Consider the following 144,179-nt stretch of genomic DNA (forward strand, 5'->3'; position numbering starts at 1 on the left):
GTTTAAAAGGATGTCTAAAAATTGGAGGAGAGGGTACAGTTTAGTTCATCAAAAAGATTGAGGGGTGACTTGATTACAGGGTACAAATGCCTTCATTGGGATAAAATATTGGATCCTAAAATGCTCTTGAATCTAGAAGAAACAGGCAAAACAAGAAACAATGTCTGGAAGCTGAAGCCAGATACATTCAAATTAGAAAATCAGGCATAATTTTTTCCAAAGAGAAGGAGATTAACCACTGGAAAAAACTACCAAGAGAAGTGAGTGGAAATGCCAGAGATGGAGAATCAAAATTGGATGCTTTTTCTGGAAGATAACTTGTGATTTACCAAAGGTATCAACACTGGGGTAATGGTTAAAATTTAATGGCTGGTAAGGAGTAAGACTAAATGTTCCAATGTTGTCTTCCAGCTTTAAAAGGCCATGAAAACAATTAAAAATAACCACACACTAAAGAGTTACCAGTATTAAAAAGAATGAGAGCAATTTGTATTTAAATACTTTATTTTCTTCTCACAAAAGCAACAGTGTTTGCATTATACATGCCTTTTTGTCAGTGCCCATTATATGCAAACAAATGTATCTGAAAATAAGTTCCCCCCCCCCTTACAAGTGAAACAAAACAGATCTGCTTATGTGTGTACATTATATACACACTCTTTTCAAAAATCCTCTATCTAAAGGCAAATATTGTACAATCTGGAATTTCATCACCCAATCTCACACATGTAATGCATTGTACTTCTCTCCTAACTATTTTAGAAATATTCAAATGTTATCCCTGCAAGTCCTTACAATATCTAACTTTTCCAAAATAATTTGAAAGTATCATTCTTCAGGGCTACTTAACTTTATGAAGACTGGAAAACAGGACTAATCTGATTGCAAGTTTAGCTGTGGTTTGAAGCAGTTTGCTCTCAGAATACTCCATTCTCTAATTCATTGACTAGAAAATATTATTAATCTTTAATAATGCAATCCAAATTTGAACGTATTTAAATCCTTTCAAGTTTCAACCCTTTAATAAATATTTTACTGTAATTTGCTAAATGTCACTATGATCAACTCAAAAAGATGACTTCCTCTCACACTAATGAAAATTAAGTCATCATATATAAAATTGTATTTCTACTACAGCAGCAGATTTAAACAACAGGAAAACTAGAAGTTTAAATTCTTTATCAATATGACCTGAGAGTTTAACGTGGTAAGTTACATCCTTTTAAAACCTTTCCAAAAATCATGAGAATCCATGCTTCATTTAAAAATTCAAAAAAACTGAACTAAATCTTATAACATTTAGTAGTATCTTTAAAAAAAATCAAATAAATAATGTAAAAGTAAGTTTACTTGTGCATTTTTTTCTTCTATACAATAGAGCCAAAATGTGAGAGAACATTTACTGTGTGATGGGGGTAAATTAACTACATGAAACCTGATTCAGAAATACACAAAGAAAGCCAACATACAATTCCGGATGCATGAAATTCATACAAAAATGTATGGTTAATGAAGCAGCATTGTTTTAAATTTCAGAGTGCAAAGAAAGATAACATCTTCCAGCAATGGGGCAGGGAGGAGGAAGAAGGGAGTCGATCTGTGGGAAAGGAATGTTCATCTAATACAGAACAGGTGAAAGATATGTACTCATAAAGCAGGATTCACTTCAAGGGTCAGACTTGCATGCCAAAGAGAAAATGCCTCAAAATGTTGCAAGATGTTGTGAGCAAGAAAAAGGTAAATATTTCTATGGCAAAATCCATCCCTTCAGCCCTGCCAGGTACAAAATTAACCAATTAATATCATTCCTAGAGCTAAAGAGAGCTATTCAGATTGGCAATACAATAATATTCTAGAAAAGGTGAAAGCATTTTATGAAAACAGGATTTTATAAACTAAAATGTAGAGTCAATTCAATTCAGTCGTGATGAAGTCCCTACTAGACTGGTATTATTGCTTACAGAAGCATATGCAACCTTGCTTGTAAAGTGAGATATTGGAAGAGATTAGATTGTGTAAGTTTTGAAGTACAATTCTCTATGAAACATACTTTCAATGAACACAGGAACCCACATTACTTTCCAAATTGAATGTGCAGTAATATCTCCAATTCCACATACATTAGTATGGACTGAATGAAAACAGCTCTATAATTCATGCCATAGGAAGGCTATTCTAGATACTGGTGTTTTCAACTTTCCCATCAGCAGACAGGTGACTATTTGGAGGATGAGAATGTGCTTGCAGAAATTAGCTCTGAAGGACAGCGGCAGAGGGATACAGACAAGAGAGCACACTAAGGCTTGAAATAGGTGACTGAGAATTTGAGTTACAGCATCTCTCAGAACTACTTTGTTAGTGTGAATGGGGACAAGACTGGGAATGCAAATAAAACAATATGGTAGGGGTTAATACATATAAAAATAAAAGCCTATGGGCTACTACAAATTGCCACACAACTCAAAGCATTTGAGGAGTGGGAAACAAAAGTATCGTCGACCTCTAATAGAACATAAATAGCATTAACATCTCTTGCTTAAAGAATAAAAATATGCCAGATTTGAAACTGGAGTTTTACTGACCCACTGGAATAAAAGGGAGTCCATCCTTTTTGCAAGCTCCAGCTAGCATATGATTTTGTATATTACTGTAATATAATCCATAAGGCACACAGACTGTTGCTACAATCAGATATAAACAGTCACATATGATCCATTTCAAGCTCCTTCTCTCATCATAGCCTGATTCTTTTCAAACGGAATAAATTTAAGAAGCCAAAATCTCATGAATGATAAATACAAGTTTTAGAATTAAACAAATTTGCAATTTTAATAAAAATCAAAGCTACATAGCATGCAAAGGCTGTTTTCCAGGGGTAAAGTTAAAAATCTCATTAATTATCATAATTTTTCCCTGTTAGGTTAATTTTATATATGAAATGTTAGGGAGAAAAAAACCCAGACAATACATAGCTATACGTAATCCATGGTTTCCTTAAAATTAGGTTTTTAGATGTCACAGTTAAATATTATTTATAATGAGATGACCTCAAAGTACCAACACTACAATAACACAAAAGCTTTCAAGAGGACAAGCTAGGGAATTTCACTGGACCTAAACAGAGAGACTCCAACTAAAATATATGTTCAACAAAACTGATCTCACAGAGAGCGAGGTGGCCTCAATGTGCTGGTGTTTGTCTAGTAGCTTTTCAGTGGGACTTTCCTTTCTTTTAGAAACAAAATAAAGACAATATCCAAGTCCTATACAGCATGTTGTTCCATAACGTTTGCCTGTAAAGTATTACGGAATCTTAACGAGAGATTTTTTTGCTACAGTGTGTGGTTTTTTTTACGGAAGTAGCGGTATAGCCACAGATGGGCCTGAGTGGCCCGTGGCCCACCCACTTTGCTCTAAACCCACCCTTCCGGGGATTACCCTGTACTGACCCGGCGCTCTGGCTGGGGTGTGCAGCCAGGGCTTACCCCCATCCCTTCTGTCCTGCTTCCCCTTGCTCCCCATTCTTGCCTACTCTTCTGTCTACACCACTGACTGGAAGATTAAAAAAAACAGGCAAGATCTACTCATTTAACATAAAACATGCAATGTCTTGATACTTAGCAGTGACAATTCTCCTCAAATCCCACTGAGCTCTGGAAGAGAGAAGGATTCTTGGTGATTCTCAGTATGAGAGCCTGATCCAACTCTTAAGTCAAGGAAAAGCTTCTCAGTGATTTCAGTTATTGTCCACAGAACACACTCCAGAGAAGGAGAGGTGATATCGAACATATTCACAAAAGTGATGTTTAGGTAGCAAAAAAGATGAAAAACCTCAGTGCATTGAGGAGCAAAATGAAATTCCTTGCATTGATGTTTTTTGGTTTTGGACTTTTAAAGCCATGATTTTCCAAACTCCTTTTTTTCAGTTTTTACTGTATTTTTTACTCTAAAAATGGAAGTGCATGATATATCCTAGTACAGACTATATTGCCAGTAATACATTTAAGCTCAATGGTAGAACATTTTAAAAATTCCAGAGTTGGGAATGAGGGGATTAATTGCCACTTTACATATTACATTCATCATCTTTGCTTCTGTCAAGGGGGAAAATTAGAACAGGAAAATGGAAAAGGAAGAGAACCAGGGTGTACAAGCACACAAAGAAGAATATTCAAGGATGTAACTAACAGTAACTGGGCAGGGGGGTGAGGAACAACACTGCACAGAGCAGTTAGCACAAGTGATCACAGAGCACAATGAATTAAGATTCCATCTAGTTAAATTACGGATGAGGAATATAAATCCACTTTCAGTGCATGCAAAATGCATTCATTTCCATGGGCTGTTTCTATACCCAGGAGTACCACCATTCTTTTTCAAGGTTAGAACTGCAGAAGTCCTTTTTAAAAAATGACTATTGTCGAATTTTTAGGAAAATACTTCCTCAAACTTTTGTCAGAGAAGCACAAAACATGGAAATGAAACTGCACAAGTTTATATGGTTTAGTACATACCTACTAATGAAAAGCCAACACATACTATAATTTTTAGTGGCCAGTTTTCAATCACCAACCTACATCTCTGGAATACTACTGCCACAATTTGCAGGTGAAAGAGTCAGGGTTTTTTTAAACAGAGACTATATTAAAATTGTGATATTCAAAGTCAAAAGCTGATGATGACTGAAAATAGTCTTCCCATCTTTTGGAGAAATAATTTATCTCAGAGCTTACCTCCAAACAAAATTTGCACTGGTTCAATTTAAAGCCATGCCATTAACTGATGCAACTTTAAAAAAAATCCAAACACTAGTTTGAAACTTGTTATATCAATTTGTCTGTAAGTGAAAATTTTGACGACACAAACTAACATGAGATTAGCCAGCTTTAAAACAGGCATAAAAATTTCTACACAATCTCTCTCTCTCTACCGCTTTAACTAAACAGGTATAAAAACCATCTCTTTAGTTAAAGACGTACAACTCTGTTTACACCAGGCCTCAAAAAGGGCCTTTATTGTGAACAGCATTAGAAACAAAAAAAGGCACATTGTACAGTGGCTATCTTGCCCTTTAGTCTGCCAAGCCTGAATTTAGGCCACTTGTTTCTAGAACAAGTTTTAGACTTTGTCCCCTTATCCAAAGTTCCACACTGTTACAACAAGTAAGCATTACAGAATAAGCAATGTATGCAAATCTAACTAGTGACACTGAAAAGTTAAGTGAAGAATATAAAGACTGACCCAAACAAAACATCTGACACACATGTACCAATGCAGGCCCTTCACAAGGTGGAGTGGTGAAAAGGATCAGTAGTCAGTTCACCACCGAAACTAGCCTGAAACAGCTTCCTATAGCATGGAGAGAGGGGAGCAGGAAAGAGGGCTGTTGCTCAGACATCAACAAATTAATATTAACACAGTCTAGAAAATGAAAGTGTAACCTTTAGAAGTGCCTAACTGGTTAGGAACATACTCCCCATTGACTCAGAGGGACATGTGTTCCCAAGTCACTGAGGTGCTTTTGAAAATCCCTTCCCTCCTAAAACATTAATATTTTATATTTGGCTTTGTTTTTTCATAGAATATCAGTAGCGCCTGGCCACTTATTGGACAAAATGCATATTATAACAACATCTTCTGTTTTTATAATGCTTAGAAAAAACTGATAATCAAAAGCTAAATCCAAAGGTTTTGCATAAAGATCACGGATTAGCTAGCGCTTTGCAAAGAAAAAGCATCTCATGGCAGTTCTTCCTTTGTTGCTCTCTTTTTGAATTTCTACCCAGGGTTGAGGAGGATAGGACAGGTTTTCAAATATAAAAGTACTGTACGTATTAGTTATTTATGCATCTGATTGGTCTATAGACGAACAGTTCCAGAATAAATAAGTATCTACATCTGGCCCACAAATGACCAAAAGAAAAACAAACTTAGGTGAGATGTGCCCTGAGCTAACTATAACCCCTAATAGTGCAAACAAAGTTGCAGCGATGCCCGGTTTCACCCTGGCTTTTGCAAAAGCAACAGTTCACAAGCTCTCTTAATGGCTAGCACGCACACTGTGACATTGTGTTCTCTACAGCCATTGCTGCAGCATCTTCAAGTTTGTCATCATCCACTTAATATTCAGCTGAATTGTTTCAATAGCCTCTCTGACGCAACGAAGTTCAGAACTCTTCTCCGATTTGGACTCAAAGAAAGTCTTAACCTGCAGAGTGAGGAAAATGTGCATTTCAGGCTGAGAAACTTAGGCAGCTTCCAAGTTAAAAGTGAGCCACCTGCCTGACCTTCTCCCCACCCCCGCCGACTCCAGCACAAAGCAGTAATCATCCACATTCAAATAGTTGGCAAATCACACAAGAGAAGGTTGCTGAAAAAAAGAAAAGCAATTACAGTTCCTGGGAACTTAGCAATAGCCTGGGTAGCTTCAGTAAATTTCAACAAGAAATTCTGTACCTTGGGTGGAATTTCACTCAAAGCACAATCAAGCTGTAAGTGTACACACAAGCAGTGGGTATAATAGGCCAGTGGGGGCTAAGCCTCCCCCTGTGGCGCAGCTGACAGCCCACTCTCGGAGTACCTGGATGCTGGGGCTACGGTGGCCCCATCTGCACTCCACCTCAAATCCTCCTCCTACCTTTCTGCCTAGCCTGTGCTCCACATCTTCCTGTCCCTGCACCATCCCTGCTGCCTGCCATATTGTTCCTCTTCGACATGCAACAGTGACCAAGCAGACGGGGACTCAAGGGAGTGGGAGGACTCAGCAAGTGGTGGGTGAGGGTCCTCCATGTGAGCAGGGACTCAAGGGGTGGGGGTGGGGCGCTGGCTGAGCAAAAGTGGGGCCTTGGAGGAAGCTTCTGGCAATCGGGCCAGGCTCCCAAAATACTGCAGCCACACACTGCTCATGGTCTTACAGCACTCAGAAAAAATAGCTTTCTGGAGAAGTCTTCTGTTGCGACCAATGTGATTGCCTAAAGTGATTCTATCTTGAATTCTTTGAAAATCCACTTATCACTAGGGTACTTGACACAACGAAGTACGTAAATACTAAAGCACATGAAAATAAATTCAGTATACACCAGATTTGCACACACCACGCAGGCATGTTTTTGCCTGGGCATCTTTAACGATTTTGACCTTTAACTGTTTCCCCCAGAAGTTGACAGTTTACTTTAGAAGCTGAAGTGGCTTCTGTGCTGATTTCTACTCTTCAAAGCCTGTGGAGTAGAAGATGTGGCTAAAGGAAAGGGGGAAGACAGAGGTAGCACCTCTGAAGCTGGCTGATCTGCTACTGCTAGAATGACCTCTAAAGGCAGCTGACAGCCAAAGAAAAATGCAATGACTTTTAGGCTGCTCTATCATACTACAGACCTGACTAGTGTCAGCCGATCTGGAATCAGAAAAAAAGAAGCCACAAGATCAAATGCAGCCTGCTAAGTTCATACAATCGGAGACAAGTAATCTTCTCTAACATGGATGATAGACTTTTTTGTACTCTGCCCACTGGAGCACTCTGCAAGACTGCTGGATTATATTCTCAGCACTGCCACAGATTTTCCACCTAATCTTAGGCAAGTCACTTCTCTGCAACTATTTTCCCTTTGTATAGGATAGGGATAGTAACAGTTACACACTATTGAAAAGAATCTTGAAATCGATGGTGAGATGCACTATGCACAAGAAAGGTATTGCACCAATAGCAAATTAAAAGAATTTTCTCGGTGAAAGCCAATACTTAGGAAATATTACTTCATACCACCAACCTCAACTAGATGGGCCTCTGTTGAGAACTGAGAGGTTGACACAGTAACAATATTCTGGATAGTGTATGACCCCACGTGGAACCTGAAACATGGAAGAAAAACATAAAGGAAGAAAATTTGAGATAATCAGTTTATGAAGCTAGTTCCCTTCATATGCTTTTTTTAAAAAAAGCTTTATGCAACAAAGCATAACGTTTTCTTAAAAACCCATTAAGTAATTTTCAAACATGATTTTTTTATACTGATGATCATATTGAGTTATTCTGTCAAAGAATAACAATGTTTTGTAGGGAAAAACAGCTTAAAGACGTAACACTTGCAACAAGCTGTGATGCTTCCAGAAAAGTGCATTTTTCCTCCTCTCCCCCCCCCCCCCCCACACACACACACAGTTTCAGTGTCTCCAAAAAGAAATGATGCAGGCTCAAAGAACACATTTTTAATCTGTTTCAAAGCATGCTGTGACCACTGTGGACACAAGATATTATTTATTCACTGTGGACTGAAGGAACAACATATGCTCCATTAACAGTTTCATAACCTTGTCAGAATACCTTTTATTAAAGGCATGATAATATTTTCTTAGCCAGGGTAACTGATGTGGGAGCCTAAGTCTCCTTGTTAAAAAAACAAAAAAACAAAAAAAACACCACAAAGAAAAACAAACACAACACACAAAACAAAACCTCACACAATGGGAATTAGCTACCTAAGTCATATTTTGAGATGAGGAACTTGAACTTCTGAAAATTGTATTCAATGTTATTCCCCGTCCCCCTTACAGAAAAATAATAATGCACAGAAAATGCAGCACCTAACATATTATGCTAATAATTAAAGAACAAACTTACTTCTGTATAAGATTTTCCCAGTTTTCTTTGACAAAGTCCCAGGCTAACAAGTGGCCAGGTAGACTTTGGCTAACAGTTGCTATGATATGTGAAAGTTCCTGTGACCTGATGAAGTCTCCTTCCAGGCTTGTCTGCATTAACCTAAGTAACAAAATGGATCTAGTCAACTCAAAACAGTTATACAAACATTTCACATCTAGACTGCCATGGCTTTCATAGGTTACTTTAGCCAATTAGAATAGAGTATATGGTTGGTCAGAAGCTACTTACAGATACCATTTCAGGTAAGAAACCAGATTTACTCAACTATCAGAGTCAGTACTGCAAATTTCATTAATTTTGGTTTCCAAATGCCTTACATGGGCCCCAATCCCACAAAGTACTGAATAGCTTCAGCATCCATTTAATTCCCATCAAAATGCCAGTGGCTCAGTGACTTTTGCATGGTCATAAGGAGAAATAAAATTCACTGGTAATCAGATAAGAAACTACTCTAATCCCACAGCACAACAATCACAGAAACTTTACATAGTGTCTGATGTACCTTCAGAGGTCTGATGATAGACCTCTGAAGTAGTCAGGGACTATACAGTAGCTCTAGGTTTTGGGATAAGGTACCTATTACATCCTGCATAAAACATGTTCAAGCTTTTATCCACAAACAAATGCTATCTGAACTCTTGGTTCCGTGTTCTGAAATAAGCCTGTACTTTGAAGCCATCACAGTACTTCTGATCTAAAGCAACTCCACACCATTCTTCCAAGAGTGCAAAACTTTCAAGCTTTATTCTCCTTTCACTGTACATTCTAAGCAGTGTAATTGCTAGGAATGTTAAAATAAGGTTAATTTACCAATCAAGTAATTGATAAAAATGTTATCAACTTCTTGATAGGGGAAGGCAGCCTGGCTCAGTCCTGACTTATGCCAGATCCAGGACCAAACCCTGCTGTGGCTCAGCAATTTAAAAGGCAGTAGGAGCTAGGCAGTGGCTGCCTGGGCTAGCTGCAGATAGGGGCTGCTGCTGGAGGCAGAAGCATGGGGGAGCAGGTGGCACTGTGGACCCGGTGCTGGGGGGAACTGGCTTTTAAGCCAGCTCCCCCCAAACTGGTTCGTGCTTCCCGCCTGCCGCCCCCCTCCCCCCGCCTTTGATACAGAGGCAGCAAGAGGGCAGAGGCATGCAAGTAGTCAACTTGACTAACCCATAAGGCAAGGCTTATCAGTTTGTCTACTACTCACTTGCACCCCTAGTAACTGCACTGACTTCTATGAAGTTTCTATTAATTTCCACCATCGTAAGTGAAAGGAGTATAAAGATCTTTGTGTTTGAACATATGGAATCCTGTTTCTGATGTGTGTGTTTGCTTCTATTATTCTGTTTGTAAAAGTAAAATCTCAGATAATTAGAGTTGGAAGAGACCTCAAGAGGTCATCTAGTCCAACTTCCTAACTTAAAGTTGAGCCAACTCCACCTAAATCATCCCAGCCAGGACTTGGGCAAGCATGGTCTTTAAAACCTCTAGGAATGGAGATTCTACCACCTCCCTAAGCAACCCATTCAAGTGCTTCATCGCTCTTAGGCCATGTCTAGACTGCATTGCTATGTTGGGATACTAGAAGTATCCCAAAATAGCAACGCCATGTGTCCAAGGAACACGTATGCTATTTCGAAAAAATACTCAAAATAGCAGATGTGCTCTTTTGCCATCCCTGTAAACCTCGTTCTAGGAGGAATATGGGATGGCTTGAAAGAGCACTTTAATTTCAAAATTAAATAAAAAAAAGATACGCAATTTGCATATTGCTAATTGAATATCTTTTTTCAATTTTACTGAGCAGTCTAGATGTAGCCTTAGTGAAACAGTTCCCCCCACCCCCAATATTCAATCTAGACCTCCCCCAGTGCAATTTGAGACCATCGCTTCTTGTTCAGAAGCCTACTAAAGTCTTACCAGTACTAGCCAATGTTTGTACTCAGTGTTAAAAAAAAATACCCACGCTGGACTGAAATATCAAGGGGGAAGTTTCTGCATTACATAATATATTGAGACAAGGTCAGGGAGGTAAAAAAACTTTTATTGGACCAATTTCTGTTGAGAAAAGGGACAAGCTTTTGAGCTGAACGTGGCTGTAAGCAGAGCTCTGTATGACTTAAAAGCTTGTTTCCCCAACAGAAATTGGTCCAATAAATATTCCTCTTCCCTCTCCCCTGCACCATTCTCTCATATTCTGGAACCAACAAAAATACACCACCATCTAGTCTTTTGGCATTTTCATACCAGATCAGTTTTCTAACATCTTCCGTGCTGGCTAGAGCCTCAAGCATTTTGTACTTCTCGGCTTCAGAAACTGAAGATGTGTACATGCTTAGAAGGAACTCCCACCCATCGTTACTTTTTGCTCCTGTTGTGAATACAGTCTTCATAACATCAGTAGGAAGACTATATAAAAAAACAAAAAAGAACAAAAAACGAAACAAGAACAGCCTTTGAGACAGCATGGAAAAAAACACCACATAAAAGCTTTAGGTAAACAACAACAGGCAATGTGTCTTGCTAAAGCACTTAATTTGATAGTAATACAGGTTCAAATTCTCTAGTCCAGCACCCTCTGGTCTGATAACATGCACAGTCCGGCATGGTTGTACTTTGCTGGATGCTGACTTTGCATGGGTGTGGCCAAGTTTCCCTCCGTTACATAAAGCTTGTTTACAGCCACCACTCCTGGCTCTCGGTGTTATGTGCTGTTATTTAGCTCTAATTTACTCGTAAATGTCTTCTCAGAGCCCAGTAAGCAGTGGAAGTGTTGCTTGACAATATTGACCTCCTGGGGTCCAACAAATTCTCTGGTTTAGCACCAGCCAGGTCTTGAGGGTGCTGGACTAGAGGTTCAACTATAGTAGTTTTATAGGACCCGAGGGCCATTGCTCAGATTCTAGGCAACAGGAGAAGGCTGAGTTGCAGAATACATGGAATCATAGTTAATCATGCAAAAGGCTCAGACATGCTATGATGCAACAAAATTTTAATTTCTCAGGAGTCTTATGCCATGATACAATTGGAGGAAATGCAGTAAAAACTGCTGAATAAAGCACAGTCTCAATGGCCAAAACTAATTAGGATCTTTCTTCAAAACCATGGTGGAAAAGTGATAGAAATATATAAATGTGCTCAGTCTAGTTTGTGCTTTACCTCTTTGTGCCATTGGAAGCCTTCCAGTCCTCAAACAGCTTAGTGGCAGTGGTGTTACATTTTCCCAAATGATAGGAACAGGCAAAGGCAAGCACAGTGGACCGCAACTCTCGTTCAGATAAGGTCCCATTATCAGTCCAAGTCTGTTGATCAATTTTGCTTCCAAGTAGCTTTTCAACTCTGCCCTAGATGAAAGATCGTGAGTGATACCAAGACATGTTACATTGCTCAGACAGCAATCCATAAGCAAGATGGGGTATATGTCTACACTACAACGTTATTTCAAAATATCTTATTTCAAAATAGCTATTTTGAAATAGCTTATTTCGAAATAACGCATCTACTCACAAAATGCATTTTGAAATAGCTTTTTGCTATTTTGAAATAGCGCATCCACACTGAGTGGATGCTGAATTGCATTTAAGGCCAGAACCAGGTCCGGCAGGGCATCAGGTCAGGAGTTACTTTGTGTGGCTGCTGCCTGAGGCTATCTGAGGCCTGTGCTTAAAGGGACCCCCCCCCCCCCCCCCGGAAAGCCAGTTCTCAGGTCTCCCTGCTTGCTTGCCTACCTCGATGAGGGACAGCAAAGCATTTTGTCTCCGCATGCTCTGGTTGCCCTCACTAGGGACACCACAGCACTCTGCAACATGGAGCCAGAGCTGCCCCTGGGCACTCTGGTGCTTCTTGTGGACACGTTGCTGTGAGCCTGGCTGCACTTTCTGTAGGCTGCCATCCGAGAGGTCCAGCGGGGGGCTGTCAGTATCCAGGAGGCCCTGAAGGACAGCTTCCACTCTGAGGAGCACTAACAGCCTCCCTGGTCTGCCCCACTGGGGGCTTGTGCCTCATTCCTCCCTCACATCCTTCCACTTACCCCTCCCTAACCCCCTTCCTGATATAAAATAAAATACATGCATTTTCATGAACACAAACTCTCTTTATTCAACAAAACTGGGGGAAGGGGCAAGAGGAATGAAATTCTGGTGAGACTGGGGAAAGGAAGAGAGGGTGGGAGAGGGGAGGGGGAAACCTGGGAGGAGGGAGCTGGAAGGGGGAAGCAAAGGGAAGAACAGGGAAGGGGAAGCTCAGGACTCAGGGTTGAGGGTCTCGACGGACCAACTTGATTTTCATGCAGACCTGCTCCTGGGTTGGCCTTTGGTGGCCAGGCTGGCAGCTATCCTGCCTTAGACGGCTGCGTTCCTCCATCTAGTGCAGAGATCATGGACATTGGGGGCATCCCCCCCAAACCTGAATAAGGTCCACGATCTCCACCCTGGACCAGGAAGGCGTCCGCCTTCTCCGGGCTCTGGCAGGCTTCTGGAACATGCAGACTGCTCCTGGGGAGAGGTGGAGGGCTGGTTGCCAGTGGCTTGCTGGCTCATGTTTTGGGGCCACTGGGTCAGGGGCAGTGACTGCTGGCTCTGGGCTGGCAGGCTTGGAGTTGGCACAGGCACTGTGGCCAGAGTCAACCCCTTTAAGGGCTCCGGGGAGGGAGAGGAGTGTTCTTGGTTGAGGCTGAAGTGGTCACCAGGGCACCCTGGGAAGTCTGGAGGCCCCCTATTTCAAAGTAAGTGTCTACACAGCACTTATTTCAATAGCTATTTCGAATTTGGCGTTATTCCTTGTGGAATGAGGTTTACCAAATTCAAAATAAGTTATTTTGAAATAATGGCTGTTATTTGCTGTGTAGACATACCCATGAACAGGGCTTGCTGAACCGCGGTGAGCTCTGCTCGCCAGCCACGCTGTCCAGCGATCTGTGCATGCGCACATCGCCCGAATCCGGCTCTTCCGGGTTACAATCTACTCACCACAGGCGAGTAGATTGTATTATTTGTTGAGCCCTGCCCATAAACAACTAGCAGTAATGATTGTGTAATGGAAGAGATGTACAGGGATTTGGCATGACATGATACTCAATCAAGTGCTATCTAAAAGGCAGTTAAAGCCATTGAAGGGTCTTCTATTGGTTTACAAGTTTATGCTGCATATCATGCAATCACTTTGTTTACCAATTTAAAGAGCCAGCATGAGAAAAAAGAATGTTGCTAATGGCTGATATGCTAATATTTGTGTTAGAAATTATGTTTAGAGGAGCCGGATGAAACTGTCATATTCTAGACACACTAGCCATCATCAAGAACTTTTGAAATAGCAAAATTTGGTGTTTTCTCCCCATTTCTGTAGCATACAAGGACCTGGATTTTAAAGTTTATTATTAAATATCAATTGCAGTAGCACCTAAAGGACCCAATCATGGACCAGCCTACGTTGTTCCTCCCCCCTCCCACACACACACACACACACACACACACACACACACACAATGCTAGGTGCTAGACACAGAACAAGAAAAACAGACCTGCCTCAAAGTAACTGCTAACCTTTATTACTGAAGACAGACTGACAAAGGAACCTTACAAATATAAGGCAAGCCAATGAGATTCCTGAATGTTTGTCCATCAGAGTTTGACCAGAGAATGCATCTGTGAATCAGTGTCATAGGAAAACATTTCAAACACCCATGTAGAGAAAAAGAGGAAGACCTACCACTACTCTTGCAGCAAGATCTTGCATTCCTCTTTTTTCTATGAGGCCATAGATGACACTCAGTTGGAACAGAGCTTGAGTGATTGGCGCAGCTTCATTCTCTTTCACAATGTAATCAAGCAGATTAAAGGCCTTCAACAGAGACACCTTGCCTACTCTAAAGAGACCAAAGAACACAAAAAAAATTAAAATGGACTCAAACAGACTTTCTGGCTAAACAGAAAGCTTAAGAATAGCATCTACCTTGGTGAAACTATAATACCCTGGATTACATTTTTAAAAAGAAAGAAAAAATATCATGAGCTGGAAGCAAATGGAAGTAAAAATATATGAAGTGTTATTGTTCTTTTAATACAATGATGACAGCAATCAGACCTTCCATTAAGGGGAAGAATTAAAATAAAAGGCAGCATGGTGATAAGTGAAAGAAAGAAAGTGAAATTATTCAGAGTAAGGAAGCAGCTGTCACAGAAAGGCCACCCAGAATTCTCCACCTCATTCCAGTCATGGTTCCAACAAAGGGGTATATAATGAAAGCAAGCTGTTAAAAAGTTTGTCAGAAGCAACTAGTTTATTTCTCACAAGTGTAGCTGATACTTGAATTTTAAAAGAACAAAAATCACAAGGCATTTCTCTCAGACATAATGAACATGTTGTCCTCCACTCTGACAGAATTAGTAAGTGTCCTTTACAAAAGAAAGGGATGAATGACGACATTAAATGAATGGAGATCAACATCTAATGTTTTATCATTGATACTGAAATATCAATGATAAAAGACTAGATGTTGATCTCCATTCATTTAATGATGTATCAATACATAATAATAATTAATAACAATAATCCAATGATATCAAATACTGAACTTACAAAAAAATTATCTTCAAAGCATTCTTCCCCTCCCGCCATGCTCTTAAGTATAATCATGTGTCTTGCAATAACTTAACATTTTAAAAAGCCATATTTCCTCCCAGGACAAGAATTACCCCACAAGGGTGAAGATACTGTTGATCAGGTGGGCTCGGTCTTTGGCACTCAGAGCAGTGGGATCTCTTTTCAACTGGTCAATAAGAGTTTCCCAGCCATCTTCAGCATAGTGCACGATATAATAACCATCCATGTCCACATTGAACTTCACCCACTTCACCTCCTCCTGAAGTTCAATGGTAGCTAATGGGGAGAGAAAGATTTTTAAATCCTATTTTCTAATTATAAGTGTTTAAAGTATAAGTGTTTGGGCCCAGCTTCCCCAAAAGATCATATGTAACTGGGTAGGTCAGTCTGCTGTTGAATGTTTGAGGGTTGGGTCATATCTAGTATTGCCAATTTGGCAAGCATGAGTCTAATCAAACTGTTGCGTTTCATTCACTGTCTTGGCAATTTCAAAGCTGTGAACCATACAAGTGACACCTTTTTCTTCAGTGGGATAAACTCTACTCAGTTCAACCCACACAACCCAAATAAATTCAGGAGGCCACTTCTCTTCCCAGCTACAGCTAGAGATAATATTGGAGCTGGAAGCTCCCTGGTCATGAAAAGGAGCAGCATGGTGGTTTGCAGGAAGGCCCCTTAACTCTGAATTGTTCTCTTCTCCTATTCCCTCTATTTGGGCTGACCAAGATAGCTGGGACATCATCATTTGTCTAGAATTAAAACTAAGAACGTAAATAAAATCAGGAGACAGAAATAGGGATGTGTGGGACTAGTCGATGATCCGATAAGCATATGCTTATCGGATAGTCAACAAGCTAGTCGACTAGTCGCTCCCTTCCCCCCCTCCCGCCTCTATCAGAAAGAGGCAGCAAAGGGGGGGGGGGGGGAAGAGGAGGAGTGGGTACTTCAAAGTGGCAGGGCCTCAAGGAGCCTGGGGCCAGAACTTGGGCTTCATGTGGTGCTGCTGCTTTGAAACGCCGTGTGCAACCTGGGACCAGCTAGGGTGACCCCAAGCTGCACACGGTGTTTAAAAGTGGCAACGCCGCATGGAGTCTGGGGTCAGCGGGGGAGTCCCCTGCGGACCCCAGGCTCCAAAGGGCACTGCCGCTTTGAAATGCCACATGGAACCTGACACTGGCTTCCCCACGGTGTTTCAAAGTGGCAGCACTGCACTGAGCCTGGGGTCAGCGGAGGAGTCCTAAGGCGGAGGCGCCCTATTGACTAATCAAATAGTCGATGCAAAATGCATCTGGTTCTAAAGAAAAAAATAGGCACAAAATACGTGGAGAAGAAAACAGACTTCTCACCGCAGAGTTGTGGCCACATGATCTTGACCTCAGGCCCATAGATGCATGTGCAGCACCTGCAATCCCACATGTGGGTTGTGGATCAGTCAGTGTTGTAAATGATCCATCAGTTCCATCTCATCCCCAAATCCCTCTTGCACGCATTAGCAGAAGGAATGCCCTCGGAGAACAGCTGCTCAGTACATGGGAGTTTTGGATCTCTTAATGTATCCATCATACTGATTTCAATACCCATTAGATCTATTGCTCCTCTAGGCTTTCACACTTTAGTACCGAACACAACACCATCACCAATACTGCATACCAACACTGCCTGAATATACATCTAAGCCTTCTAGATGAGGAGACATTTAGAAAAAGACCACAAATAAATCTTGCTAAAACGAGCAACCCAGACTTATCAGTATTGCAGAGGGCTACCTGGAGAAAAATACTGAATAGTGTGTGTCTGTTAGTTGAAAAGTTCCATGATGTAAAGGCAAATAGATGGAGGGGGACTAGCAGAGCTGCAAGATAATGGTAATGTGCTGTTACCAGATAGAATGGAAGGCAGGCAGACAGGCAAGCAGTGCAAAACTATTCCACACAACTCACATATGTGGTTCCCCTCCCTCATTTCCTGAAGTAACCTGGGAATGTATATGACAAAAAAAGGCATACTACACAAGTAGCTATTATCTGTCAATCTGACTACTTGGTTGGCTAATAGCTGCGACAAAGTAAAGGACATGCACTCAAGTTAACATCTTGGTTTTGAAACTATAATAAAGAATGAAACTGTCCGACACACAGAACAGAATTTGTTGGGGGGAAAAGTCAACATAGTTTCTGTAAAGGGAAATCATGCCTCGCTAATCTACTAGTGTTCTTTGAGGGGGCCAGCAAGCATGTGTACAAGTGGGATCCAGTGGATCTAGTATACTTAGATTTGACAAGGTCCCTCACCAAAGGCTCTTAAGTAAAGTAAGTTGTCATGAGATAAGAGGGAAGGTCCTTTTCATGGATTGATTACTGATTAAACAACAGGAAACAAAGAGACAGAATAAATGGTAAGTTTTCAGAGTGGAGAGAGGTAACTAGTGGGGTCCCCCCAAAGGTCTGCCCTGGGACCTAATCTATTCAACTTATTTATAAATGATCCGAAGAAAGGGGTAAACAGTGAGGTGGCAATATTTGCAGATGACACCAAACTGCTCAAGATAGTTAAAACCAAAGCAGATTATGAAGAGCTTCAAAAATGCATGTAGATGGCTCCTTTTCACGGAAAAAGCCTCTTGCACAAAAACAGAGCCTCATTAATTATGCAAATGAGGCAAAGTGATATTCCACGCTTTGCCTCATTTGCATATTTTTTGCACAAAACGGGGTGTGAGGGGTGTGACAGGGCGCATGCCCTGCACTGGCCCTTTAAGACCAGGACTCAGGCCCGGAGCCGGGGCTAGAAAGAAAGAGGCCAGATGGAGCTATTTGGGGCTAGAGAGAGCCCAGCTGGCAAGCAACAAGGGCAGCACGATTGGCTGGTAGAAGCCAGCCGTAATTATTAGGGCGAGTGAGAGCCCAGCTGGCACGTATATATAGAGAAGCCCAGGTTGCTTGTGGGGAGAGCTAGTAGAGAGCTGACTGCAGAGGAGGCAGGAGCTCCTTGGAGGGAAACAAGCTGGGGAGGGCCAGCAATAGCTGGAGGAGGGCCAGCCAAGGCTCCCCTGGCTAGGGGCTGGAGGCAAAGCCCTGGGTTGGAGGCGGACCTTGATGCAGCCTAGGTAAGCAGGGCAGTGGAGACAACCCCGATGCCTATGATGAGCAACCCATACAGACTGTAACGTACCCTGCGAGGGGCTATATGAGGACAGTCAGGGGGCACTGAGGCGCACTGGGGGTGTGAACCCCTGACACGGGGGTAGTGTAGACATAGCCTTCAAGATTAGTAAGGTATGATTTTCCCTTTACAGAAACCATGGTGACTTTTCCCAAACCAATTATGTTTATCTGTGTGTTTGACAATTTTATTCTTTACTGTAGTTTCAATTAATTTGCTAGACTGCCATACTCTGGAACATTAAAAAATGTTATGTCAAAACAAACTAGACCAACAACAAAGGGTGGCATACACCTCTTCACAGTTATGTTGGCTACATCAGTCTCCCAGGGCTGAATCCCTTAAGGACACATTGCTTGGAGCCCACTCTTTACTTCTTCAAGACTCCTCTCTCCAACCTGGCAGCTTGAAAAGATGACCAGGTCCTGTTTATTCCTTATATTGTCATGACAAAATTAATACACTCTTGACATCATGACCCCTGTATGCTAATTACTCCAGGCACACTTAGCACTCTGTGGTGTCTGTGTTTGATAGTACCACTGATTCCTAACTACATCCTTATGTAGTAGTGAAAGCCTAAAGCAACCATGCCTATAGAAGTCATTAAATTACACTGTTCTCTGTTTCCCTATGGGTATCATTCCCGGTTATGTTCTCCTCTGCAATTATTTCATACTATTAATGACCTTAACTTCAAACTCTACTTAGGTGCATGCAAATGACTGATCATCCACAAAAGTGGAGTAACCTGCTTTCACTGTATAACCTGGATACACAGGGTTCAAGTTACATACCTGATTTCTGGTCCAATAAATATGAATAAGGACAGAATAAAGAGCTGCAGTTGCTAGTTTTGTAGGAGAGAGGAATATGCCACAGATAACTGTAAGACAAAAATATTTTTTCAAATTTATTACATGAAGACTAGACTACTGTAATAATTCTCATCCAATACAATCAGTTTAGCTGCTTGTTTGATTTGTTAAAAACTGCTTACATATATTACATTATTTTGTTGTTGAAATTCCATTAAGAAATTATATCCCCCTCCCCCCACACCTTTGTAAACATCACATATCTGAAAGATTCACTATTTTTATCTTCATAAAATCATAGAATACTAGAACTGGAAGAGATTTTGAGAGGTCATCAAGTCCAGTCACCTGCCTTCATGGCAGGAGCAAGCACCATTTTAGATCATCCTTGACGTATGTTCGCCTCGAAAGGCAGATTCCACAACCTCCCTAGACAATTTGTTCCAGTGTTTAACCACCCTGAAAGTTAGCAAGTTTTTCCTAATGTCCAACCTAAAACTCCCTTGATGCAATTTAAGCCCATTGTTTCTTGTCCTACCATCAGAGGTTAAGGAGAAAAAAATTATTCATTAATTTATTATGAACTCTATGCTAAGAAAAAAGTGAGATTTAGTTTAATCACTGAGCTGGAAGCAAACAGCAAATAAATACCTCTGTGTACCGCTGCATCTCATTTCTTTACTACTACCTGCTTTTACAGATGCCTACTGGAGCTCTGAATGAGTCAAACTGCAAGTAATATGCACTCTGACTACAGTTCAGTTGCATGAAAGTAAGAGAGCGATTTTCTGAGGGCTGGAGGAGAATAACCTTGCATCTGAAGTCCAATTTTCTGATTCCGGACTGCGCAAGAATCTCTCCTGATGGATAAATAGAGTCTTTCCTTTTCTTCTAATGGTTACTAAGGGAAATCCTTTCTGTAGAATCCAGGTTTTCATCAGTCTTTTTACATCTAATGTTCCATTTGTGACCTGTAAAAGAAAGACATTGAATTTCAACAGGAAGATAATGACTTTGTTGTTACTTATTGCCATTCTCTCCTCAGCTGGCCACACAAAAGCCATCTTGAAACTAGTGCAAAAGTAAGTAGGAGGTTATGCACAGTGGTCAGCCTACTGGAACATCTTGCAGGACCAGGCTCTCAAAGAAAATGAAGTGTATCACTATTTGAGTCACCTATATCACTTGGTATTCCACCTCTCTTCTCCAGCTGCTCTCGCTGTTCAGATGAAATTCAAGTTACTGGTCTAAGCCTCCAACGATCTATATAGCTTACACTTTGGGGAAAGTTCTATATAATTGAATAAAAAATCCAATAGAATTATTTATCTAAGGGAAATAATTCTCTGTAAAGAGCATAGGTTAAAGTTTCTAGGGAAAGTTTAAGAAAGAATGATGAATGAGCTCTTTATTTTTAGATTTGGACTGACTCTAGAATGGCACTTCCCAGTTACCATTCTCTCCAACCTCTCTTCCTCGCAACCCCTCCCTGTTTGACTAAACTCTCCCTCATGCTCAGTGGAGTCTTTCCTAGATTTTCAAATCTTCTCTGGCTCAATCTGCCTCCACCTTCCACTTTCTTCGCAAAATATACTTTCACTGCCAAGAGATCTACTAAGCCTACTTCACCAACCACTGGTAAATAAAAAAAATAATGATACAGGAAGCCCCCGGGTTACATCAAGCCGACTTACGTCAGATCCCTAGTTACGAACGGGGGGGAGGGGGGGGCGCAGCTAGTGTGGGGTGCCTCCCCCACTGTCGCCGCGGGGGGTGCTTTCCCCCCAGCAGACCAGGGAGACGTGTCCATGTCTGTACAGTATCTTGCTGCTCTAGACTATCTAGGCACCATGCTAGCCAACATAAATTTAGAGCCATTGACACCCCTTTCCTTCCTCCCCTGCCACAAAAAAGAATCCCAGGAAATCGCTGAAGTCAAAGTGATGGTCTTAAAAATTAATAGCTGAATTTTTTAGCTTGCTAATAGTGATCTGTGTTCTTATCTGGCTTCTATCATTAGTGTCTCCCAAATCCAATAAAAGCTGAAAGGACTTCAAGGGAAATAATTTATCTTTCCTCACATAGGAGATGACCAAAAAGTGCATTTATTTTAGGTTTTTCTTTTAAATGCTTTAAAGAGTGCCTCCGCTTCTCCTTTACTCCAATTCTTAAGGTTATTGTGGGAGTCTAGAAAAGAAATGGATTTCATATTTTGCTCCAAAAGATAATGATGTTTATGATCAAAAGGAAACTAGATTTTATAACTGGAATTTTCAGAAGTACTCAGCTTTGACCTAACTGTTCCCACTGAAATAAATGAAGCGTTAGGTCAATGGTGAGTATTTTGACAAGTCTAATCCTATAAGCATACTTGGAGGTACTGCTGTTCAATTTTGCCTCTGTGCTGGGGCCAAAATGCTACAGATGTTTAAATACATGGGTAACAATAATCATCAGTTTAGTCAATACTGACATCAGTGGGATAGTCATGTGAGTGAAGTTATGCATATGCTTAAGTGTCTGTAGGCTGAGGAACTATTGCACAACTGTATCAATATGATAGTTATGGTTGTGCATGCCTTCCCCATTGCACTCATGCATTCTTCTTAAAGTAACATGGGAGCAGAGGGGTTAGCTGGTATGAGAGGCTTTCTTCTAGGCAAAAGTGTTGCACATCTCTACACAGAATTTTGGAAAGAGTCATCCTGAGCAGAGTAACTGATATACAAGGTCTTCTCATTATATGGTCTTTATATTAGTGCTTATAAGAAAATAAAACATTGCTTTGCTTTTCACATTTCTAATACATCATGCAAAACACAGAACTAACAACAACCAAGATGGTTACCTTATTCATACTATCCCATAAATCATCGCTCCTGGTAGATCCATAGCTGTGATTATGCAAATAATTCTGAATCCCAGCTTGAAAAGTATCATGTTCAATATACTTTTTCAACATCAGCAAAAGGGAAGCTCCCTAAAAGTAAGTAAGAGGAAAAAAGTTTAAAAACCTAATTCAGAAGCATGCACAGATTACAAGACTGTCACTACCCCTAGCTTTAGAAGATCATTTAGGAGAGAATGATTGAACTTCTGGCCTAAGGAGTTTAGTTTGAATGCAATTATTTTTACAATTTAAACTGCATGGGAAAATGTTTACTGATTTAAAAAAAATTAAGTTTCACTGATATTAACTTAGTTAAAAAGACTTTCCAATTATTACCATATGAAAGAAATAGTTTTCTGGTGGATGTATCATTGATGGTTGTCAGATTTCATTAACAGCATTAGGAGTTGTACCTTGCAAGAGCTGGTGTTAAATACCCATATGTCAGCAACTAAACCAGAACAATATAGCCAAAAGCAATCAGAAAAGAAAGTGAGATATGTCAGTAAATGAAAACAGGAAAGAGAAATGTCCACAAGTATATTTACATACATTGCTTATTTAAAAGCTTGAAAAGCACATGAAAATATTTTGTAAAATAAGCCTTTCACACTGTAAGTCTGCACAGAGCTGAATATTACTTTTAGATCTGTTTCCATCAGTGAAGTCATGGAGCAAATCATGACTGGACAGAACAGTGGTTTTACTCAGTTGAAAACTACAATTCTCTGTGGAAACATTTCTACATCACAGCTACCTTGTAAATAAGGGTGTGTCTAAATTACACCCCTCTGCCAACAAAGGGATGTAGATTAGGCACATCACTATTGCAAAGGAAGCGGGGATTTAAATATCCTGTGCTTCATTTGAATAGAAATGGCCACCACTTTTTGCTGACGCTGCACTTTGCTGGCAAAAAGCAGCAGTCTAGACGGGGATCGGTCTTTTCCAGCCAATCCCTTCTGCCTCGTGCAACGAGGTTTACAGAATCTGTTGGAAAATGCTTTCCTTGTAGACCGATCCCTGTCTAGACTGCCACTTTTTTGTCGTCAAAGTGCCACGGCAGCAAAAAGCGGCGGCCATTTCAATTCAAATGAAGCATGGGATATTTAAATCCCTGCTTCCTTTGCAACAGCGATGTGCCTAATCTACATCCCTCTGTCGGCAGAGGGGTGTAGTTTAGACACACCTTAAGTAAACGAAGGACAGACAGATTGCAGCTAAAGTGACATTGACCTTGAATAGCTTAAAGATGTACTTCACACTGTTGGTACCAAACAACATACTGGATGGAGAAAGAAAAACTGAAAGACCCCGGGGAACTCTAGCTATTTAAAATTTGAGCAACATTACAATATTGGCAGTCTTCGCTTTTTGGCATGCATGCATTTGTGCTTTGGATGTGGCTTTATTTACACTAGTTCATGAAAAAATGAGCAATGTGTCTTCAGCGGTTTGTTCTACTAGCATTTTCTTGTTTTAAGCAGATAATCCTGTGGCATAGAGTCTGTGCTCCCGACTTAGAGCTGTGAGAGAGTTAGTCTCAGGCTTACTATACTAGATCTGGAGGGTCGGTTTAAGGTACACAATTCCAGCTACATAAACAATATAGCTGGAGTTGATATACCTTAAGCTGAGTTTAGCATTGTCTGCAGCAAGAGCCAACACTCCTGTCTGCTTTCCTAGTATTCTATGATTCTGTAACTGGAAGGAGCCTCGAGAGATCAAGTTCAGTCCGCTACCTTCACAGCAGGGCCAAGCACCAAGCACCATCTCACAGGTAGATGTCTGTCTAACCTGCTCGTAAATATCTCCAGTGATGGAGATTCCACAGCCTCCTTAGGCAACTTATTCCAGAGTTTAACCACCCAGACAGTAAGGAAGCTTTTCCTAATGTCCAATCTAAACCTCCCTTGCTGCAGTTTAAGCCCATTGCTTTTTATCCTATCTCGCCCTTCTACTGAGAGGAGTATTGGTGCAGACCAGACACACCCTCAGCATTTGATTTAGCTAAATCAAATGCCAGAAGATTAATCTCTGGCACAGCAAGTGGAGACATGACATCAGTTTCTGGTCCCCTTGTGCTCCTGAGAGTCAGAGCAGACTGGAGACCTTCCCAAATAGGCCACAAACCAGTCAACGGAGCACTTCAGCTGCTAATTTAGCCAGCCAGAAGCCTCAGGAGCAAAACCCTACTGATACCCCAGCTCTTGCTATGTCCCAATCAGTCCCCAGCCTAACACACAGGTGAAGGGTTATAAAACCCAATCTCACCTACCCCAAACTGGTTCTTCTGGTCCCAAGAAACCAGCCACAGGTCCCAATAAATATACACTCTGGATCTTACCCACAAGATCACGCAGAGCCAATCCTTTAGAATCTAAAATCTAAAGGTTTATTACTAAAAGAAAGAAAAGCATTAGAGGAAGGTTGTGAAGGAGATTATATTACATGCATCGAATCACCAAGTTCTCAGGCTCTTAGATGTTATAAACTGCTATCTTATAAGTCTCTGGTGTACATCCTATGTCCGGATAGGTCCACTGTTCTTTCCAGCTCATTGTTCCCTGCAAGACTGCATCTGGGATCAGAAGCTGAACTGAAGACAAGATGGAGGGTGCCACATGGCACTCTCCTGGCATCCTCCTGGCCAGAACAGGATGCATGGCCAAGTGACCTATCTCTGTTTCACATGCTGGCAGCCATTATGCCCTGGCTGGTTTGCAGGTATCAGTCATATTCCTGAGGTATGTACTGGCACCTAGAGATTCATTGTCTCCTTGCTAATTAGCATAGCCACTGGCTGAACATTCTTTGCCTTTTGCTTTAACTCAGACAGAGAATTTTCCAGTATCAACACAGAGTACATATTTATAACTCCACATACATATATTATACAAGTACATGAATAGCACATACAGAATCAGTAGAACATAAGCTTTCATGTGACACCTCACACGGCCCCTTTTGTATAGACTTTTGGGGCACCCCACCCCCCATGGGTGCAGCAATGACCTTTAAAATCCAATAATGTGACAGGGGTCATAGTGGATCACAAGCTAAATATGAGTCAACAGTGTGACACTGTTGCAAAAAAAGCCAACACGATTCTGGGATGCATTAACAGGAGCGTTGTGAACAAGACACGAGAAATCATTCTTCCGCTCTACTCTGCACTGGTTAGGCCTCAACTGAAGTATTGTGTTCAGTTCTGGGCACTACATTTCAAGAAAGATGCGGAAAATTTTGAGAAGGTCCAGAGAAGAGCAACAAAAAATGATCAAAGGTCTAGAAAACATGAGCTATGAGGCAAGGCTGAAGGAATTGGGCTTGTTTAGTTTGGAAGAGAAGACTGAGAGGGGATATGATAGCAGTTTTCAGGTATCTAAAAGGGTGTCACAGGGTGGAGGGGGTAAAATTGTTCTTTCGCCTTTGACGATAGGACCAGAAGCAATAGGCTTAAATTGCAGCAAGGGAGGTTTAGGTTGGACAGTAGGAAAAACTTCCTGTCAGGGTGGTTAAACACTAGAATAAATTGCATAGGGAGGTTGTGGAATATTCATCATTGGAGATAGTTAAGAGCAGTTTGGATAGACATCTATCAGGGATGATCTAGATGGTGCTTGTTTCTGCCGTGAGGGCAGGGGACTGGACTTGAAGATCTCCCGAGGTCCCTTCCAGTTCTAATATTCTATGATTCTATGATTAAAGCAAAGTTTTCCAATGCAATCTTAGGCCCTGATCCAAAGACCACTGAATTCATTGGTCTTTCCATGAAATTCAATAAGTTTTAGATCATGGCATTAAAGCATGGGATTTAAATATCAAATAAAAACACCCAGTTAAAAAAACCCACCTTCTTTTCTCTGAAGATATCCTAGTGAAAGTTCTTAGCTTTGTTATTGAACCCCTTAAAAGTAAGATCTTTATTAAGAAGGTGTACAATCATAATCTGGAAGCCCAAGACAACATCTGGATTCTATTTGGCACTGTGAAGCTCCTGTCAAACAACTTAGGGACAGATGCCAATCAGAACCTTGCAGGCAAGGCAGCTTGAAAGTTACATGCTTTTGTGCTGCCACTTGAGAGAATGGCCATCTGCTTCAATTGTAATGCTCCAATTGGCATCTGAGAGAGTGATTTTTAAGCTCTGTAACTATTTAAAAATAAAAAGGAATACAAAAAAGTCTTTCATAAGGCCCTAGCTACCTCCCTCCACTCCCCAAAAGCATAAATATTAAGAAGTCTAAGTCAAAAGTTAAGGAACAATCTTTCTTGCTTTTAAGTTATCAGTGTGGAATGCTACACAGAGAATGCTAGAAGTGGAAAGAAACAAAATAACAGTTTAGTAAATTTAAATATTTGTGTAAGCCATGGTGGTGTTAATATTTGGGTTTATTTTTATATTCTGGTAAACTGGAGTCGTGTACAGAAACTATTGAGAAGGAGGAAGTTAAGGGACGCAGTGTTCCCTCTAACATTTTCTATCCTTTCGTGGGTTGAAACACCAATATTGAGGGAGTGTGTGGATGTGCACCACCAATGCAAACAAAACACATACATACAAAGTATTTACATATTTTAAACAGTCTGAGTGGAAGAAAATATATTCAAACAAAACACCTGTGTCTAGTTGCTATGAGATGCACCTTTGTAGTCACTAAGGGTTGTACAACTACAAGCATCCTGCTTCCAAGAGACTAACACCAGACTACAAAGGGAAGCCTCAGAACTGTCATTCATGCTTACATTTGACACTTTATGAATGGACCTTAAAAATGCTAATTATCTTACCCATTACAAAGATAGATTCCCCAATTATCACCCCTAATATCATTATCTCATAGACACTAATTTCCTCCCCTCTCCCCCTCTCTGTTCTAAAATCTGATTTGTCAATTTTATGTGTGTTCACTTTTTTTGATTATATCCCTTTGGTATATATGGTCATGCCAATTTTCTTCCACAATTTGATGTGAGGAAGTGGGTCTGGCCCACGAAAGCTCATCACCTAATAAACCATCTTGTTAGTCTTTAAAGTGCTGCATAGTCCTATCTTTTGTTTCAGCAAGACCAGACTAACATGGCTACATCTCAAATATGGTTGTGCAAAGGGTAGGAAATTAGTTTTCTTCCACTCAAGGAAGAGCAGAAGCCCCAGAACAAATTAACACATGGCTTCAGGGTTTGTAGACAGATGCATGTTTCAAAGAGCTTGCAAATAAGGTTTCATCCTAAAAAACTAGCATCACACCTCATAAGAACCAGAAACTCTACCACATAGCGAAGATCTGACCTTAATACAATACAATGTACCATGTATTAATTAGTAATGACTAAAAAAATCATTAAGCTCAGAGTTTTAGATATCTGCAACACTTGAAAAAAAATTCCGTTAATGGCTTAAGAAAAAAAATTCTTTTAACACCTATGTATAAACTTTGTTTGAAATGTAATCAAGCAAATGTCTTCCTAGCACACAAATACACCCCTCATGCAGCTTGCGTTGCCCCCTTCCCTCCAACTTAGCCTAACAAAGAGGATTGCAACGAGTTAGGACATTCCCAAACAAACTGCCCCCTGCCTCCACCTCACTAAACAAATTTTAGCACCTAACCATCCTCTCTTTCCTCACCTACCTCATGCAGTCATCTCCTTACCTCCCCCTTCCCAGCCCAGGAGGGTTGAAGAGACTGCTGGGGTTCTGTCTCTCTCTGGCAGATGGTATTCTACAGATTCCTCTCCCTCTGACTTTCCCCCAAGCCAATTAATGAATTACTCGCTCCCTACCTGGTCCTTATTGCTTACTTATCCCCTCTGCTTTTCTGCTGTGGGAACTCTTCAGTTTAACTGCAGCAGCGTTTAGCTGCTTTTTACAGACACCCCACTTCCTGGTGGTCAGCTGAGCTCTCTCCCTGCGCTGGGAGTTTTGAACCTCTGAGCGGGACTCGGAAAACTCAGACAGCTTAGAGGGACTTTTGGACACAAACAATACAGATGTGCATAAAATCTTTTCTTAAGGAAATTTTATGAGAAATATTCTTAAGCGTGGCTGAGTTCTGCTCAATACATAAACTGAAAGGTGCAGGGGAAAGGGTGATTTTAGGTCCCCTTTACACCTTCTTAATTCTGGCCAACCCTGATTCTAGATTTAGTCCCTGGCACAATTTACAGTGGTCTCAGAGCTGCTCTAATTTTCATCCAGCTACAATGGCCCTTAGGAGTAATTCCAAGATTTGGGGATCACCAGAATGTAAGGGCACTCCATGTCCCACCTAAGTCCCTGGGGGATGGGCAGGGGGAGAGCAGGATGTGGTGGGGTTTGAGGGGTAAAGTTATGGAGGTTAGGGTGGGAAAGGAGAAGCACAGAGCCAGCTACACTGGTGTAACAGGACACAGCGCATGTAGGTTTGTATATCAGAGGGGTAGCCGTGTTAGTCTGAATCTGCAAAAGCAGCGAGGAGTCCTGTGGCACCTTATAGACTAACTGAAGTGCAGGAGCATAAGCTTTCGTGGGCAAAGACCCACTTCGTCAGGTGCCACAGGACTCCTCGCCGCTTTTGTAGGTTTGTATACTGAATGGAATCAAATGCCTACTCACAAGACTAATTTAATCAATCAGTGTTAAAAAGACAACATACAGTCATTTCTTAAGATAAAAAACAACAAAGGCCAAAAAAAGAAACTACCAACTTGTGAGCAGTTTAACTTGCATTTTAGTTGCAAGGATAATTAAGGATAGCTCCTGACTTAGGTAGTGTTACTTCCCAAAATAAGAATATCCTGGGAAAAAAGGTGTTCAAAATACACGAGAAAGTGATTTTGTTAGTCTCTAAGGAGGTTACCTTAACATAGGAAAGCATATCAAACATTTCTTCAATCTGCTTTGAAGACTGGACAGCAGAGGAGATTGGATGTGAGGCATTTAAGGAGTCTTTCATCATGGTCTTGAATCGTAGTTTCAGGAATTCTTCATCCTAAAATAGGGAGTTTAGATCCACATGGGAAGTTAGAACAATAAAAGGATTGTGCCAAATTATCTGTAATTCAGAGCTGGAACTCAGATCTTGGAATAAGTAAAGCAAACTTTCATTCTCCCTGCTATCCCATTTATTTAGCATGGTATCCTAGTCATCTTACCCTCTCCATTTTGTGGTTAAGACTCTTTTCTTCTGCCACTGCCAAAGGAGACAGCAAATCAGTCTCTCTCTTCTGAGATTATTATTGCTAGCTCACTGTGAAATCAACTCTCTTCCTCCCAAACTATAGCAACAGAAGTTTACTAATGGACACACATCATAAACCTTTAATCAGCTATGCACAAGGAGACCTACCATACACAACTCCATAGCCTACACAAGAATGAAGAATCCAAAGATACAAGTCTCTCTACAACAATCTGCCTCTATTCACAGCATAGCTGCAGTGATTCTGCTACAATTAAGACCCTTGGAAGTAGGATATGTCCCAAAACAGTAGAATTTTATAGAGCCTGTAGTTGGTATAATTTGTAACTTGATTATGCTGCCATACACAGAATCAAGAGACACACACACACATTATATATATTAATTAAAGCCAAGGGACTCTACACAGGCAAAAGGATTGGTGTAATAGGCATATTGTTTTGCAGGGTCAAGGCCATGTACTGGTATAGTAACTAGTGTTTTCTATTTGCATTTGTAAAGCAGACTGTACTACTGTAGTTTCATGCTGTGCATATGATCTAATGATAATCACCTACTGTGGGTATGAATATCTTCAGAAATACTGATATACTATTTTAGCGAACATATTTTTAACATGCTGATTTGAGCTGGCTATGATTTATATAATATTCTAGCAAATAAAGGAGGCTGAAGAAGTGATTTTACAGCTATTAAAGTTTTTAAAAACTGCAGTGAAATCACTGGACTATAGAATGACTTGCTAGGAAATATGCACACACAACATTAAACCTAATCTTTTTGGCACTAGAACCTTGAATCTTTATTTCATTCTAGATTTACATGCAACAACTTTAAATAAGTGCACTGCATATTACCAGACTACTTTTATCTCCTACATTTTAAGGGTCTGACCTACTATTATCCAACAGGGCAATGGAAGATATTTTACCCGTGTTTTATTTCTGCGTAGTTGGAGAGGCCAGCTATTGTGGTTATTAGTGCAGAACTGGGGCCCTAGAGCACTCCTGATCAGGAAAAAAGGAAGAAAGATCACAAACCAAATAGTCAAGTTGAAATAGGGCCAACATATATTTTGTGTGAATATTTAGATACTATTTTGTTTAAGGGTGCATTCAGGGAGAGTTTGAGCAAACACTTTTGGCACCACCAAGTGGCGAAACATTATCAGTGAGTGTCCTTGAACTACTTATAGCACAATTTAAGTTAGATTTTTATAACTTCAAACTCATGAAAAAGGAAATAAAATTTGTGTCAGACTGACAAAGAAGCCTTATTGATGGAGAAAAACATCAAATTCAGGAAGTACTCACAGCATGTAGCTCTGGAAAAGTTTCTTCCATGGCAAAGTATTCCATAAAAGTTGCAAATCCTTCATTCAACCAAAGATCATTCCACCATTCCATAGTCACTAGATTACCAAACCACTAGAGGACAGAAATGCAAAACAAAAAAACAAAAAGGTTTTAATTGTGCAAAATGGAAGAAAATTCAGTCAAATTTCAAGTATGCCATAACAAATGTATTATCCAAACACAAAAATATACTTTATGAAGAGCTACATTGTGGTTCTCTCACAAGCCATACATATAGGATAATGATAGAAATGTAGCCGTGTTAGTCTGGTGTAGCTGAAACAAAAAACAGAACTATGTAGCACTTTAAAGACTAACAAGATGGTTTATTAGGTGATGAGTTTTCGTGGGCCAGACCCACTTCCTCAGATCAAATAGTGGAAGAATATTGTCACAACCATATATACCATATATAGGACAATGCTTAATTATGCTTCTCCAGGAACAAGCTAGGAAAGAGATTGTGTCCCAGTTGCAGTAAACTTCATTTCCTGATGTACTGAGAGCAAAACACCCACAAGCCCTATACCAGGTGCAGTGCATGTCCTTTAGCAAGTGTAACATGAGAGGGTGAGTATTTGAGTGAAAGAAAACTGCATTGTTAAAATATTTAATACACAGCATTTCAATCCAGTACCTGATGAGCTAGCTCATGAGCTATCACTGCAGTTATCAGGTTTTTATCCATTGTTGAAGAGGTTCTATTGTCATAAAGGAGTGTTGTCTCTCTAAAAGTGATCAATCCCCAGTTTTCCATAGCACCTGCCTGGAAATCAGGAATGGCTACCAAATCTAAGGGAGGGGAGGGGAGTAAAGAAAATTAAAAAGTGAACCATCCTTAAATCACAAGTTACAGTAATGCTGCATTCCGTATCTTCCTGCTTAATCACAACCTATATCTACAGATATTAACAACCTACCAAACTTCACTATTTAGCCACCAATGCTGCAACCACATACTCGCTTAAAGTTAAATCATCAGAACTAATTGCTCTAAAACAAGTATGTATGTAGAACTGGTTTTGTAGGTTTGTCAGGTAGTTACACTGGAAAATGCTGAGAATTCTCAATGTCCCTAGCTGAGCATCGGGTGTTAATGGTACAGCAAAAACACTTTCCCCAGAGCCCACACTGAACTGACAACTACCTTACTCAAGCCAAAGGTTTGCAAACTTTTTGAGCCCAGGATCCATTTCCTGCACAACTATACAAGTCTAGTTAAACATGTATTGAACTTTAATGATGTTTTTAAAAAGTCAAATTTTGGAGTTTTTTCCTAATGCTTGAATTATTTTCATTTAAAAAAAGAACTATCTGAAGTATGTGGGGACTGCTACTTGTTAGAAGATATATGTAAAGAAAGATAAATGAAAACAAATACATTACCTAATTTTTGAAGAGGATAATCTATATGAAAATACTTCTGATAAAACTCTAGGAGCTTCACCGCTGTGTCTAGAGCATACTCAACTTGAGATAACTTCTGTGGCACGGCATAGATAGAAACCTGTCCAAAAAAAAAAAAAAAAAGGCATTTTTTGGGATGCAATCACAAATAGCAGGAGAGGGAAGTGGCAGACAAAAATCCTGAAGTAGATAGACCCAATTCCCTAGTTAGTTTATACATTTATATATATTATAAAATCACATACATTTGATAGCAAAACATTTGGAGATTTTTATTGTTTCTTTTATTTGTCAGTTGACCCTGCTTGAGACACATTTATCCCCCAAATTCATGGGAATATGTGCAATGTTAGTTTGAGTCCCAGTACACAAGTTGTACATTTGTTAAGGACCATTCTAAGCATGCAATTCCCAGGGGAGTCACCGCTCTTCGAGCGGGGGTATGCAGGATGAGGTGGAGAAGAGAGTACATGATGGTTTCTTTGCAGCAGCTAGAATCAAGGGGACTATTTTAGAGGAGCCACAGGAATCTTGTTTAGATAGATCCAGTAGCTTCAATCTAACCCACCCTGTACAGTAGGTATGGAAAGGTAGCAACTGCTATTTCAGCTGCTGTATTCCACTCTGATGACTTGCCTGTGGAAACTCACAAATTCTACCTCCCTTTAGTTTCTATTGCCTGGGATTGGACAATTGTTCCCCAATACAAGTTATTCAGCCAGGTTTTATTTTTGTTATGCATAAACTTGTGTTTCCAGTGTTCAACCATCTCCACTCCCAGCCTGTAAGTCTGGGGCACTTCTCTCCATACTACAACCCAGGGATTCTAGGAAACATTTTCAATAATAGGGGTAAGGTGACCTCTAATCCTGAGTTGACAATTCTGAACCGATTACAAGAGCCAAAGAAGTCTGGATTAGTCTTTCTAGAAATATTGAAGCCTGTCACAGCAACAGTACCAAGCACTACATGTAGCGCCATTTAAGTTGTTAAATTCTTCATTAGTCCATATTTTAATATATATAGTCATTTAAAACAAGACATTCAAAGTTTGATCCATTTTCCACCATTAAGTGTTCATGATGCAAAGGAGAGGCTTGGTATATAGAGTTATATGTGGGCTGTTCACTTTAGATGTTCACAGACTATGCTGCATTCCTTTCAGCAGAGTTCAGTATACACCCATGGATACTGCTGTTTTCAGACTGGGCTCCCCCACCATTGGGCTTGGATGCTTCCTGGGCTCAGGTGAGTTCTTTAGGCTTTGTTCCTCCTGAAAGAGGCTCAGATGCTGCCCCAGGGCAAACTGTTTTGTTTTGGATACTCCCTTGGTCAGAACAGACCACACACCTTAAAGTCCAAGTGAAACCTCTCTATTGTGCGCGCACGCACGCACGCACGACCTTGGGTTAGCTACTGAGCTAAAAATAGCCATGCAGACATTTGGGCATGGGCTCAACTGTGAGCCCCTTTCCATTTGCCAGATTTTAGAGTCCAGGTCCCAGCCCAAGCATTTACGTAGTTATTTTTTGCCTCATAGCTCAAGTCCAAGATAGCGGACAGGCTCGGAGACTCACAGCTACATGTCTCTCTTTTCCCCTCTGCCCCCCTTTAAAAGCTCAGGAACCTCTGAGTAGACTACATATCTACAATCTTCCCTCACACCTAACATGCTTTGATCAGCAATAAATGTAATTTAAAAGGGTAAACATTTAAATAACCATGGTTCTGTGACTTGTCCTCACTGATACAAGCAAGAACAGGTGACAGCTCTAAGGTGTTGTTTCATGCTCTCTGTAAACTCATGCAAATTTGTCTGCCTAAGTTTACACTTGGTTCATAACTTCCTACAGTTCTCTTTGCAAATACATGAGCTAAATACTTACCTAAGAAAAGGAAAAAAATGATTAAAATTCTTGGGCTAAAAATAGCAACTTCAAGAAAAACATGCCACTCATCAAGCTAGACCACGGAGATTGGCCTATTGAGCTCTAATTACAGCTACTTGCCCAGGCTAGAAGGGTTGTCTGTTAAAAAAAATCCACAATTTTACTCTATATATTGGCTTAGAGCAATTTAGATCAGGATAACATTTTTAGCAGTATATTTGATAAGGGCTTCCTTTCCCTCCTGCACCTTTGTTAATCTACTTTGAGTCAGACAAAAACTAGCACTTTCAATTTCACCACAAAGGGGCAGCTCCTGCTACAGTGACAGGGTCTGATCCCTAAATTTTTGCTCACTTGAAGCTCCCATGCCTCTTCTATGACGAGGTATTGGAAGTTCTCTCATAAGTGTCCTCCTTCTTGTCATTCTCTAGTATACAGCTGCCTACCAACCTAGCAGCCCATATCAATGAAGCAATGCCACCGAAGACAAGACTAAGTTAAGTTTATAGCAGCTGTCAGATGCTCAGCATTTTTGAAAAAAGTCAGGCCATTAATATTCAAGCATTTACATATGGACTTAAATTTCTGGCCAGAATCTGCCCTACTACAGCATAGACTAGTTTGGATGGTTGGCTCCAAGATATAGCTACTGAGCCACACTTCCCTTTGTTGGAGACAGCAGAGTGATTTTGCAGCTTCTGTTCTCAGGTGCCGTCTTGAAAGAGAGGAGTAGCCATGGCGAGGGAGGTTAGGACAGCAGTACTGTCACCTGCTGTGACTCCCTTGAGGGTAGACAGGCATCACAGGAAGTCTGAGAATGGAGCCTGTGCAGGGCAGGCACTGAATCTGTATACACGTTGGCTGGCTTGGTACTGTTCCATTTTAGACAAGCTCTTCCCACTTTTGGCATCAGCTCTGGATTTCCACAGCAGTGCAAGTGGATTGCATCTTTTTATCCTGGTGCTGGGCAGTCTTTCTGCAGCCAGGGGCTGGCAACATAAGTAGGCAGCAGCTCTGGACTCAATCCAGTCCATAGTATAAGAACATTCGACAGTGGTGTGCCCTGTTAGCCAGGGGTGGGCAATGAGTTTTGCTGGGGGCCACTCCAAGAATTTGGTAAGTGGTCAAGGTCTGCACTCTTTCATGATATTAACAGAGTACGTGTGGGGTCTGAGATGAAGGAGGGATGGAGGAAAGGGTGTAGGTTCAGGGGGGAAGTATGGGTGAAGGAGGAGGTTGTGACTCGGGGCAAGACGCTGGAGTGCAGGGTCCAACAGAGGATTCTGACCTAGAGAAAGAATGCAGGAGGCAGTGCAGGGTCTGGGAGAGGGTTGTGTCCTGGGGCAGGGATAAAGGAAGAAGTGCAGGGGATTTGGATGCAGGGTCTAGGAGAGGGTAGAAGTGCAGGAGGGCTAGAGGGAGGGGCTGGGAAGCCAGAGGAAGGCTCTGGCCAGGAGCACTTACCTGGCACCTCTCACTGTCCAGAAGCCAACCAATGGGAGCAGCAAGATTGTGCTGGGGGTGGGGGCAGCGCACAAAGACTCTCCCCCCTTCCCTGGGCTCACAGCATTCAGTGAGCTGCTCTGAGCAGCATGCGGGTGCAGGGAAGGACCCAGATACTTAACCCATAATTTTGCCCACTTGTGCACTTGCACGGCCATTCAGGAGAGATTCAAATGTCGCCCAGCTGATTAGCAAAGTGTCCGCAGCTCAGTGTTTTGTTTCTAGTAGTGCATTTTTGCATATACCTCTGTGCATAAAAAAAAAATTATTCTGTACATGGATGGAAAAGATTAGGGGGAATATTGCTTGCCACTCTCATAACAGAGGATAGGCAGAGAGTGAGCCACCCATGAATGTGCAGAAATCAAAAGTACAGCAGAAACATACCCATGTCCTATTAGTCTCTCTTCTGGTAGTTGTCAGATTTGCAACAATGAAAGCAACTAGATAAGTACTCATCTTCAAGCTCACAGAGAATTCATCTTGAACTATTCCAGCTGCCACAGGGATGGTTACATTCTGCAGATAAAAAGAGACACTGTTGCTGCTGTGGACAACAGTCTAAAATTAATCAGATAAGCTAGGAGATGATACAAGACCGCTATGTCTAGAGTGCACAATGGCAACTATAAGAAGTTTGTTGGAGCATTTTTACTACAGTAGAACCTCAGAGTGCTATGAGCACCAGAGTTATGAGTGGAGTCGTGCACCTCATCTGGAACTAGAATTAGACAAATGAGGCAGCAGCAGGGAAAAAAGATGAAAACAATCAAAACCAAAATACAGTATAGTACTTGTTAAACTTCTAAAAAAAGGGGGGGGATTAAAAAAAACTTGGACCAGGTAAGGAAACTGTCTGGGCTTGTTTTATTTAAATAAGATAGTTAAAAATAGCATTTTTATTCTGCATGGTAAAGTTTCAAAGCTGTATCAAGTCAATGTTTAGTTGTAAACTTTCAAAGGAAAAAAAAGTAACGTTTTGTTCAGCGTTATGAACAGCCACCATTTCTGAGGTGTTCATGCCTTAATACACAATAGGAATGGAGGCTGTTTGTAACTCCGAACAAAATGTTATGTTTTTTCTTTTAGGTTTTCACAAAGGCATCTTTATAGCTCTTAACAAAAATGTCAAACTGTAAGAGCACATTAGAACTGGACCAGTAAGTCCCACTAATGCTATATACAAAGGTAATGCCAACCCCTGTTCCTTTTCGATATTCTCCAGTTTATCCTGCAAAGAATCACATTAGTTCTCAGAGACTGCATTACACTGGGATCTCATGTTCAATAGGTTATCCATCATGATCTCTAAATCCTATGAAGTCTCATTGACTTGAAGTTAAGCACGTACTTGAGTGTTTTCAGGATCAAAACTTTGAGCTTTTTACAGGCACCCTGCATACATTATGTGACACTACCCATTCTGATTTCCCAGGCAAACTGACAATGCCAGGCCTGCGGTTGGTGACGGACAACAAATGGAGCCCCCAGCCACATAATACAGTAAACTTCCGATAATCCGGCACCTTTAGGACCCAGGGGGTGCCGGATTATCAGATATGCCAGACTATCAGAAGGGGGGGCTATGAGCGGTCTGGAGTGGGGTGGGAGGGGATGCTACCCCAGGCCCCTCATAGCCCCCCCCTTACGATAGTCCGGCTCTGCCCTAGGCGTCCCTGATTCAGCCGCTGCTGTTCAGTTTCAGCAGCAGCTGAATCGGGGATGCCTGCAATAGAGCAGCTGGGGTGCTGCCGGGTTGGTCCCGCAGCACTGAGGGGCGGCGCTACAAGACCAACCCGGCTGCTTTGCCCCAGGCGTCCGGATTCAGCCTGCTGGTGAAACTGACGCTGCTGGTCAGTTTCAGCAGCGGCTGAATCCCGATGCCTGGGGCAAAGCAGCTGGGGTGCTGCCGGGATGGTCCCGTAGCACCGCCCCTACGCGCTGCGGGACCATCCGGCAGGACCCCAGTTGCTCTGCCCCAGGCGTCCCCAAGTCAGCCGCTGCTGAAACAGATCAGCGGCTGATTCCAGGAAGCCCGAGGCAGAGCAGCTCTGCCCCAGGCTTCCTGGAATCAGCCACTGTTCTGTTTCAACAGCGGCTGAATTGGGGACCCCTGGGGTAGAGCAGCTGGGGTCCTGCCGGGTTGGTCCTGCAGCACCGTCCTTTGGCGCTGCGGGACCAACCCGGCAGCACTCCAGCTGCTCTGCCTCAGGTGTTCCCAAGAGCAGCTGGGATGCTGCCGGGTTGGTCCCGCAGCCCTGAGGGGCAGTGCTACGAGACCAACCTGGCATCACCCCAGCTGCTCTGCTCCCGGCTTCCCCGATTCAGCTGCTGGTCAGTTTCAGCAGAAGCTGAATGGGGGAAGCCTGTCCGGCTGCCCCAGCACTTCCGGGTTCCTGATGGTGCCGGACCATTAGGAGTCCCGGAGCATTGGATGCCGGACTAATGGAGTTTTACTGTACCCAGAAGGCAAACAAAAAGTGATTCCAAGTACTTTTAATTCAGAGCACCTAAAAGGGAGAGACACACATGCACCCTCTAATATTCATACACAGAAGAGCATAAATGTACCTTTGGCATATTTGACAGAGCAGTGTACTGTTCATCTCTCCTGATCTTAATTAGAAAAGTGGCTTTAAATGCTGGTTCATCAAAGCAAGGGAAAGCAGATCTTGCAGCCAGTGGCTCAAACTGAGTTGCTGCAAGCCATCTGATGAAGAGAAAAGGTATTTAAAAAAAAACCTATAAAATTGGTATTACTTCTCTTTAATAAATCAGAAACAATTATTTTGTGTATTGGAATGGAAGGAAGTTTGTTATTAGCAGGTACTAGAAACAGGGAGGGATAATTTGTCATGATAGAATAAGCATACATTTAAGAAAAACCTGATGAAAGAGGCTTAAGTCTCAGAATATTCTGCTGTGCTATTTTATTTTTATTCAACGTTCTTTCTAGCCTAATACACTCAGAACATAAACAAACTGTAACTCACAACAATATAAACTAATTGGTTTAAAATAAAGGTCACATTATCTGTAAACAATTGTCCCAACACCCAAGAACTCAAAAGCTCCTACATCTCAAAGAGTGCACAGCTCAAAAGAAGACTAGGACACATGCACCAGGCATTTCTACTCTGAAGTAGAAGTCTAATAATGGTAATACACTTGATTCTCCATTTGCAAACAGAGTACTCCCTGCCACTTGTGAGCAACTGTTGGTCCAGCCATTGTCTTTAAATATGTCTATACTTGACATATTACAGCAGCGCAGCTGCACCACTTCAGTGCAGACACTAAAATAAATCCAGCTTTCTAAGAGGCGGATTTCAAAGCTCAGGGGTTCTCACCACACATTTTTGGTGGCCTCAGAGTAGGACCACCAACTCTTGGTTGGTGGCTGCACAGTCACTTTTTCTATGTATACATGTCAAAAATCACTGTAATTTGTGTAGGGATTTTTGGAGGCTTGACAATGAAAATAATACTACGAAAAGCAATACCTGCATCTGTTTTAATATCACACAGCAAGTCTTGGCAAATTAAGACTTAGCTGGAGGAGTGGGATGAGGCAGCAGAGGCTGGGACAATGGATGCTGAACCCTGCTCCACATGGTCAGGACTGAGTCAGCACTCTGGGCCCATACCTGCCAGAGCTCAGGGTCAGCATCCAGGGCCAACACCTTGGTCAGGGTCTAGGGGTTGGATTGTGTGGTCAGAAACTGGTGCCTGGGGTCAGCAGCTGCTGCCATATAGCTTGGGCTAGAGGCCGAAGCCAGCTGAATCAAGGCTGGTGTCTGCTGCCAGACACTGAACCAGGGTGGGTGGGTTTCCCAGCTCCAAGGTCAATGCCACATGGCCAGAGGTTGGCGCATGAAGCCCCAGACCACGTGACCAAAGTTGGTAGGTCAGGATCTGAAACCCTGTAGCCAGAGCTGGGGGGTTGGTGTCCATAGTCCATGGCTGGAGCCACAGCCATGCTCCCTAGTCCCCACCACCTAATCATCTCAGACAGAAGCCCAAGCCCCACTATCAACCCCAGCTCTCACCCCCACCCAGGTAAAATACTCACCTTGCTCTTTAGGTAGCGTGCCTACCTGTTTACAGAGGAGGTTCAGGATACCACATCCAAGAGTAACCACCAGTGAGGGACTGATGTTTTGCACCCCCAGCCCCACCCTCCAGGAAGTGGTTGTATAATGTAGAGAAACCCCCAGAAGCCTGAATTTGAGAAACGCTAGCTAGGCTGACAGAAGTATTTTTCCATTGACCAAAGCACAGGTTGGCTTAATTACATTGTATAAGGTGTGACATTTTTCACAGCTTTGAGAGATGTAGTTAAGACAACTTGATTTTTGTAGTGCAGATACGTTCTTTAACACCTGAACAGGGACAGGAGGGAACTTTGTGTGATTAGGCTCTGTTTGGACAGGCCCAACAAATCTTGGTGGGGACTAAGGATGTAAGCTACTAGTCGACTACACAATAAGCAAATACTCTATCAAATACAGGCAGCAAGGGATATGGTGGGGAAAGACACATGAGCTGCTGCTGAGGAGAGCTGGCTTAAAAGATAGTTCCCCCCCCCCCCCCCAGCAACGTCTCTGCAGGGGGACAGGGGGCAGCAGGGAAATGGCATGAGTGGGGACTGAAACAGTCCCACTTGCGCGTCCAACTGCTACTCCTCTCTCTTTGAAGTGGAGAAGAGCCATTTCCGCTGCCTCTCTCCCTTTGAAATGTACAGGAGCTGCCCGAAGCTCCTGTACATTTCAAAGGGAGAGGCACAGTGGGATAGCAAATGCCCCCCCCCCCCCCCCCCCCATCAACTAATCAAGTAGTCAATGGAAATTCCATTGACTACTCGTTTAGCTGGTTTATCGAAATTTAACATCCCTAGTAGGGACTAGAGCAGTGGTTTTCAAACTATGGGTCGTGACCCAATGCTGGGTCGTGGAATGTCAGGAACTGGGTCTCATTGCTGCAGGGTAATCAGATGACCAGTGGGGGTGGTAAGACAAGCTACCTGCCTGTCCTTGCAGCACAGACTGTGCTGCGACCCAGAAGCAGCAGATAGCAGGCTCAGCTACGTAGGGAGACGAGGGAGAGTGCACAGGGCTTCGTGTACTGCCCCTGCTCTGAGCACTAGCTCCACACTCCCATTGGCTGGGAACCTGCTACTGGTCTGCCTTAGCACCCCTGCTGCACCGCTAACTGGGTGCCACTCAAGGAAAGCCCCTCCTGCCCTGACCCAGACACCCTCCCCAAAGCTGGAGTCCCCTTTGAAACCTCAAAGCTCTAGTCCTCAGCCCCCACCCACAGCCCACACTTTAGTCAAATGATGTTGGGTCATGGGCATCAACCATTTTTTTCAACTGGGTCATGAGAAAAAAAAATTGAAAACCACTGTACTAGAGAATAGAAGAATGCAACACATCTTCCAAATGTGGCCCCAAAATGCTTATTTCTTTCCAGCTTCCCTTAGACATCTCACAATGGATAGAAAAAGCATGTGTCCAAAACAGACAGACATTTATATCTACTGATAACATTCTCTTGAATCTTCGCAAATCTACCCACTATATTTTTCCTACTCCTCCAAGCATACATCTGTTTCCTTTCAAAGCTATTCTGCACTCCCTCCCTTCTCCTCCATCTTTGTCACCAGGAACTGTCTGTGAAGATAACAAAAGCTGCCTCTCAACTCTATTCTGATCTAGACAGACAAGGCTTGGAAACTCACTACATTTTACCGTCCATTAATATTAACCTCTGACACACATATTTGTATCAGTTTCTTAAGGCTTATAGGTTGACTGCCATTCAGGTACTGCACAATCTTGTGAGGACTGCTTTCAGATTTGGCTCTTGCTCAGCTCAACAGGAAAAAGTACCACCTTCTGAGATTGTAAATATAAGACTTGTGGGTATCTGGCCTTTTTTCTGAAAACTCCTAGAATCATTCCAGTGTTAGGCTGTCTTTTTTTTTTTTTTTTTTTTAAAGTAGGTTTCTGGTTTTTGTGGCTATGGAATAAAGCTCAAATCTCAAAAACAAGGGAAAAAATAACGCAGAATGTAAGTGGTGTACGGGGTGAAAAATAAGAGTTTTCTTTTTGAAAGCTGGGGTATGGCAATGTTTCAACAGTCAATTTACTCTAACCTCTCATTCTCAGCAGAAAAAACCCCCAAAACCTAGGAATGTAAGCAACGATTCGACTACCCCATAAGCAAATGCTTATCAGGTAGTCTAGTAGAAACTCTACTAATCACTTCTCCCCCCTCTTTGCTGCCTATTAGGGAACACAAGCCAGTGCTGGGTGCAGGGGAGGCAGAGGGCAGTGGGGAAATGGCACAAGTGGGGATTGAAACAGTCCTGCTTGTGGAGGTCCTGACTACTGCAACTCTCCCTTTTAAATGTACAAGAGCCACCCACGGCTCTTGTACATTTCAAAGGAGAAGGCACAGGGGGTAACCCGGTGCCAGCAGGGCCCTTTGAAGCATACAGGAGCCACAGGTGGCTCTTGTACATTTCAAAGGGGGAGGTGCAGTGGGATAGCGAGCATCCCCCTTATCAACTAATCGAGTAGTTTATGGAAATTCAATTAGCTGATTAATCAAAATTCAACATCCCTAAAAAACCATGTCAATAGAGGATTAGGGGAGAAAATTCAGTCTCCTTCCCTCCCAAGAGATAAAGAAATAGTTTGTTTTCTTTGATGCCAGCCTGATAAATTAGCTCACTAAATTCAGATGCTGCGTTTTATCATTCACACATTAGCTCTGAGTTGGTTTCCTGCATTTTTAAAACCGATAACGTTGAAAGTAAATTAAAATGTGGAGAATGAAGGGAGGCTTTTTGGAAAGGGAATGTAATGCTATAGAAAATGACAGCAAAATAGAACCAGTTGCCCTCAATGATTGGCATAAATAAATTTTGCCTTTTGTTGTTTAGCAGCAGCATTCTTATGCTAGGTGAGCTGTCTTTTTTTCCTCCTTTTGGTATTTTAATTCAAAGCCAAAAATAATAAGAAAGAAAAAATCAACAGCTGGCTACAAATACTGGGGGAAAGTATCTGTCACCAGGTACCATCCAGTGAGAGAGTTTCACCATATGCTTCTGAATAACCCTTCCCTGATGTTTGTGGATAAGGTTTTTCTTACTACGAAAATATGGAACTGTTTTTGACTGTTCAGAAAACACTTCGGCCAGACATAGCCACACTGAACAAATCAGTGGTCTCTAACCCAGAAGTCTTCAAAAGCCAAGTGCTTTTGAGGGGGTGGGGAGGGGGGGAAGCAGTCATAAATCCACAGATACGCCCAGTTATACCGGAAAGTGTATCACTTGGGGACTGGAGGGCAGTATCTGTGTTACCTGAGGAGTCCTCCTGATGTTATGACCAGCTAACAGTGCATCTATAGACTGTTTAACCTGTATCCCAACTTTTGTAGCAGTTCATATATTTACTTATAATGCTTGCTTTCTCAGCTTCTTCCCTCTGGCTGTGTATTGTATTTAATCTTGCAGGTTGATCTACTCTTCAGAGTAGTGTTTTTTAGAAACAGGATTCTTATGACAAATATGTATACCACCCTTTTCTTGTATGTATTAAGCTATTTACTTTAATGACAAGTTCTACAGCTTAATTTTAAGCAATATTAAGCCACATTTACTTTTACATTTTTAATTACGTTGCCTTTTAATTTATCACCATTAGCATGCTTTGGGAAAAGGCAGTGAGAGACAACCGTTTCATCTAGTTAAACTTGACTTTCTTTTAAAACAATAGTGAAAGAAGAGCAAAACAAATCTTGCCTACACTACATAGCTCTCTTGCTTGTCTACCAAAAAATTCATTTAGCTGAGTTTCTTTTTTAAGATGATTAGACAATTTTAAGCCTGGATTTATTCAGGTCCCTTTTCCCTTATGTGACATTAATTAAGAGGTGAAACCTCAACAGATTATTGGTTAGATTGTTCAACACTTAATTTACTCAACTAGCCCCACTGAAATCAACAAGACTCCTCAAAAAGAGTCAGGTACTATCTTTTATAACTAAGACCATCACATCCTGGCAGTAGATGGAGAAAAATACCAAACTTTTATTACTTGCCTATTTCTAAGATGCCAAAAGGAAGGCACATAGTACAACACTGATTATTGTCTATTGACTTGGTAAGAGGTAGATCAAGTAGTCTTTCAGAAAAAATCCCTTAATTAACATTTATGGTTAAGAGCATCAACCCTCTGCAGCAGTGACTCATCATCAATACCAACAAAACTAATTTGAGACAAAACTATGAAAGGACCTAAGCTTAATATAACCTAACAAGAGCACCATCTACAAGGTGGGAAAATGAATCAAACTGAAGGATTGTGCTCCACTGTAATGAACCAACCCCTGCAAGAGGATTCTTGAAGCAGTGTTGATTCTAATAATTAATAACTTCAGGTCCCACCATGGGATAGTGAAGCAGATATTTGCGTAAACTGCCAACATACATAAAGAATTAATTTTAAAAACAGAGTAAAAGTTGTATTTCCAAAAGGATTTTTTATTTAATATAAAAACACAAAAGTGCTGCTTGTTTTCAGACAGGCTCTCTGTTAACAACTGTCTCCTGAAGAACTCCTTTGCTTATGCACTTCTGGGTTCAAGTGCTGATTAAAGAAGAGCATACAGCCACCATCACTGCTTCCCCCACACACTGGCCATCATTACTTTTAATTAGTGAATCAAGTGCAAATGAGCAGGGCTCGATAAATCAGTCAAATCTACTCGCCCGTGGTGAGTAGATTTCAGCCAGTCACCCCATTCACCAGTGGCGTGCGCATGCACAATGCGGGTCTGGTGCATGCACAGTGCAGAGCTGGCGAGTAGATTTCGCCATGGTTTGTCAAGCCCTGCAAATGAGTATATACAAAAACAACCTAGAAATAGAGGGATGAGGAGAGTTATTCATACACCTACCTTTTTTTAGTATGTTCATCCTTGTAGGAGACTTTGTAAAACCCATAATAGGTATCTGATAAATTAGATGAATAGTCTATGCTTAGGATATAGTTCTGACCAACAAGTAGAGCATCAGGGGCCACGATTGCTATCTGATCATGCATTCGATATTCCAGGAATTCAACTGCTTTTGTCTGACTCCGCCCTGCTGAACTCAAGGTTATCTTGGTGATATTAAGACCTGAGCTATGAAGTATGATATTCCAGGTGACCTGGATGACATTAACAGTTATCCGTACAGAACCTGCAAACTCTTTAGTTGTTAGGTTTGGCTGTAACACAAGATCATAGTGTAGCGGTACAACATATGAAGGAAGCCTGATTTTTGCCCATGGAAATATCTTTCCATTAGTTGCAAGAGGATATATAAGTTCCATTGTACGGTTTTTATGGCAGCCTTCTTTGGTAAAGGTGCATTTGGGAAGAAGGTAGATCACCATTATTACTGCAACAGCAATCACAAGAACAGCTGCACAAACTACCATGGTCCTTGTAGAGGGCACTGAGCATGATCCATCTGAGCTCTGTCTATAGCCAGCTGCACTATTACGAAGACCCGCACTTCTATTCATGAATGACATGCCCAGCAATTTTGCTGATGACTCATAATCCTCTTCATCCTCATCCATTTCATGCTCTCCAAGGCCACGCACCAGTAGTCGTGAACTCCTTGGCTCATATTCTACCTCATCAGGCTCCAATGGATGCAGGCAAGACTCCTTTGCCAAGTCAACCACATCAGGTTCTTCCTCAAACATGCTGTTTTCAATCATATTCCTGGGCAACTGAATTCGATCTGGACAGGGGAATGGGAGGACAGAAAAAGAGAGCATATGTTATATGAGAACTAAAAAAGGTTGACTATTACACATACTGAGTGGGAGTACTGCAGCATAGGAAGCCCTTATGCAGCACCTCTTACTGAAAGCACTCCAGTTCTGGAGAATATTTGTACAGACTGCTGCTTACTAGGGATGTCATTGTGTAGACAACTACAGGCAGTCCCCGGGTTATGTACAAGATAGGGACTGTAGGTTTGTTCTTAAGTTGATTCTGTATGTAAGTCAGAACTGGCGGTCAGTTTCAGCAGCAAGGTCCCGCAGTCCGTGTACTCTGGGGCAGCCGCGTTCGTAACTGCGGATCCGACATAAGTCGGATCCGCGTAAGTCGGGGACTGCCTGTACATGATTAACTGAAAAGCCAAAGCTTATCGTTTAATCTTGAAAACTACACACATTTCTCCCTTCCCTTTGTTGCCTTTGTATCAGACACAAGAGCGCATGGTGGCAGGGGGCTCCCAGGGAGTGGGGCTGAGAATGTGCAGGGGGCTGCCCCGCTCCCAGGGACTATCGAATAGTTGTGTAACTGCTAAGATTTCATGAGGTTACACAACTATTCAATTATACAGCATCTAATATCCCTACTGCATGCAGTGATGATTTTTAGTTTAACTAATAATGTTCCAGGAGATATCCATGCAACCCTTTGACATTGTGATCTCAGAAACTGCATAACATTATGCAAGTTAAACTGTTAGGGCTAAAATGTTAGTTATCAATATGTCTTATTTTCTTGTGGGAAGGGCACATGTAAGAACATGAAGGATCCTATGGCTAACCACAGCCAGATATTATTTTTTTAAAAACCCTACGAACTGCCTTGTCCACATTCAGTGTTAAGTTGTGTTATAGAAAGGGTTACCCATGTGCCACCTGCTAAACCAGTGGAAGACAAATATCAAGCAACTATTTTCTTTTAGGGGGAGATACGATTACATTTTCTATTCCTTTTATATAAAAAGGACAGTATACCACATTTGCAACTGTGCTCTTCATTTAAGATCTAGTCCCTGTGTCCTGAATAAAAGCCTGTGCATAAAAAGAAGTTAAAGTGCTTAAAGTTAATCATCTCCACAAATCTGAACCTTGATAATTAATGAATTGTTATATGTACTGAATTAAAAGATCAAATTCAAGAAACACTTTTTACAAGAGCAACAAATAGAGATATTAAACATGGGAGAGCAGCTCTGCATGGTTCAAAAGTGTCTGTCTGACCAACAGAATTTTGTCTAACAGTATACACTTTTTAACTGACTTGTCTCTAATAGCCTGAGACCGACATGGCTACAACACTTAGGCTATGTCTACACAGCAGCATTATTTCAGAACTCATGTTATTCTGAAATAACAAAGACTGTGTCTACACTGAAAGCCCTTATTTCAAAATAATGGCAAGCTGGAGGACTTCTTACACCGACTCCTGTAAGCTTCATTTCATGAGGAGTACTGGAAGTCGAAGGAAGAGTGCTCTTCCTTCAAATTCCTGCTGTGTAGACAGTGCCAAAAGCCGAATTAAGCTATTTCTACTTAAGCTATGTAATTGACCTCTGCAAAGGAGATTTCAAAAGGTTGGCAACCACCACACCACCCTGTTTAAAAAAAAAAAAAAAAAAAAAAAAAAAAAAAAAAGCAGTTTACATCTAGTTCTCCCTCTTTAGCTCCCAGCCAGCTACCTCCTACAATTCTCACCTCAAAATTGCATACACACAAAAATAATTGTCAGGGCCACAGAACATACCTGCAAAAAGGAACTTCTCCCTAAGAAATTAAAATAGGCCAAACTACAGAGACAAGACTCTGGTCTCTTTCTCCACTAAGAAAACACACACCGAGAATTATTTGCAGAAACTGGAGGCAATCTAGGCTTGTTTTACTGTTAAATATCATGTATCACCATTTCTTAAACTCAGTAGTACTAGGTTAAGAGGTCACAACTTTACTGAAGATAAAGGGCACCACCCACACTATTTCCACTGGAACACGCACAGATAAGTGGGTAACTGAAATTACCCATCCTGAGGCACCTAACAGCTTTACAGGAACTAACTGAGGCAAATCTGCTTTAAAAACATAATTGTCCAGATAATCTACAGAGTTATTCTTGCTAGCATCGAGGGGGAGGGAGAGGCAAAAGAACATAAGGGTATGGCTAGACCACAAGTTTTTGTTGGAAAAAAGTACGCAAAATGCACTCAGCATTTTGCGTAGCTTTTTCCGATATTTTTTGTCAGAAGATGCTTTTCCAACATTTGGCCAGTCTAGACTGGCCAAATGTCGGAACAAGGAATATAGGAGCTTCCAAAAGAGCTCATTTGGTCTTCTGCAAAAAAAAAAAAAAAAAAAAAAAAAAAACACATGAAAGAACAAACATTCCCTGGATGCGGCGTTTTTTCGGGATACCCCCGGTATCCTGAAACCCCCCTACAGTCTAGCCATACCCTAAGCTGTAAGTAGGGACTCTTTCCAGGTCTGAACAGGATTGTTATCTTTATATTTTCTACACCAAAAACTAGCAGCAGGGAGAAGCCAAGTTAAAAATCATCTTGACTACAGAAAATAAATTAAAATTCATATAAAGGTCAGATTCCAGTCAAGACCAACAAGGGTTGAAAAAGGGAATATAACATCAAGTGGGAGAGGTTTCATCTGCCACGATGAAAGTGGTATAGGAGTCACTGGTATAGGAGGTCACAGCAGTTCCCAGAGTTACAAAGACTTTAATTCTACATTACCAATCCAAGAAACCTGTGTGTGAGGCACAGGATCAGAACAAGGACACGTGGACAATAGTTCCTGAATAAATAGAGCATGAGTTGCTCTAAGATTGCTCTGAAAATAACTCCAACAGCCCTGAGGCACACTGCTGGAGATTCACCATAGCTAAGGTAGGGGTGTAGAAACAGCAATCTGACCCCTGTGTAATCCCCGCCAGCGCACAAGGTATACTTCTGACCCAGTGATTCCAAGTTACTTGCCAACTCCTTTGGGACCATTGGCAAACAAAGTCAGCTATTAGGTTCCCCTGGCTTGCACCAGAGGTCACTCTCAGTGCACAGATGGCCCAGGATCAGGACAGCATGATGAGGAGAGTTGGTTTTCTGAATTACAACTGTTGTAGTGCAAAGTTAGAATTGCAGAACCAGTTTGCCTCTCCACACTGAATTTGTAAACTGTTAACTCACAAACAAATAAATGTAGGCAACCCATGATAACACAGAGGCCTGGAACCTTGTTACAACATAGCTTCAATTTGCAATATTCATGGAACCATAACTATTTTGTAAACAGGTAAAAACCTGGGACGTAAAGTTCAAACATGGCTGAGAGTGGAACAACCACAATATGACAAAACAAACCGTGTGTGTGTGTGTGTGTGTGTGTGTGTGTGTGTGTGTGTGTGTGTGTGTGTGTGTGTGTGTGTGTGTGTGTGTAGGGTTTTTAAAAAAATAATTAGGGTAATTTTGCTCACTTTTTACTGTCATTCTGCCGTGTCAGAGGTTTAGATTACTAAAACTACAGTAACAGCACAAGTGTGTTTTAGCAATAGTAACTATAAATCAACAGCTGAATATTAGTAGGAAAGAAAAATTAATAAGACAATAAAAAGTCCTTTCTTCCTCTATACATTGTCCTTGAAAACTATCCTTGACTGTATATATGTTTGTTGAACCTCTACCTCCCAGTACAAAAATCAGTTAATTTATCCTAGGAAAAGCCTCTTTAATATATTAAATTTAGCTTTTATTTCTAACCACTTCATTCTATCATACCTTTCTTTGTTAGATCATAGAGCCCATTATCAAATATTTGTTCACCATGTAGCTTAGAAATGTGAAGGTTTAACTGGTAAGTCTCATCCTTAATGGACAAGGCTTACTGGTTAACCTTAACCAGTGGGGGAGCTCCAGCCCCACAGGGGGCCCACTCCAGCCAGCCTGTGTCTGCAACAACTTGGGCAGCCCACAGGCAGGGGCTGCTTTGACTGGGACGCTGGAGCAGCCTTTGCCTGTGGGGCACTTGGACCCACCATAAGCAGGGGCTATTCCAGCCTGGCCAGGGCAGCCTTTGTGGCAGGGGGGCTGGGGAGGGGCAGAGGCTGCTCCAGCCCAGCAATTAACTGGTTCAACAATATGTTTAAGCCCTTATCCAATTAAACAGGATTTTACATCCCTAATATAGATACTTACGGATTGCAATCAAGTCACTCCTTAATCTTCTCTTTAAGAAGCCAAATAAACTCTTTGATTAACAGTTTAGTAAATATGCCTTAGTCATTCTCATAGTTCTTCTCTGAATCTTCTCCAATTCATCAACAACTTTCTTCACTTGTAGACATTAGGACTAGAAACATTATTCCAGCAGCAGTCACACCACTGCCCAATATAATAGTAATATTCTCCCTACTTCTACTCAAGATTGCTCTGTTCACATTAAGGATGTTGAAGAGCGGTTATTTGGCTAATCATGTAGTCGATACAAATTGGGCGCCTGCCCACGGCCAGCCTGGGCCACCGCGAACAGGGGCTACTACCAGAGTAGCCTTCACTATCTCTCCCCCCACCCCAACTGCCTCAGATAGAGGCAGTGTGGGTGGACAGGGACAGGCAGCACCACAGAGACAGCACTGGGGGAAACCAGCTTTTAAGCCAGCGCCCCCCAGCACCAGCTCTTGTTTCCCTCTCCCTCCCCTCCCCGCTGCGCCTCATACAGAGGCAGCAAGGGGATGTGGAAGCGAGTAATCGAGTACTCAACTTGAAGACCTGATAAGCTTATGCTTGTCGAGTAGTCAATTACTCGCTTACATCCCTAGTTCATATATACAAGTACTATTCCAACCTTTTTGGTCACAGCATCACACTGGGTGCTCATGTTCAATGTTAAGACTCTCAGACTCACTGCTTCCTAGAACAAACAGCCCAATCCTGTAATTATGGTCTACAGTCTTTGTTCCTACATGTATGACTCACTGTTTGGCCATAATAAAAAGGCTATTGTTTGCTTGCAATTGGTTTATCAAGCAATCCACATGGTTGAAAACCAGTATCTGTCCTCTTCATTATTTACCAGTTCCCCAGTCTTTGGGTTATCTGCAAATTTTCAAGTCATTGGGGGAAGAGGAAAAAAATTAAAATGCCATAAATCCAAGAATCAATTCCTCTAGAATGTCACTAGAAGCACATCAGATCAGTGATGATTCTCAGTTTGTAATTACATAGAATTGTGTTAGGTTAAAAACTGGCAAACTATTTAATGCATGCTATGTTAATTTTGTATCCTGAAGTTTAACACATGATCTATATCTGACCCATGTTTACATGTATTCTGTGGGGTGTCATTCCAGAATAGGCTGTGTTTACACCATCCTTTTTATAGCCATCAATCTCAAACACACAGACATTCCAGGAAAGGGGTGGATTTCATGCTAATAGAAGAAACTTATTGTTGATTCAATATACTACTTTTCTAATCTTCTGAAAATATTTCATGTTTGGTTGTTAAAATAGAAATATCAAACACAGGTAGCAAGAGCAGTTGCTTCTTCATTACTAACATTAATATGAATAAAATTAATTTGTTTAAAAGAGCTCAGCCAGCAAATCAAAATTGCCTGTATTAGTGAAAAAGAACGGGCAAAATTAAAAATCCGGGGTTTAATGTGAAATTGAGTGCCATAGCTACCTTCCTGTATTTTAGATGGTGAGGTAATCTCTTATATTGCAACAACTTCTGCTGGTGAGACAGACATGTTTGAGTGTACACAAAGCTCTTCTTCAGATCTATGAAACATAATCAGTACACTACAGATAAATAACCTGTTCCACTTTGTATTTGGTTCTCATACTGAGTGCATTGACCTATGTAAGTTCAAAAGCTTGTCTCTTTCGCCAAAAGACAATGGTACCTTATCCATCTTGTCTAATATCCTTAGATCACCATGGCTACCACAACGTTGTATACTACCATAGTTTGAGAGAGCAAATCACACAGGGGGCTTCAGCTGATCTAACAACTAGGAAATGTAGGTGTTAGAATTAGTGATGGTCTAATTGTGAGGCTTGAAAAGATTTACTGAACCACCATTAATGAAAGTGTTCGGATATGTAAAAAATTAATAGGGGTCTGAAATTGCCCCACATTAGTGGTTCAGGGGTCAGCCACAGCATTACCCTTTAAACATGCTTTTTCTTTTTGTTTTTTGTAGTTTAGGAAGAGTCTGGTCAAAATCAGTATTATCCTTTCTGATGTATAAACCTGTGCTTTCTCTTCACTCTTGTAACCTAAAAAACCAGATAAGTAAGGAATTTCTTTATTTTGTTATGTCTCTTGCTTATCCTCATTGGCTCTGTATAACACATCTTCAGGGTCAAAATCCTTGTAATCTCTGTAACCTGTTGATTTAGAAAGTTTGTAGTACAGAAAAGTGTTGATTTAATTAGAAATTATGTAAATAGTAATTAGGGGTGGGTATAAATGTATTCGTTATTAGCTTATTAATATTAATTGTATGGGAATTAACATTACTTAATAAGGTTTTAGGAAAAGTAGTTGTTAGACGTGAATTAGCATACTAAAATAGATAAAAGAGTGTGACTAATGCCAATTTGTTGCCACTCGGATCTTGTGCTGAATGTCCGAGGTAAATGTGCGTAGGCAATAAAGCATTTCCATTTATCATATCTGCTCCTGGGTAGCCTGTTTCTTCTCTAACAGAAAGAAATAAAACCTGGCATTCTGTGGAATTCAAGATGACCAGAGCAAAAACACTGTTCTAATATTAAGAGCTTGAAAGGAAGCCATTGCCCAAAATTATGAAATAGAAGCTGTGCGCACCATGGAACAGTGAGTGCTAAGCTAATGACAACTGACTAATTTTGTGTCATCAAGAATACTATTGATGGAAGCTGCAGATGATCAACAAACTCTGAAAGAGTCAGGCCTCTTCAGAGTCCTAAAACATGGCTGTACACACCCAAATTTGACATCCAGGACTGAAAATGCTGGCTTTGCTTGCTAACAAACAGTACACATGTTAAACAAAAGTTGTGTGGACTTTGTCCTTGGTAAACAGATGTGGATTCAGTTTTCCCAGATTGTATCAATGTTTTGTCTTCCTACTAATGAAGGAAAACCAGCTTGAAGGTAAATTCTTCCAGCTTTATATAGTTACATATTTATCAGTCTACATACCACTTTTCACAATGTGAGGTGATAAACTATTACAAGATTTCACAACAGGAAATATAAGACACATGGAATCTCTTATGGAACCCAATCATGAGTCAGCAGGTTCAAACGTCCTCTAGGGCAGTGGTTCCCAAACTGTTCAGCATCATGCCCCCTTTTTGATTTTTGAGAAACCCTCACACACGCACCCCATAAAAAAATATCAGCAAAACTTTTTTGTTTTTGTTTTTAAATCAACAAGCTGCCCTTCTAAGAGCAGAGCAGGCAAACGTACCCCCCCCCCCCCTCCAGTTTGGGAACCTATGTTCTAGGGCCTCCACTATGGTTGAGCTGGAGGAGGGATATTTAGCCAGGAGACGGCACTGTGCTACCCAGATTAGCATCTAGCTAGTAAAGTGCTACTTAATTCCTTAGAGAAAAAAGGAATTAACATCCCAAATTCAGGGAAGACCAGGCTCAGAAGACAGACAGAAGCTGTGTGTGAATAGCAGCCACTGCCAATTGACAGATGGGCTGCAGAGGGATGGTTATACAGTCTCCAAAAATGGAATTGAGAGCTCAGGCCCGGTCTACATTCGCAGAGAAAAGTGAATGCAAGATATACAACTCCAGCTATAAGAATCGATTAGTTGGAGTCAACGTACCTTGCACCGATTTTTTGGGGGGGGCCCCACAGCAGGAGGACGACAGGAGAAATGCTCCTGTTGACTACCCCTATTAGTCTGTAACTGGAAAAACAATGAATAGTCTTGCAGCACCTTAGAGACTAACAAAAAATGTAAATACAGGACTATGTAGCACTTTAAAGACTAACAAGATGGTTTATTAGATGATGAGCTTTCGTGGGCCAGACCCACTTCCTCAGATCAAAAGCTTTGATCTGAGGAAGTGGGTCTGGCCCACGAAAGCTCATCATCTAATAAACCATCTTGTTAGTCTTTAAAGTGCTACATAGTCCTGTATTGTGTTTCAGCTACACCAGACTAACACGGCTACATTTCTATCAAAAAATGTAAATGGTTTTCAAATAAATAGCACAGAGAGGAAATGAGGGGGGGGGGGGGGGGTTCCTGTCTTAGCATCTATTTACTTTGATCTGCTTAGGTTCAAGTACCCATTCTCCAGATACTTAATGATGCCCTCTCTCTCACACCCCTTCCTTTTTCTTTTTTTTTCCTCCCTCCCCGCCCCATTTATTTTGAGTTTTCATATCCCCTACTCATAACTCCAGTTATCTGAAGAAGTGGGCTGTGCCCACGAAAGCTCATGGTACCATCTACATGTTTTGTTAGTCTATAAAGTGCTACCAGACCATTTGCTGTTGTTTTTTGGGAAAGAAATTGTCAGTTAAAGTGCCTAAGCTAAATGAAGCTGATAAGAGTACTTAGTACCCACTCTAAGTACCCTTTGTTTGTTTTTTTATGTCATTAAGATGTGGAATGTGGCAGGCCATCCAGCCAAGTCTTTGTTTAGACTTCTGTTGTAGGTATTAAACTTATAAATGAAATTAAGTTCTATAGTTTCCCTATTGAGCTGGCTTTTGAAATTGGTTTGAAATATCGTGACGGAGATCCACGAATGAGTGCCAAGCTAAGTTAAAATGTTCCCCAACAGGTTTCTGTGTGTTGCCTTTTCGAATATCTGATTTGTGTCCATTAATTCTCTCTTGTAGAGACTGTCCAGTTTGGCCAGTATACATGGCAGAGGGGCATTGTTGGAACATGATGGCACAGATCACATTAGTGGATGTGCAGTTATACATACCTCTGATGTTTATGTGGTTAGGTCCTGTGATGATATTGCCTGTATAGATATTGCCTGCCTGTACAGAGATAGCATTGGAATTGATTGCAGGGGTGGGTTCCTGGATGAGTATGATGGAGGTGTGCTGCGTGGTTATTGGAGAGAATTTGTTTGAGGTTAGGAGGTTGTCTATAGGTGAGTATTAGGAACTGCAGGAGTAATCTGTTCTTGTAATTCAAAGTATTTGTTCTTTTTGCACATTTCTATTCGACAGCCTTAGTAAAGTAATCCTTATTTTATATGAACCCACCAGAGATGTGGAGTATCTTCACCTAATAAACCATCTTGTTAGTCTTTAAAGTGCTGCATAGTCCTGTCTTGTTTCAGCTAGACCAGACTAACATGGCTGCATCTCTGTCACCAGGGCTCGACAATTAGTGTAATCTACTCACCCGTGGCAAGTAGATTACAAGCCGGCACAGCCGCGCAGTGCGGTAAGTGAATGTACAGCGTGACGAACCACGCGGCTGGCGAGCCCTGTCTATCACTATTCAGCTCTTGAAACATTCATGGCTTGTGACCAGGCATCTCAAGGAAACTGATATACTGAAAGCACACCACTCTGTTACAATACTTATAAGGCCAGGATTCTCCCTCCTTTAATCTGAAAGCAGTCCTGCAGCTAAAGAAAAATTGCAACAGAACAGAAGCTAGATCTGGCTTGTTGTTGACATATATGAAATTATTTCCAGATAGACCCACACACAGAGTACACACATTAGTGGTCTTTTTGAGGCCAGTGCCCTGTGCTTTGTTGGTCACTTTTAGGTCACAGCCACAGACGTCCTAGTGAACATCCTGAATTTAGCAGAGATATTAAAAGGTCCCAGTTAGAAACAATGTTTTATAACCACAACTATTTTCAATTTTCTATTTTTATCCCAATCCTTGTTCCGCCACCAAACATGGATGACAGACATTAGAAGCAAGAGACTGATGACCTAATAATTTTTGGTATTCTGAATGTGCTCACTAACACGTACAGTATTTACCATCATGTCCCCAAAAGGCTGTAAAATATCAGAAGTATTGGGTGCTATTTAAAAAAACCCCAAAACCAAAAAAGCCAACCACAGAATCCATTATACTAAAGACAAATGTATGCAGTACCTTAGAACAATTACAACATTTTGTTATTAAAATAATGAAATCCAAACAATAGTACTTACTGCAACGTGTTAGTCTGTATCATGAAAAAAGGTTTGCTTTAAAATGCGTGCAGCAAAACTTGTTCTCTTGAAAAAGGAAGAAAGGTGTTATGTACAACTAAACTATCAATCTGCACTAAGATTTCTTGTAAAAGTAAAACAAAATCTTTTAGAAGCATGCTATGCAGTGCTTCCCAGAGGAAACTACATTAAGAGTTGAGGGCAGACACAGAATCAAGGAACTAAACAAACAGTACACAGTGTCAGAACATAGAATGAAAAAAGCTATCAATATTATCGAGCAGCAGACCAGCTGCTGTGAAGTTAATGGATATTGCAAATATACAATGCTTAAAAAAAAAACCCTGTGGGCTTGTTTTAATAAAACCAACAATACATTTAATCATAAGCACAAGAGTCAAAGTTTCTCCTTTATAAAGAACATTTTATTCCTGAAATTTGATCAGAAAAAAGATTAACATTTAAGGCAGGAAAAAATAAAAATGTTCCACTCATAAAAATCCTCCGTGTACATCCCTGTGGGTTTGAGTCAGTGGGAGTTTTAGAAAGACTGGGAGAGTTAGAGATTTCAGAAGAAAAATCTCCCACCAAAAAACACATTCCTTAACTTAATAACAAAGAAAAATAAGAAAGGAGGGAAAACTTTTAAAGTTTGTTTTCTAAAACTAAAACAAATACATTTCTGAGAGCATTATAAAAACATTCCTAATACACTTACTGTGTGGTTTCTGCCACTTTTTTTTATAAGAATCTTTGCTTGAACCAGTACAATCTCTTTCATTTATTTCTATTTAATGTCTAATAAGCTGCACTGCTTACAAAGAAGTTTTCCTAGAAATACAAAAGCATTTTACCTATTAAGAATTCCTTGTTAAATAGCCTGAGCCTGCGTCCAATAAAACAATTAAAGTAACATCAATTTTAAAGGGAGAAGGATCAGGCTCCAAGATCCTAACAAACAGAATTTACCTTATAACGTCAGTGAAAATTTTCAGCTCAACATTATGGACCAAAATCCTGATGTTTTTACTCAGCCCCTTTCAAGCAAAAGTCTCATTTTACATCAATAAGGACTGAGCCAAGATGGCAGTTTCTTCTTTCTGCATGAAGATGTCATTTTAAATTAAGATTTAACCAAGTTTTGAAAAATAAAAATGATCACCACTCATTGTACAACAAAACAAAGCAATATTTTTTTAAAAAAAGCACACCATCCTTATCTTTAGATTATTGTGAAGTGGGTAAAGGACCAGAGTTTGTGAAAAAGAAGCAAGGGAGCATTAGTGAATTGGCTTCCTGATAAAAATAAAACAAAAAAGGTTTCAAACAAGACTTTTACCAGACATATAGATCTCACCAACTCAGGAAGGGGGAAAAAGGCAGAGTCAGATCAATCAAAATCATTTGGCAATTTGCCAAGTTGTTTTGGTTAGGGGAAAGAAGAAAAACAAAACCCAAATATTTATATTTAAAATAGGCCTGTCTCCCAATTATTTACAATTGCAGTTAAAACCAACTGAAATGTATTAAAATGTTGGATATTTTCTACATTTTCAAATATATTGAATCTATTTACAACACATAATTTGAAGTGAGCACTGTATACCTGAGATGTTAAATTACGTTTAATCAGCTAATCAAGTGGTCAATGGAATTTTTATTAACAACTCAATTAGTCAAAAAGGGGGGGAACTGCAGAGCCAAAGCAGGGTTAGCTCCGGGTCCCAGGAGCTAACCCCATTGTAGCTCTGCCTTTTAAAATGTATTAAGAGTTCCCAGGCTCTTAATACATTTAAAAAGCAGAGGTGCAGCATCTGGGACTGGGCATGAACTAGGACAGATGATTCCTGGCTCGCGACCAGTCCCCGCTACACCTCTGCCTCATTTACCTGTCCCCCCACCCCCAGTTCCCCTAAGCACTGGCTCCTACTCTCTTCCCCCGTTGCCACCTCTCTCCAAAAGAGGTGGGGGCGGGGGGGAGGAAGTGACACGTCAAGTCACTATTTGACTACCCAATAAGCATATGCTTATCAGGTAGTCGACTAGTCGCTTACATCCCTGCTGTACACTTTGTTTTTGTTACAGATATTTGAATCGTAAAAATGATATTTCAGTTCACCTTTTACAAGTACTGTAGTGCAATCTCTATTGTGAAAATAGAATTTACAAATGTAGATTTTTCTTATGACAAAATAAAACTTTAGAGCCTAGAATGTCCACTCAATCCTCCTCCATGTACAGCCAATCCATCAAAAAAAATGTGTTTACATTTGAAGGATAATGCTGCCCACTTCTTATTTAGGACATTACCTAAAAGTGAGAATAAGTGCTCATATGGCACTTTTGTAGGTGGCATTGCAAGGTACTTACATGCCAGATATCAATGTTTAGCATATGCCTTTTTCATGCTTTGACCACCATTCCAGAGGACAAAATTATATTCTGACAACACTCGTTAAAAAAAACAACACATTACATTTATGACTGAACTCTCTGGAGGGAAAACTATGTTTCCTGCTGTTTTACATGTATTCTGCCATACATTTCACATTACAGCAATCTCATGTGAGGACACAGCACATGTTCATTTTAAGAATGTTTTCACTCTAGATTTGACAACATGCAAAGAAGGTTCCAATGTGAAATTTCTAAAGATACTGTAGCACTTGTCCCAAGGTTTAAGAATCTGACACTCCTTCAAAAATCTGAGAAAGACAAAGTATGGCATATGGTTTCAGAAGTCTTAAAAGCACCACTGATGTGGAAACTAGAGAACCTAAACCAGCAAAAAGAAAACATGCCAGCCTTCTGCTTGTGTCCAACTCAGATGAGTAAAATGAATATGCATCAGCCCGCACTGCTTTGCATGGCTATAGGGAAACCAGTCATCAGCCTTGACACGTGTCATCTGGAATGGTGGGTAAAGTGTGAAGGGAAATACAAATCTTTGGCATTCTTGTGATACCAGCTATAACATCCACACAAATGCCTGTTACCACCTTCAGATGACATTGCAGGAACGTTAACCAACTTTTTAGTCTCAGCAACTGGCTGTACAAAAAGGACTGAGTGGGCTTTCTAAGCTTTAAAGTTTTACATTGTTTTGTTTGCTTTGTTTAACGTAGACTTTTTTTACATAAATCTACATTTGTAAACTCAACTTTCATGATGAAGAGACTGCACACCACAGTACTAGTATTTTTCAACTCAACTGATAAAAAAAAAAAAAACACCCAAAATTGTAACAATGACAATAGTTGTAATAAAAAAAATATAAAGTGAGCACTGTACATTTTGTATTCTATGGTATAACTGAAACTAAAATATTTAATTGTACAAAACAGCCACATATATTTAAATACATGCTTTTTCATAGTTTAATCTTGTGATTAGTTGTGATTTTTAAATTGCTTGGCAGCCCTAATTTAAAATAGCAAAATGAAATGTTTTGATTGTGAATTTTTTCTTCAAAATTTAATAAATCTTTGAAATAAAAGCATTTCATTTAATTTTTAACACTACATTTTGTCCAGCTAATTTAATTTTTCAGTTTATCAAAAGTTACAAAAAAAAAGTATTTTATACTAATTAGATATGAATCTGCAGCCCCAAGAATAGCCAGTAAAAGAACACAGTTATTCACGCTGCTCTAGGTGAAACCTGCCTGTTGCAGTAACTGTCACCTCATTTCACTTCACACAGAGGGGCACCCACAGACTTGTCAGGACCTGGGACAGGTTTGGGGGAGAGAGCTGGCTCTGTGCTCCTGAAAAGGGCAGGGCCTCTGACAGAAGGGCTCTGGAACCTGCTGTGTGGGGCTCCAGAAGCAATTTAAAGGGCCCAGGGCTTCTTTCGCATATTTTCACTACAGCAAAGCTGCACCTGTGAGATACAGGCACATATTAAACTCCAGACATCTGCATGGTAACACGTAAGAGAACTAGATATACAGAAGTCACTGCTTAGTTTGTGGCTTGGCAGTTCATAGCCACACCACATCTCTCATTAGAAATTAACCACTGACATACTGAGTGCAGTTATGGATTCTACATGAATCCAGAAAGACAAATATTTCTGCCCCACTGAAGTACAACTGCCTTCTGAACAAATGTTGGTTGATATTTACTAACCACTATAATAAAAACACTGGTTACATTTCTTCCCTTTTGTTTTCTTCAGTTACATAACTACTTTTTCTTTGCTCAGTCAGAAATATGTAGCATGTAGATCTTCCCTGTATGATAGAAATGTTTTTTTAAGGACTCTCAAAAATGAGGAAGCCCAATGAGGAAGCTGAATATAATTTCATTTCCTAGATCTTTGTAGCACTACCTCTGGAAATGGTAGAGTACTTCCAAGTATTAAAAATTAAGCATTTCAAAAGAAAACCATAAAATTATTATTGATTTCTCTTTCCAGGTTTGTAATATTTTCCTAAACAATTATTTTAACTTAAACAAAAATTGGTATGGTAGCTCTTTATAGACTAACAAAAACTTCTTCAGCTGACCGGAGTTTTATTTATTATTTCAACATTCACCATAAAGTAAATAAGAATATAAGAACATAAAAATGGCCGTACTGGGTAAAACCAAAGGTCCATCTAGCCCAGTAGCCTGTCTGCCGACAGCTGCCAGCACCAGATGCCCCAGAGAGAGTGGACCGAAGACAACGATCAAGCAATTTGTCTCCTGCCATCCTTCTCCAGCCTCTGACAAACAGAGGCCAGGGACACCATTTCTATCCCCTGGCTAATAGCCTTTTATGGACCTAACCTCCATGAAATTATCTAGCTTCTCTTTAAAATCTGTTATGCTCCTAGCTTTCACAGCCTCCTCTGGCAAAGCGTTCCACAGGCTGACTATGTGCTGTAATAAAAGAAAGTTCTTCTTCACAGTTTTAAACCTGCTACCCATTAATTTCATTTGATGCCCTCTAGTTCTTCTATTATGGGAACTTATAAATAACTTTTCTTTATTCACCCTCTCCTCACCACTCATGATTTTATATACCTCTATCATATCCCCCCCTTAGTCTCCTCTTTTCTAAACTGAAAAGTCCCAGTTGCTTTAACCTCTCTTCATATGGGCCCCGTTCCAAACCCCTAATCATTTTAGCTGCCCTTTTCTGAACCCTTTCCAAGGCCAAAATATATTTTTTGAGGTGAGGAGACCACATCTGTACCCAGTATTCAAGATGTGGGCGTACCATAGTTTTATACAGGTGCAGTAAGATAGTGTATCTTATTTTCTATCCTTTTCTTAATAATTCCTAACATCCTATTTGCCTTTTTGATCACTGCTACACACTGTGTGGAAGTTTTCAGAGAACTCTCCACACTAACTCCAAGATCTCTTTCCTGATTTGTCATAGGGCCTTCTCTTATACTTCCAGAGATGAGTTGTTCCACTGAGTTTAGTTTTGCAGGATTGATCATTATTGCTTATTTATCAAAGGTCAGGAAAAAATAAGTGGAACTGGTCATTTCTATCAAGAGATAAGATATCTCCTTATAGCCCAGGGCCATGAATAAAACACTTCATTTCTATGTTCTGGTGAAATGAAGGCTTTGCCATTAAAAGAAGGAAAATAAGAGGATGTTGAATTTAAGAACAGCGTCAGACATGTCAGTATACCTGCCCAGAGGAAAGAAAAGCATCTTCTCCTTTTAGTTCAGTCAAAGAAAGAGCTCATTTCGTGCTTCAAGTTTTAACCCATGTAGCAGGCCAAACCTGTAAGAATCAAAGCCATGTGGCAGGCAGAACATCATGACAAATAGGTGAGCATTGAAAAGTCCCTAGAAGTCATGTGATCTGGCTGCTAAGGAACCATCTCCATCAATGACTCTTCATAGCTGGTAATGAGTAGTAATAACAAATAAAATATGGCGCAGCACTTACAGACTGAATAACTAACGCAATCTGGCACACCTTGATTGTTACAGCAGATCGCATATCTCCAGATAGAAGGAGACCAGAGGGCTGGATTTGCCTTTTCAGGAGATAAGTGCAACAAATGCTCAGGATTTACAAGTACAAATGAACGGGATCTGTTTAAGACCATTCCTATCAGCTGGGAGGAGGACAGGCTCTCAAGATGTGAAACCACAAACACTTCAATAGAGTAACAGCACTGGCTCTGAAGAGCAAGTGGACAAATGAGCAGACAATCAGCTCCACAATATTGCTAACTTATGTTGTGTCAAAATGTTTGTTCAAGGTGATCACACATCTGAAAGGCTAAGAAGAGCCAAGGGAAATTCATCTTCAGGGGGTGAGGAAGCTGCTTATCACTTCTGAGTGCAATTCAGTGGCTTTGATTAGAATTTCAGATGGGGGAAACGCAACCAGAGCAAACAATATGCAAGAAACAATGTTCAGAAGCTGCACAGGGCCACCTCTTGGGCTAAGAGGAACAGCTGGTTCCATCTGCTGGGATGCAGGCAGCCCACTTCTGCTTCAGACAAGAGGAAAGCATTGAAGATTGTCTGTGTCTCAGCATTAGGCTATCTCTCAGGGGGCAGAGTACGTAACCAGTGTGTCCTTACTTGCAAGCACGGGGTAAAACTGATCACCATATATTTGGGGCCAGAAAGGAATTTTCCTCCAGGTCAGATCGGCCAGAGAGTCTGGAGGGTTTTTTGCCTTGTTCTGGAGCATTGAGGAAGGACCAGTCCTTTTGGCCATTTAGAAATAGACAAAATCCATCAAAGAGAATTTGTCTCCTTTCATCATTTTGCCTATTCGATGGATCCATCCTGTGACCCTCAGCCATGCCCACATTCTCAGCCAAGCACCAGGATAGAGTTCTCCCTGGTGCACTGCCCCTTCCCCGCAACAGCACCAGCATGGTCCCCCATGTTGCTCTCCCACCTAACAAGATCCCAGTGCAGGAGAGAATACGCTGTCGTTCCCAGAGAAGGACAAGTCTTGTGCATGCCCCCCCCCCAGGAGGGAAGGGAAAAGGCCAAGTGCCCAGTCCCGGGGAAAGCAGGAAGAACTGAGGCCCTGTTACCATGATCCTCTCCCAGGATGCCCCTAGAGGGCTATTCCATTAGCATGGAGGGATCACTGTTTCCTGAGCACCTTAACTGGGCTTACAAGCTGACATTAAATTCAGCATAGGCTGCCCCTTTCTCCAAAGGAAGCCATTAGACAGTGGGCATCAAAGAAGCTCTTGCCTTCAGCCAGCCCTTTTCCAGGAGCTGGAAGGCAGAAGCCACTTCTGTCTGCCTCAGGTGTGCGGTGTTTTCTGTTCTCCAAGTCTGGCAACTTTGAGGAAGTGCTGGTTTAGCCCAGCAGAGCTCGTTCACTCTGTGTTACCCAATGTGGGGTCTATAAATAGCATCGCAGGCACTTGGGGAAAGCTAAACAACACAAATTGCTGCGTGGAGTTATCTGATTTAGAGTGACTGAGAGCATGACTAGGGAATAGAATTAGTTAGTGTTAGTAGCATACTGCTGGAACAGATGAGAAAAGGAGGGCAGCCAGCAACATTAGTTAAGTTGCGTACTTGTATTTAACCTCACAGTTCCCTGCATCTACTCCCTACCCCTCTACAATCAGCTTCCCAGCCATAGCCAACACAGAAGATGTTATTTATGAGTGTCAAATGTCTGTAAACCCAGCCTCCAGAAAGTCATCAGGGGCCCGATTCGTCCTTCAGGGAGAAAGTATTTCCACAAATGAAATCAGTAGCAGTACTTTAAGAATGTCTTTGGAGGGATAATTAGGTCTCCGGTGGACAAAGATCCCAGATCAATTGTAGGTGTCACTCACAACAGTGCAGGAAGGAACCTAACACTAGAGAAGAGCAAAATGGGGGAAAGGCCATTGTCTTGGTTTTGCAAAAACTCCTCCATTGAGCTTCTGTTTGGCAAAACAAAACCCAAACCTCACCCAGCATTTTCCTACTTGAATTCCATGGAGAAATGTGTTGAAGGCTGGGAAAGGAGGCAAGAGACTTCAACTTTAAACACATTAAGACAATCAGTGCAGAAAACACAGTAAAAACAGGACAATAAATTACAAATTCAAAACTAACTGCTGATCCCAAACATTACAAATTGCATCTCCAATAATCCACCACCGAATACATTGATCCAAATTGCTAATAAGTGTATATTCTCAACTCCAAATGAAAGTGTAAAAGCACTCAATTTAAAAAACCTGAAGAATATTGACAACCGCACTATGAAAGACTTTACACCATCAATTTTTTAAAGTGGCCATCTTTGCTTGCCCCAAAATACAGTTTGCAAGGAATACCGATATTTGTGAACCTGTATTTAACAGTAAAAATACTCTAGACTCCAAAGTCGTACAAATAATGGCTGTAACCTGGAACAAGAAACAAACACAGGAAAAACAGTTGGCTCTATGTTACAATAAGGCCATGACATGGAGGCCTATGACGTCAAATGATGCACAAGCTCATGTATTGTAAGCTATTAAAACTAAATTTAAAAACCCACTGAATACAACAGGATTGTCAATCCCAAGCTACAGCACAAGCAACAGGCAAGAAAATAGAAACAGGAATAGCTCTCTCAAGCATGCACTTGTCCTGACCAGCAATACTGCCCTTAGCAAGGGCTGAGTCGACCTCTGATAAAACAAATGAGAAACCTAGAGAGCCAGAATGAAAGCCAATCTTGCTTATCCACAGAGAGCCATCTAAGATTAGTTGTCTGGCTGTGGACTTCCAGTTCCAAATAAGGCATGTGGTTGACTGACCAGTTCGCAATGCTGGTATTAATAATTGAGGTTCTACTCTACCTGTAGCGTAGGACACAAGCATGGGCCCAAAATGAAAAGCACAAAGGGTATAAAACAAATGTCCTTGACCTCATGCCTTCTCTTGATCAAGGAAAATAAACCTAATGTGCAAATCAAATATGTGAGGCTGAAATTATATCTAGCATTAAGAAAAGGTTATAAAAAAGGGACTTTTTGGAGAAGCAATATAAGGGTGCATGACCAATCAATCACAGTTTTCCATTTATTTGCCAAGACCTTTGAAAAAAAATTATATAGTCTAAGCAAAACAGAGAGACAGATCCCCAATTATTCTATCTCCCCAAGGTCCCCCTGCTTAGGCAACAGGGTAATAGACACTTGAAAAGTGACTGCCAGTATCTTCTCTTTGATGCTCTCCTGAAATACCTGGAGTAAGTCAGGCCCAAGAAGTGTCCAAAAGACCTATAAAACTCAAACAGCAAGCCATCAATATCTGAAGCCAATCCAGCTGGGCAGAAGTCAATCATGAGAGTGTCAGGCTGTGCTTAATTAAGTCTATCCATATCCAACACCAATATCCACAAGGAACTATCAAGTTCTCAAGTGAACACACTGGCTCCACTGCACACAGGTCTGAAACAAAAATTCACAGCTAAATTCCTACTCCCCATAGGATCTCAAAGACCTTTTCCCCTTGATATCATGAGGTGGCCAATAATCATATGCTCCACATGTTCCTTTTTCAGGCCAAATTAAAACTGAGTAGGTGCCCCCATTTGAGAAAGGCCCTGAAATGGGCCTCTTATTAGTGCACTCTAAGCTCTGCTACCAAACAGGTCCCACCAGAGTTGTTTTTTATATATCAAGCTCTCATGCAATCCAACATCATTAATGCCATGAAAGTCTTTTTCCAGTTCCATGATCCCCAACTCCTCCGTACTCTGGCAAAGGCTTGGGATTTTTCAAATTTGTATCCATCTAAATCAATTACTCTTTACTTTAGAGTCACTAGTTGTACATGTATTAGTTTAGCTAATTTCTTGCAAGTTACTGAAGTTCTAACATCTACTCTATATTTGAGAGAATGTGTCTGTCTGTTCAAGAACTCCTCCTAAACAGTAAGAGCTAGGACCACCAAATTTGGTATGCAGCTTCATCGTAGCATAACTTGTCTTAAAGCAAGGTAAGGGTTTGCAGAGTCCTAAGATGACCTGTGCTCTGTTCCGTGGTCTCTCAACACCTAGCTGCAGATAGTGTTACCAGCACTATGGAATACATACCCATACTGCACTGCTCCCACTGTTGATGGGTGAGCTCCCAATGTGAATATGATTTATCCACTGAGGGTGCAAATGTGAACATGCATTGATTTTTGCCATTATTGCTTTCTGCCTGTTGACATTACTCTCCTCAACAAAACTTGTGTAAACCTACCCTTTGTCTCAAAGTCTACCAGACTTCCTAGGTTTTGTGGATCTCATACTAGTCACCTCTGTTGAAGGCTACACTACCAGGGATCTAAGGGTACGCCTACACTGCAACACTATTTCGATAACTAGCACTATTCCAAAATAACTTAGTCCGCATCTACACAGCAGGCAGTTATTCTGAAATAGTGACAAAATACTGTCAAGTTGGAGGACTTATTTTGATTCCTGTAACCCTCATTGTATCAGAAGCAAGGGAAGTTGGAGGAAGAGTGCTCTATTTTGAAATAAGTGCTGTGTACAACACTCCCAATTTTGAAATAAACTATGCAATTGATGTAGCTCAATTTGTGTAGTTTATTTCGAGTTAAGCCCTGCTATGTAAACGCACCCTAAAAGTCGGAGATGGAACATCATCAGATTCTGTAACCCTGATGCCTCTCCTTCACAATAGATTGCAACTCTTGGAGCTGCTGACAGGCTAATTTGCAAAAGGACCAACCTAAAAGCCACGAGACAGAACAGTATCAGGGGAAGAGCCACTTACTAAAAAACTCTTAATCATGTTGTATCAATGGGATGTAATGGTTTCCCTGTTACTAGCTGCAAGTTTCGGACATTGTGACATTTCACCTATATAGCATGAGTAAAAAGATGCAGTGTATCAGGAGAGGTGTACGGGGGACCTAAACAATGTATTAAACTCTGAAGTTTAAATTATGACAGTTTAAAAGTCAACACTATTAGCAATTCACTAGCTTTCTGTTACTGCTATTATGGTCAGCCACATGCTTACAAACTGATCTGGCATGATTTAGATATGGAACAGATCTAACCTTGTCCCACTCATATTTATTGAGAATACTGCAATAAAGATAGTTTTCCTGGCCCCCTCATTTTGATCATATCACCTTGCTTGCCTTCATTATCATATCAGTTATAAGTCTATCCTCATTTATGACCCGTCACCTCTCATTCAGTATGAAATATTGTCTCCAATTGGCTTATGATGACAGCCTCCACAGCCCATTTATTTAATTGTCAAACAAGCAACACCTTCATATTGTCTCCCATTCTGCCCTAACACTTGGAAGGAACATCCCCTGGCTTGGAGAGAATGTTTGCCCTCCCTTCTGGGATTGCGACATCTCTGAAGAGAAGCACGAATCATTCTTCATTGTCAACACAAAAGTAAGAATTCCATTCAGTGAGAGCAGCCATTGTTCAGCTAAATCTCCATATACCTCTTCTGAAACCACATCCCTTGCTGTCTTCCCTGATGACCTTAATGTTGTTCTGTAGTACTCTGTGGGAGACCTGAATTTGTTTTCTAATCTGGTTATTTTCAATAAAAACAATTAAAGGAGACCAAGTGCCTGGAACCAGAAGCACCACACACTGAAACTGTACCAGACTTTATACATTAAAAAGGGCTCTGGAAATGAGAGAAAAAGGAATTGGATACCAGGAGCCCCAATTCATCTCATAGGATTGCTTTTTTTCCTGTAATTCTACATTGTATTTCTTGCCCTCCCAGCCTTTCAACCAACAAGAAAGCATATATAAAAAAAGAGAGACTGTTTAAAATTTTGCCCTTTACACGTCATTAACTGCACTGAGTCAGCAAAAAGAGGAGTTCCCACAGTATTAACTTCCTCCTTGCATATATGCCTGACCACCGGGGTCTTTCATCACTTCCACATAAAACAAACAATATGACAATGTGGCAAACAGAATACAGAAAGGAAGGAGCACTTTACTATCTCCAACGTGTCATGTCTACCAAAATTTCTAATTTTTATATGAACGCTAAGATTATACAGCTGGTATGCCTGCTTTAATGTTACTGCAATGATCTCAAATCTGAAGTTCTGACCTGTGTGAAATTAAATCTCAACCTTAATGTTCTGTTAAACAAATCAGTAATTATCATGAAAACCACATTGTTTTGAGCGTGTAGCTCAGCTCAAAGCAGGGGTGGGCAATAATTTTTTGCCAGGGGCCACTTCAGAAATTTTTGAAGTGGCCCTGGGCCGCACAGAAAGGGGAGGAGCATTGAGTGGAAGGGGCGTGGTCAAGATATTTTCAGGTTCCCCATCCCCAGACAATGATTGGTTGGGGCTGAGAGAGTGCCTTTGCTGCCACCCTACATTCCCCCAAGGTGCCCATGCCCCTGACATAGGAAGAGACTTCCCTCACTTCCCTGCCCCTAGGCCAATTAAGGCCTGGGGGTGGAGGAACACATGAAGCCTCTTCCCGCCCTGCCAGGAACATGCGGTGCTTTGAAGCACCACACACTGCTCACAGGGTGGGGACAGAGTGGAGAAGGCTTCACCTGCTCCCCAGACCCTAATTGGCCTGGGGGCGAGGAAGCAGCAGGGCCTCCGTGGGCCCGATCTACCTGCTTGGTGGGCCAGATCCAGCCTGTGGAGGCCCTTTTGCCCACCCCTGGCTCAAAGTACTCCAGTAACCAACAAGGACAAGATAACTCAGTGCAGACATCCACTCAGCATTACGTGGGTAATTTCATTTTCTCTTTAAATATGCACACCAGGCAAAGACATAAAAGAACTAATTTAGTCAATATCCAGAAACCACTGCTCTCAGAAACCTCAAGAACAAATTCAGACACTGGCAAGACCATGTTTCGGATATCAGAACCAGTAAAGGACTAAACTGACCATCAGCCACACACAGAGATCTCTAACAATCTCTGGTCTTTAAAATGCAATGTATTGCTTACTCTGAAAATTATGATCTGCTACTTCACAGTGGCTTTTCCAATGTTCAGCATCTACTGTACTGCTCTTTTTTAAACTGGTTTGGGGTCTTCAAAAAAGTTCATTGAAGTAATCAGCTTTTTAGGTGTATATGAAAAATGTCCTTTTATCAGATGTATATCAAAGCAACTGCACACACAGTCAATACATCTAGAATTAAAAGTGTGTAAACCCTTGAAAAAACCCGGTACCTTCTACTCAAATACATTTCATGATCAAATGAATAAAGGCAAGAGTTTAAAAATTACAACACTAGCATCCTATTTTTGATTAGTTAAAAAAAAAGCCACAAACACATGGCGGTGAGGAAAGACATCCAAAAGCATCTATGCAGTGCTGCAAGATTCTTTTCATAATTTAAAAAGCAGGACATGAGAGGAGGGGAATGGAATATGGGAACAGGAATGTTAGCTATCAGTTAATTGAATAGTCAATTAACCGCATGAATTCTTAGCAGTTAATCGACTATTCTATCATCCCCGGAGGCAGGGTCAACAGCCAGCACACTCCAGCTCCACTCCCTGGGAGCCCCCTGCCACCTCACACTCAGATGTTAGAGTACGTTTATCGGGTAGTCAAGTGGAGTACTCGACTGCTCGCTTCCCTCCCTTGCTGCCCCGGTATGAAAGGCAGCAAGGGAGAGGGGGACAGTTCTCTATAAAACACATTTTAATCTGGATAATAAAAAAAGGAGGCAAACCACCAAAAAAATAGCCACACCCATAAGTCACTAATGAAATTCTTTGCCCCAACACAGAAGTCACCAGAAGAATCATCCCAAACACAAGTTCCTTTATCCAGTAACGTCTTAAAGATTTGCTTAAAGAAATACCACGATTTAAAGAACATAAGACATTACAAAAAATGGTGTGTACAGTTAGATTATGATTCAAAAATATGAACAAAAATTACAATACTTTATGCTGAAGAGCAGTCTTAGTCCCCTATCTAATTTGTTCTAAGATATAGAGATGTTTGTAGTGTATGTTTGGTTTTATTTTTTGAACTTAACAGGAATCAGATATGTTGTTCTGAAAACCATATTTTGTTAATGATGGCTGTAGTGAAGTGATCCTGGTAGGTGGTTTGTTGAATATTAGTGAAGTCTGGAAAAGATGAAGTGTGTGGGGAAGCTTGGTTTTTTATGACAGTTTCTAATGTTGAGAGCATTTGTTAATGATGTGAGCCAAAACTGCCGGAATTGCTTTGCTGCAAGCCCTTAAATCAGGAGTAGACAATAACTTTTGACGAAGGCCTACTCCAAGATTTTGGAAAGTGGTTGAGAGTTGCACTCTTCCAGGATATTAATGGAGGAATTCCAGGGTCTGGGGTGAGGGACTGGAGTGCAGGAGGGAGAATGGGGTCTGGGAACTTGGTTGAAGGAAGCAGTTGTGATCTAGGGCAGGGGACTGGGATGAAGGCTTTTGCAATGTGACCTAGGTTAGGAGGGGATTGGGATCTGTGGCAGGGGACTGGGGTGCCAGATCTGGGAGGGGGTATGATTGCAGAAGGGGGCAGAGGGTTTGCGTATGTGGAGGGGGTGAGGTGCCAGAGGCAGGCTCTGGCTGGGAGGCACTTACCAGCAGAAATCTGAGGCAGACGGTCTGCTGAAGGATATTTGCTGCTCCACGTGGCTCTACTCCAGGTACGAGAAAGGATGAAGGAGCTTCCTACACTGCCCCTGCTCCCAGCAAAAATTCTCATCTCCTATTGGCCAGAAACTGAGAGACTGGCCAATGGAAGCTAAGAGATTTTGCTGGGGGGCAGGAATAGCACGATAAGTCTCCCTCTTTCCTCCCCAGCCATCCAAAATGGCTGGCTTTTTAAAGTGTGAGCTGTTCTCTGCCTAAGGGTTCTGACAAGGAGACTGCGAGCTGGATCGGTGGCTTGGTGGGCTGGATCCAGCCTGCTGGCAACCTCTTGCCCACCCCTGCCTTAAATATAAGGCCGGGGAGATCTTGAAAACAAGCTTGATGTTTATGAAGATACAGTTACCAGAACACAGGGCATTTTCAGGGCTTTTTAGTTTATTCTAATCCTAGTCTTGGAACTCTAAGTCAAAAGGAGCAAGAAAATAAAAAAGAGGACTTGTCTGCATATAGAATTCAAGGTTAAAAATAAACAGACAATTTAATCCCTGAAGTTTTAGATTAAATTTAAAATTGGTTTTACAGATAACATTAAACAAACTTAGTGTAGCATCTCCAACACTTGATTCCTTACATGACATTAGAAAATTAGGTTCAGCTGAGTGGGAAAATGTCAGCTGAAACAGAGACAAGGTGCATGAGGTTATACAGGCTGAACCTCTGTGGTCCAGGACACTGTTGCCGTGATCCGGCAGGACCATGGATGGTGCTGACCAGCCACTGAGGTTGCCACTGACCAGCCCGAGGGTGCAGGGTCCCACTGGCCCAGAGAGAACCCCACCAGCAGGCTGGGGGTGATGCACTGGCCTGTGGCCAGGCGGGGAGCTCTGGGAGAACCCGAGGCCTGACCTCTACTGGTCCGGCAAACTCCCTTGTTCAGGGCTGCTCAGGTCCCTAGGGTCCCTGACCAGAGAGGTCCAACCTGTGTCTTTTATTGGACCAACTTCTGATGGAGAAGAGAACAAGCTTTCCAGTTTGCACAAAACTCTTCTTCAGATCTGGTAAAGATGCTCAAAGCAACATTCTGCATAATTTTCCCAGATCCAAGGAGCTCTGTGTAAGCTCAAAAACTCGTAATATCTTTTATATTACTATTTTATTGGTGAAACCTCACCCACCTGGTCTTGAATATCCTGGAACTGACATGGCTACAACTAAGCTGCATACAACAGCTGAAACAAAACCATTCAATGAGAGGAATCCTAGTAAATGTTCTGAGACTACTAAACACCCAACACTGCCAGAGAAAGGACAGGACAGAACTTTTGGAAAGGCAGCATCTGGGGCCTCTTGGCTAATCCAAATTGGTAGAGAGCCAGTGTAGCAAAATTTATATTTTAGTTAGCATTGGTTATAAGTCTATAAGTATTATGTATAATTTTATGTATAATGACTTGCTTATAAGTTCTATAGTTTCTATTTCTCTTTGTCTCTCGTAATTAGATAATGTTTACTGCAAGGTCTTGCTCCCTGTTAAGTATTGCAAATTAAGTTATACCTCTTGTAACTACTGATCTTGTTTGAAACGCTATACAATTGTGTGGAGTGAGTGAAGGGTGTGTGTGAGTGAAAGTCATCACAGATGTCCAGGTGATCAAGAAGAAGTGGAAACTTTGAAGATAACAAAACAGCCATTGTGTCTGAGGCTGAATTAAATTAGCCGCATTGACGAACCATGGAGACAGGCAGAGACCCCACCAAGAGTGAGGCAAGGATGGAAAGCCTGACAATCACCATCACAGAATAACTCTCGAAATCAGATGAACACCTCCTAAGGGTGGATGACGGCAGCATGACACTGCAATATCCATAGACTCCCAATAGGAACGGACGTGTATAAGGGAAGCTCTTGCCATGGGACTCTGGATTCAGTCCTGGAAGTCAAACCTCAGAGAAGTCTCAAAGAAACCCCGACTCCTCACTCAGCTTGCCTGCCCAGTAAGACTGACTTGAGCCACCAGGAACTGGTAACTATGCACCACGTGCAGGGTGTGTGTGTGGGGGCGGGGGAGGGTTGTCTTTATAAAGCATATGCTAACTGCTTCTCTACTGTATTCTCAAACAAACACAGTGTATTGCCTTTTTCCCTGAAAAAGATACCACAATCTTATAAGCATAACACCAGGAGGCCAAAAAATGCTAATAAGTTTTTCAGTTTAATACTCAAAATACTGTACACACATTAATCCTCAACACCATACTTAGAGTAGGAATGTTAGCTAACATTTATTTTTGTAAATGTAACCACTGAATTTTCCAGAGATTATATGTTTACACAGAGAGGGGCAGGTGAGAGCCAGTGCTCTCAGAGAGCCAGCTTTTAAGCAGGGTGCACTGCAAGCACCGGCTCTCTCCTGTGCCTCTCTCCGTTGCCTCTGATATAGAGGCAGCAGCGCAAGGGTTGGGGGACAGGCAGCTCCACAGGAGCCAGAACAACCAGGGATCCAGTTTAAAAACCAGCTTCTCACATGTGCCATCTGCACAAGGAAGGTGGCTTTGTGGGAACCAGTGCTGCCTCTGTGTGAGGCAGGGGGCTCCATAGGAGCCAGCTCCCTGCAGGTACTGGCCCCAGGGGAGGGAGAGGCAGCTTCATGTAACCGTAACAGTTACCAAAGAGCCCAAACTCATCAGTTAACCATTTATGTTATCACATCCCTAATCTTAGCCATTCCACCATAAATACTGGAAGGAGAGAATGGAGACATACGGAAGATGTACTATCCAGGAGTTCATCTGATCTGGATGAAAAGCTGACCTTCCTGAAGCCACTGAGAGTTTTGCCATTGTTGTTGCCATTTCATGCAGTATATCCATATAGATAAGAATGCTGGGATCATAAGAAGGCAATAGAGCACACACATGCTGTTGCTATTTTTGTTACGTTTCCTAACCTAAGTGCAAACAGATACATGTTATCTCAGCGCCACGTGACCATTTAGCTGCAACTACATGGCCTTAACAAGCCTGAATAAGATTTCTTCAGTGTTCAAACTAGTAACACCACCCTCCCCACTCACACTTGGCATGTGACACTAATTTCAAGAGGACAGATCAAACTGCAGAAATAGTCAAACTGGTACTGCATCCTTGATAAGAAAGGGTCTAGGTAGCCACAACAATGCAACTTTCTCAAATATGGCAAGAAGGGACAAAACAAGGAGAATGTATGGAGGAAGGAGGAGAAGATGCTTCACAATGCTTTTCTTTAAAAAAAAATACACACACCATAAAATCACGGATATTGTATGTTTGACTTTCAGAGAGAAAAATAAAATGCAGAAATAGTTCTGGCAAAGTTTTACAGTCTGAACCTGAATATTTTAGGAATAAAATTCATTGATATTTTAATACCATCTTGATGAAGGGATGAGTTTATTTTTCTTTATTGACAGTAAAAAAGAAAAAACCTCTTTTTCAAAAAGAGAAAAAAAAGCCAAACACAAGGGAATGGCAGCACTGAGATATCAATGGTGTTTTTTTTTTTTTTTTTTTTTACTGCAGTATTCTACTCTCCCTGTTTGGTTGACAATCTTTGTGTTACCTACACAAAATGAACAGAATATTTGAGTAGCAAGCTTCCATGTGTACCTTAACACACATATTTTCCCAGGATTGGAAAATTAAAACAATCCACAACAACATTTTCAAACTTATGTTTTATGTTAACCCTCTCTGAAAAACAGGAAATAAAAATACAATCTTTTTAGAAACACACATGAAAAATAAATAGTGGCTTCAACAACAACAACAGGTTTTTACTCAGAGTCTCTTCTGGACTTCTAATGAAACTGCAAACACAGTTTCTTTTGGCAGGACTTCTGACTGAAGGCTCAATTAGATTACAAAAAACGTCTACCAATATATCTTTGAAATATGTAACCAGATTACTATTGATATATCACTTCAAATTATTTAAGAGTCATCACCAATCTTTGGGCAGGTGAGAGGAGAAAAGTATTTAAAGTATACAACAAATACGCTAAGGACCAAAATTGTCCCCCTTATCACACGAATTACTTCACTGAGATTCAGAGTACTAGTGGAATAGAGGGATATTCAACAAAAAGGTATTTATACCACAGCGATCGCCACAATATCCTACTGCCTTATAAACCTTTCAATAGGGTCTATGAAAGGTCTAACTCAGTGAGTCATCTTTATACGCTCATTCCAGAAGTAGCTTGCAGAGTGAACTTCTCTCTGACTCTCTTCCATTTTTGAAGTGAAATCTTGGCTCCAGTGAAGCTGATGGCAGAACTCCCATTTGGCTTCAGCAAAGCCAGGATTTCAGCCTTATTCTTCATCCCATCCAAGAACTACAAAAAACAAAAACAAAACAAAAAAAGGGGGAGGAGTAGTTTGGGGATTTATTTTTGGAAGATTCGTGTTTCCCATTTGCAATTAATAGCGTTATACATTTTGAATGTTTTTCAAAGTACATTAGCATGTGGTAAGGACTTTGTATTTTGGAGAAGACTGAGTGGCACAGTTCAATTCATTTGGACCAGAGAGCCTTTCAGAGTTGCTGATCATCCACAACTCTTATTGATTTCAGCTAGTGTTGTGGGTGCTCATAACATAAGAAGATTCAACTCATAATTTCTTCATAATTAGACTTGACAAAGTTTCTGTTGTAACCTTGCTCTACAACTTTCTGGAATAGACTCTATTTTGGATTGTAGTACTTACATGTGATCTAAACCAGAAATGTCTAGGAGAAGACTTTGCAGTAGATGTACCTGGTCATTTGGTTTATGGGACCATATAGCATGGTAGCTGCTTATTCTTTAATTTTTTATAAGATGCAATTGTCCAGCTCCCCCACCCAGTCCTCTAAGCAGTTTCACTCTGTGATACATTGTGAGACCCACAGAAGTCTTATAAAAAAAAAAAGACAGTAAAAACGTAAACAAATAAGTCAAGTAGCACTTTAAAGACTAACAAAACATGTAGATGGTATCATGAGCTTTTAGAAGTTTCTTTTCATCACTGGGATTTGGACTGAGAAGTGAAAACCTCTCCCAATTTAAAATGGGGTTAACACAGCAAACATTCTTTCCTCTACAGATCATTATTTATCATTTACATCACAGTAGCACCTAAAGGTGTCAATCAGCAACTGAGGCCCACTACAAAGGTCTTATAGTCTCCACACATATCAGACAGCAGATGGCTACCGACAGGCAGATGGGGAATACACAGTAACAATGACCGTTTTACAACTAGATTTACCCACAGGTTTCAACATATGCTACATATTCAGTCAATGGGAAAAGATCATTCATTGGCAAATTAAGAAAAAAAATTACACTGACCAGAATATTCAGAGCCGAGATTTTGAGATAAGAATCTTACTGGTCATCTGCATGTTGCTTTTCTGCCTGATTATTACAGCTTTGTTTTATGGGACCCAGGAAAAAAAACATCTCTTGATTAACTAGCCCTATTTCAAAACTCAGTCATGCATCAGCTTCTGCATTTGTTGATCTTCAGTTCAATGATTATGCATCTTGTGGGTGTCTAGTTACCATCATTAATCTACTTTACCTCACCATTTCTCTCCTTTCTACAAGCTCCTTGCTCCTCTGAGTCAGCTTCCTCTACCACGCTCTAAATAGGTTGCCAGGTGTCCAGTTTTGAACCAGACAGTCCAGTATTTGAGCTTTCTGCTCGGGAAACAAATAGAAAATACTGGACATTTATATTTTCTCTAACTAAGATGTAATGTAGATTGTGATGTAATGTCAAGTATGTCCGGTATTTTTGTTGAAACCATCTGGCAACCCTAGCTCTAAAGTAGTACTGTATATGGTTTCAAATGTACTTTTTATTACACCTTTGCAGATGCTCCGGCCTTTCATTACATTGGATCAGGCTTCCTACTTTGTCACAGAGCCTTGCATTACATCAGCCATCCTTTCAGCTGACAACTAGAAAGAATTCTTCCAACTCTTGTCAGCAGCAACAGAAGGTGTTCCCTGAAGCTGAGTATGCTGGCCCAACATCTTACCACCAAACACTGTGAAAGAGTAAGAGGCTCCCAGTCACTACAACGCAGACCATGTTGGGACAGCACCTTGATATTAAAAAACAATGGGACAAATCATGCTGCCTAGTTGTCATCCAGAATGACAAGTGCTTACTCCGTGAGGGGATAAAATGGTATATGTTAAAAGCACTTTATTTTCAATAATCATACTGACTTTAAATAGGATCACTTGTGCTTAATCTGGGCAAAATTATGTATCAGTTAATTGACTGCTGAATCAGAGCCTCGGTTTCTAATATTTAGTTTTATAGGTGTAACAATTCCATAAAATGTAAACATACCTTACCAACAGCAGCATTTAAACAAAACAAAAGCAATATTCTAACTTACTTAATCATACATTTTAATCTAAAGCTGCAATAGTACGAACTGTTGGATTAGGTTTAGACTTTGTCAGACTAACAAATTATTTTAAAAATTAAGGGATAGAAGTCATGATTTACAAATAAGTGAAAATAGTAATAAGTTAAATGTTCTGAATCACTCCACCTTCCAACCACAACAGGTAATTTCTGCTGAGATATTTGGCTCTCTAATGATCTTTTATTTACTCAATCTTCCCTGTGCAACCTTCCTTCGCTCAGGAAGAATACTCAAGTCTTTCTGTAAAACTCCACTGGTCCGGCACCTGATGGTCCGGCACTATCAGGAACCCGGAAGTTTTCCGGGCAGCCGGACCATTGGAGCCACTCTGGCCCCGGCTTCCCCGATTCAGCCGCTGCTGAAAACTGACCAGCGGCTGAATGGGGGAAGCCAGGCGCAGAGCAGCTGGGGTGCTGCCTGGTACGTCCCGTAGCAGTGCCCCTTGGGGCTGCGGGACCAACCCAGCAGCACCTCAGCTGTTCCCATTTAGCCGCTGCTGAAATTTACCAGCAGCTGACTCTGGGAACCCTGGGGCAGTCCTCGGGCTTCCCGGAGTCAGCCGCTGGTCAATTTCAGCAGCGGCTGAATTGGGGACAGCTGGGGCAGAGCAGCTGGGGCGCTGCCGGTTAGTCCGGAAGCGCCGCCCCTTGGCGCTGTGGGACCAACCCGGCAGCACCGCAGCTACTCTGCCCCAGGTGTCCCCAAGAGCAGCGGAGGTGCTGCCAGGTTGGTCTTGAAGCGCCAAAGAGCGGCGCTACTGGACCAATCCGGCAGCACCCCAGCAGCTCTGCCGCAGGCGTCCCCGATTCAGCCGCTACTGAAACTGACCAGCAGCGGCTAAATAGGGGATGCCTGGGGCAGAGCCGGACTATCAGAAGGGGAGGGCTATGAGGGGTCTGTGGAGGCATCCTCCCCGCACCACCCCAGACCCCTCATAGCCCCCTCTTCCAACAGTCCGGCATATCTGATAATCTGGCACCCCCTGGGTCCTAAAGGTGCCGGATTATCAGAAGTTTACTGCAGAAGGTACAGGCTGCTTTAAAGAATCCAGGGATTGTTCTCTTTTCTCAGATATTTCAAGATATACAATCAAATTCTTACAATGACATGAACAGCAGAGCATGTTTGCTTGAAAACCTGATTAGTTGACTAATTATAAACCAGTCAAACACAGTTACCTACTCATAGCACTGAGACACAAGAAACACTCAAAAGGAAAAAAATAAAGTCTACAGTAATTACTTCACTAGGAATGTGAACGACTAGTCGACAATCCAAAAAGCAAATGCTTATCAGATAGTCAACACACTAGTCAACTAGTCATCCCCCCCTCCACCCCCCCCCCGTCCTTGCTGCCTCTATCAGAAAGAGGCAGCAAGAGGAAGGGGTACTTCAAAGCAGCAGTGGCCAGCTGGGGAGTTCCCAGCTGACCCCAGGCTCCATGTGGCACTGCTGCTTTGAAACATTGCAGGGAGCATGGAGTCAGCAGGGGACTGCTTAAGTCCTGGCCCTGTGCTCCCTGCAGTGCTTTTGCCATGGGCTGTTGCTACACTTCAAAGGGGGATTTGCCCTTATCAACTAATTGAATAGTCGATGCAAACTGTATTTACTATTCGATTAGCCAATTCATCTAAATTTAACATCCCTAGTAACTACAGGTGGTCCCTGAGTCACGAACATGTCGACTTATGACTGTTCGTACTTATGACCAACCTCCCATTAAGCGCATTACAGCCGGTCCCCGAGTTACGAACGCGCGATCCGTGCTTACGAACAGTGCAGTCACATTTAAATGAATGGAGTCCGACTTACGAACAGATCAAGTTACAACCAAGTGTTTGTTACATAACTCATTCGTAAGTCGGGGACTTTCTGTACTATGATTTATTCACTGCTTCTCTGAAGAGATTCCAGTAGCTGGCACTACACATGAAAGAGAAGTTACATAGTTTAGATGCTGCGTGTGAAAGCAAACTAGAAAAAATAAGATTGGACAGAATGGAGCAATAATTCCAACAAGGAAGTCACCTGCAAATCTGATGTAAGTGTCCAAATTACCTCTGTATAAGAAATTAAAAGGTTTAAACTCTTGAAATGAGTATGCTCATTCCAAAGATCAAGGAACACAGAGAGGAATAAAAAAAACAAATTGAAAGAGCCAGACGAATACCCAGAAACCATCTTCTTCAAGACAGACCCAAGAAAACCAGCAATAGAACACCACTTGTCATCACCTATAGCCCCCAACTTAAACCCGTCCCACACATTATCAATAAACTACAACCTATACTGGAACAGGATATTACACTCTGAGATGCTCTGGGAGACAGACCCAGTGTCTCCTATAGACAAACACCTAATCTCAGGATGATTCTGAACCACCACCACAGGACATACCACACTAATACCAACCCTGGAACTTTCCCTTGCAACAAACCCCGTTGCCAGCTTTGTCCATATATTTACTCTGCTGACACCATCATTGGACCTAACCATTCCAGTTATAAGATCAAGAACACATATTCCTGCTTGTCCAGAAATATAATTTATGCAATCATGTGCCAAAAGTGTCCATCTGCTATGTATATTGGACTAACTTCTCAGACACTTCGCCAAAGCATCAATGCACACAAAACAGACATCAGACAGTTTCACAAAGAAAAAACAGTTTCTTGTCATTTCAACCAGCCTGGGCATTGTCTCAACGACCTTACTACCTGCATCCTGCTTCAAAGAGGCTTTAACATAAGACTTCAAAGAGAAGCCTCCGAACTGTCATTCATGCTTAAATTTGAAACTAAAGATGCTAATTATCTCACCCATTACAAAGATAGCTTTCCCCAATTATCGCCTCTAATATCATTACCTCATAGACATTAACCTCCCTCCTTCCCCATCCCCCTCCATTCTAAAATCTGATTTGTCTATTTTATGTGTGTTCACTTTTTTTGTTTGTATCCCTTTGGTATATATGGTCATGCCAATTTTCTTACACAATTTGATCTGAGGAAGTGGGTCTGGACCACAAGAGCTCATCACCTAAAAAACCATCTTGTTAGTCTTTAAAGTGCTGCATAGTCCTGTATTTTGTTCAAGCTTTGGGAGATGTGCAATCTAATACCCAGACGTAAGTCTTTGAAATATGCTACATATTTTGGTATGACATGACTATTATTCCTTTTACATCAGTTTGTAATTTTTGGAAATAATTTGAAAAGTGGTGCTACACAATTTTTTAGAGGGAAAGGGAATGTCAGGGTAAAATGTGAGAAAAGTCAAAGAAATTACTCTAATCTAGAACAAAAGGTTAAATTTGCTGTTGAAAAATGTTGTAATAGGGAAAATAAATCCTTTAAGAGACCCAATATATTCCACACATTTGAGTAGTGCCCAAAATAAATGTTTTCCAAAACCAAGGAAGAGAATCCCTGAGTTACAGGCATAAATCTGAACCTGGGGAAATGTACCATATATTTGATAGAGTTTCCTGTCTGTTCAAGAACACATCTTAAATGTTAAGAGTTACGACCATTAAATGTTAAGAGTTAGGAGCACCAAATATAGTATGTAGCTCCTCTTATCAGAACTTAAAAGCAAGATAAAAGTTTGGTTGTCACTTGAAAAACGGATGTGCCTGAAATAAGAATCAAAATACAGGACTATGTAGCACTTTAAAGACTAACAAGATGGTTTATTAGATGATGAGCTTTCGTGGGCCAGACCCACTTCCTCAGATCAAATAGAGGAAGAAAATAGTCACAACCATATCTACCAAAGGATACAATTTAAAAAAATGAACACATATGAAAAGGACAAATCAAATTTCAGAACAGAAGGGGGATGCGTGGGGGGAGGGAAGGTAAATGTCTGTGAGCTAATGGTATTAGAGGTGATATTTGGGGAAGCTATCTTTGTAATCGGTAAGATAGCTAGAGTCTTTCTTGAGACCCCCACGTAGAGTGTCGGATTTTAGCATGAATGACAGTTCAGAGGATTCCCTTTCAAGTGCAGATTTAAAAGGCTTCTGAAGCAGGATGCAGGTAATTAAGTCGTTGAGACAGTGTCCTTTCTGGTTGAAATGGCAAGAAACTGTTTTTTCTTTGTGATCCTGTCTAATATCTGTTTTGTGGGCATTGATCCTTTGGTGAAGTGTCAGACGTTTGTCCAATGTACAAAGCAGACGGACACTTTTGGAACATGATAGCATAAATTATATTTCTTGAGGTTAGGTGTTAGATGATTCTTACCAACAACCACAGGACATACCACACTAATACCAACCCTGGTACCTTCCCTTGCAACAAACCCCGTTGCCAGCTTTGTCCACATATTCACTCTGCTGATACCACTATTGGACCTAACCAAGTGAATTATAAGATCAAGAACTCATATTCCTGCACATCCAGAAATATAATTTATGCTATCATATGCCGAAAGTGTCCGTCTGCTTTGTACATTGGACAAACGTCTCAAGACACTTCACCAAAGGATCAATGCCCACAAAACAGATATTGGACCTAACCAAGTGAGTTACAAGATCAAGAACTCATATTCCTGCGCATCCAGAAATATAATTTATGCTATCATGTGCCGAAAGTGTCCGTCTGCTATGTACATTGGACAAACGTCTCAGACACTTCGCCAAAGGATCATGCAGGAACACAGCTGTCTGTTCTACTTAGTCCCAGAGTGAGGGAAAAGTGCAGTTTGCTGCATTCCTCACTCTGGGTAGGGAGTGCAGGGAGTGGACTAACCTGGACCTGCCCCAGACAGGAACATGCACTCCTCCCCCCGAACTGTGCCCATTGAGAGGTGCTTCTCACCTGGCCCCAATCTGCTATATTGAGAGAGAACATTAGGGTAGTCTTCTCTCCCCAGGACAGCCTACATATTTAATCCTTCATTCCCAGCCCTACCCCAGAGCTGTGATTTAAATAAAAGCATTTTCATTTGATTTTCCAAAAAAATAATAATTAATTCAGTTAAGCACCTGAGCAGCTCCTGGTAAGTCTTGTAATTCAAAATAAGTTAGAATGCCAGACTTGAGCGCCAAGAGTTTATTCAGTTCTCCCTAGAGAGACAAAGCTCACACTGAAATAAGAGACAGCAGAGTCACTTGCTCAGGCACACAACAGCTCCCATAACAGCATTCATTTTGGTCAGCTTGGCAGAAACATTATTTATCTCAATCATGGATTGCATTGGTCATGTGGCATTTCTGCTTTTGCTGTTTCCTTCAAGATTTTCCTTCTGTTCACTTTTTTTGCTTTAGGATATGTAGCTTTTCTAATTGGGTTTCCTATCCATATAATTTATTGCACTTACACCACTATATAGGCAATACCAATATACTTAAGTTATACACACACAACATGCTGTAAGTAATATATCTTTTCAAATACCCAACAGCAGACACAGTGTAGTTTACAAAATTATATTATGTAGATGTACCGCACTATGCTAATAAATTTCAAAATACAAGAAGATTTCATTTTAAAATGCCACTGGGCAGAAATTAAGCAGCAGGTGCCATGTGTAAGAATAGCTTTGAGAGGCGAAGAGCTTGTACAGTCTTTCCCCATGAAGAAGCTCAAACATCGAAGGATACAGACAAACGTAGTTTATTGTGGGTAGTCTCTGTTCTTTGGAAAGCCCTTCTAGAAACTCTGAACAAAATAACTGGGTTCTTTTCTCCTCTTCCTCCAATCTCTGATCTAATAGAGCTGGAAACTAACATGGCTCTTTTCAGTAGAATTTCTTTCACTGTGTTTGCACCAGAGTCACAGAGGAAAGCCAACTCACTTCTGAGAATGGTGATCCAAATTCAACCCAGATGAAGCTCCACTCATAGTCAATGGTAGCTTCACAGACATCATGGCTGTGTCTACATTGGCATCCCTTTCCGGAAAAGGGATGCTAATGAGACACTTCGGAATTGCAAATCCGCGGGGGATTTAAATATCCCCCACGGCATTTGCATTTACATGGCTGCCGCTTTTTTCCGACTCTGGGTTTTTGCCGGAGAAAAGCGCCAGTGTAGACGTGATTCTCCGGAAAATAAGCCCTTTTCTGGAGGATCCCTTATTCCAGTAGATTATTTTCCGGAGAATCGCGTCTACACTGGCGCTTTTCTCTGGCAAAAACCCCAAGCCGGAAAAAAGCGGCAGCCATGTAAATGCAAATGCCGTGGGGGATATTTAAATCCCCCGCGGATTTGCAATTCCGAAGTGTCTCATTAGCATCCCTTTTCCGGAAAGGGATGCCAATGTAGACACAGCCCATGAGTATTGGCAGCAGGATTACACAGCAGTAAATCATACCAAAGAGAGCACAAGAAGCTTAAATACTCTTACTGCTAGACACCGTAAGGCAGTGGTGGGCAACCTGTGCCCCACATGCAGGCCACTGTGGTTCTATGGGTGGCCCATGACAGTTTGTTTATTGTTGCCACCATGCAAGGATTGCTAGATTCCACTAATTTCCATTTTTTTCTATCTTTACTAGTAAAGTGACATTCATGTAAAGCAAGGGCATATGAAGTGAGGTGTTTGCTGATTGCACACAACACAGAGTCATGTGCTCCCTCTGCATCCAATCAGCACATCCTACAAATTCTAGATATGCAGCACGGTTAGTAAAACTACCCTATCCTGTGAAACTGTCTTGGTTACAACAATCTTGTGGCCCACTGAGATGAAGGAGAACACCTCATACATCCCACTCATGTGTCCAAGTTGCCCATCACTGCTTTAAGGTCAAAATAAATTTTCAACATAGACTGAAGTGACATCTCCCAGACATCTAGGATTTGAGTTAAGTGTATGTAACTGGGAAAGAACTCCACCAATGAGAGACAGGGTCAATAACGGCCCTAACTTTAGCACACAGGAATATCACACTTCTTTGTTGTTCCCAACACTTCCTCTACCTACCAGGGCTCCTTTTGGCAGTCACAGGGAATATAATTTTCTTCCCTCCCTTTCTTCTAGTGCCTTGTTTAAACACCTATCTAACAGGCTACTGAGTGTGCAATGTAAAGCCCCAGTAGAGAAAGGTAGTACAGTGTAAATCAATCAGTGGATCAATGAAGGGACAATTTATCCATAATCTTGCTCTGGTGAGACCATACGTGGATAATTGTTACAATTTGGGCACCCTCATTGCTAACAAGACATTAAAAAAAAGGGGGGGAGCTCATAAAGAGTGCCAAAAAGTATTCACCATGTTGGATACTGACTTTGGAGGAAAGAATGAAGTAGACAAACTATGCAAAGCTAAGAAATATTTGTTGGTTATCATGTTCCTTTACTAAATAATGCCTTTCCACCAAAACACTTAGTATACCACACCAACCAATAAGGGAATGAAAATAAAATATTAGACAAAGTTTCCTGACAATGAGATCTACTAGACTCTGCAATTGTTTCCTCAAAGGAAATGGAGGGACTACTCATTGTAGGACAAAACAGGGGAGGGAGGAAGAAACCCTACTACAGGCAGTCCCTGACTTACGCGGATCCGACTTATGTCGGATCCGCACTTACGAACGGGGCTTTTCTCGCCCTGGAGCTCATGGGTGGGGCGAGAAAAGCTTCTCCTGGTCTCCCTGGTCTGCTGGGGGGTCCAGCAAAGCCACTGGACCCCCCCAGCAGACCAGGGACACCCGAGCAAAGCCACTGCCTGGTCTGCTGGGGGGGGGTCCAGCAGCTTTTCTGGACCCCCCCAGCAGACCAGGGGGACAGGAGGAAAGCCGCCCAGGCAGTGGGGGTCCCGCCGCCTGGGCGGCTTTGCTCCTGGGCAAACGAGCAAAGCCACCCAGGCGGCGGCTTTGCTCGGGTGTCCCTGGTCTGCTGGGGGGTCCAGCGGCTTTGGGGGGGTCCCTCCGCCTGTGTGGCTTTGCTCGGGTCTCCCTGGTGTGCTGGGGGGGAACTCCCCCCAGCACACCAGGGAGACAGGAGCAAAGCCGCACAGGCAGCGGGGTCCCTCCACCTGTGCGGCTTTGCTAGGGTCTCCCTGGTCTGCTGGGGGGGGAAGGGGATGCAGCTAGTGCGCCCCCCCCCCCCCCCCCCAAGCAGACCAGTCTTTTATTGCGGGACGCCTCGGGTAGAGCAGCTGGGGTGCTGCCGGGTTGGTCCTGTGGGAACCCACCAGGCAGCGCCCCAGCTGTTCTGTCCCAGGCTCCAGATTCAGCAGCTGTTGAAACTGATCAGGCTGATTCCAGGAAGCTGGGGGCAGAGCAACTCTGCCTCCAGCTTCCTGTAGTCAGCCCCTGGTCAGTTTCAGTGGCAGCAGCTGAATCTGGAGCCAGTTCCGACTTACATACAAATTCAACTTAAGAACAAACCTATAGTCCCTATCTTGTACGTAACCCGGGGACTGCCTGTACTGAGAACAATCTTGCACTGTCAGGTGATGGGCTAATTGATCCAACAGATCTTATCCATACCTGTTTTATAGGATTCAGTGATATGGTGCTGACAAGTAGGGTTCCTTCTGATCCCTAATAGGGCAGTGCATTGTGCTGAAAGAGAAGGGTAAGAGCCTTGTAGCAGTGGTCTGGGATTTGTATAAAGGGCATGTTCCTAAAACATACACCATACATCTAAAATATTTCTTTACGGGAACTAGTGTTGTTCAGAGGTCCATTGCCAAATCAAAAACTTTCTTACACAAATTATTTCAGTAGCAAAACTACCTTATTTTTACTGCCTGCAATGCCTTTCAATTTGCTCATCAATTAGGTTTCTTCTTAGTTTCTGAGTGCGTTTGGTTAAAAAGCCCACTTTTTAAAAGTATGACCCTTTTTTGCTTTTTGGCAAATCCCAACAACAAACTAGTTCTTCTCTAGGTAGTTGTTTCTACCATTCCCTTGTTTGAAGTAGATGCTTAGAAATAACAAGTACTGCAAATATCTGTACTTCTATTTTTTTCCTCCTTTCATAAAGGAAACTATTTCACAGGAAATGTTGAAATGAGAATCTCCTCAGACACATCAAACTGAAAGTAAAAACAAACAAATTTTGCAAAACATATTATGATATCATGAAGGAAACTAAAGAACACACACTGGATGGGAAGAGCACCTCTCCCTCGCCCCCCGCACCCTTACATTGACAAGTACCTTCCTCTCCAAGTAATCCTGTTCATTTTTAGTGGGACCATCCACAGAATCACAAAAATGCAAGGGACCTCAAAAGGTCATCAAGTGCACCAGGACATCACTATTCTTAAAAATATTTAAAACTAGTTGATTTCATACTCACATCTCTCTTTACTATAGATAAAGCCCATTATTTCTTGTCCAAACCTTGATGGACATGGAGAACAACTGATCATAATCCTGCTTATAAACAAGTTTTAACATAGCTGAAGACTTATCAGTTCCCTGTTCATTCTTTTCTCATGACTGAACATGCCCAGTTTTTTTAAACTTTCCTACCAGAAACCATTATAAGGGATTTATAAACTCAGCTATTTTAGGTCCTAAATCTTGCAAAGAATTGCTATGGCAGTACCCTGGCCTCACTAACCATGGAGGACCAGGGCCTGTTTTGATCCCAGAGTTTAAAGATTTTTTTCTTCATTCTTTTGTAAGCAAAAAGAGGATTTAGGTCTCAACCCTGAAAGTAGTACTATACAGGCAGTCCCCGGGTTATGTACAAGATAGGGACTGTAGGTTTGTTCTTAAATTGAATCTGTATGTAAGTCGGAACTGGCGTCCAGATTCAGCCGCTGCTGAAACTGACCAGCGGCTGACTACAGGAAGCCCGAGGCAGAGCTGTTCTGCCCGGGCTTCCTGGAATCAGCCGCTAATCAGTTTCAACAGGCTGAATCTGGACGCCAGTTCCAACTTACACACAGATTGAATTTAAGAACCCCAGGCGTCCCCAAGTCAGCTGCTGCTGAAATTGATCAGCGCTGATTCCAGGAAGCCCGGGGCAGAGCAACTCTGCCTTGGGCTTCCTGTAGTCAGCGCTGGTCAGTTTCAGCAGCGGCTGACTTAGGGACGCCTGGGGCAGAGCAGCTGGGGTGCTGCTGGGTTGCTGCAGTAGCGCTGCTCCTTGGCGCTTCTGGACCAACTCAGCAGCACCCCAGCTGCTCTGCCCCAGGCGTCCTGATTCAGCCGCTGCTGAAACTGCGGGACCAACCGGCTCAGCTAGTACGCGTGGTCTGCGCCCCCACCCTCCCCCCCAGCAGACCAGGGAGACGCCGCCTGGGTCCTCCACGGTGGGGCTCCACACGTACTAGCTGCGCCCCTCCCCCCCCCCAGCAGACCAGGGAGACGCGGAGCAAAGCCACGGAGCACACGGGCAGTGGGACAGCCCAGACGCACCGCGGCTGTCCCGCTGCCGGCGTCCTCAGAGGCTTTGCTCCCCGTCTCCCTGGTCTGCTGGTCTCCAGCAGACCAGGGAGACGCGGAGCAAACACCGTTCGTAACTGCGGATCTGACGTAAGTCGGATCCGCGTAACTAGGGGACTGCCTGTATTGATATACACACTTAAGACATAGGAATTCAAGTGACAACTCAGCGAAGTAGAGTAAAACACAGACTGAAGTTATTGAATGATAGCCCTGATCCTGCACTTTTAGAGGCAAGACCCTGTGTTTTTCTAATATTTTAATAACGGTTACACATCACAAAAGAAATGCTGACTTGAACTGTACCTTTGGGCTTGTCCACACTGCTAGAGTACAAACTCAGCATTGCAGCTGTGCCACAGTACATCAGTTCAGGCACTCCTACTTAGGAGGAGGTAGCTAGGTTAATGGAAAAATTCCAGTATCAACCTAGAGCTGCCAATACTGTGGTGGGATCAGCATAGGTAAGTCTCTCAGGAGTGGATTTTTCACCCCTGTAACTGTAATGATGCAAGTTTCCACTGCCCAAATCAGATGTGTGTCTGAAGGCTTATGTGGTCCGACTTGTCAAAAAGAGGAAATGATCCTTGACATCAAACTGTCATGCAATACCCTACACTTTATATAAAACTCTCATTGCAGTTAACATGTAGATTAGAACCCACAGTTCTCAGAGCTTGGTCAGTTCTTTGTCAATTTAAATGGAACAAGAGTAAAGCAATCCAAATTTTTTTTTAATATGTATATATTAAAGTGATTCATTGATCATGTAAGGTGCAAGAGTATCAGCCCTACAAAATAACTCGCTGTTCACAAAGCCAGCAGTGTGATTATTCCCAGTTATTCAGGTTTTAAAAGCAGATACAAGAGCACACAATAACATGTCTCAAGATCAATGCAAAAGATCAATGTCCCATACTCTGAATATCATGGAAATTCCCTGTAGCTTCTTTTCATGAGAGGAAACTTCAGCTTGTCTTTAACCTGTACGATAGCTCTGAACGCCCCCAGCACCACCCCACACCCAAAGGGATGTGTTTTAGCTTTCCAGAGAGAAAGAGCAGATTCATCCCCAGACCCTCCAAGACAACTCCTCCATTAGCAGCAGAGACCGCTCTGAGTAGCATTCTCCTGGCCTAGGCATTCTCACACCTTTCTGCTGCAGCCTGGGTAAGAAACAAGTAGAATTCAACCACCACTGTTCTCCATGACAGAGTAATACTAGTAATCCAGATCCAAAAAGCTTTTCCAGAGAGGTTGTTCACATGGTGGCACATTCTCCAACATGGGAGCATGTACTCCTACATCAGAAGCCATTTCCTTTATTTAAAAAAAAAAAAACCCACCTCCCACAAATTATGTTACTGCTCATAGAGATGTACTCTTTCCCCACTCATCCCAACCCCAGAAGTAGAAAAAGAGCACATACTAGAAACTAACTGATAATAGTAAGTTTTAGGAATCTATTAAGTGATTGCCTACTTTGTATTTACCTTCTTGCTGAATCCTGGGGAAACGCTTATGCTGAACAAAGTTTTAATTTATGGAGTGATAAAATATAGTGCTTCTTAACATAACTTTAAGGATCATCTTAAGAGAGTCAACAGGACAAAAATATTTACTAAGTAACAGTCACCTCTCACTAATCTGGGCATGAAAACATGAGACTGTTAAGAGAAAACAGGGCAATACAGGGATAACAAAACGTCTTTTAGTAAACAGAAAACATCTCATTGACTACAAAGCTCCATTTTTCACTATAACAACATTTATCCGAATTTTGTAACAGACTCTACACTATGGTTTGGATTTCTCAGTGATCTCTCAAGTACAAGGCAGTGAATTCCAGCTGAATTTCAGCTTTCACTTTTAATTCCTTTACATGCATAATGTAAAGACTCTGACCATTTGTCCTTCCAAGCTTACAGTATTTTAATATGGAGTATATTATGCCCATTGTCTAGTCCAAAGCCTGTTTTAGACCCTAACATCTAATTCCTGCAGCTTCAAATGGATTGGGCAACTTCACTTCCTGTTCTGCCCTTAGTTGTGGGGAAGTGTTGCTGTTACACAGCTACTGCATTTCAGATGCACAGTAACACTTATGTATTTATATACACAGAGATGAGGCTCAGCTACTGTTACTAAATATGCTTTCAGAGTCTCATCTGAAAGGCACAAAGGAAATGCACAGTGTAATTTCAAGTACTGCTGAAATTGCATGGAAACAGTTTTGAAACACACTCTGTTAGGGGGAGGGGAGGAAAATAAATATCTGCCCTTGTTTTCCCGTTTCTCACTCCTGTCATTTTTGATGGACTGTTGACATGGGCTCAATCACCAAAGACATTTAAATAAACATAGGAGCTCGGTCCTTAGTTGCCCATTCTCCTCTGTCTGTACAAGTACTAACATGGCCCTTATTATTAACGAAGCTGAGCAAGAGCATTATTTGCATATACGTCAGGGAAGCTCAGATCCGATTATGTTAGCTCCCAACAGAGGATTATGACGGAGCATGGGAAATAAACAAGAGCACATGAACTCCACAGATGCAAAGACTCTGGCTCTCATGTTCTCTTGTAATTAAAAAGGAGGGGGGGGGAATTGCAGCCACACTGCTCATAAATGGGAGAGTTTCACATATTCAGTGAGCTGTTCGCAGCATGTTGAAGACGCCAGGCTCACTGTCGGCACCGAGCCACGCCGGGTTGTGTCTCAGGACAGGAGATGGTCAGGGAAACCGTGACCAGGCTGCCTTCCTCGAGACCCCAAGGCAATCCCTACCAGCTAAAAACTTTCCTCCTTACAGTGTTGCAGCCTTGGCCGGGCCCTGGATATTAGAGAGGCAGGTGGGCGAGGTAAGCTCTTCCATCGCACCGACGACAGCTGGTACCTCGTCCTCCTGGTCAAACTTTCTCCAGTAAGTCCTCAGTGGCGCAGGCTAGGGATAGCTCCCTGCCGCCCCCGCCACTGAGTGGGTGCTTTTCCCCCCTGCCCTTGAGCGTGCCCTGCGCAGAGGCACGGAGTCAGGGGCCCCCTCCGGCAGGGCCGCTCCGGGGCCAGGGCAGCTGCCGCCAGCAGCAAAGCTCCAGCGAAGCGACCGCTTGCAGCGGGGCGCGGCCAGTGCCCGGGCTCCACTCACCGTGGGGGAACCGCTCCATCTTCCCGCGGGATCCCTCGGCCGGCACGGCCCAGGCGCGGAGGAAGCGAAGCCACACACAGCAGCGCCAGCCGGGCTGCGCCTCCTCAGTGCTGCTGCATGGTGCCGGGGCGGGCGCTCAGCTCCGTGCTGCTGCTGCTGCGGGTCATGCACGAGTCACTGCGGCCGGCTGAAGAGCTGCAGCCCCGGGAGCTCACCAGGCGGCGCGCTGAGCTCCCCCGCCCCCAGAGCGCGGGGCTGTGGCTCGGCTCTTCCTAGCAGCTTCGCCCTCGCCACAAGCCCCGAACGACCATTTTCTGCTCTGGCCTCACTACTGCTCCCCCGCCTGGGCTGGGAGGCTGCGTCGCGCGGCTCCTCCTCCCGCGGCTGCCTCCCTACAAGGGACAGGAGGCGGCTGCGTGCTCCTTCCTCGTCCGCGCCTTTGAGCCGGCCCAGCCGCTCTGGGGCCCGTTTCCCTTTCTTGCCCCCCGGCCGCGTGCGAGCGAGTGGAACGCGTCGGTCTAACCGGGCCACGCAGCAGCCACCAGCGGGGCCGTGGCGCCCCTCTTCGCGCTAACGGGGCTGCTGGGACAATGTGTATGAGGGGTGAGCGCCCCTGAACCGAACTGGTGAGAGACCCGCTTCGAGCCAGGGGATGCCAGAGCACCCCCACGTGCAGCCTCCGGCAGAGCCAATACTAACGAGAAGAGCTGAGCGAGGGGCTCTAGGGACCTCAACTCTGGGAACACTTACGCATGTGCAGAGCTTTCCCTCCCCAAACCAGCCCCATTCGCTTCTAAGGGACCGGGCATCTGCCCAATAAGACGTTGACGTAATTGTCTGCAGGCTTCGGCGTGCACAGCACCGCTCTGGGTACTACTAAGCATGGGAGACAGAAGTAGTGTTTCCAGGTCACACAATGTCAACCGCAAATCCCCTAGCTTTGCTTTTCTTAAAGCTCTCTCAAGGCCTGTGATGAAAGCTGAGAACCTCACATGTCAAAACAAAAAGAAAAGTAGCCAGGGGGAGAGAGGGGGTCCAGGAGCCAGAAAGCAAGCTTTAAAAGCTCTTTAAAAACCATTTAAAGCTCATTTAAGAATTGAGCTTTGACTCTCCATTTTTGAGCACTTGGGCCAGCAGGAAGTGACAAACTCAGGGAAATCCTCTGTGAAGGAAAGGAAACTGTAGCAGGGACTGACTTACCAGAATTAGAATTTAACACTTGCACTAACGCTGCTTGTCTTACACAGAGTCCCAAGAGAATTTAAGCTGCTTTTAGCAATTTACGTTGTTGCTTCTCATGCAAAATGATGGTATATCCAGCAACATGGTCCCTGTAGCACTAGAGTCAGGTAGGGATTCTGTCCTGATTTTTAAAAATGCTGACTGTTGGGTCAGCAACACCACTTATTCCAACACCTGCAAGCTCGCTAGAGCTTTCCAGTCTAAGCATTTCACCTGTGACCCACATTCAGATAACTTTCAATCAACATTAATTACCTGGGCAATAGACTTCACAATGGTGGGATGCTGCACCTTGTCAGATGAAGACTACAGGCAGACTTGTACTACAAATAATTTTGTCTTGGTTGCTCTGTCAATCCCTCCACCATTCTAGCTTAAATGAGACTTGAACCATCGTAAGGAGTCTTGTGGATAAGGGAGAAGCAGTGGATGTGGTAGACCTAGACTTTAGTAAGGCATTTGATACAGTCTTGCATGATATTCTTATCAATAAACTAGGCAAATACAACTTAGAAGGGGGTATTATAAGGTGGGTGCATAACTGGCTGGATAACCGTACTCAGAGTAGTTACTAATGGTTCACAATCCTGCAGGAAAGTCATAACAAGTGGGGTCTGTTTTGGGACCGGCTCTGTTAAATATCTTCATCAACAATTTAGATCTTGGCATAAAAAGTACACTTATTAAGTTTGCAGATGATACCAAGCTGGGAGGGGTTGCAACTGTTCTGGAGGATACAGTCATAATTCAAAATGATCTGGACAAATTGGAGAAACATCTGAGGTAAACAGGATGAAGTTTAATAAAGACAAATGCAAAGTGCTCCACTTGGGAAGGAACAATGAGTTTCACACATACGGAATGGGAAGTTGAAACAAAAAACAGGACTATGTAGCACTTTAAAGACTAACAGGATGGTTTATTAGGTGATGAGCTTTCGTGGGTCAGACCCACTTCCTCAGATCAAATAGTGGAAGAAAATTGTCACAACCATATATACCAAAGGATACAATCAAAAAAATGAACACGTATGAAAATGACAAATCAAATTTCAGAACAGAAGGGAGATGCGGGGGGAGAAGGTAAATGTCTGTGAGCTAATGAGGAGAAGTGACAGTCTAGTAAGGAGTACAGCAGAAAGGGATCTATGGGTTATAGTGGACCACAAGCTGAATAGGAGTCAGCAGTGTGATGCTGTTGCTAAAAAAGCAAACATGATTCTGGGATGCATTAACAGGTGTGTTGTGAGCAAGACACAAGAAGTCATTCTTCTGCTCTACTCTGTGCTGGTTAGGCCTCAACTGGAGTATTTTGTCCAGTTCTGGGCACCGCATTTCAAGAAAGATGTGGAGAAATTGGAGAGGGTCCAGAGAAGAGCAACAAGAATGATTAAAGGTCTAGAGAACATGACCTATGAAGGAAGGCTGAAAGAATTGGGTTTGTTTAGTTTAGAAAAGAGAAGATTGAGGGGGGACATGATACCTGAAAACTGCTATCTAAAAGGGTGTCATAAGGAGGAGAAAGTACATTTGTTCATCTTGGCCTCTGGGGACAAGAAGCAATGGGCTTAAACTGCAGCAAGGGAGGTTTAGGTTGGACATTAGGAAAAAGTTCCTAACTGTCAGGGTAGTCAAACACTGGAATAAATTGCCCAGGGAGGATGTGGAATTTCCATCTCTGGAGATATTTAAGAGTAGGTTAGATAAATGTCTGTCAGGGATGGCCTGGATAGTATTTGGTCCTGCCATGAGGGCAGGGGACTTGACTTGATGACCTCTCGAGGTCCCTTCCAGTCCTAGTATTCTATGATTCTGTGATCTCCTGTTCAAGCTATGACAGCAGAATAAAACATCCTCCTAAAAGTAGGTCCTGCTAGAAACCCAAACTAACGCTTCAATCCAGTCCACATTTATGTGCATGCTGAACTTTATGCACCTGGATTGTCTGATTGAAGACAATTTCTAAGGAAGTCAATGGGACTGTTCAGGTACATATTTGAATGTGCAATTGTTTGCAAGTGGTACTAACAGCTGATAGTGTTTTTAATGGGATGCTTTATATGTAAGATTTGTTCAGGACAAAACTATGAACTAGCTGTGCTTAAATTATGCTTAAGCCTACAATTTCTAGAATATGAAATACAAAAACTTCATAGGGAGCTCAGATATATAGACATTTTGCTGTATTGTAAAAATATTTATAATTTTTTATCTTAGTTCTAGTAATACAGGTGATTAGAATTCATGGATATCCTATATCAGATCTTACTCTAATTGCCATTGTTTTGTATTATAATTTGAATCATAACTAGGAACTTGTCTTGCATCTGCTCAAAGTCTTAATACTAGTTTTAAAAAGCAGCCAGCAAAGATTATATTTCACTTTTGAAAGTATACTAACCTTTAAAATCACCAAGTTCATCATTTTCTGCTATTATTAGTACATTTTACAGCATATAAAGCTTAATGTTCCACCTTTTAATAAAGTAATTTTAACACAAAGTAAAGCAATTATCATGGCACAAGGAGAAACAGTATGTTTCCCTTTATTTGTCAGTCTTCAGTGTGTGCAAATTGATGGCACCTAACTGCCTTTCTTAGAGCAGCATAACGAGAAAATAATGCTTGAGGCCATCTGTCCCTGAAGGAGATTCAGAAGGTTCAATTTCAAACATTTCTAAGGATGCCGCTTTTTCTTTTTTTCTTTTTTTTTTTAAGAGGAGCAAGAGTCCTATAAGATGTCAAGTGACACAATGGAAATTCCTGCTAACTTCTGTTAGAGCTGCACTAGGCTCTTTATACAGCACATTGGAGGAACCTAAACTGTGATGTAATTTAAGAGCATTTTAGCAGAAGAGTTTAGCATCCTGAAGAAGAGTTCCAATATCTGTAGGGAATTTTTTGTCCTGTTGTTCACCAGACTTTGTAGGTGTACTAGGGAGCACAGCTCCAGCCCAAGGGCTCTTCTAAACTAGGTCAGCTGCCAAACTGGACAAACTCAGTTAGCTTTCCCTTACCCACCTGCACTTTGGATGAGGCTATGCTGTGTATTCTGTGACATGAATGACTGGTAACATGGTGTTTCTCTCAGTAACCCAAAGGGAACCTGTTTTTAACAGCTAAATTGTTTTATTCATATACTACATAACTTTAACAGCACAAAAAACAAAGCTGCTGCCTGTTCTGCTCTGCAGCCTCCCCATCATCTTCCAGCAAGCAGAATAACCTGTTTTTTACCTCTGTGGTCATATCCTTACACAACAGTAACAGCTGCTTCATATAAATAAGCCATTTTTATACATTATAAACTTCTGCCACACTTCCGTACAACTTGCTGATCCATACTGAATACCCTATGAATCACCCTTCCTCTTTTTTTCCCCTCCTCTTTTTATTCCACTTTCAGTTCTTTTCTTTCTGTGGAGCTGTATCCCTTTTTGATTAATCATGTAACTGTGCAATTTAATTAAAATACCATTACAAACTTGATTAAAAATATGGGGTAAAATTTTCAAAAATGCTCAAGTAATTTAGAAGTTTGTCATTATTACTTAGTGACTAAAGGTACGCAAATACTGCAGTTAAACACCTGTTTGTGCTGGAGTCCAAACTCCAGACTGGGACCCTACAGGGAGTGCAGGGTGGATCCCAGAACTTGGGATCCAGCTCAAGCCCTAATGTCTGTACCATAGTTTTCCAGTCCTTTAGCCCAAGCCAGCAATCTTAGGTCAGCTGTGGGTATTTCATTGCAGCATAGGCATCTCCTAAATCTGTTCTATAATAGACTCTGTTTGCCATTGAAGCACTTCTGAAATATTTTCCATGATCTCAACAATGAGGCCTAACAGAGAAGTCTGAAAAGTAAAATAGTAAAACTTTTAAAACTTAAAAAACAACAAATAGTCTGGTATCACTTTAAAGACTAACACAGTATCATGCACTTTCATGGGCACAGCCCACTTTTTCAGATGAAGAAGCCAACGAAAGCGCATGATACCATCTACATGTTTTGTTAGTCTTTAAAGTGCTACCAGACTATTTGTTGTTTTTTAATTTTATCCTGTACAGACTAACTCTGCCACCCCCTAAAGCAGTAAAAATTGTGACAGTCTTTCCTGTTACTGTGTAAAAGAAAAGAGAAATTGCTTGTGATTTTGAGAGCCATTTAAAATTGAGCAGCAAATTAAAATGATTAACTGGCATTCAATTTTTATAAACTAGAATATGCCGAGAGAATGGTATATTTTAAGGATGATGAGTCACAACAGAGAGGACATTAAACTGTATATTATAATGTGGACTGTTTGGTAGTATATGCTGCTACTTGCTATTTTTGTTTGTCTAAAAAAATAAGCTATAATGAAAGCTTCTAGGTCTTGAAATTAAATCCATATTTTCTCTCCCTTTTGGGATATTTCAGCATGATTTTTATAACATCTCTAAACTATTAAGAGTAATTTACATCTCATTTGTGTTCCAACAAGAAATAAAATGTGTGTCTTGGCAGTGACTATATTATCAACATTTGTGCTGCCCAAGTGCACATATAAATGACCTGCCAACTTATTTGAGGTCAGACAACTGCAGGAAGAAAACATTCTGAATGAGGCTGCTCCTTAGATTTCTAGATGGGAATGGCAGCATTAACTCTGAAGCTTTCCAAAGATTTTTTTAGCCTTCCCAGTCATTTTCAGCCTTCACAGTGAAAGTTGGGAATCTTGAGGGGAATTACTTTTAAGCCCAAGAATAAATAAAAAAGCACTGGAGTAGAGGACTAGTATACTGAAATAGAAGAGTCTATAAAATAGAAACTGTAACATGAATACGTCGTCTCTGGTGGAATTTGAAAAAAAGCATTGAATATTTGTCTTACTTTACCTCCCTCCACCCCCAATATCAACTGTCAATGGGAATAGTCAGAGGCATCAGTGACTACTCATGAAAATCCCAATCATAGTGTTAGACAAGCAGATATTTTAGAAAGGCAAAAGTTAGCCTGGTTAATGGCTATTACAATACTTAGCATTTCCAAAGAGACTTTCATCTTAAAGCTCTTCAGAGAATAACTCATCTTCACAATTCCCAGTGAGGCAGACAAAATTAATATTATTGTCCCCTTTTTACAAATGCGGAAAGAGAGGTGAAGTGACTTGGCTACCATCTCCCATGGAGTCAGTGACCATATTTAGAGCTCATGCCATCATCTAAGTATTCCTGTTTGCACTATTACATCAGACTCTAGTAATGTTAGTAATTTAGATTTTGTATTTAAAAGCCTTTTTGTGTTATACCTAAAAAATTGACAAAACAATTGCTTAACTTGAGCAAATCTGTACAACATATAGCGCAATGCTCTAACCTGGTTGCTCTTTAAGCACTACCTCTGAAAGAATGTTTAATATGCTCTAAGTAAAGAGTTTTTGTCATAGAACACAATGCTTTTATCTCTCTGAAATCCTCAGTATTCAAAGCCCAAATTTTGCTCACTTCAGCTGCATGAGTCTTTGAAACAAGCCTCAATCAGAAATTTTTGCAGGCTGTTGGACTCACAAGCAGAAAAGAACAAGTACGTACATTATTAAAATAGTGGTGCATTTTTTAAAGAAAGATTTATCATATTACAGTCCTGTGTATTTCAGTAGAGACACTACAGTATTTTTGGGGAATGTCCACACCTGTAGTTTATAATAGTGTAACACACTACAGTGCCCTTGCTGCTGTAAAGATGTGGTTTCAAGGCACATCCCCTTTTCAGCAGCATAGGGATCATAATACAAGCAATCCACACATCACAACAGTGCCCATTAAAATATGCTAAACGGACCTGTGTATCGTCTCAGAGTAGCAATAAAGCTAAAATGAACCATGAAAGGAGAAAAGACCCCTGTTTATTCCCTCTGGAATCCATCTGGAAGCATAAATTGAAAGTCTATCATCTTTTTCAGCCCTGTTTTAGCTGTAGATGTGTTATTTAGCAGTAACAGTCTTGTCTTTTCTCTGCTGTGAATTTTCTGGCTTCCTATTCATCTCTCTGAGTGATCCATCTGCCATATGTTGGCCTTGTTCCTTCAGAAACCAATCCTATAAGAAAGCAAATAAGGAACAGCACAACATCCAGGTCAGGCCATTTAGGGAAAGTGCAGTTAGCTCTAGTTAAACAGTAAAATTACTCTGCTAGATTTTTAAATCACTAAGGTGAAAAACAGTTTTACCATTTAGCTGCCATTATTTTAAAAACCACTTGAGCATTTGTGCTCCTTCCTTGTGCAGTTGGACACAGCTGCTGCAATAAAAGGCCCATTTACACTGCAAGTCTAATTGTGACAGTGCACGATTGTCTGGCATAGTGTGTGGCTGCGTCTAGACTGGCATGATTTTGCGGAAATACTTTTAACGGAAAAGTTTTTCAGTTAAAAGTATTTCCGCAAAAGAGTGTCTAGACTGGCCACGGATGCTTTTGCGCAAAAGCATCCGTGCCAGTCTAGACGCGATTTTGCACAAGAAAGCCCTGATCACCATTTTAGCCATCGGAGCTTTTCTGCTCAAAACAGTTCTTCCCTGTCTACACGGTCCTCTTGCGCAAGTATTCTTGCGCAAGAGGGCTTTTTTCCGAGCGGGAGTGTGAAAGTATTTGCACAAGAAGCACTGATTTTGTACATTACAAAGTCAGTGCCCTTGCGCAAATTCAAGCAGCCAGTGTAGACAGCTGGCAAAATCTTCCCAGTCTAGATGCACCCTGTGTGTGGAGGGGGGGGAGGGGAGCAGTTTTTGTTTTGTAGTATGGAGAGGACAATGTATTTACTGAATGGTATTAGAGAATCACATTATAGCCTATGTCATGGTGTCACATTACCGAATTGGAGGGAAGCAGCCAGATCGCTGCTGCACCCCTAGGTGGGGGTGTTGGCCCCAGAAATTGGTATAAAAGGGAGCCATGTGGGGTATTGAATGGGAGCTTATTGTTTGTTGATCTTATGTACGCTATTTATGTGAGTGTATAATGTCTATGTGTGTAGGTAGGAATCCGTAATCTGTGTGGAAGCTGAATATTTCTCTGAATGTGATTAAGCATTGCTGTGGACAGGCTGAGTAGCGAAGCCCTGTGTAACAATGGCTCTCAATGGGCTATGGACACACCCAAAGAATAGGGGCTGTCACCTGAGAGCAGCCAGCAGGGAACATAGAGATTGGCCTCTGACCAGGTGACTTGCTGCATACAAGAATAGGCCAGGAAGGAGGTATAAAGAGGTCATGTGGTCGATGCCTTCTTGTTCTCAGCTCAGCACTTCATCCCAGAGGCAGCACTGCAGGGATCGAAGAGCCCGGAAGACCTGTGAACCCATCCTGATCTTAGGATGTGCAATAAGAACTTTTAAACCAGCAGCTGCAACATCTCTGCTAGAGCCTGCATCGAGAACTGGGAGATTCGGTGCATGTAACGTACTGTACTTTAATAACCTTACTCTCATGCTTTTCTTTCTTATGTTAATAAACCTTTAGTTGTTAGATGCTAAAGGATTGGCCCAGCGTGATTTGTGGGTAAGGTCCAAAGGATAAATTGACCAAGGATCTGTGGCTGGTTTCCTGGAACCGGACAGAACTTGTTCGGGGTAGGTGGGATTGGGTGCTAGGACCCCCCACCTGTGTATGAGGTCTGGGGCCATCTGGGGCACGGTTATTGCTGGGGTGTCAGAGGGGTTTTGCTCGGGAGGCTTCAGGCAGGCTGCTGAAGCACTCTGTGGGACTGGTTTGTGGCCTGTGCGGAAAGGTCACCAGTCTGGGGGCTGTAAGGAGCCCCGGATTTGAGCAATTCGCCCTGAGCAGACACCCTCAGCTGTGCCCAGACACAGCCTGGTCCATCACACATGGCTCCAACAAAGCCTTGTATGCTAGCTCCACAACCATTTTTTACAAGCCCCACAATTATACACGGTTCTTGTGATTAGGTTTCTAAGGCTACATCTACACTGTAGAGCTATTTCAGGATACCTCTGGAATCTAAAAATAGCTATTCTGTGTCTTAAGAGCAAACCCATTATATCGAAATATAACGGGCTCACTCTTCTAACATCCCTGTAAACCTCATTGCACGAGGATTAAGGAATGTTTTGGAACAGCGCTTTATTTTGAAATTTGGTGCTGTGTAGGTGGCACCAAATTTTGAAACAAGTTGGTTCAACATAAGATCAAAATAGAGAATTCATGCTAAAGATATGCTGATGTGTGCACCTTCTCTGTGGTTTAAATCTCAATAAAGAGAGTAAAAGTTTTGAGTTCTCCACATTTTGTGCAGTACGCAATCCAAAAGAAAATGAAACACAGCACTACAAGTAATGGGGCTAATCTTCTGCTAATGTAAACTGGTGGAGATCCTCTGAAATCAAAAGAGCTATGCCAGTTAACACCAAGTCAGGATGTGGTCCAGTGATGTAAAATCAAGTGCTTTTATACAGTGCTTATTACATTGATGATTAACATTCTAAAGTGATTTATAAACACTGATGTGTATATACATTCAGAATCCTTGTACACTTTTTTCTTGTATAACAATAATGAATTAAAAAATTAACTAATTGTAATGTAAATATAATTGTAAATGGGGAATCATCATCAAATGGATGCATTTCTGATGGGGTTCCATAGGGATATGTTCTTGGCTCTACACTTTTTAATGTTTTGTTATCAATGGCCTGGAAGAAAACATAAAAAAAAAGTCACTGATAAAATGTGATGATGGCAAAAAAAATGGAAGGAGCAGTAAATAATGAGAAGGACAGGTCCTGATTCAGAGTGATGTGGATTGCTCAGTGTGCTAGGCGCAGGTAAACAACATGCATGCAGTCTAGCTAAATGTAAATGTACACATGCAGGAACAAGGAATGAAGGCCATCAGTCTAGGATGCGGAACTCTATGCTAGGAAGCTAGGACTCTGAAAAAGATTTGGGATGGATAATCAGCTAAACATGAAAACAGTGTGGCCCTGAGGCTAAAAAAAGAATGTGATGCTAGAATGTGTAAACAAGGGAATAAGAGAGGTTGTTTTATCTTTATGTTTGGCATTGGTGTGACAACTGCTGGAATACTGTGGGTAATTCTTGTGCAGTGGGGGACAAATAAATACCAAATAGAACAAAGAGCTTTGCTTGTCTATAAAGAACAAAAAAGGAATTGTTTAGCTTTTGATCATGCAGTATGTGGCATGAGTAAGAAATGATGAAGCATGAGTTTCAGGGAAGGGATCTTTTGTGGAGTTTGCACAGAGACTAACATTACATGCTGGGAGTCCTGTGTTTGATAGCAGCTTGGCCCTACTTGCATGCCTGATGCCCCTGGTGTCACACCACAGTAGGTTCCTCAAGGAACCCGACCACCTTTCTCTGTTTCCACTCATTATACTACAATCTGATGGCTGTCTCAGGCAGTGGCTCAAATACCATAACACAACTCAGTATCATTAAGACCTGAGAAAATAAAGCTGACGCTTTCTCTCCCTCAAATTGTTTTATAACACAAAGTAATAAAAGGATTAAGACAAACAACATGGTGGTTGATAACTCATTTTAAAAATGGAAGCACTAAGGTTTTTATTTGGTAACTGTTTCCCTGATAAAGCTTTGATAGCTTTATTGTTCATGGTAGCTAAGGCCAATGTGTGACTAGTATAGTTCAGACCCTTTTCCTATATAATTCCTACTGTATTCTTTAATGGGAATAAAGAATATTTTAATACATCTTTAAATGGAAGAACAGTTTGTGTGTAATCTTTCATATAAAAAAGTCAACAGGATTTCTTTGCTTTACATTCACTAATAATATGATATAATATGATGATTAATGTTTATTATTATTTTATATCTAGCTCTTGGCGAAGATAATACTTCATGTGCAAACATAAAAGCAAAGTATATATCCAACAGGCTCACAATTTAATAATAAACTCAAACAACTACTAAATGATAGCACAAAATCATGGGTGGCATTAGAAGCCTACCAACTGTGCTGGAGTAGGAACAGCCACTCCCACCAACTAGTTCTGCTGCAAAGAACAGAGAAATTTCATAATCTTTAGTACCCCATGCTTGGGAAGAGGTTCTATAAACCTCACTGTGTGATTCTTAGATGGAAAATGAGCAGTTTAGGAGAATGAGGGGAGGCACTTTCTTGTGGACTCAGGATCCTTAGGCACCTAGTGAAAAGGAGATACATAATGCCTCACGTTGAGCCCTCAAACTGAGGTACCTAATGGCCACTTCTGAAAATCTGGCTACATAGCCACAATGTTTCTTTGTGTATAACAAAAAATGTATCTATCTAAGAACAGGGGCAACTGGCTGTGTTTTTGCAACACTAAAATTTAATACATCATCAGATAGATATTTACACCATTACATTGTGACAAATTATTGAAACAGTTCATAGGCATTCTTCACAATAGGTCCTTTTTCCTTAGCCAGCTCTGGATCAGAAAAAGCTTTCTGTAACATCTTTGAGGTTATCAAAATAGCTATCCTGTGCAAATATGGATTCTGAGGAAACAGTGCATTCAAACCTACATTACAACAGTGGGGAGTGAAAAGGAACAATTAAACTGTAATCCTTCTCTACTTTGGAGTATGGCTTAAACATTATTTAGCAGCCAGTTCCTTAAACTGTTGAGATTCCTTTTCAACCATCTAATATTTTTTGTTATGGTTTCCAACACAACTTCAGTGATTTTTAGCTGTGATCCTTGGTCCTCCAAAGTCCTAAAGAAGTGTTTCACCTAGAAGACAGAAGAATCATTAATGCAGTGGGAGTTATTTATTGTTGGAGAAATGTTGGGTTATTTTCTGACTAAATATAAACATCTGCTAGGAAAACATAGGCCCAAGAGCTGGCATTAGTCATCTTAATTGTGGCTTCCCTAAAACTTAGGTGACATGATCTATGCTCTCCTACAAATCTTTTCCCAACTTCAGCCAAGTGCCTTCCAATGAATATACATGTATTGTAAATATTAAAACCCAAACAAATATATACGTCCATTAAAAATGACCTGAAATATATGGCCATTCACCACACTGACCACTTGATACCCTTTCTTTAAGCACACAAAGCCTGACTTCGGCAGGGCTTTGCTTGGGCACAGGAATTCAGAATTGAGACCCTGGATTGGATGTTATATCCTTCGCACCCACCCTATCTTCATCTAGTTGTTGTTGCTTCTGTTTTTAAAAATTGTCTTTGAAGCAAGAAGCATACAATGCCCTCCCACATGCCCATGCAGCAACCTCAAGTGTTGGCTCGCTAATCAAATATGTGATTATGCAATGAACATGAACGTGATTTTTCCCCCACATGAAATCAAAATATATAGATGACAATATTGGCAATTATATGAATAACTGAAGAATAAACCTATTCCCCTAGGCACAGAAGAGAAATGTCTATAATACAACAAGAGATCAAACACTTTCTGGACACTAAAACATCACACACATAATATATGCACGTCTCATCAATAAGTTACTTTGGAACCACTGCTAACATTTCTGTCAAGTTATCTGATGGATTTTTAAATCTTTAACTTAATTTTCCTTTTCATCGTGGTAACACAGAAAGAGCACTCTCTCATGCAGGCTGTTCTGGGCAGTTAAGCATTTTTATTTGATAGCTCAAGAAATATGAGACTATAAATTACCAAAAAGTATTAATAGAATGTCACTAACCTCTTCTAGCTTGTCTTGGGAGGAAAAGTGAGATGTAGTGCCAGTAATAATAATTCTTATAGAAAAAGAGGCTAATTCAAACCTGTAAACAGGAAAGAACAACTACATAATACAAACAATATACACCCAGTATCTGACCCAGTATGGCAGCTCCTTTATTGTTATGAAGCAACACTATGAAATTTTTAAAAATTATAAACATATATCCTTAGCCATAAAAATATAGCCACTTTAGATTATCTGAACTGTAACCTGTTTCAGTACAAAATTTCTCTACTAGTCTCTTTCTAATATGTGAATATTTATTAGTTAAAGAACTGGACATGTTCATGGAGGATAGGTCCATCAAAGGCTATTAGCTAAGATTATCGGGGATACAACACCATGCTCACGACAGGGTTAACCCTCTGACTACCAGAAGACAGGAGTGGAAAACAGGAATGCGTAACTGCCCTGTTCTCCAGGAAGTTCTGGTATGAACCACTGTCAGAGAGAGGACACTGGGCAAGATAGACCTGATCTGACCCAGTATGGCAGCTCCTTTATTCTTATGAAGCAACACTAGGAAATTTTAAAAAATTATAAACATATATCCTTAGCCATAAAGATATAGCCACTTTAGATTATCAAACTGAAAGCATTTTCTACAGTCTAAACTGCTTTTCAGTATTTATGTTGTTTGCACTTCTCTCCCTTTCTCTCAGAGGGACAATAAAAATAGACTAGTCAGTTTCTAGCAGTGGTATGCGAGCATGGGTCCTGTACCCCAACTTGAAGCACAGGACTCATACTTCCTCTTTAAAGAAGGCAGAAAACCACCCAAGTGCTCATTAAATTGTTCGCAAGACCTTCAGTGTTGCTTCTTTAGATCAAGTGATAGAAGCTAGTGCTTTTGGGGCCCACTTCCATAAATGTGTCATACATGAAAAACAAGATGTCTTCTCTAGTGGAATAACTTATCCCTTTTTACACTCTCAGTTGTCAGGATTCACCACCAATACTGGCTAAAGAAGATAAACAAATACCAACTTTTTAAGGAGTTTGTCCCAGTTTTCTCTCACAAAATTCCAAGCAAGTCTTTGTCCCTCTGGATTTCTGGCAATAGCATGAACTAGAGCTGCTAGATCCTGAGTCTTGATAACCTCACCTTCCATGCCCAGCTCAAGTAACCTGAAAAGATTAAAACAGATCAGCCACTTTCTAGGACACCACTACTTAACACACATTTCCTTTTGATATTCAAACATGGGAACTAATTATAAAATAGGAGACTAGAAAATAATGAGCAGGATGACAATTCAGTGCTTTAAATATCAACTTGCAAGTTTTAATTAAGCAGGGCTACTACAATGTTTTTTCATTATAGAAGTAACTGTATCACTGACAAGAAGGCAAAACTCTTCATTGATTTCCAAAAAGGCTTCTGCAAAAATCCTAACAGTATGGTAGGGTGCACAATCATCGCATAAAATGAGGCTCTACTATTTTGTAAGAAAATGTTTGGTTGTTCAGTAATTTCCAGGTCAAATTTTCTCAATTTACAATGTAAAATGGCTTATTTTAATTCCCAACCCGGAATGAATGGTATCTGAACATCCTGGTGGAGTCTATGGCTATTCACTCACATCGATAATATACAAGCCAGAATAGAATCCAACTTACTTTCCTAGAGCAGAATTAGCTCTGGAATGTTAACAAACATTTGTTTTAGTCACCAAATTACTGGAACACAAGTAAAAACAGGAAACATGTCTCTTAAGTGAGAACAATTCTTACATGGTCACTTTTCAGAACAAAATACACTTCAAAGTACTTGAATTTCATTGTATGTACTGCATACATAGGATCTTCAAGAGTTGCTTTCCAATGGCCTTTCACGTCTAAGTTTAAAGCACAGCCACGGCAGCAATTTAATGCAGCAGCCTGGTTACAGTACCAACAATGTGAAAGAGCTCTCCCAGCACTGTAGATAAAACATCTCCATGAGGGGAGTAGTTAACAGTGGTGGGAGCCTGTTTACACTGGCACTTTACAGCACTGTAACTTGTTGCACTTGGGAAGTAGGTGGTCAGTAAAGTGGCAGTGTAGACAAGTACTAAGATCCCTTATGGTATCATCCCATCAATAATTATTAGGAAGGGGAAGAAGTAAATAAAAATATACAGTTCCACATTTTCAACTCATTTTCCACTGCTGTTGAGAGTCATGCTTCCATAACGCATTGGTGAAGGAACTTGGCACTGTTTTGTATTTAATAATGAGCAAAGACAGTTCTTACTTTGTCAGTTTCTCACAATGCCTGCTGGTTGTCAAAGCATACAGAATTTTATTCTTTTCTGCTCCTGACATTGACAGACTATATTGCTTCAGTAGATAATTCCACCCTGCCATTGTCTGTGCTCCAACCGAGTAGACTGTCTTTAGAACATCTGTAGTAACGCTGTGGCATCAAACAAAAGAGGGGAAAGATAAGGAGGGTCAAATAACTTTTTTTTTAGCTCTGTTTAGCTCTTACTTTCTGTCTACACAGATGTACAATAGCAGAATCATATATCAAGTCTGTTTGCAATTTATCTTTCCCAATACCCTCCCATAAAGCTGCACCAAAAGATACAATCATGGTCAGTTTTAGGGCTGTGCAGCATTTTCTGCATTTTTTTCTGCCCATTTTCATGCACCTGAAATTTTACAAGAAATAATTTGGTTGCAAAAATGTGAAAAATCAGACATGCTCACATTACCATCTTAAAACAATTTGGACCATTTTTTTCCTGAAAGATTGAAAAGATTTTCCATGAAAGCAGGGCCAGTTTAGGATTTGTAAAGAAGAAAATGCCTAGAATTTGGAGCATTTTATAATACATTAAAATATGTGAAATATTTACAGTCAAGACATGTTTCTACCTTGAACAACACTCCAGAAAGCAGAAGTGCACTTTTCACTTTTTCTGTCATCCTATGTCTTCCCAGGAAAGAGATGTCAAAGAGTGGGGGAGGGAGGGAAGAAGGACAAAGGGGCAAATTAACCCAGGGCCCAGTGATTCAAAGGACCCACCGGCTGCTGCTGCTACTGTGGCAGTGGTGATGGCCAAAGCCCCGGGCCCTTTAAATCGCTGCTGGAGCATGGTTCTGCACAGCAGAAAGGGCTGGGGGGAGCAGCACCTGGCTACCCCTGGCCCAGCCCCTTCATTTACACATTTACAACTGCTCATAGTGTATGGTGCTCATGCACTGTGATGTTGCAGGCTGTGAATACCTGACTATAGATTTAGTAATTATTTACCATAGTGCCATGCCTGTGGAATTTTTTTTGTCCCACCTAAAGCAGTAAAGTCAAGAATGGTAAGAGCACAATTATATTCTGCCCTTGGAGGTTGCAAGAGGGGAGAGGAAGACTACATAATGAGCCTCCCCTCTTGCACATCCATGCAGGAGTTGGGAACAATAGTAGACCTTGCTCTCACTCAAGTTTCTGAATGCACAAGACTAGCCCAGAGCCAGAGCTTTGTTCTCTAAAGTGGATAAGGAGGGGGTTGGGTCCAACATGTCCACTGCAGTATCCAATGGAAGTATTCAAGCTAGATTTTGTATACTGTACTCTTATAAAAGGGGCTGTAGTGGTACCCCCTCCCCCCGGACCTCTAACAAGCACTGTGCCTGAGGCACAGTGCCTCCCTGAGTTACAAATGTGGTAGTGCATCTCTACTAATCCATCAGTTCAGGACCGGACAGCTGAGTTATAAACTTTGATTTTCTTTAGTTATATGGATATGTGGCTCTTTCAAGTCAGGATAACTGAGTAATCCAGAGGGCCAGACTGCACTGAAAAAGCAGGAGAGAAAGAACAGCAAATAAAATCAGTAGAAAGGAGCAAGCAGCAGAAAAGTATTTAACATGAATTAACCTATTTGTTGATATTACATTGTAAGTCACACAAACACACTATAGGAAAACATTACTCGGGACTTTTCCCTTCTTCCAGATGACCAAAAGTTTCTGTTCCAATGTTCTTGCAAAATCTTTGCTAGAAAGGCAAACTAAATCCCCAGTACAGGATGCCTACGTGAAAAGGAATGTTAAAAAGCTGGTAAGTCATTTACTTTAATGTCCCACCAGATTCCATCCACTGGCTGAAAAGCTCATTTGCCTTCTGGATACAGGGAGGATATTGTAGCTCACAGGCAAGCCTCAGGAGATCAGAACGTAGTATTCTGTCAGAGACGGAGCCCTCATCACGCCACGTCTGCCTGTCAATCACTGGCTTAAAATGCTGTAGGATGTACCGCTGCAGAGAGAGCAGATCACAGGTAGGTATATAAATCCACTTTTCAGCAATGACTCAGTTGTACTCCACTCATTACAGCTGCAGTATTCAGAAGTCACGCTCAAATCTGCAATGGTATATACTTCCAACATGGTTTTTCTGACTTCTTTTTTAACAATGCATGTCCATAGTGCGCCCACAGCTGAGCTAGCTATACTCACATTTAAAAACATCTGATGCGTGCAGTTCTGCTTAATGAACCTAAGCATACCTTGCAACAATCCAGTTTTTAATCATGATTATGGGTCTTCATGCAAAGTGAATAGGGATGCTATGTCTCCCTCCCCACACAAAGGACAGAGAAATTATTCATATATTGCCTCAAGGAGCTTACAGTCTACATTGGCTTAACACAGTTGAGAGTTAAGGAAGGAAAGTAATGAGCTTTCCTGCTCCTATTAGTCAGGTGGCACTGGAATGCAAGCCCTGATGTTATGCCACTCATTCTGCAGCTGCAACATAGGTAAGACCAGCTTGCAGAAGAGCAGGGGGAACCACAGCCATGGATTATTATTGCACAAGTTGAAAAACTGCAGAATAAGACAAGACAGTGGAATGTGGTGGTTAGAACTTAGCTAGTTAATAATTGGTATTTGAAGATATTTCCTTCTCTTTTAATCTCTCAAGAGGAGAAGGACAACATCCTCTGAATACTAATTGAGCATCCATCTCATGTGTCTCAATTCTTTAAAAAACAATTTTTTTTCAAATTAAAAACAGACCTTAAGGTTTTGTGTGACATCAGAAATATTTTGTCTCTCCATCATGTGGTAGAACATTTCCAGGTAGCTCAGGCCTTGCAGAAGTACTACATTACTGGATTCATGTTGGAGATACTGCGTCAGATCAAGGGCTGTGTCCAGCAATAACCTTCCTGCACTGAAGAAAAAAATAAACACAAGCTCAAAATGTGCACAGTCCATAGGTCTGTACTTCCCAGCACAATGTCTCTGTTTCACTTTGCCCTGTCAAAAGAGCTACGGGTTATAAACCAGGTATGCTGAGCCATATTCCCAGTTCTGCTGCTGCATAAGATTCTGGTCCACTGCCCACTGAAGTTTGTTTGACTTTAATGTACACCGGACAAGGCAATAACTATGTGACTTTACGCAAATCATTTAATCCAAGTTTGTGTGTAAAGTTTTTGCATCTTCAATGTGAGGATAATGATTGTAAGACCTTTAGGACCAGCGCAATTTTTCTCTGATCTTTGAAGCTCTCCAGATCTAACACAAACTTTCATTTTGCTTAGGATGTTGTGAGGATGACAATTCTGAAGTGCTTTGAGTTCATGGGTAAAAAATACAGAAATAGAAATTTGTATTAAACTGGCTATCAGATATGTCTGCCTGACCTAGTTTTCAGTGCTTTGTGGTTTTGCTTTGTGCCATAGATTCTACATCAAAAGGCAGGATGTATGTGGCATTACTTAAGAGAGAGCATGAAATGTCATCTTCAGTTATTTGGGTCAGATAATTAGTGAGCCCTACATATGTCAAGCAGATACTCTACAGTTCCTTAAAATTCTCCATACAACTTAACCAAAATTATCCCCGGGACCCTCCATGGAGTCAAGAACAACAAATCTTCCATCGTCATGGGTCATCAATCACCACTTCCCCCTCTTAAAGCCTTGCACCATCTCCTTACATGCCATGGCCTCATTAGTCTACTGAGCATTGTAGAGGGTGAACATCCTTCACTGACCATTTTTAAACTATCTGCAAGGAGGTGCCCAAAGAACAAGAGAGAGTGAACAGTTACGAAGAATTCAGCCAAAGCAGCATTTGGGTGTAGACGCCAGAGCAGGGTTTGAGCATGACTTCTGAAGACTGTAGCTATAGCGAGTGGAGTACAGCTGATTAACTGTTAGATTCATTAATGTTCAAGGCTTCTCCCAAACGATCAGAGACTTGATAGCTAAAAAAACCCGCTACAAGCAAGGATATCAGGCTTTCCTCCACAATGCACCAAAGCAGTTTGAGTTAGTCAGAACAACAGAGGTGGACAACTGCGGCCCAGGGGCTGAATGCTACCCAGTGGGGTTCCATGTTTGGCCCTCACACCTTTTCCTTGTGCCTTCCCCCCTTGCCTATCATGCACTGGGAGCCCCATGATTCCTCCCCATCCCTTCCACACTTCCAGAGTGCCATGAATCAGCTGAGCCATGGTGTTCAAGCTCTGAGAGGAAGGGGAAGGAGCGGGGACAAGGTGTGAATCAACAAATTCGTGGCACTCCAGAAGTGCTGGGAGGAGCAGGGATGGACACACATGGGAGAGGAGTCAGCAAAGAGGCTGGGCAGAGATTTGATATTGTAAAGTAAGTGTAAATTTTTTTTTATTATTATTTGAAGTTGATTGATGACAGTTCTATTGATATATGAATGACTAAAATATTTCTACTTGTTCTGAAATACTCAGCATGCCATGTATTAACGTATGAGGGAAAACTGAAAGAACTGGTTTTGTTTAGTTTAGAAAAGAGGAGACTGAGAGGGGATGTGATAGCAGTTTTCAACTACAGGTTGAACCTCCCTGTTCCAGCACCATTGAGACCTGACCGGTCCTGGATGAAGGATTTTTCCAGACCAAGGGAGGTCATTTCTGGCATCCCTATCCCCCAGCCCACCGACTCTGGCCTGGCCCGCTGGCCTCCCAGTTGGCTCCCCCCCTGCTGCAGGCTCCACTGCCCTGCCAACACCCCCAGGCAGTTGTGCACCCCGGCTCTTGGCTCCCCCGGGCAGTCACATGCCAGGACTCTCGCCTCCCTTCTATCCCACTCAGCAGCTGCGCACCAGGACTCTCGTTCGCCACTCCCAGGCAGCCACACGCCACTGCTCTGGGCCTCCCCAGCAGCTATGACGACACAGCAGGTAGCCTCAGGCAGGCTCCCTTATTTGACCCGCTGCCCCACACACCACTCAGAAAAGAATCTGCAGGGCCGTTTCTCTTTAAAACTGAGAGCCTGGAAGGGAGGAGGGAAGACTTCAGGTGTAACTCCCACCCCCAGGACTCCCATTAGCTGGCTTCTGGTCAGAAACTGGCCAATGGCAGCTGCCCGTTTGAATAACAGGCAGCACACAAAGCACCATGCCCTGCTCTTCGCCAGCTCAGTTATTCACAAACACATGGCCGTGCAAGCCTGTGCAGGCGCAGGGCAGGCGGGCTGGCTGAGAAACATTTTAAGCTCTGCAGGCAGGCAGGCTGGTTGGGCTGCTGGCTGGTAAATCTCCTGTCAGAGTCTGCCTCTTGCATCCCAGCCCCTGTCTTCCCCAACCCTTTGCCCCTCCACTCAACAGACCCAAACCTTTTGCCCCCTTTCTGCACCCATACTCCCTCCCAGGTCTGGCATCTTAATCCCTTGCCCTAGATCACAATCCCCTCCTACCCTAGATTACAACCCAAACTCCTACACTCCAGTCCCCTCCCCTTGTTCACAAACCAAACCCCTGCACTCCAGTCCCCTGTCCTAGGTCACAATTGCCTCCTTTACGCAAGCTTCCTTCCAGACCCCCCACTGCATCCTGCACCCCAATCCTTTACCCCAAGCTCCCTTCTGCACCCAAACTCCACCCCAGAATCCGCACCTCCTCCATTAATATTGGAAAAATGTGGCCCTCGACCATTTTCCAAAATCTTGAAGTAGCCCCCTGGCAAAAATTATTGCCCACTCCTGATCTAGATGGCACTTGTTCCTGCCATGAGGGCTGGGGAGTGGACTTTATGACCTCCCAATTCCCCTCCAGTTCTAATATTCTATGATTTATTCTATGTGCATGGTTAGTGCACATGCCTGATTTCAATCTTGCAACCCTCTGAGGTGTAGGCAGCTGATTCACTATCTTTGGTTGCCCAATGCCACAATACAGCCTTAGAAAGAACATTCAAAATAACTGAGGCCAACAAAGGGATTATTATGTGAGCTCTTGTGACTCACTCCAAGTATAATTCTGTACTGTCTTCATGCACTTTGCCAAGAAAAGATGTCATGTTCATGAAGTTCTGCAAATTCCGTTTTGCCCATTGAAACAGCACAGCAATAAATATGACTTCTCTACTAACACTTCAGGTGATGCATATCCTAACTTGATCTATATGTTTCAAGAATTAATGCTTATTTTATAACAGTATCATTAGTTCTACACATATGAGATACTACGTGTACTTTAGATTTTTTTATTTTTTGTATTTCCTTTTCTTGTCTAAACAGTAAGGCTGTGTCTAGATTGGCCAGTTTTTCTGGAAAACCAGCTGCTTTTCCGGAAAAACTTGCCAGCTGTCTAAACTGGCCGCTTGAATTTCCACAAAAGCACTGAATTCCTACTGTAAGAAATCAGTGCTTCTTGCGGAAATACTATTCTGCTCCCGTTCAGGCAAAAGTCCCTTTTGAGCAAAGCTTTTGCGCAAAAGGCCCAGTGTAGACAGCTCAGATTTGTTTTCCGCAAAAAAGCCCCGATCGCGAAAATGGCGATCGGGGCTTTTTTGCAGAAAAGTGCGTCTAGATTGGCACGGATGCTTTTCTGCAAAAAGTGCCAATCTAGATGCTCTGTTCCGAAAATGCTTTTAACAGAAAACTTTTCCGTTAAAAGCATTTCCAGAAAATCATGCCAATCTAGACGCAGCCTAAAAGATAGAGTTCTATACTCCTGAAAGAAGTTTTTGGAGCAAGCAGCAACAAGAACAGGTAAAGAATTTCATGCTGCCATTTAGGGTTGTTAAATTTAGATTAATGGGCTAATCAATCAGTCAATGCAATTTGCATTGATTATTCTATTAGTCAATACCGGTGCCTCCGCTTTGAAGAATAGCAACAGCCCCAGGGTTGCTCAGAACACTCCTGTTAATGCATCCCAGAATCATGTTTTCTTTTTTTGCAACACTGTAGACTCATATTTAGCTTGTGGTCCACTATGACCCCTAGATGCCTTTCTGCAGTACTGCTTCCTATTCTGTATGTGCGAAATGATTGAGTACTTTATATTTGTCATTAAATTTCATCCTATTTACTCAGAACATTTCTCCAGTTTGTCCAGATCATTTTGAATTATGACCCTATCCTTCAAAGCACTTGCAACCCCTTCCAGCTTGGTATCATCTGCAAACTTAATAAGTGTACTCTCTATGCTATCATCTAAATAGTTGATGAAGATATTGAATAGAACCAGTCCCAAAAGAGACTGCTGCAGAATCCCACTTGTTAAGCCCTTCCAGCATGACTATGAACCATTCATAACTACTCTCTGAAAATGGTTATCCAGCCAGTTATGCATCCACCTTATAGTAGGCAGCCAGTTATGCATCCACCTTATAGTAGCACCATCTAAGTTGTATTTGCCTAGATTATTGATATGAAGGTCATGCGAGACCATATCAAATGCCTTACTAAAGTCTAGGTATACCATGTTCACAACTTTTCTCTTATCCACAAGGCTTGTTATCCTATCAAAGAAAGCTATCAGATTGCTTTGATATGATTTGTTCTTAGTGCTGACTGTTGCTATCACTTTATTTTCTTCCAGATGTTTGCAGATGAATTCCTTAACTGCTCAATTATCTTTCCTGGCTGAGAAGTTAAACTGACTGGTCTGTAGTTTCCCGGATTGTTCTTATTTCCCTTTCTATACATGGGCACTATATTTGCCCTTTTCCAGTTTTCTGGAATCTTTCCTGACCTCCATGATTTTTCAAAGATGATAGCTAAAGGCTCAGATACCTCCTCAATAAAATGCCACAATAATCTGTGAGTTCTGTGTGCAAACGTGGGGACTGAAGGGTGCCTTACCTAGCTCTCTCAAAATGCCTTCATAGAATGATAGAGCTGGAAGAGACCTCAGGAGGTCATCAGGTCCAACCCCCTGCCCAAAGCAGGACCAATCCCAACTAAATCATCCTAGCCAGGGCTTTGTCAAGCCAGGACTTAAAGACCTCTAGGAATGCAGATTCCAATATCTCCCTAGGTAAATCATTCCAGTGCTTCACCACCCTTCTAGTAAAAGAGTTTTTCCTAATACCCAATCTAGACCTCCCCCACTGCAGCTTGAGACCATTGCTCCCTGTTCTGTCATCTTTCACTACTGAGAACAACCTCTTTCAATCCTCTTTGGAACCCCTTCAGGTAGTTAAAAACTCCCCCCCCCCACTCTTCTGTACACTAAATAAGCCCAAATCTTTCAGCCTCTCTTCATAAATTACGCACTCCAGCCTCCTAATAATTTTTGTTGCCCCTCATGGGACTGTCTCTAATGCGTCCACATCCTTTCTATAATGGGGGAGAGAGGGCTGGTATTGTACACAATACTCCAGTTGTAGCCTCACTAGTGTCTTATTGCTGTCTCCCTAGGAAATTATTCAAGCAAGCATGTGCCATTAAAATAGTACATGAAACTGACTGCTAGCCTCTCTCAAATTAGTTTTTAGGCACAGAAACCTGTGGTTCAAAATATTGTTTCCTGTAGGGATGGGTTATTTTATTTTTCCCAAGAAAAATCTTCTAAGAAGATTAAAAGAAAGTGGTGTCCTGTCTTTATGGGAAAGAGCAATGAGCCCATAACATCACCACATGCTGATAATTACCTTCAGTGAAATTAAAAGAAAGGTAATGAAGGGAAAGCCAAACTGTTTTCCCTCAGTCTCTCTGTACTCTGCACACCTATGAGGGAGTCTATTTTGGTCAAGAAGCACCAGGTTTAGTGTTATGCATGCCCTAGGAAATCTGGGAAATGTTTATTCTTTTAGCTTTTGCACAGTTTCTCTTGCTGTTAACTGTAACTAAATACTTCGCTGCTCCTTTCAGCCTGGAGAAGAGAGTCAGCGCGATGTTCAGAAAATGAATTCTGTGTCTTTGATTTCTGGACTCACTTCACACAAAGTGGTACTAAAAGTTAAGTTTGAATAGACCTGGTTCTGACTCTGTCCAGTTTTCAAAAGGAGGGTCTCTCAGGCACATGAAAAACTGACCCTACTGCCAAGTGCATGTTTGTACTTGTGCAAATTGTGTTAATTAGATACCTTTGTTCCTGTCTGAATATGCATTCATCCAATTTGCCTACAAAATGGCAGTAAGGCCATGTCTACACTGCTATTTTACTGTGCAGCAACTTTCTTGCTCAGGGGTGTGAAAAAAATATCCCAATGAACACAGCAAGTTACAGCACTGTGAAATACCACTGTAAATGGCTCCCAGTGCTATTAACTATTTCCCTTGTTTGGGTGGTGTATGTGGAATCCTCTCCCAGCCTTAGTTCTTTGGCCATATTTTCACTTTAAAGCACTGCTATGACAGTGCTTTAATATGATAAGTGTAGATTTAGCTTCAATGCATACACCAGCGTGGGTGCAGTTTATTCTTTCATTTTGACACACAGACTTTTGATTCTTTCCTGTTAAAAATTGAGATTCTTTTTGTCAGCTTCAAATAGGAAACTCTTATTACCTGACCAGCTGAAATGCATTGTGGATCAAGTTCGCTCGGTCTTTGTGGCTGAAAAGGGTGTGGTTCTGATTTAACAGTTTAATGATGTTGTTCCAGCCATTCCCTTCATAGTGCACAATGTAATAGCCATTCATGTCCACATTGAATTTAATCCAGGTGACCTCTCCTTCCAGTTCTAGAGTGTCTGAATGGGAGAGATTTCACATGGAAATTTATTTTTTAACTGCATATCAAAAATTAAAATGAAGGAACAAGCAAGCATTACACCTGTCAGTGGTTTCACCTGGGGAACTGTGCAATATACTGAGAAGATAACTTTCTAAATCCTTTTTCAGGTATTTGTTAACCAGAAATCCTCATAGCTTTTATTTTGGGGCACTGTCTACACAGTGCATTAGTCCACATGATGGCTGTTAACTAGCCTTTATTTGTATAAACGTGTAACCACTGAAAAAATTAGTGGTTACCCGTTTACACATGGGAGAAAGGGACAGGCAGAAGCCAGTTGGAGAGAGAACTGGTCTGAGAGAACTGATCTGAGAGTACTTCCCTTGAGCACTGGCTCTTACCTGCCCCTCCCCCTCACACTGCCTCTGATAAAGAGGCAGCAGCACAGGGGCCAAATGGCTCCATGGGAGCTGATACACATGGGGAGCCAGCTTGAAAGCCAGCTGCTGCCTGCCACCCCCTTACTGCTGCCTCTGCGAGAGGCAGCAGGGGGTGGGTGGGGGATGGGGACGACAAGTGATAGAGAGGCAGCAAGGGAGGGGGCGGTATGTAGTTGGTAGGATTAACCAATAAACGCATGCTTATCAGTTAATCATGTAACCAACTACACACAAACTTCCCTAGTCCACACTAGAGGAATGTAAACTCTTGTATATGCTGGCCTGAAGTGCATCAGCTGACCCAGGTGGACTCTGTTGGCTTGCATTAAAAATTCCCTAGCGCACATCAATGTAGTCCATTTTCAAACAGTACTACATTAGGAACTTTTAGTGCACCTTTTAGTGCACATTAAAATATATATCCTTTCAGTGTGCCACATGGACAAATAGTTTATATCGAAAATATTTCAACAGGTTGAGAAACCAGTGTCATTTATGGGATTGGTGATGGGAGACAAGTCCTTTTTCTTCTCTTTACATTGCTGGATCGAATCCTGTTTAGGCTGCTAGACCAATAGCTGTTGCCATTTTGTAGCTGCTTGATGCCTTTTGTGAAATTGGCTGGTGTTCTCTATCCATTTCTCAGCAAAGAGAGCAGGCTTGGGACAAACAAGGTAATGCAATCCATCCAAGTCTGAGTTCCTTGCACACTAGTTGGCCAGAGGCAGCATGGAAGAGTTTCCATTGCTGGTACAGAACCCTTCCCAAGCACTCAATGCTCTCTCAATCTTTTTTTTTAAATTTTATCTGTCCCTGCCAGGAATCATTTCCCAATGTTGGCAGTGATAATAAAAAGTTAGTATTTACATGTATTATTTAGAAGAAATTCTAGGAATTAAATTCAGTTCCTAAAGTCATTTGTATGTTTTATCAATAATGTTAGCAGCACCTCTCACCTCTCCACTTCATACATTAATCTGTAGAGTAACATACAGATCTGCCCACTATCTTAGGGCATGGAAAAGCAAGAAAGGGAAGTAATATAAAGAAAAGAACAAAAAGGGGTCCCAACAAGTATGCAAAAAAATGTGGTAAGGAAATTTATTTCTTTTAATTGATTAGAAAAGGTCAACCCATTGTTAAGGCAATCAACTCACTAATTACAAAACCAGCGATCAGACTTCATTACCTGTCTTCGTTTTTAATATGTGTCTGTGAACAGTGTCAGAGCTGCTGGTGATGTACGTGAGTGGGATATGCCAAAAATACCTGTGAGATAAAGAAAAAGATACAATAGAGGCATTTACTTCCATGTAAGAAGACTGATTTGTTTTATTTGTCTGACCATAAACTAGAGAGCAATAGAGAGTGAGACTAAGGGTACGTCTAGACTACATGCCTCTGGCGACAGAGGCATGTAGATTAGGCTACCCGACATAGTAAAATGAAGCGGTGATTTAAATAATCGCCGCTTCATTTAAATTTACATGGCTGCCGCGCTGAGCCGACAAACAGCTAATCAGCTTTTTGTCGGCTCAGCGCGATAGTCTGGACGCTCCCCTGCCGACATCAAAAGTATTTGTCGACCACCCAGGTATGCCTCCTGGGATGAGGTTTACCTGGGTGGTCGACAAATACCTTTGATGTCGGCAAGGGAGCGTCCAGACTATCGCGCTGAGCCGACAAACAGCTGATCAGCTGTTTGTCGGCTCAGCGCGGCAGCCATGTAAATTTAAATGAAGCGGCGATTATTTAAATCACCGCTTCATTTTACTATGTCCGGTAGCCTAATCTACATGCCTCTGTCACCAGAGGCATGTAGTCTAGACGTACCCTAAGTGCTAAACAGAGGCATAGTGAAGGGGGTGTAGGGGAGGGCATTTGTCCCTAGGCACCACGCCCCGGGGGCGTCGGGCTGGTCTGGGAGCGAAGCGCATGCTGCTCTGGCCCACATGATGCTTTTGAACAGAGACTGGGAGTTGGCTAAGTGCTCCCGGCTCTCTACACGCTGCGAGCCGAGGCAGCAGGGCCGGGTGGCAGCAGTGGCCACTCTAAAGGTTAGAATCCCTTACCTGGATGTTCCATTCCTCCCGTGCCTGGCTCGGGGGGGGGGGGGGGGGGGGGGGGGAATTAGAGGCACTGGGGGGGGGGGCTCATTCAGGAGAGGGGTAAGTTCATTCAGATGGAGGAACTGAGGGAGCTGGCTCTGTGGGAGGTGTGAGTGCATTGGGATGGGGGGATGCTGGTGAGGGGCTGGCTCTGGGGGGAGAGATGGGTGCATTATGGTTACTTATAATTTTTTAAAATAAAATATACTTTATAACAAAAGGAAAAACTTAAAAAATAATAATCTGGTTACATTTTAAAGACTAACAAACATATAGATCAGGCATGTCAAACTTGAAACCCACTGAGGGCCACAAATGAAAACTGATAGCTTTCAGGGACATCAAAGAAAATGTACTTCCATTGGAAAGTTGTAATTATTTATTATTATAGATTATGTTTTAGGTATATTTTATAATATTTTTATAATTATAATATAATTAATATATTTTATAATCTAATAGTATAGATTATGTTTTAGGTATATTTTATAATATTTTTCAGGTCTTGTTTTAATATAGTACAATAATTTGATGTCTAAAATTGGTATTTACTCAAAATAATTTTTAATTTAAATATAAATTTAAGGTACTTTTAAATTTTGTATATGATACATAACTTGTTTTGTTGAAATAAAAACAAGTATAGACCATGGTCAATCAAATGAAACAGGCTTCTGTAAAAATTTCAGATACTTTGTAAGTTTGAGATTTTGCATAAACATATAATTATTTGTGCAATTGCAAAAAATTGACATATATTTAATATAAATTAATATACATTTTGTGATTTTATTTGGAAATAAATAAATAAAAACCAAAACATTAACAAAATATCCCCCTCCACTGCCCCAGAGCCAGGCACTCCCATATCCCTGTTCTAACCCAATTCCCCTCTGTTCCCCCAAAGAACCCCCCTCTAACCCAACACCTCCTCCTTCCCCAGACCCAGGCACTCCCAGCCCCTCCCCCCCATACCTAATACCTGGGTCCCAGAGCCAGTGTCGCTGCCGCCACACATTTCTTCCTCAGGTGCTGGGGAGGTGTGAGCACAGCAGCAAGCTGTGAGCAGGCACTTAATGCCTATGCAGAGCAGCCCAGCCAGCCGTGATCTGCACTCGGCCATGTGCTCCAAGTGGCCAGTGGGCCACACTTTATTCTTTTATAAAATGTTGTGGCAGGCCACAAAAATTTTGATTGGGCCACATGCAGCCCACCAGAAGCCTGTTTGACATGCCTGATGCAGATGGTATCATGAGCTTTTGTGGGCACAACCCACTTCTACCCACGAAAGCTGATGATACCATCTACATAAAGGGTGGGAAATAATTTTTGCCCGGGGGTCACTTCGAAAATTTTTGAAGTAGCTCTGGGTCACCACGGAAGGGGCGGGGACTAAACAGGAAGGGGTGGGGCTACCCAGACCATGATTGGTCTGGGGTGGGGGGAGCCCCTTTGCCTCCTCCTTCCCACTAGGCACCTATGTCTCTGGTAGGGCAGGAGGAGTCTTCGTGTGCTCGCCCACCCCCAGGCCAATCAAGGCTTGAGGGCGGGGGAAGCGCGGGAAGCCTCCTCCTGACTTGTGAGGAGCACGTGGTGCTTGGAAGTGCCGTGTGCTGCTCGCTGGGTGGAGGCAGAGCAGAGACAGCTTCACGTGCTCTCCCAACCCAAGCCCTAATTGGCCTGGGGGTGGGGGAGCATTAGGGCCTCCGCAGACTGGATCTGACTCATGGAGGCCCTTTTGCCTACTTCTGGATCTACTTCTGGATGTTTTGTTAGTCTTTAAAGTACTACTAGACTGTTTTGTTGTTTTTTAAGTTTTTCCCATTACAGACTAACTCAGCTACCCCTCTGCAGCTTATAAAAAGCATTCTGTACTATTCCATTCCTTTTTGCCTCCCTGTTTCCTTTCTCCTTTGGTGAGTTGGGCAGGCAGGAATTTTGGTAAAAATGTATCAGACATGCAAACAGTGCCCGCTCTACCTCAGCTGGTGCTGGATAATCAGAGCCTCAATTCTAAAGGAGTTGGCATTACTGAAGTGATAGATCACCCCACGTTTTGTTGCCGATTTTCCATCTCCCAGTCATAGCAGAGACTTGGGATTAACGTGGCTTTCTCAACTAAAAGTCTTATACATGTTCGGATGTTGTGATTGTAAACACCTGGAGAGGCAGTCTGCTCAAGGCAAAGTTGGCCTTGAATCTTGATATCTATGGCTTCAGCTGAATGGCTTGTGTGAAATTTGGAAGAGCGGCTCAGAGAGACCTCTCTCCTTTACTAAGGATAGAATCTCATGGCAGCCTGAAGGAAAAAGTCCTTATGGCAGACAGAAAGCCACGGTATCCTCAGCCTTGGGCTACTTATTGCTTCAAGTGCCTCCAAGAAAGCGAGGGTGTGTGTTGTGTGTTAGTTTTATTTAAAAGTTTTTCGGAGTGTTACTTTAACAGGTAAGTTAATCTCTTACATTGATAATTCTCGTGGAGTTTTTTGCTGTGCGATAATGTCAAGAACAATTAGGTTAACTAGGTAAGTAAATGAGCAGTTAGGAAACATTACAGATTGCTTATAATAAATGTATTAGGTATCTTGCTAGTCTTTAAAGTGCTACATAACTTTTTTTCTTTGTTTTACCAAGATTCAACTAACACGCTACCTCTCTATTACAATAAATGTGATATGCTCAAAATCTTTTTTACTTTTATTCATTAAAGCAATGTGTTACTCATTTGCTATAACAGTGGTTTTAAATGCTTGAATGAAATATAGTGATGAAATTCATATTTAGGTTGTATAATATTAACGTCTCATGTTTTATAAAACTTACATAAAAAAGTCAAATTCTTAAATATGTAAAAGACATGAACCTAATGAGAACAGGATATGAACAAATTAAAGAGAAAAAAATATTTAACAGACTGTAAACCACAAAACTATATAATTTATATGTCTGTAGTTAGTAAAATAAGTAATTCGTTAAACAATAAATATCCTAAGAGGTGGATTATTTACAGTGGTGTAGTGAGGAGGGCGTGGGGAGGAGGGAGAGGAAGTGGCCCCTGGGTGCCACACTAGTGAGGTGCCAGTATAGTCCCCCTACACTCCCCCTGTTATTCCTCTGCTCACCTGCTCCTCCTCTGCCTGCCACCTCTGGCTGGAGCTACCTCCTCCCCACCTTTCTGCCCCCAGCCCGAATCCCTCCACCTCTGCCACAGGATTAGTGCATACAGGACCCAGCCCCAAGCTGGAGGGGGTCGGGTAAGACTTGGTACAAGCTCCCCCAACTCCTTGAGCTCAGCTATGCGCCAGGTTTGAGGCCCCACCATTTGGCAGGAGGGGGCGCCAATTTTGCCTTCGCCCCCGGGCGCATAAAACCCTTGCTATGCCTCTGGTGCTGAAAATGGTAATCTTGGTATAATTACGAGCAAGTACATGCCAGCACAAACAGAGGTACCGTGTACTCTCAATGAAAGACTACTTCCCTATCTAGGTTTGAAATTGCATTCTACACACTTATATAAAGGAAATCTGCATATTTTAAAATTCTAGAGGACCACTTATTTCCCCCATTGGCTATTAAGTGCATGATCCTGTCTTATGGAAGAATATCCTCATCCTACTTCACTACCCTACCAACCGAGAACACATTTTACTTTTCAGTGCCATCCTGTTCCTTTGGTTAAGTCCTCTGCAGAATTTCCCTTTATATATACTAGAATTACCCATCCCATTGTGATGGTAGACCTGATGTGCTCCTGCCTGTCCTGGGGTCTATGCGAGTGCCTCTTATTGGGTTCTTTGGCCTTGTATTATATGCTGTTCTTCTCGCCTCTCTTTGTTCCCTCTTTCTCCCAGTCCTCAATCTACAGTAAAACTCTAATTGTCCAGCATCCAGTGGTCCGGCACTCCTGATAGTCCAGTACTAACTGAAACCCGGAAGTGCTCCAGCCAGCCGGATAATTGGAGCTGCTCTGCCCCCGGCTTCCCCAAGTCTGACGCTGGTCAGTTTCAGCAGCGGTGGACTTGGGGAAGCCCTGGGGCAGAGCAGCTGGAGTGCTGCCGGGTTGGTCCCACAGCACCACCCTCTCCCATGCTAAATAGTTCTCCGCCAAACCCCCCCACCCCAGACCCCTCATAGCCCTCCTTCCGGTACTTCGGCATAAATGATAATCTGGCACCCCGTGGGTCCTGAAGGTGCCGTATTATCAGAAGCTTACTGTTATCAGTATTTTCTCTTCCTGTAGTTTTCATCCTATTCTTCTCTCCCCTGCTCTGCCATCATACTGCTCACCCACGAACTCACTGAAAGCCACTTGCATCTCCTGCATGCCCCATTATGCTGCTTTCAAGCCTCACATGCCACACTTTGGTGTGGGGATGGGAAGTAGGAGGAAATGGAAGCTACAAGCCCAGCCCACCTTATCCTACTCTATCCTAACTTCTCAAGTCTTCCACGTTTTCTCGAAGGTTCTCTGTGACAGATAGTTTGACAGACACCTCTCCTTTTATAATAGTATAGATTCCTGTAATATTTTACCTCTGCCCTTACAGACAGCTGCTGATTAGCTCCACGCTAGTTACCAAGAAAGTGGACATCTGTTGTCCATCCTTGCCAAGTCAGCAGTAACACTTACAATGAACAGATGGTTCACCAGGCATCATGTTCTATGCCTCATACATATACTTCATGTCATCTATTGATAAACGTACCGCCTGCCTCAGCTGACCTAAGTTTATTAGAAAGCAATAATGAAAAATCAAGCTATCAGAGTATCATATCCCTCTGCCTGTACTGGAAACTGCAGCAACAGAACAAACACCACATAAGTAGTATTACCAAAGTAAGGTAAGTGTGGATACCTTGACTGCAAATTAGCCCATTCAGGGTCTTCTTCAAAAACACCCTTAAGGAAGCGCTCCTGTCGCAATCTTAGGGTCTTCCCTTCACATTTAACAAGAACCAGTGGGATCCCTTTCTGAAGCGTCCAAGTGTTCATCATCTCTTTGATCTCCATAAGTTTTCCCATATGGCCGAACTGAAATGACCACAGACAATGACACACTCTAAAGCATCCCCCCAAATAAATCTATGCACATTTGAGCTTGCAAGCCAGATAACCAGCGCTGACAATCTGATAGACTGGTTTGCCTTCTGACTCTGGGAGCTAGCCAGGACTGAATGATCAGTAAGTTTCCAGGAGACTCAAGAAACCACAGCGGTCCTGGTACACGACATCCATTTAACAAATAATAGCAGAAAACTTTATTGCCAGAAAGCCAGTACAGGTATGTGCATATGAATTGTAAGAAGATCTTTGGGAAGCACAGATTTCCCAGTCCATCTTCTCTGCTCCCCAGACAGAGGGTGTATTTTTTGGATAAATCTGGATATATATGTTTTTCTAATCTCATGCCTAGTGCTTGTCTACACTACTCCAAATTTGACTCCGAAAGGTTAAATTTAGTGCCAAGCCTCTTGTCAAGGGGGAGTATATCTGTTGATTTAAAAAAACCTGTAGGTCAGTAGAAGGGACTTAGTGGTGTAGACACATTTATTATAAAATCGACCTAACACAGCTTACTTTGACTTAACCTCATATTGTAGACCAGGGTTAAATGTAGAACTGGGAGACACTAGAACTGTGTTCCATTCCTGGATGTACCATATGCTTTCTGTCACAATATACCTAACTGCAAGTAATGAATAGCTTAATTTCAAAGGTGCTGTGTAAGGTCATAAACCTCAATTTGGATCAAATTCTTGTATGCATTGTGGCCAATCTGTGCTCAGACACCTGTGTATTTCTGGAATATTCCAGAATAAAAATGGAGCATGCAATAACAGCATTCAGAAAAAGACCAATTGACCAATAATCTGTTGTCTAGCAAGTGACATTCAAAGCCATTCCTTTCTTCTAAATTTTGTCTCTTTTTTGTTTTTTTAATTCACTCTTCCTCATGGCAAACATATCTCTAGTGAATAAAGCAAGTGACAAGCTCCACTGCACTACAGTTTAGATCCAGGATACACATTTAGTAAATGCAACATATCTAGAACTACTTTCTCAGAGTCTGAGTGCATCAAGTCAAGGACAAGCTGAGCAGTTACCAGTCTGAAGAATGGAGATGCAAGTTTTGTTTTCTAAGCCCTACAATCAGCAGTCGGCCATCTTGTCTGTCTGATGCTTTACCTTCCAATAATTTACTTACTGTGTTGCCAAGGGGCCTAGAAGCTGTATAGCAAAAGTTGCCAGAAGAGAAATCACTTTCAGAACATGTCTGTAAAACATAAAAGAAAGGTGAATCCTAACATATTTAACATGGTTTCAGAAGAGTTCATTTAAAAAAAATCAAAGAGACCAATCAAATAACTTAATACATTTGAAGTTACAAATGCCATTCACTAAACAAAAGGCTACTAATGACAGATCCTCACCAATGTTTCTTACTGTCTCATTTGAGCATATTGAGTAGGTATGTTTGTACAAGGATAAGTTTACCAGTGACAAACAACATATCTATATATTTGCAACTGCTGCACATGTTTATTGTTTATATATAAATTAAAAAAGAAAGAGTGTATCTGTCTAGGTGTCTGTCTGCAAGTCCATTTGTTTAAGAACTCCTCCTAAACAGTAAGAACCAGGGACACCAAATTTGGTATGCAACTTCTTCTTCTCTTAACTTAAAGCAAGGTCAGAGTTTGGGTATGCCAGGACAAATGGAAGCCCTGGCAAAGGGACAGTTTTCTATAACATGCAAAGGGAGAGGCTGCTTCTGGAGGGATGCAATAAGGAAAGTGGCCACTGTGGATAGTGAACCTGCAGGGGAGAGCTAACATGCAGAGTGTCCATTGGGGGCACCACCAAGGGAGTGGCCAACAGGGCTGGTGCTCTACCACTTGCCTGCCAGCATACTGGTGAGTAGCTCCCTTGCCCCAAACCCTTTCCCTCCCTCTGGCCCTTGGCCACAATGCCTTGGGGTGAAGGGAGAGAACAGGCCCCAAGAGGGCTGGGAGGGTGACCGGGGGAGGGAGAAGAGAGACTAGGCCCTTGGCCCCCAACTCTTGCACCCTCCCCCCACATCCTCAAGGACCAAAGCCCTCCCTGACAGACTCAGGCAATGTCAGGTAAGTCTGCTAATATAACATATTTCAGCAACAAACAGAACGTGCATTGGCCATGCTGTTCCACAAGTCATCATTCTTTGCATTTGTGTAGCTGTATGTCTTCAAGTAGTGAATTATTCCTTTTTGAAACACCTCCTCCGATAGGAAATCTTTGAGCATCTTCAAAATACAAGCTCCCTAAAATAGGGAAATAGCAAATATTCAAATAAATTTTTTATTGCATTCCTTTACTCATGTGTTGTTTAGTCAGTGATGGTTAAATTAAGAGCTTAAAGTATATTGCTAACCTGGTATGAACAGAACAATTGCTTCAGAGATATGCACTGAATATTTTCATTAGCCAGGTGAAAATGGGTATTCAAGACATGATGCCCAAAGACATACTCGTCATCTCTTTGGAGCATTCTGAAATGTAACAGCTACCATGGAGACCTATTTAAGGTTACCGGATAATTTAAAAAATATACTGGACACACTTGATCTCGGATGGGGGTGGGGACTGACTGGGAGGGGAACAGGGCTTGCTGGGAGGAGGTGGTGGGGAGGGGGGGAGGGAGCAGAATGACCAGCAAGAAGCAGGACTGGGCAGGATGGGGTTGGGGGGAGCGGAACTGGCCAGGGGAGATCAGGTGAAGGAACCAGCCAGCGGGAAGCAGGGCTGGCTGGGAGGGGGTTGGGGGTGGATTGGGGGGAGAAACCAGTCAGCGGGGAGCAGGGTTGGCCCAGGCACATGCAGATCCCAGGTCAGTACCTGTCCTGCACATGGTCCCAGTGGGGCTCACAGGCGAGTCTGGCCCCGAGGATTCCATCCCGCCCTGGCTCTGCCCCCCTCCTCTCTACTGTGTAGTTGCGTACTGACTGCCTGCCTGGCAGTGTGAGCGTGTCTACCAGCCAGGCAGTACGCAACTACGTACTGATACTCATGATAATAATAAAAAATTAATTAGAAAATAATGGACATTTATATGTCCGGTATTTTCTCAATTTGTTTCCCAGACAGAAAGCTCAAATTCCGGACTGTCCAGTTCAAAACTGGACACCTGGCAACCCTAGACCTATTGGATTCTGGCAGTCAGGTCACTGGTAGTTAGCATAGCACAGAAGTGTTGAAATGTATTTGTAATATAGTTTTTGCCACTGTCTGATTTCAGTGCTCTCATACAATGTGAAAGGGTATCCCCCCTCATCCCAAAGAAAGTTGAATTGTCTCTATTGATAATAACCAAGGTTCTGTAATTTTGTATCTGACAGTGAATTCTACAGACAAAAAACTGCAAATATCTAGAAGTCATTAATGACAAATTTTCAGTACCAGCAAATGGATTCTCGATTCACTGACTTTGGATTTTAGACAAAAGAACAGCTATATTACAATAACGGGGATTAAAAATCTTGCTCGTGTATCTGTATACAGCCATATTGACTCTGGTTAATATTATAGTTAAGATTGTTCTACAATGAGATAACAAAAACACACGCCTTGTCACTTGGTTAGCTTTTCATTTGAAGGACCTCAAAATTCTTTATAAACTCCAATTAACTTTTTAGTACTAAAGAGTGTACATGCATGTTTGGGTAATTAACTAATTTAAACAGCTATTAAATAGACTGATTAATAAACTTAAATCAAGAGTTCACACAAATTCACATTAGTATTCTATCAGATTCCAGTGGGGATCAGATGCTGATCTGACATAGTGAAGGAATTCTGTATAAAGAGTAAATGCCAATGCTACATAAATTAATTTCTTTTATTGCTTGGGATAATAACAATCAATTATGCTGTAATTTAATATTGTTAATATAAATATCATAGACGTATACCATAAACCAAGTAATGTTGTTACTACTTCTGTCATATGTATTTAAAGCATCCTCTGCTTTGGTCTCTGGATATATTGAAACTTTACTCCCAAACAGTTGTTAAATACCTATGTATTGGCTATTGACCTTATTCTCTTGGAATCCCCAACAGAAGCCCAGCACTGGAGTTTCCAGTTCTTCAGCTCCTCAAAGCAGAGGAAGCTTGAAGTTAGTGAAGAACAGGGCTACTGTGTTGACTGAAAAGCCTTCTTGACTTCACATGTCTTTTATAAGTTTCAGAAAGAACTTGGGCCTTGTACTGGTGCAACTGTCCTGTGTAGACAACTTAATGTGAATTTAAACCAATATAGTTTTAAAAGTGCTAACTCCTTTGTGGACACTCCAATTTTAATATAGGAACCACTTACTTCCGATGGTCTTAAATCTATTGAAAATTAGTTAAGTCAAATGGAAAGAAGCAACTTAAAGTAAAATTATTGATTTAAACTCTATTTTATTCAATAACTGGTTTAAGTTAAACTGGTGCAACTTTCCAGGGTAGCCTACACTGAGAAGCCAGGGTAGGCTTTAGTTTTGGTTGCCGCTGCAAAATAAATAAATAAATAAATAAAATGAATAAGGAGCACCCGACAGCCTGTTTTCCTTCAAGGATACTTTATAAGGATCAACCATGTGTGTTAGCATGGCCACAGAACCATAGATTATGTGACTGGATTGGCCATTTTACTCCTCTTGTTGCCTGCACTCTAGTTTAAGCTGCTGAGATGGGATGACACTGCCAGCCAATTAACATATAAACTGGAAGTTCAAACTAGTAAAATATTATATATCAAATAAAATGCAACAGCTATTTCATTGTTGCCACATCATCTCAAGGGATCTAAGGAGGACAGGAAACAGAACAATATGAATCCACACTTACAATGACTGGTTAAGAAAGTAATTTAGTATAAAAAAAAATCACACCGTTCTCATTAGTGTTTGCTTTCTATACTCATGATTTCTTCTAAAACAAAATCAGAATGTTCTTTCAGGAGTGCAACCGGCAGGATAAGTTGCATGTTACACATAACTCTTTGGTGAAGCAAATACTGTCCACACAGGAGTACTGCAGTAGGCTCAGGAATTAGGGTTGTTCTGCTATATCTTGGTTGGGGCCAGGATCGATAAGCCTGTGAAACATCCTATCCATGCCCTATTTGTAATATAAAGTGAGGTTCCATCCACAGCAATTCAGAGCTGTGTGTTGAAGATGGGGCAGGATGTGGCTACATTGATGCACTGGCCAACACTTCTACAGATGGTGCGGAGAGGAGAATGCGGCTGGATTGGAAGGTTAACATACCACGAGATGGACTGGTATAAAGGGAATAATGTCTTAACACATATGCAATTCTTATTGAACTCTCCTGTACACCGCCCATGTATTCAGACCAAACATGGGCCAGGATTTCACCTTAGTTATTATTAGTGAGTAACCTTGTGTGACCAGAGCCAAGGGGTTAGCAAAATGGAACCATAATAAATCCATTCATGGGAGGTTAGAAAAAATGTAGAGAGCCAGTGTGAAATTGGTCATCATACTTCAAAATTCACAGTTTTCCCTCCAAATTCCTCACTTTCAGGTTGCTTAGACTTTCAAGTATCATGGCTGCAAAAAATCTTTTTGCATTCATGAACTGATATACAGTACCTTGTCATAGGATACAGTATCAAACATTTCCTTTATTTGAATAGGCGTTTCTGCTGGGTTGGAGATTGGATGAGATGAATTTAATGAATCCCTTGCAATTGCACCAAAACATACATTCTGAAAGTAATCCTCCTGTGGGATGTAAGGACAATTATCACCTTCTAGATAGGATATGTATCAAACAGGTACACATACAATGTAAATACTGAAAACCTCATTCAAAAACCTCTTCCTGGGCATAATGATCAAGTGCAACTCCTGCAAGAAAAGATTCAAACTATACTGCTATTTTTGCTTCACATTTAAAATACCTAAAATTTGCATACTTTGCACAAAAAACCTTGCAAAAAAACCCATTTTACTTCCTAACAAAAACAGATCTGATACAAATTCTCAGATCCAAACTCCCCAATATGTCAGTGAAAATAATGACCATCATAATCTAAGTTCAGATCCAATACTGGCCTCTATTAGAGTGGAGCATAGGCTCTGCTGTAATTAAAGGTGAATTGTTCATGAAGGGCTGAATCCAGTTTGAGTGTTCATAATTCACAAAATAATTTTGCAAATTTGGCCTCTAATAATTTCTAGGGAGAGCAAATAGTTGTTATATGCTAAATAATTTTATGCATATAGTGTGCCAGCATAATCCATGATTGAATAAAAGCAGGTGTCTGGAAATTATGTAGAAAATTAAAAAATAGGCAAATTCAAGGTTTGAGTTTCGAGATAAATTCAATTGTGAGTTGTGAACAAATATGAGAAGCTTTTGCCTCAAGTATATTTTTTTCAAAATAATGTTTGTCTCCAGAAAAAATGCCTTCTCAACCATAACTATATTGTGTAAATGCTATAATGCAACATACCACATAGATTCTTAGCTTTTAGTGGAATCCTTTTTAAAAGAAGAACATTGCTTAGATTTAGGAAAGAGAGATATAATAGGGGTTACAAAGAAAAATGAGAATAAATTTTACTACAAAAATGTGCAAACAGACCAGGCATTAATTCTAAAGATATATTGCTATTCTAAACTTCAGATGCTCTCTTTGCTAACACTTTTGTAGACAATACATTTTATTGTATTTTTCTGATAGTGACCTGTTTTTCAACAGAACCCAACAGAGAAAAAGGATTAGCAAGATAGCAATATTACTTACAATCTGCAGCTCTGAGTATGTAGCATTAATAGATACCAACTCCATGAATCTGGCAAAACCTTCATTTAGCCAAATGTCGTTCCACCATTCCATAGTAACCAGATTACCAAACCACTAAAAGAAAAATTCTAAAGTAAACAAAAGGTAAAATGAAACTTGGCAATTGCTATTTTTAACAAGGGAGCTTTTCCTTAAGTTCAGGCACATTAGTGTGCTTTATTAAGATCAAAGTTGATTTACACAAAGAAAACTTGAACAAAACAAAAAAAGGACAAAACCAGAATTTAATGAAATATGATAAGAAATGTTAGATTTTTATTTCTGAATCTACGTGCATTTTTTTAAAAAAAAGCTATTCTATATTCTGTCACACTATAAATCAAAGGAAGCAAAAGTTTGAATTGACATGGAGGATGAAATAGCTTATTACTTCTGAGAGTAGACCCTCTAATGAGCATTGCAACATCTTGTTAGAGAGCATGGGAGAAGCTTACACTCCTATTACTTGCTTACTACATCTGTTCTGTGAATTAATTGAATGCTTCATTTTCAATGCTATTTGGCTCACAAACACATTCATAGTTATTCCCCCTTTTTACTATTTTTTAAGCTTTGAAAATAAGAAAAGTCAACATTTACTAATACATGCAGCCACCATAATAAAAAGAAGCCTGAGAGTGTTTTTGGATTTAAATATTTGTAAGTTGACAAGGAAGCAAGAATTGACAGGATTTTTTTTTTAAGTTAAGGGACTAAATTCTGCTTGCATTTACAAATGTCAGTCTGGAATAACTCCTCTGAAATCAATGGAGTTACTCCAGCTTGCCACTGGCATAATGGAGAGCTAAAATTTGTCCTAAATGCTTTCACTTAGCACTCTAAATTCTACTACAGAAAGGTACCTTAATAAATAATGTTGATTACTATTATTATTATTATTATTATTACTCACAATCCTTCTCCCTTCTAAGTCATTTGTTCTCTTGGCTACATGCATAACATTAATACTGTTAAAGCTCTTTAGATTGTCTGTACTTCAGCCTTAGCTTTTAACTACCCTCTCTATATGAGTGGCTTGTTTTTCAGGGTTACAAAAAAGCAATCTAAGTTAAATTCAGAAAAAAGTTACCTGATGTGCTAACTCATGGCCTATCACCTTTGTGACCCACAGTTTGTCGAATGCCGAGGAGGTCTTGGGATCATAGAGCAGTGAAGTTTCTCTATATGTGATGAGACCCCAATTTTCCATAGCTCCTGATTGGAAATCAGGGATAGCAACAAGATCTAAGGTGTAAAATAAAGGCTGTGTTATTACTGAGTACAGTATTAACTTTTCAAGTTCTTTGTTGTGGACAAGTTCAATGATCACGTGTTCTTTCCCAAACTCAGTGCAATCACATCCATTGACTCTGGTCAGACCTTCAGAGAAGAAAGGGAGAGAAAGTGGGAAAGACAGGGACAAATCAACTTTCAAGATTCAAAACAAGACTCCTCTTTGATGAGTATAGCAGTGGAATAACATGAGCCCCTTTTAATTGGAGAAGGAACTGTAGGCTGGATAAATAAGCATTACAGTCAAGATACATTTGCTAGCAAAGCCGATGCTAGAATCTGACAGAGACACAACTTTTTTTGCTTTACTTTTCTTCCTTATTTTTAAATGGATATCAGAGAGACACCAGATTTTAGTAATAAAATACAGGCCTACCATCCAGAAAGCTGTCTCCAGCTCTGCTTCCTGTGTAATCTTACAGCAAGAGTGGGAAAACTTTTTGGATTGTGGCTACTAATTCTCAGAAAAATCTGTTGGGGTCCATACACAAGAGAGAAGCAAAACAAAAACAAAAACCACCCTCACTGACGTGGTCCCTGACTGAGGAAAAGGAAGACACCACATTCTCCTCCCACACCAGAGCCTAAGGGGGACCGTGTACTCCAGCCCTGCAGTGGGGCAGCAGGGGCACTGGAGTGTCAGCACGGGTTCTCCCCATGCTGCAGGGGATGCCCTGAGCCTCCAGGGCCGGATCCAGGTAAGCCAGGGGTCCCATCCAGCCCCCCTCTCCCCACAGGCTTACGGTTCCCCACCCCTGCCCTACAGGGAAGAAAGATGGCTCTGTGAATAAAGGCCCTGGAGTGGGATTTAGAAAAACTGAGGGTTCTTTCCCTAGCTCTGTCATAAATGACCTTGGGAAAATCAATTAATTTCTTTCTGCCTGAGCTCCTCACCTGTATAATGGTGATATTAACTATACTTCTTTATCCCACAAGCATGTTGAGAATAAATTCATCCATATTAGTGAACAGCTATATTATTGTGGTGATAAGCACCATAGGAAAGCCTAGAAATAAATATTCATATACACAATCAGTGTAGGGGCAAGCTGAGACCATACAGCAAGCAAAATATCTACATTTGAGTATTGCACTTGGCCCTGAACCACTGGGCTGGGTTGGGCAGTTGCAGAAACTCAGATCTTCCAGTTTGCTCCCTGCTAATTTTCTCCCTCTGTTGGGAGCTGCCACTGTTGCACACTCCTACAGAACTATTTACCCAACCGCATGCAAGGCCTGAAAAATACTGCTGGTCAGAAAACAAACTACTACAAACCATGCACCCTTGTACACTCTGTGTGTGTTACCTGCTTGAAATGCAAATGCCTTACCATCAGCTCTATAAATCCGGATTACATTTACACATTCAGGTGGTCCTTTCTAGCAAAGCAATTCAATTGACAAACATGCTAGGTCATCCTATAGCTCTCATAGTAAACAATTTTGTAAAATATAATGTTGGAAGTTTACTTTTTCTATTCAGATTGACTTGTCTTACATTAAAAAGTGTACATCTTGTATAAGAGAGAGGGACTTGTCAAAAACAAAATAAAATCTCCAAATATTATGAGACTTCCAGGCAGGAAAGGAAAACCAAAACATGTATGAAAGAACATTATCTGCATAAGGAAGATTATTTGTCAGGGATGAATGATCTGCTTCTTGCCAAACCATTAGAATGCATCATGAGCTTTTAATATTTATAATCTCATTTGCAAGCTAGCTCCATATTTGACATGAGTAATAAAAAGGTCCACTACAAAGACACTTTTTAGCTAATGCTCTTCCAAGTAAAATGCTAACTAAAGGCTGCCCTTGTTCTGAGTACTTCTGCTGCTGAATCTCTTTGGTCTGCCTCTCCCTGTCACTTTGCTCTGGTTGCTCTTCAGAGTTGTTTTCTGTCTCCATAGCTCTTGCAGGCAGGGAGAGGAAGAGATCCTCTCATGCATCTTGTTCTTCTGTAATTTTTCAGTGTCTGTTGATAGAATATGGTTCTGAATTCATTATTTACTTGATTTCAGCATTGCTTTCCCTTTGGAAAATCCAATCCTGATTTAATGGTTAATTGCACTGTGGTACAATAGTCTTTAAAAAAAAACCCTAAACTATTTTAATTATGAAAGAGCACAACAGAGTTGAAATGCTGAGTCACATGCTGTGAAACCATACACTTGGGAGTCACAAAGGACTCCCTGTGAAGTTACTCCTGATCACTGCTGTGGGTCAATCAAAGAAGAGACTGAACCCAAAGAATTCCTCTCAGGTTTTACACAGAGCTCAGTATAATTCTAGAAACCTCTATTTCAGGGATCCCCAATCTGTGGAGTGCACCCTTCTAGGAATGGCCAGGGATGCAGCGGAGCCATCCAGCACCATTTGGCCCTCCGGTTCCTGCTCTTGGCCATAGGACCCTGGCTCCCACTCTTGGGCACTGGTCCCAGCCCAGGGAATGCAGACACATTCCCTTAGTGGTAAATAGAGTTGCCAGGTGTCCGGTTTTGAACCAGACAGTCCAGTATTTGAGTTTTCTGTTTGGGAAATAAATTGAGAAAATATAAATGAGAAAATATACATGTCCGGTATTTTCTAAATAAGATGTAATGTAATTGTGATGTAATGTCAAGTGTGTCCAGTATTTTTGTTGAAACCATCTGGCAACCCTAGAAAGAGGGAGCAAAAGAGGTAAAGTTTGGACACTGCTACTCTATTCTCAAGAGTAAGCATTTGCAGGATTGGACACATACTTATGTACTTAGCAAGACTCGCGACCATGATTTATGAAGTTGCCACAACTGGGGACACAACAGGAGGATTTTTTAAATACAGTAAAAATCTGATTAGCCAAATTTCAATTACTGGAAACAGCTAGTTAACTGAAACAGGGGCCAGTGTGCTACAGTTTATTAACTACACTGAAAATTGCCTCAATTTAGATAATCTATTCATTTGTCTTCCCGGGCACTCACATAAACGATATTATGCTGTAATGGAATCTCAGATTCTCCAAGTTCTTTCATTTGCTCCTTTATTTCAAGAGGATAACTTCCCACTCCAATATTCTGCACAAATCTTGTATTTTGATTGTTCTCACATAGTCAAGCTACATTGTTAATTAAAGGCTTTCAGGTTTATCCAGGGTACATCTCAGAGAATTTTGCTTTCATAAGGAAAAACATTTTGATTTCAGACAAACTATGCAGAAACCCATACGCACTCTATTTCAAAACAATCTTTCAAATAACATGTTGGCCTTTTGTAGCTAAAATACAATTTTGAATTGCTCACTCAGTTTTGTGAGAGAAAGAAGAAATTAAACCAATTTCGTCACTGAAAGAGTTATATATAGACTGTAATCAGCAATTCAGCAGATGACACTAAACTGGGGAAAAGGTAAATACACTTTAGGGTAGGAAGAGAGTTCAGAGTGACCTACATAAATTGGAGGATTGAGCCAAAAGAAATCTGATGAGGTTCAACAAGAATAAGTGCAGAGTCCTGCATTTAGGGCGGATGGGTCCCATGATCTACTACAAGCAGGGGACCGCCTGGCTAAGTGGCAGCTCTGCAGAAAAGGAAGTGGGGATTATAGTCTATGAGAAGCTGGATATGAGTCAACAATGTGCCCTTGTTGCCAATAAGTATAATAATATATTGGGCTGCATTAGTAAGAGCATTGCCAGCAGAGAGAGCAGGGGTGGGCCAGATCTGGCCCACCAAACAGGTTGATATGGCCTACAGAGGCCCTGCCGCTTCCCCGCTCCCTGGCCAATTAAGGCCTGAGGGGCAGGGGTAAACACATGAAGTTTCCTCCACCCTGCCCCCGCCCTTCAAGGAGAATGCAGTGCTTAGAAGTGCCATGCGCTCCTGGCAGGGCGAGAGGAGCTTCGCGTTCTCCCCCACCCCCAAGCCTTGATTGGCCTGGGGGGCAGAAGAGAGAAGACGTGAAGTCTCCTCCCACCCCTAGGGCCATGGGTGCCTAGAGGAACCTCTGGGAGGGAGCAAACGCATTCTGCCACACCCAGACCAATCATGGTCTGTGGGTGGGGAAGCAGGGAAATATCCTGGCCCCGCCCCTTCCACCTGAGGCCCCACCCTTATAGTGAAGCCCGGGGTAACTTCAAAAATTTCTGAAGTGGCCCCCAGCAAAAAATTATTGCCCACCACTGAGATAGCGGGCAGTGATTATTACCCTCTATTTGGCACTGCTGAGGCCACATCTGGAGTACTGCATCCAGTTTTGCCCCTACCTCACTGCAGAAAGTATGTGGACAAATTGGAGAGTCCAGTGGACAGTAATGAAAATGAGTAGGGGACTAGTGCTAACGATTTATGAGGAGAGGCTGAGGGGACTGGGCTTATTGAGTCTTCAGAAGAGAAGAATGAGGGGGTTAGATAGCAACCTTCAACTATCTGAAAAGGTGTTCCTAAGAGGATGGATCCAAGCTGTTCTCAGTGGTGACAGATGACAGAGCAGGGAGAAATGTTCTCAAGTTGCAATGAGAGAGATCTAGTTTGGCCACCATGAAAAATTATTTCACTAGGAAGGAGGTAAAGCACTGGAATGGATTGCTTAGGGAGTGGTGAAATCTTCATCCTTAGAAAATTTTAAGGGAAAGCCCTGGCTGGGATGATTTAGTTGAAGCTGGTCCTGCTTTGCGCAAGGGATGATCTCCTGAGGTCTTTTCCAACCCCAATCTTCTGATTCAATTATTGTTGTTTGACTTACCCAGTTTTGGTAAGGGAAAGCTAATATTAAAGTACTTCTCATAAAATTCCAGTAGTTTCACTGCCGCTTCTAAGGCATAATGTGCTTGATTCCATTTGTCAGGTGATACGTAGATGGATACCTGTGACAATTAATTACAGCAGTGATTCCCAAAGTTCTTCATATTTGGATCAATTCCTTTCCTGACATCTCAATCACATACTTTCTCTGCAGCAACCTCAGCACTTGGTACTATGCAAAATTTTTATTATAAATGTTATTAGGCAGAAAAACTGGAAATTAACTTGCTTTAATGCAGTAAGTATAACTGTTTGGTTACATCAACTGATTTGTACCTGTGTTGTTTATTTCCCCTTCCTGGGTATATGACTTCACATTTTCAGTCTCTCTCCTCATTGCCTGTAAACCTCACTGCTCTAATAAATAATGTCAAGCCCTAAGGTAACCTAAATTATTGGCCATGCTGAAACCTGAACTCACCTTGATTCCTGATGATGTTGTAGTCTGCACAGACTTAAAATCACAAACTATGTAGGCTACAAGGTAAGTGCTCATTTTAACAGTGACTTCAAAATGATCTTCCAACAGACCTCCTTTGAGTTCAATTGTTTTAATCTGCAATAGGGAAAAAAGCAATGTTCTTTTATTAAAAATTCCCACAAACCGATAAATTGATACCATGAGTTAACTAAATAATTGATGGCAAACCAAAAATCAACCCAGAATTCAAAGAAGTTACATCAGGAAAAATTATTCATTATTCACATGCTGGGAGCATACACAATGTTCTAGACCCTGCACAAGGAAACACAATGGTAAAATCCCTGTGCCACAGAGCTTAAAGTTGTGGGCCCCAATGCTATAGCAGGATGGTCTTTCCTCTTTAAGGGTAGTGGTGGCCAAGAGCCAGTCTACTGTTCCTTTTTAAAAGCATGATTGTAGGCACAGTTCCTGAGTGATCTGGGGAATTTTAGTCCTGCAAGGTCATGTGACAGTCAGGAGCGCTACTGCAGTACATAAGGAAAATGTATGGCTTAGCTTAAAAGGCTGAAAGACCTGCAAGAAGGGGGAGCCCATTGCAGGAAAGCCTCAGGAGGAAAGCACTGTAAGAGACTGTGAAGCCCAAGAGGGAAGCCTATAAGGAGGGTGGACTGTGAAAATGGTGATAAAGGGCTGGAAGGAACTAGTGACTCTGGGGTAGGGGGATGAAAAATGTAAAGCTCAGCTGTTGTTTTAGATTAAGAAACCAGATCCCCCCAAAAGGTGAGTTGATTAGAAGGCTTCAGTTGTGGACATCTGATTGACTAAGGAAGAAGGTAAACTAAGCAGTGGATAAACCCAATGTCAAACTGGGTACACTGCTGCTGCACTTACGTAAGTGCTTAGATTTATACATATGAATAGTCCCTTTGAGTTCAACGGAATTATGAAAATATATGTAGTTGAATATATTCATAAGGCTTTGCAGCACCATGTTGTATTTGGTCTATACTGTATTCTGTTTTATACAGGGTTAGTCTAAAATTTTCTTTCAAAATTTTTTTTTCCTATGAAAAATTGAATTTTTGACTAAAGTATTTTCATGGAAAGGGTCTGCTTTCCTCAAAAAAGTTTTGATATTTCTTATCAGAAAACTGAAAACCTGAAAACTAACAACATTTCAGTTGATAAATTTCTAGGGTGTTTTTTTTTGGATGAACATGTGATATTTTCTCTTGAAAATGCCACCTAACCATTGTTTTCATTTTTACCCACATTTTCAGCACGAAAAAATAAAAACATTTCCTGACCAGTACTTTAGTCAGTTAAAAATAAGAATTAGAAACTGAATATTCAGAGCTGTTATGTGATTGTATCACCAATCTTTTAACAGAATCTTACCTTTGGCATGTTGGACAATGCAATATGTTTTTTCTCTCTCCTTATTGTAATGGCAAATTTGGCTTTGAAAGATGGTTCGTCAAAACATGGAAAAGCCATTCGTGCTGAGGTAGGCTCAAAATCTGTAGTGGCTATTATCCTGTGAGACATAATGCAGAAAAAAATATTTCCAAGTTTACATGAAATCAAGATCGGCGAGGAGTCCTCTGGCACCTTATAGACTAACTGAAGTGCAGGAGCATAAGCTTTCGTGGGCAAAGACCCACTTCATCAGATGCATGCCATCTGACGAAGTGGGTCTTTGCCCACGAAAGCTTATGCTCCTACACTTCAGTTAGTCTATAAGGTGCCACAGGACTCCTCACCGCTTTTGCAGATTCAAACTAACATGGGTACCCCTCTGATACATGAAATCAAGAGAGACACTAATTTTGGATCATAGCCTGCAATGGGTTTAGCCCTTGATCTAGCAAGTTTATAAGAATAAAGTTTCTAAACAGTACTGTTATGCTTTTTATTGGTTAAAATATGGCTCAAATACCAGTAAAATAATAGATTTTCTTGAATGTTTTGGGATCTCTGTCCACTTTGCTTCAGTATGAGCAGGGTAAGATTAATTCTTCAGGGAGTCCGGGGTTTTAGATTTTGTAGGGCCTCTAGGCTCCAAGGTGGAGCCAAAAATGAGATTTTCAGAATGAGGGAGAGGCCTCCAGGTTAGGGTAGAAGGTTATGATGTGAGAGAGGGTGAGGACTCCAGCTTGGGGTATGGTGTGGGTTCTAGGCCAGGGCCCCCCAGTGATCCCTAAAGTTGCATGCTTAGAGGATGGGGTGCCTCCTCTGCTGCAAAATAAGTGATGACCTAGGACAGGAGTTTTCAAACTTTGGGTCACGGCTTGTAAGGATAAGCCACTAGTTTGCCATTAGACACTTTGTTTACCTGAGCATTCGCAGGCAAGGTTGCATGCAGCTCCCAGTGGCTGCGGTACACCATTCCCGACCAATGGGTGCTGTGGGAAGTGGTGTAAGCTGGGCTACTGCTTCCCACAATTCCCACTAGCTAGGAACAGTGTGCCACGGCCACTGGGAGCTGAGAGTGGCCATGCCTGCAGATGCTCAGGTAAACAAAGCGTCTCGCAGCCAGCTAGCAGCTTACCCTTACAGCCGCAACCCAACGTTTAAAAACCCTTGGCCTAGGATTTTGAATAAAAAAACCTATACTTAGTAATACAAAACTTTGCTGCTATCATTTTTATCTGTTGCACCCCCAATGAATTGTTGCTCAGGGAGAGCTTTCCCCACCACTCACAGATAGCCACCTATTATTCCCCAGTGTATAATTCTTTGAGGCATCACATACCAGCTGCCATTCTTCCTCTGACTCAGGAGAACAGAGCCAGACTCACAGCAATAGCACTTGTAATTGGGCCATAAGGATTACTGCTGAGCCGAGCAACGCACACCATGCCCCAAGCCCAACTGAAGAGGAAACCCCTTATTACTGCTTTTTGTTCAAGGAGACCCCCCGACTGATTTTACACTGGTGGACCATCACTGACTTCAATGCAATTACTTCAGACCTATGTCTGCAGTGTGGCCCTCCCACTGAGCCACTTGCTTCTTAATTAGCATTTTCATTAAAAGTTTCATACACAGAAAGCTCGGGCTAATTGCTTTGCTTTCATACAAGTCACATCACAGGAAGACATCCAATTAACATTAAATAGTGAGAGAAGACAAAAGGTATTTATGCCTTGAGATCAGGGCATAAATACCTGTAAAACTTTATACAGTTTAGTTGTAGCTGTGTCAGCCCCAAGATACTAGAGACCTGAAGAAGAGCAGTGTGGCTTGAAAGTGTCTACCCCTCTCACCAGTAGAAGATGGTCCAATGAAAGATATTACCTTTCCCACCTTGTATCTCTAGAAAACTTCACACAGATTCCTTACCTTGTTTCCCCATCACGAGTTTTGTAAGTACTTTTGTAAAATCCATCAAAACCATCTGCCAGTTGTGCATGAAACTCTATGACAATCAGGTATCGCTGACCAGCTGTTAACACTTCAGGAGCCTGCAGGGCAATTTGCTCATGTGCAGGATGCTCTAAAACTTGAAGCTGTTTTCCTGGTTTCCTGGACTCCAAACCATCTTTGGGCAGAAGAACTGCACTGGTGATTTCAAGGCTTTTGCTGTGCAAGATGATAAAGCTAGTGTCCTTTCTCACAAGGATCTCTATCCTCTCCAGTCCAGTAAAATGTAGAGAAGAAAGATTAGGGTGGACACAGAGATCATATTGGATTGGGATTACCATATCAGGAAGCCTCAGCTTGTTCCAAGGAAATGGTTTGCTATTAGTAGAGAAATTCACATTGGCTTTACCTATCTGATGTTTAAATGAATAAATTCCCAGAGAATAAATGTGTAATAGCTGCAGCACTACTACCAATGAACATATTCTACAGAGACTAGTCATTGCAAAGATTATCCTCTTAGAACAAAAGAAAAAACTGTAGCTTCTTCTGGCTAAAACTTCCAGATCCTGAAAGTATTGTTTGCTTGGAATGCATCATGTACTGGCAGTAATGTAGTTTCCCAATGAATTCTCATCTAAAGAAAAATAAAACAGATATCTTAACTGTAAGAAAAGTCAGCCTTACTTGTTAAATCTTTAGCAGTAATAATCAAGCTTTCTGCACAAAACACACAGACAAGGATGGCTCAGGTTACATGTATTTAAATGGTTAAAATGACAACAGGTACTCAAAATGTTATGGGTATATCTACACTGAAATAAAAGATCCACAGCTGATCTGTGTCTGCTGACTTAGGCTCAAGGGGCTTGCCTGTAGGCCTATTAAATTGTGGTGTAGACGTTTGAGCTTAGGTTGGAGCATAGAGCTTGGCTTCAGCCCAAACCTGAAAGTCTACACTGTAACCGTATAACCCCACAGCCCAAACCCTACCAACCCAAGCCAGCTGACCCAGACCAGCCACAGCTACAACAGGGTCTTTCATCACACTGTCGATGTACCTGAAGTGCCTCAGACAATTGTTTGAAAATACAATAAAGCCCCATTTCATCCAGGGACTATTTATGTGGTTGAAGTTAGATACTTGCTCAAGTTACCTTGCTGAATTGAAACCTAAATCAATATATCAAAATAAAAATACTATGTGGTTAATGTTTATATAAAAAATGATGTAGCAAGAAAAAAAACAATTCCCCATTTTGCCAACCTGCCTTTGATACTTGCTTTATTGTCAGCTTTCCTAAAAATCTACAGCTCACAGCAGGTCCTGAAGGTCAGCATATGAGGCAGAAAATTTTTGCATTTGTCTGGTATTATATTTGCAGGGGCCAAGAACTCGCACATCTATTTCCTCTTAAGAGACAGGGTTTGTGGAATAAGGTACTAACAGAAGCAAATCGTTTCTCACAGCAGGTCTTTATTTAGTGGTGTAATTTTAGCAGCTGCATACCAGACTGCTTGTACGGCCTACAACTGCTAAAATTGTCATTGGTGCCTGTCTATGAAACTGTTACTCTTCTTACCAAATTGCTCCCTTGTCCCCTTTATCAAAGTTAAGCTACAGGGAACTGATTGGAGGGCCCCTTCATAAAAGTTTAGAAAGTTACAAAAGAGAATTCTAGAGCTCTGTAAATAATAAACTTCCTAAAATAAGACTGTAATAAAAACGGAACACACATTTTTAAAATATGATTTGTTTATATTATCTTAAATTAAAAAAAACAGGCCAAAATAAATATTAAATCACTGAAAAATAGAATATTTCTGTGTGGTGCATACACCACATTGTTTAAAAGATGGCTGACGACTGTAATGAAAATAATTAAGAGCAGAAAAGTTATTACAGGTAGTTTCTACTAACAGCTTCTTCTTCAAGCACAGAATGAATCCTCTTTCCCACGCACAGCCCTTCCTCACCCCCCCCCCCCCCCCCGCCCCCAGCTCTCTTACATGATCCTTTTGGAATGTTTCTGTCTGATCACGGTACCTTTCCTGCAAAAACAGCTTTAGTTTTTTTTTAAAAGAAGCAAATGCACAGAAACGTCTGTATACCACTGTCTCCCATTTCCCTCTGCAGGCTTGAATTGTGCTGTCTTTATTTTCACTTTTGTTTTCATTCGGAGTCAGTCACCAGTAGGTTTCAAGATTATGTTCACCAAATACAGCTCATACTGATCATTTATCACAATTAACCCAGCCCAAGTATAATTTTTTCAGGCCCTGTACAAACTTGTAACATGGGCCCCCTCCACACTCACATATCATGATCCCTCATCCCTTACATACAATCTCATCAGCCATGGAAGAGGTTTTACTCTGAAATTACTGAAAAATACCCTTTTTCTATTTTTGTTTAACATAACATCCAGCCTGAGAGTCCTGCAAGTTTGATGACTATTTTGTAACTTTGAGTGTTGATTTCTTGATTTTTTTATTCTAATGAACCATATTTTCTAATTAGGCTAATTAAATTTGAAGAATTATTTTTCTGGCCTTTTTCATTGCAAAATCATGAATTAGCTCCCCAAAGTCAATATCTCTTAAGTTCACAATCACTAGACAAGGTAGCTTGATGGCTTCACTGTTCTTGCCCCATTGTAGAATGCCTACAGGTTTTGATGAATACTAGCTTGCTGAAATTTCTTTTAGCTTCTGCCACAGTCACTGGCAGTGTGCAAAAAGTACAGGCTATGCAAACTTTACTGGAAATGAATTGCAGTTGTTTTTTGTAAATATCATTTAATAAGTGGGAGTATACTTCATATTCTTTGAAGTACACGAAGATTTTTTTTCTCAAGTGCAACATTTCACAAGGAAATATCTCAGAAAGATACGCAGGATACTTATGAAGTTAACATTTAGAAGCTTCTTCCAGTTCCCCAGGTTCTAACATCACATATTTTAGGACTGAACAGAATGTAAAACAAATATTACTGGTTGTGTTGAATCTGTGCTGTAATTAGCAGATGATGTTATCCATGGGCAGTAGGTGAAGATAGGACTGGAAGCTCCCAGCCCCACCTCCAGCTGAGCTCCCTCTCCCCTCCCACAGGAGCCAAGCCATCTCTCTGCCACCCCAACCATGGAGAGAGGAGAGGCCCTGGAGCACTGGGGAGGTGGGGCAGCGTGTGGCTCCAGCCTACTTGGCCCTGAAGCTTGGGGGCAGAAACACTCCCTCCCCAGTATACCTATAGTAGGTGTTCTTGAGGTAGAGTGTGGGCAGGACCAGGCTGGCGGTTTGGAAAGACTGTTCCTTCCCCGCCTAGGATGCCAACCACCCATGACATTGTCCAGAGTTGCATCAAAAACATTCCTTCAGAATAAAGAGTCTGGTTCATTTTCAGATATGGTAGAACACGATTCCTCAGGCTCAGATGTCTTATGAAATCTTTTCCATTTCATTCCTCATTTCTTGGGCAATAGTGTCGAAATTCCAATATAAAATCCACCAAGTAGAAAAGATAGGAAGTATGGCAAGAGACCACCTTTGCTTAACCAGATCTTAAATGATCTAAAAATAAAAAAGAAGTCATATAAAAAGTGGAAAATAGGTCTAATTACAAAGGATGAATATAAGCAAATAACACAACCTAGATAGAGCTACTATACGGTAGGTGCATAACTGGCTGGATAACCATTCTCAGAGAGTAGTTGTGAATGGTTCACTGTTGTGCTGGAAGGGCGTAATTACTGTGGTTCTGCAGGGATCAGCTTTGGGACCCATTCTGTTCAATTTCTTCATCAACGATTTAGATATTGACATAAAGAGTATGCTTATTAAGTTTGCAAATGATATAAAGCTGGGAGGGGTTGCCAGTGTTTTGGAGGATAGGGTCAAAATTCAAAATGATCTGGACAAACTGGAGAAATGGTCTGAGGTAAATAGGATGAAGTTTGATAAGGACAAATGCAAAGTACTCCACCTAGGAAGAACAATCAGTTTTACATATGCAGAATGGGAAGTGACTGTCTAGGAAGAGTACTGCAGAAAGGTATCTAGGGGTCATAGTGCACCACAAGCTAAATATGAGTCAATAGGGTGACACTGTTGCAGAAAAAACAAACATGATTCTGGGATACATTAACAGGTGTGTTGTGAGCAAGACACAAGAAGTCATTCTTCTGCTCTACTCTGCGCTGAGTAGGCCTCAGCTGGAGTACTGTGTCCAGTTCTGGGCACCACATTTCAAGAAAGATGTGGAGAGAGCAATGAAGAGCAACAAAAGAGATTAAAGGTCTAGGACAGTGTTTCTCAACCTTTTTATATATAAAGTACCCCTTTTTTAAGAAAAAAAATAAGTACCTCTGGTACCTGCAGTTTTCAGACACAAATTTTTTTTCTACCATTGCAAGACATTTGTTTAAGCAACTTAATCGTAGCTGGGCGGGCGAAGAAATTTTTGGGTGTAAAAAGTACAAAAATAATAAAACGCTGTAAAACTTAAAACAAAAATTCAGTTTTCCCCAAATTTCAGTTGTGTTGATGTACCCATCCCCCACAACTTCTCTCAAGTACCCCTAAGCGTACTCGTACTAGTGGTTGAGAAACACTTGTCTAGAAAACATGAGCTATGAGCAAAGGCTGAAAGAACTGGGATTGCTTAGTTTGCAAAAGAGAAGACTGAGGGGGGACATGGTAACAGTTTTCAAGTACCTAAAAAGGTGTTGCAAGGAGGAGGGAGAAAAATTATTCTCCTTGACCTCTGATTAGACAAGAAGCAATGGGCTTAAATTGCAGCAAGGGAGGTTTAGGTTGGCCATTAGGATTGCCTAGGGAGGTTGTGGAATCTCCATCACTGGAGATATTTAAGAGATTAGATAGACATCTATCAGAAGTGATCTAGATGGTGCTTGATCCTGCCATGAGGGCAGGGGATTGGACTTGATGACCTCTTGAGATCTCTTCCAGTTCTAGTGTTCTATAGTCTTCCGCTATAAAACATGCTTCCTGTAGAATTTTGGACTGCTGATTTCTAAGTTGTTTTATTTCTTCAGTAGTATCAGCAATGGG

General features: G+C 41.6%; 2 protein-coding genes across 4 annotated transcripts; both read right to left on the reverse strand.

Annotated features, from left to right (window-relative positions):
- Positions 1-486: 486 nt before the first annotated feature.
- On the reverse strand, positions 487-90,554 carry LNPEP (leucyl and cystinyl aminopeptidase). The gene is made up of 18 exons (XM_075932096.1): positions 89,979-90,554; positions 44,426-45,263; positions 38,027-38,165; positions 35,843-35,974; positions 32,043-32,163; positions 31,294-31,448; positions 30,615-30,728; positions 28,960-29,091; positions 22,073-22,204; positions 20,035-20,195; positions 19,204-19,292; positions 15,337-15,520; positions 14,351-14,507; positions 11,804-11,988; positions 10,892-11,053; positions 8,615-8,755; positions 7,764-7,845; positions 487-6,208 (listed from the first exon to the last, which is right to left on the reverse strand). Exons 1-18 carry the CDS (start codon positions 89,995-89,997, stop codon positions 6,077-6,079), a joined length of 3,075 nt encoding a protein of 1,024 aa, XP_075788211.1. The 5' UTR covers positions 89,998-90,554; the 3' UTR covers positions 487-6,076.
- A 7,436-nt stretch (positions 90,555-97,990) lies between these two features.
- On the reverse strand, positions 97,991-141,268 carry ERAP2 (endoplasmic reticulum aminopeptidase 2). 3 transcript variants are annotated; one of them, XM_075932098.1, is made up of 19 exons: positions 141,156-141,268; positions 139,088-139,745; positions 137,141-137,279; positions 135,740-135,874; positions 135,260-135,380; positions 130,331-130,485; positions 129,202-129,315; positions 128,042-128,173; positions 124,570-124,701; positions 123,606-123,674; positions 122,256-122,431; positions 116,482-116,561; positions 114,685-114,868; positions 107,975-108,131; positions 107,029-107,213; positions 105,207-105,368; positions 103,958-104,098; positions 102,929-103,010; positions 97,993-101,982 (listed from the first exon to the last, which is right to left on the reverse strand). In XM_075932098.1, the coding sequence occupies exons 2-19, from the start codon at positions 139,609-139,611 to the stop codon at positions 101,839-101,841; spliced, it is 2,832 nt and encodes a 943-aa protein (XP_075788213.1). In that variant the 5' UTR covers positions 139,612-139,745; positions 141,156-141,268; the 3' UTR covers positions 97,993-101,838. The 3 variants fall into 3 exon arrangements, with proteins under 3 accessions (XP_075788214.1, XP_075788213.1, XP_014426796.3); XM_014571310.3 differs by having other exon boundaries at positions 141,119-141,262; XM_075932099.1 differs by lacking the exon at positions 124,570-124,701 and having other exon boundaries at positions 97,991-101,982; positions 141,119-141,262.
- Positions 141,269-144,179: the final 2,911 nt, after the last annotated feature.

The sequence above is a fragment of the Pelodiscus sinensis genome, chromosome 6 (genome assembly GCF_049634645.1).
Source record: "Pelodiscus sinensis isolate JC-2024 chromosome 6, ASM4963464v1, whole genome shotgun sequence".
NCBI lineage: Eukaryota > Metazoa > Chordata > Testudines > Trionychidae > Pelodiscus > Pelodiscus sinensis.

Bases quoted from the DNA above. Each gene is read 5' to 3' on its own strand.
- LNPEP (XM_075932096.1), bottom strand. The intron at 30,729-31,293 runs GTACTGGATTGA...TCTGTCCTCTAG, and splicing joins CTCATGAGCTAGCTCATCAG to TGGTTTGGTAATCTAGTGAC. The intron at 20,196-22,072 runs GTAACCATCTTG...TTTCTTTTACAG, and splicing joins TATGGGATAGTATGAATAAG to GTCACAAATGGAACATTAGA.
- ERAP2 (XM_075932098.1), bottom strand. From the start codon at position 139,611: ATGACTAGTCTCTGTAGAATATGTTCATTGGTAGTAGTGCTGCAGCTA. The intron at 122,432-123,605 runs GTAAGTAAATTA...TGGTCATTTCAG, and splicing joins CTAGGCCCCTTGGCAACACA to TTCGGCCATATGGGAAAACT. The intron at 101,983-102,928 runs GTTAGTGACATT...TCTGTCTTCTAG, and splicing joins CCCAAGACAAGCTAGAAGAG to GTGAAACACTTCTTTAGGAC.